The sequence below is a fragment of the Pongo pygmaeus genome, chromosome 20 (genome assembly GCF_028885625.2).
Source record: "Pongo pygmaeus isolate AG05252 chromosome 20, NHGRI_mPonPyg2-v2.0_pri, whole genome shotgun sequence".
NCBI classification, from domain to species: domain Eukaryota; kingdom Metazoa; phylum Chordata; class Mammalia; order Primates; family Hominidae; genus Pongo; species Pongo pygmaeus.
The window spans coordinates 19121329-19260961 of NC_072393.2; the positions used below are offsets into that span (position 1 = coordinate 19121329).

A 139633-nucleotide genomic window follows, 5' to 3' on the forward strand; every position below is an offset into this window, starting at 1 on the left:
TATTTAACATGGGCATTTTATTACCTGTTGTAAAGCATGAATCAAAGCATGTTTGGAAGATATCAGCATCCCCTCCAGCCATCCTCAGTCCAATAAAATGTGTGCTTGTTGTGCCATTAGAGCCACCATGAATTCCCCCAGCTGACCTTCCTAGCTTCCACCTAGCCCATGCTCTGAAATCCCTGCAGCCTCCTGAATATAAACTTTCAATATTGGTAGTTGGGGGTCCCTCTCTTGAGGGAGGGAGGGTTAGAGTCCCTTCTGCGTCCCTGGCTTACCACCCTGACATCGGGGAGTCTCTGCTCCTTCCTTCACTGCTGAGTCTTGATAGGATTTCTGGACCCTTCTGTTAGCACCTTGTTGCAAAATAGAGATCCTTGAACAAGACTGGACTGGAGAAGTATGCAGAGGGAAGGCTGAAGCTCTGTAACTCCAGTTCTTTGGGCTCAGGTATCCAGAGAATAGCAATATGCCCATTGCAAGGGAATGGGAAAAAATAGTCGTTGGCTAGACATGGTGGCTCACGCCTGTAATCCCAGCACTTAGGGAGGGCGAGGCGGGTGGATCACCTGAGGTCAGGAGTTCAAGACCAGCCTGGCCAACATGGTCTGTAGTCTCTACTAAAAATACAAAAATTAGCTGGGCGTGATGGCGCCTGCCCGTAATCCTAGCTACTGGAGAGGCTGAGGCAGGAGAATGGCTTGAACCTGGGAGGAGGAGGTTGCAGTGAGCCGAGATCGCACCCACTGCATTCCAGTCTGGGCGACAAGGGCAAAACTCGGTCTCAAGGAAAAAAAAAAGAAAGAAAGTCGTTAAGGGCAACAGCTAGGTTTATGGACTGAGGGGGCCGATTGCAGTGTTCAGGTCTTAGCTAAGATAACTTTCCGCCTCCCTGTCTGTGGTGTCTGCAGGAGCCTCCCTCCCTAATGTGGTTCTGTGGCTGGCCACTGATCTTAGTTACCGCATCACATTTACCTCCATCTGAAAAGTTCTTGGTTATTTGTGTGCTATGTCTGCCCCCTCTCTGACTATATACACTCCACAAGGGCAGGGATCACCTCTGCTTGTTCACGCCTGTACCCCAGTTTGCCTGGCACATAGTAGGTGCTCTGTAAATATTCCTTGAATGAATGAATGCATGAGTGACCAACGCCCTAGTCTGTTTTCAGAGCTCTTAGTCCAAACCCAGCTTCAACTTGGGGTACTACCAATCCTTGCGTGGGGGGGTGCCTGGCACCACCCTTGTGAATTGGGAGGATCTGGGTCAGGCCGTCTTCCTCTTGGGGGCTCCAGTGCCCCAGCCGATCCGCGGTCCTTGTCAAACAGCCCCGCGGCCGCTGTCCAGCGGGCCAGGAGGCCGATCACTGCGCCGGCGCTGAAATTTCCACTCGCGCCCCACTGCCCTTCCCGCGGGCCCCGAGCGCGCGCCGGGGCGCGCGCATGCGCCTTCGCCCCCGCGCCGCGCGCCGCTCTTGTGCGCCTGCGCCGCGCTCACGACCGCCGGCGCGCCTGCGCACTGCTCGCCAACCGTGGGCCCAGCCGACGCTTGCGCGGTGGCACGGGCGAGTGGGGGGGCGAGGAGGTGGAGGAGGAGGAGGAGGAGGAGGAGGTGGCGGCGAGAAGATGGCGACTTCGAACAATCCGCGGAAATTCAGCGAGAAGATCGCGCTGCACAATCAGAAGCAGGCGGAGGAGACGGCGGCCTTCGAGGAGGTCATGAAGGACCTGAGCCTGACGCGGGCCGCGCGGGTAAGGGGGCTGCCCGCGCCGACCCTTCAGGGCCGGCGGAGGGAGGGAGGGGGCGCGTGTCCGGCGCGTGCACGGGGCGGGGTGGGGGGGGCGCGGCGGGGGCGGGGCGCGCGCGGCGGGGGCGGGGCTTGGCACGGCCCGAGGGGGACAGGTGTCCCCACGCCCCGGGCGTCGTGGGCGGGACAGGTGACCCCACATCATCCATACCTGATGGGGTACAGGTGCCCCCACATCACTGCTCCCCGGAGGAGACGGGGCCTCTACATCATTACTACTAGGAGGGAACAGGTGCCAGTACCTCGTCGTTACCTGACAGGGGACAGGTGTTCCTACATCATTGTTACCCGAGGGGGGCAGGTGCCCCACATTATTACTACCTGGAAGGGACAGGTGCCCCCGCATCATTGCTACCTGGGGGGCAGGATGACACAGGTGTATGAGCTGGGTGCTGCTTGCAAGCACCATTGGTAGCTGGGGGTGAGGGTGCAAGTGCCCCCGCATCCTTGCTACCTGGGAGGGACAGATGCCCTCCCATTCTTGCTACCTGAGGGGGACTGGTGTCTCTACGTCTTGGTTACCTGTGCCTTTACTCCCTGGGTGTTGGGGGAGGAACAGATGTCCCCACTTGCAGAGCTGAGGTGGGACAGGGATCTCTCCCTCTTGGACAGCTGAGGGAATGGTCAGATCCTGTCCCCCAGGGGGTCCAGAGGGGGGCCAAGAAGGCAGATTGTGCTCAGTCCTGGAACTTGGAGTGGAGACAGCTGCCCCTTCTCCATGTAGCCCATATGGTGGGGACCAGGTGATGTTCCTCCCAGTGGAACAGGGGATGCTGACCACAGCCCCTGCCCTCTCAGGACCAGGGCGGAGGCCCAGGTCTGCCTCAGGTGGCTGGGCACATTTGGTGTGCAGGGGCAGGCCAGGTTCTGCCAGGCTCCTGGCTGGCAGAGCAGATACCCTGCAAATCTCACCTGGGAAGTTGCTGTGGGCCGGGAGCAGGGGCTTGATTGGGGCTGGTGTCTGAGCAGGGCAAGGCACCCGAGTTCCTCAGGCCTCAGTTTCTTCCCTTGTCAGGCATTCTAGCAATACCTTCCTCTTGGGTCAGGGTGGTGAGCACACTTTGCAAAGGTGATGATGAATCTCCACTTTGTTCTTGCAGTGTGGTGAGACCTCTCTCCTGCATCCTGGGGCCTTGAGGAGGGTTTGGGTGGGCTTTGCAGATGCTCATTTCCCTGGTTTCCAGATTCAGCCACTGATATGACTGGCTCAGGTGGACTTAACCTCAGTCTCTGATTCCTTAGGTAGCAGTTTCAGGCTGTGTTACTTTGTAACTAGTTGTTTGTTTCTCTGAGAGATTGTGACCTTATAGACTAGGATTTGTGTCTTCATTTCTGTGTTGTTAATGATTGGGAGCTCGCTGTCAGCCAGGTACTGCTTTAGGCATGCTCAGTGAGTGTGCCACATCTGTCCTCCCAGCTCCAAGCAGCTACATTCTTGCTCAGGATGTAGAGAAAGAGATGGCTGGTGAATGAATGAATGAAGAAAAAAAAGAAGAGAATGGCCAGGTGCGGCGGCTCATGCCTGTAATCCCAGCACTTTGGAAGGCTGAGGCAGTGGATCACCTGAGGTCAGGAGTTCGAGACCAGCCTGGCCAACGTGGTGAAACCCTGTCTCTACTAAAAATATAAAAATTAGCTGGGCGTGGTGGTAGGTACCTGTAATCCCAGCTACTGGGGAGGTTGAGGCGGGAGAATCACTTGAACCCGGGAAATGGAGGTTGCAGTGAGCCGAGATCACGCCACTGTACTCCAGCCTGGGTGACAAGAGTGAAACTCCATTTCCAAAAAAGAAAATAAGAAGAAAGTGTGCAACTTGAGCATCCTTCCACGTGAGTGTCCCCCACATATCAGGGCTTCTGAGGCAGGAGTGGCCACTTCTTTTTGTCTCCAGCACATGGTGTGTGCTGGCATGCAGTTGTTGTCAAATGTTTGCAGTGTGACCGGAAGAAAGGGGTCACAGTAGGTTCATGGGTGTCACTCTGATTAGAAGTCCAGTTTCTGCGTGGGATTGGAAATAGATTATTGTTGTTGAAAACATCTCTTTAAAATAATAGCTTTATTGAGATATGATTCACACATCATACAATTTACTTGTTTAAAGTGTACAGTTTGGTGGTTTTTAGTATATTCACAGAGTTGTGCAACCACCCCTATTTTGTAATTCCAGAACATTTTTTATCCACCCAGAAAGAAACCCCGTCCCCATTAACAGTCACTCCCCATTCCCCCTCCCCTAGCCCCTGGCAAGCACTAAGCTGTCTTCTGTCTCTGTGGGTTTTCCTATTCTGGGCATTTTATATAAATGGAATCACACAACACGTGGCCTTTTGTGACTGGCATGTTTCACTCAGCATCATGTTTTCGAGGTTCATCTCTGTAGTATCATGGACCAGTGCTTCGTTCCTTTTTATGGTCAAGTAATATTCCGTTGTATGGATATGTTTTATTTGTTTATCCATTCATCGATCGATGAATTTAGAAAAATTCTGAGGCCAGGTGCAGTGGCTCACACTTGTAATCCCAGCACTTTGGGAGGCCGAGGTGAGTGGATGACCTGAGGTCAGGAGTTCGAGACCAGCCTGGCCAACTTGGTGAAACCTGTCTCTACTAAAAATACAAAAATTAGTCGGGTGTGGTGGCACGTGCCTGTAATCCCAGCTACTCGGGAGGCTTAGACAGAAGAATCGCTTGAACCTGGGAGGTGGAGGTTGCAGTGAGCTGAGATTGTGTCACTGTACACCAGGCTGGGCAACAGAGTGAGACTCCATCTCAAAACAAAAACAAAAACAAAAAAGATTCTGAAGATATGCAGGTAGCAGTTCTTTCAGCCCTGGAAACCATTTCCCATCTTCCTTATCACCTGGGGTCAGGGGAGCATGGGCTGTGGGCAGAGGTGAGCTCACACTAGATTTTTAGACACCAAGCATTGTTCTCTTTCCGGGGCAGGGGGTGATTCTGCCCCCCAGGGGACACTTGGTGGTGTCTGGAGACATTGTGGGTCATCATGATTAGGGGTGCTCCTAGCATCTGGTGGGTGGAGGCTGGGATGCTGCCCAGCCCCTACAGTGCACAAGATAGCCCCATCATGTGAAATAATCTGGCCCCGGATGGCAACAGTGCCAAGACTGAGAAACTTTTTTTTGTTTTTTGAGATAGACTCTTGCTCTGTTGCCCAGGCTGGAGTGCAGTGGCGCAATCTTGGCTCACTGCAACCTCTGCCTCGTGGGTTCAAGTGATTCTCCTGCCTCAGCCTCCCGAGTAGCTGGGATTACAGGCATCTGCCACCATGCCCGGGTAATTTTTGTATTTGTAGCAGAGATGGGGTTTGTAGTAGAGACCATGTTGGCCAGGCTGGTCTCGAACTCCTGACCTCAGGTGATCCGGCCACCTCGGCCTCCCAAATTGCTGGGATTACAGATGTGAGCCACTGTGCCCAGCCAAGGCTGAGAAACTTTTGATTAGAGGTGTAACAGTGAGGTGGGCCAGAGTGTGAGCTTTGCACCTGGTCAGGTAGAGTTCCATCCTTTGCTCCCACCTGTATGGCTGTGCCATCTCTGGCAGGCTGCGACCAGGGTGGGCAAGCTTATTCCCAGCTTGACTGGCCACTGCACAGTCCAAGTGGCATGTCCGCCGTGCCTGGAGCAGGTGAATGAACCTATATCGTGTGGGCTTCCCTCCTGCAGCCATGGCGCGCTGCCTCCCATACTGTAGACAGCAGGGGTTTGGCCACACCTGCAGCCAGGTGAGGCATGGTCCGGTCAGCACGTGCTCCTCTCCTGTGAATTCCAAAGGACAGCATGTCACTCATGCGTGTCTGTTCACAGTTGCCGGTGGTGATGGCACCTCAGGTGTCTTGCTGCTGCTGTGGAAGGCCAGTCAGCAGATGTTTGGCTAGAAGACAGGGACCTCACCAGGGCACAAGCACCGAAGGGTCGGGGGACAGGGCGTAAAGTCGGGAGACTGTTTGCAGGTCTTGGGGCGGAGGGGTGGGTGTGTGGGCGTTCCCTCCCACTCTTAGGCTTGGGTCAGCATGACAGGCAGGCTGTCTATGGCGCTCTGCTGTGTGACACTGGGTGGGTTTCTCAACCCCTCTGGGCCATAGAATCCTGACTTGTAAAGTTGGGGCAGCGCGTTCATTCCATCAAATGACAATTTTCATTGTCTGGCATGTCTCAAGAGACTGTGGGGTGCTGGGGCTCCTGCAGTGTACAGGGCATATGGGGCTGTGTTCTTGGGGAGCCAGCATGGTTTTAGGGGGGACAGGAGAGCATCGATGCATCCGAATGAAGCAGACGCCCTCAGAAGGTGGCACATGCTGGGAGAGAAGTGGCACAGCCACGTGCTAGGAGTGGCTGGGACAGGGGTGACACAGCATCCCCAGAGAGCAGGGAAGAGCACTTCAGATCCGGGACAGGCACAGTCAGAGCCTTGTGGTGGGAATGACTTGGTGAGTTTGAGAATGGGTGGAAAGCGGGCAGGAGGGCAGGTGAGGCTGCAAGAGCTTGGATCTCCCCTGAGGGAGGGGTCTGGGAAGCCTCCCTCCTTGCTTTGTTTGTTTGTTTGTTTGTTTTGAGAAGGAGCCCCCCCGTTACCCAGGCTGGAGTGCGGTGGTGCAATCTTGGCTCACTGCAACCTCCGCCTCCTGGGTTCAAGCGATTCTTCTGCCTCAGCCTCCCAAGTAGCTGGAATTACAGGCATGCACCACCACGCCCGAGTAATTTTGCATTTTTAGTAGAGACGGGATTTCTCCATGTTGGTCAGGCTGGTCTTGAACTCCCGACCTCAGGTGATCCGCCCACCTCGGCCTCCCAGAATGTTGGGATTACAGGTGTGAGCCACGGTGCCTGGCCTCGCTTGTTTTTGTAACAGCTTTATTGAGATGTCATTTCCATGGCATTCCACCACTCAGTGGCTTTTAGTATATTCACATTTGCACAGCCAACACCAGTCAACTTGAGAACATTTCGTACCCCCAGAAGGAGACCCTGTCCCCATCAACAGTTACTTCCCACTCCCCCTTGCCCAGCCCCTGGCAGTCACAAATCTGCTTTGCTTTCTTTCTTTCTTTCTTTTTTTTTTTTGGAGACATAGTCTTAACTCTGTCACCCAGTCTGGAGTGCAGTGGCACAATCTCAGCTCACCACAACCTCTGCCTCCCGGGTTCGAGTGATTCTCCTGCCTCAGCCTCCTGAGTAGCTGGGATTACAGGCAGGTGCCACCACACCCAGCTAGTTTTTGTATTTTTTAGTAGAGACAGGGTTTTGCCACGTTGGGCAGGCTGGTCTCGAACTCCTGACCTCAAGTGATCACCCGCCTCGGCCTCCCAAAGTGCTGCGATTGCAGGCGTGAGCCACCACACCTGGTCTACTAATCTGGTTTCTGTCTCTATGGATTTGCCGGTTCTGGACATTTCATATCAACAGAATCCTACACGGTGAGGTGAATCCTGCACCACGAAGCCTTTTGTGTCTGCCTTCTTTTACTTAGCATAGTGACTTCAAGCCTCTAACTTGGATCAGTGCTTCATATCTTTCTTTTCTTTTTCTTTCTTTTTTTTTTTTTTTTTTCTGAGACAGAGTCTTGCTCTGTCTCCCATGCTGGAGTGTAGTAGCACAATCATGGCTCACTGCAACCTCTGCCTCCCGAGTTCAAGCGATTCTCCTGCCTCAGCCTCCTGAGTAGCTGGGATTACAGGCGCCCGCACCACACCCTGCTAAGTTTTGTATTTTTAGTAGAGACGGGGTTTCTCCATGTTGGCCAGGCTGGTCTTGAACTCCTGACCTCAGGTGATCCACTGCCTCAGCCTCCCAAAATGCTGAGATTACAGGCGTGAACCACTGTGCCTGGCCTTCATTTATTTCTTAAAATTGGTGGCATGGACAGATGCAGTGGCTCATGCCTGTAACCCTGGCACTTTGGGAGGCCAAGGAGGTGGGCAGATCACCTGAGGTTGGGAGTTTGAGACCAGCCTGGCCAACATGGTGAAACCCCATCTCTACTAAAAATACAAAAATTAGCTGGGTGTGGTGGCGCCCGCCTGTAATCCTAGCTACTTGGGAGGCTGAGGCAGAGAATTGCTTGATCCCGGGAGGCGGAGGTTGCAGTGAGCCGAGATTACGCCACTGTGCTCCAGCCTGGGCGACAGAGTGAGACTCCATCTCAAAAAAAAAATTAATGGCAATGTATATATACGTAACATAACACTTACCATTTCCACCTTTTTTTAAGTGTAAAATTCAGTGGCGTTAAGTTTATTCCCAGTGTGGTGCACCGTCACCGGCATAGCTCAGTAATAGTTCATGTCATATTCCATGGTGTGGGTCTACCCCGTTTTGTCCATTCATCTGGCCATGAACACGGGTTGTTTCCACCTTTGGCTGTCGTGAATCACGCTGCTGTTGGCATCTTTGTCCACGTTTTTGGGTGGATGTATGTCTTCATTTCTCAGAGCATGTGCTGGGGAGTGGAGTTGCCGGGTCCTCTGGTAACTCTCCATTTATCCATTTGAGGACGTCGTGTGTCTTAGGAGGATAGCTGTGGCTGTGAGTGGGATGGGTGTGGTGTGAGCAGCCGCTGCAGGTGTCCAGATCAGGGGGAATGATGGCTGGAGCAAGGGGGTGACAGAGCGAGTGGATTTGGTGGCATTTCTGCAGCAGAGCCACCCAGATGTGCTGGAGGATTGGATGTTGGGGGTGAGGGAAGGGGAAGGGGGGCGTGTCATCTGCTTGCCAGGGGTTCAGGACATTGGGGATTCCTCGTATAACTGATCATTGACGACCTCAGACAGCAACACCTGGGCCAGAAAGGTACGCAGGCAAGACAGTCACGGTGGCATGGCCAGGGCTGAAGGAGGGCACTCTCCTGCTGTTACCTACTGTGAAGCTGGAGTAAAACAGGCCCCTGGGCTGCAGGCACAGCGCAGTGGTGGCTCAGGTTAGCTGAGTGTGGAGCCCACCCCCCGGTCCTAGCTTTGGCGCCGTTTGTTTCTGTGCTGGCTGCTTCAGCTGTCTGCTGCCATCTGCAGCCTCCGTATACAGGCAGGACTCCCTGAGCTGCTCCCTGAACAGAAGGTGAGGCAAGCCACCCTTATCCTCATCACTCCCTGGGCCCCTCCAAAAAGCTAAGCTGTCTCAGTACTCCCCAGGTTGTGAGCTGCACGCCCTGCAGCAGGCTGAATGGTGGCCCCTAAAAAACATCTGCTCACCTTCTAGCCCTGTAACCTGTGAATTGGACCTTAGTTGGTAAAAAGGTTTCTGTAGATGTCATTAAGGTAAGGATCTGGAGATGAGATCATCCTGGGGGGTGGCCCTAAATCTGGTGACTGGTATCCTTATGAAGAGTGGGCTATGGCTGGGCACAGTGGCTCACTCCTATAATCCCAGCACTTTGGGAGGCTGGGGTGGGCGGATCACGAGGTCAGGAGATCGAGACCATCCTGGCTAACATGGTGAAACCCCGTCTTTACTAAAAATACAAAAAAATTAGCCGGGTGTGGTGGTGAGCACCTGTAGTCCCAGCTACTCGGGAGGCTGAGGCAGGAGAATGGCGTGAACCTGGGAGGCAGAGCTTGCAGTGAGCCGAGATCACGCCACTGCGCTCGAGCCTGGATGACAGAGCGAGACTCCGTCTCAAAAAAAAAAAAAATAAATAAAATAAAATGAAGAGTGGGCTGGGAGTGGCGATGCACGCCTTTAATCCCAGAGTTTTCGGAGGCTGAGGCAGGAGGATTGTTTGAGCCCAGGAGTTTGAGGTTACAGTGAATTATGATCACTCCAGCGTGGGTGACAGAGTGAGATCCTGTCTCAAAAAAAAAAAAAAGAAAAAGAAATAGATGGAGGGGGACCAGGCACAGTGGCTCACGCCTGTAATCCCAACATTTTGAGAGGCTGAGATGGGACGATAACTTGAAGCCAGGAGTTTGAGACCAGCCTGGGCCACAAAGTGAGAACTCATCTCTATGAAAAAAATTTTTTTTTTAATTAGCTGGGTGTGGTGGCGTGCACCTGTAGTCCCAGCCACTTGGGAGGGTGAAGCGGGAGGATCGCTTGAGCCCAAGAGTTAAGGCTGTGGTGAGCCATGATTGTACCACTGCACTCCAGCTGGGGTGAAAGAGTGAGACCCTTTTCTCCAAAAAAAAAAAAAAAAAAAAAAGAGACAAGAAAGGACACAGAGACACAGGGGAGAGGACCATGTGACAACGGAGGCAGAGATTGGAGCAATGTGGTCACAAGCCAAGGAATGCCTGGAGCCCCCAGAAACTGAAAGGGATAGGAAGGGTCTTCCCCTAGAGCCTCTGGAGGAAGCATGGGCCTGCCAGTTCCTTTTTTTTTTTTTTTTTTTTGAGATGGAGTCTCACTCTGTCGCCCATGTTGGAGTGCAGTGGCGTGATCTTGGCTCACTGCAACCTCCTTCTCCCGGATTCAAGCGATCCTCCTGCCTCAGCCTCCTGAGTAACTGGGATTACAGGCTCCTGCCACCACGCCTGGGTAATTTTTGTATTTTCAGTAGAGATGGGTTTCATCCTATTGGCCAGGCTGATCTCGAACTCCTGGCCTCAAATGATCCACCTGCTTCGGCCTCCCAATGTGCTGGGATTACAGGTGTGAGCCACCGCGCTCGGTCTTCCGCACCCCCACTCTTAGGACACAATCCAAACCCGAACATTGAGCTCCTACACTCCGACCCCGACCCTGTGGTCCTGATCCTCCACCCCAGGCCCTGCTCTTGCTGTCTCCCTCTGTCTCATCCAGTGTAGAGCAAGGGCCCCTGCTCCTAAAAAGGGCTGAATGAAGGGTCCACTCCGGGCCTCGGTGGTAACCCCACACAAAACCTGCGGAGCCAGCTGGAGCCGGCTGGACTTATGCATCTGCAAGTGGCCGCAGCCCTGTCCTGATGTGAAGTCCACAAGGTTACCTGGTGCTACAGGCTCTGTCAGGCCCGGGGGTCCTTGCCACTGGCTGAAGTCACAAATGACCACAAAGTGAGGGGCATGAAAAACAGAAATTAATTCCCTCATCGTCATCAATATCATGAAACCCCCGTCTCTACTGAAAATACAAAAATTAGCTGGGCATGGTGGCATTCGCCTGTAATCCCAGCTACTCAGGAGGCTGAGACAGGAGAATTGCTTGAACTTGGGAGGTGGAGGTTGCTGTAAGCAGAGATCGTGCCATTGCACTCCAGCCTGGGCAACAAGAGTGAAACTCTGTCTCAAAAAAAAGTGGTTAGGGTGTGCAGCGACCAGGTCCACCTGCTCTGGGGAATCTGGGAGGGCTCCCTGGACCCTCAGGGTGTGTGAAACCGGGGGCTGCAGGGCTGGGTGAGGAGCAGATGTCCCTGGCTCAGGAACAGGCATGGCACTTGTGGCTCTGCAGTTAGAAATTCATTTTTCTGGGCCGGGCGCAGTGGCTCACGCCTGTAATCCCAGCACTTTGGGTGGCTGAGGCAGGCGGATCACAAGGTCAGGAGATAGAGACCATCCTGGCTAACACGGTGAAACCCTGTCTCTACTAAAAATACAAAAAATTAGCCGGGCGTGGTGGCATGTGCCTGTAGTCCCAGCTACTCGGGAGGCTGAGACAGGAGAATCGCTTGAACCTGGGAGGTGGAGGTTGCAGTGAGCCAAGATCGTGCCACTGCACTCCAGCCTGGGCGACAGAGCGAGACTCTGTCTCAAAAAAAAAAAAAAAAAAAAAAGAAATTCATTTTTTGTCCGGGTATGGTAGCTCACGCCTGTAATCCTAGTATTTTGGGAGGCCGAGGTGGGCAGATCACGAGGTCAAGAGATCGAGATCACCCTGGGCAACATAGTGAAACTCCGTCTTTACTAAAAATACAAAAATTAGCCAGGCGTGGTGGTGTGCACCTGTAGTCCCAACTACTTGGGAGGGTGAGGCAAGAGAATTGCTTGAACCAGGGTGGTGGAGGTTGCAGTGAGCCGAGATTGTGCCACTGCACTCCAGCCTGGGTGACAGAGTGAGACTCTGTCTCAAAAAAAAAAAAAAAAAAAAAAAATTCTTTTTTCATGGCTTGCCAGCACCTACCACCAAACGTGCAATCAAGACAGGTTTTACCAAGGAGCCTAACTCTTTTTTTTTTTTTTTTTGAAACAGACTTTCTGTCTGTCGCCCAGGCTAGAGTGCAGTGGTGCAATCTCAGCTCACTGCAAGTTCCGCCTCCTGGGTTCACGCCATTCTCCTGCCTCAGCCTCCTGAGTAGCTGGGACTACAGGCGCCCGCCACCACTCCCGGCTACTTTTTTTTGTATTTTTAGTAGAGACAGGGTTTCACCATGTTCGCCAGGATGGTCTTGATCTGATCTCGTGATCCACCCACCTCGACCTCCCAAAGTGCTGGGATTACAGGCGTGAGCCACCATGCCCGGCCCGCTTAACTCTTACTGTTTGCAGGCACACTGATGTACTCTGTTTTGTTCTAATAAGAAAATTAGCCTGGGCCGGGTGGGCACAGTGGCTCACACCTGTCATCCCAGCGCTTTGGGAGGCCAAGGCAGGCGGACCACCTGAGGTCAGGAGTTCGAGCCAGCCTGGCCAACATGGTAAAACCCTGTCTCTACTAAAATACAAAAATTAGCTGGGCATGGTGGCGGGCACCTGTAACCCCAGCTATTCTGGAGGCTGAGGCAGGAGAATCGCTTGAACCTGAAAGGCGGAGGTTGCAGTGAGCTGAGATTGCACCACTGTACTCCCCGGCCTGGGTAACAGAGCGAGACTCCGTCTCAGAAAAAAAAAAAAAAAAAAAAAAAATTAGGCTGGCATGGTGGCTCATGCCTGTGGTCCCAGCTACTTGGGAGGCTGAGGCCAGAGGTTCTCTTGAGCCTAGGAGCTTGAGGCTGCAGTGAACTACGATCGCGCCACTTCGCTCCAGCCTGGCCAACAGAGAGACTCCATCTCAAAAAAAAAAAAAAAAAAAAAGAAGAAACGAAGAAAAAAAAAAAGTACCAGTTGGGACCCACTAAATTGATGACTTACTAATCCAGAGCTCTGTAAGCTACGTCTCTTTATTTTATTAGAACATGGGCACAACCATTTATTCATTTTCTGTGGCTGCTTTTGTGGGACAACAGCATAGTCCCATGCAACAGAGATCATACGGTCCAGTGTGGCTTTGACCTCCTGGGCTCTAGCAATCCTCCCACCTCAGCCCCCTGAGTAGCTGGGACCACAGGTGTTAGCCACCATGCCCGGCTAATTTTTTTATTTTTTGTAGAGACAGGGTCTTCTCCCTGTGTTGTCCAGGCTGGTCTCAAACTCCTGTGCTCAAGTAGTTGTCCCATCTTGGCCTCCCAGAGTGTTGGGATCACAGGTGTGAGTCACTGCGCCAGGCGCATCTGGCCCTTCACAGAAGGGATTGGCCGACCTCTGGGACTCCCACACAGTTTGAAACCCACTGACCTCAAGTGTTAACGAAGATCAGCTGCAGGGGCTGGGGATGGTTAGCAAGGAGAGTGAGGTTGGCGGCAGTTCTCCCACTTTCAGCAACTTCTTTTTTTTTTTTTTTTTTTGAGAGAGGGGGTCTTGCTCCTGTAAGATCTTGGCTCACTGCAACCTCTGCCTCCTGGGTTCAAGTGATTCTCCTGCCTCAGCCTCCCAAGTAGTGGAGACTATAGACACGCGCCACCACGCCCGGCCAATTTTTGTATTTTTAGTAGAGATGAGGTTTCACCATGTTGGCCAGGCTACTCTCCAACTCCTGACATCAAGTGATCTGCCCACCTCGGCCTCCTAAAGTGCTGGGATCACAGGCATGAGCCAACGCATCCAGCTAATTTTTGTACTTTTGGTGGAGATGGGGGTTTCGCCATGTTTGCCAGGCTGGTCTCGAACTCCTGGTCTCGAGATCTGCCCACCTTGGCCTCCCAAAGTGCTGGGATTACAGATGTGAGCCACTGCGCCGGGCCTGGGGATTTCTTTTTTTAAATGGGACTCTGTAAAATGCCATATGGACAGCACGAGTGGGGTCTGCCTTGGGGAGAGACTGGCCTGAACCCAGGGTCAGGGAAACATCAAAATCCACAGGTTATTCCGTGCAGAGTAGGGGGCTCACTTGGGGCCGATTCTGCCCCCGGGGGCATTTGGCAACTTTTGGGGACATTTGTGGTTGTCACGATGGGGGATGGGGTGCTACTGGCATCCAGTGGGCAGAGACTGAGGATACTGGTCAACACTACAGTACACACAGCCAGGCACGGTGGCCCATGCCTGTAATCCCAGCACTTTGGGAGGCTGAGACGGGCGGATCACGAGGTCAGGAGATCGAGACCATCCTGGCTAACACGGTGAAACCCCGTGCCAATACGGAAAATTGGCTGGGCGTGGTGGCGGGCGCCTGTGGTCCCAGCTACTCGGGAGGGTGAGGCAGGAGAATGGCATGAACCCGGGAGGCGGAGCTTGTGAGCTTGTGGTGAGCCGAGATCACATCACTGCACTCCAGCCTGGGCGACAGAGTGAGACTCCATCTCAAAAAAAAAAAACAAAAAAAAACCAACACTACAGTACACAGGACAGCCCCCACCACGGGAAATTATCCAGCCCTAAGTGTCAGCAGCATCACAGTCCAGAAGCCCTGGTGTCGGGCCCTGTGTGTGCCGGGAGCATGCAGGTGCAGAGGGGTGGGTGGAGGCTGCTGGCTACATGAGATGCAAACCTGGATCCTGCAGTACATGACTGCTCCAGGCAGCTGGTGGCATCCTCCCGGGTTTACAGAGTGGGAGACAGGCCCGGAGAGCGAATGTCATAGAGCGCTAGAGTGGAGAGGCTGCCATCTGACCCAGGTTGGACTAACCCCGCAGCCTGTGTGTTTCTGCCGTGTCACGGAGTTCTGGGAGTTAGCCGGCTGGTCAGGGTGGGGCAGGGCGGTTCAGGCTGCTGGAAGCCTGTGTGCCGAGGAAGTGGCCCTCAGAGCAGGTACGACAGTGGGTGGAGGGCCTGGAGCCAGGCCCTGCCATGTGAAGCCATGGAAGGTTCTAGTGGGATGGCAATGTGAGTGACAGTGGGGGTCCAGGGAGTGGCAGGAACTGGCCTTGCTAGAATCCATGTATTTGTGCATAGTGGATTGTTGCAGTAACTCATGAGAAAGGGCCTGTTGCCTGCCCCCATGGCACAGATGAGAAATTGAGGCACAGGAGGTCACATGGCTGATGGTGGGAGGAGGAGCTGGGACTTGAACCCGTGTCTGACTCCAAGGCCCATGTGGAGGACCTTGTTGTACGCTGAGCCTCAGTTCATGTTCATCTGTTGAGAAGCATAGAGGTCGTCCCTGGTTTTTCTCAACCTAAACATTCCTTGTGTTTGTCCCAGTGCATGTACTGGGGGAGTCGGAGCCTCTCCAAGGTGCCTGCCTGGGAATGGCCCCACCGGTGTGTCCCTGAGCCCCCTGCAGTAGGGAGGAGGGCGAGCAGCTGGAGGTGTGCCACTCACGGAGGAAGACTCGGGGCATTTAGGAGGTGATGGTGACAGGGATTATTGGGAGGGTGGGTGGGGGAACTCCCAGGCTGCAGTGTGGGAACCAGAATCACAGGGGAGGGGTCGGGGGTAGGAGAGTCCTGCTTCACCTTGGAGCTCATGGGATAGAACACACCCCCACTTTATTTCTAGTTGGGGTATGTCTCTGACCTCCAACAGGTCCTGCATGGCCCCTGGGTGGAGGTGGGTGCCCTGTTCTTCTGGGTGTGGCTGTGGTGCCAGCAGCTGGATGGGGGTCCAGGTGTGTAAAGAACTGCCGCGCACCTTGAGGGCCAGGGATGCCCGAGAGCCAATGTTTATTATTTGCCAACTGGAAACGAAGCGTGGCCGGGGCCTCCTCCTTGGGGTTCTTGCATGGAAGGATTCAGAAGCACTTGGCACCGGGGGGAGCAGCCCCATCGGTGCCCAGCCAGGGCCACACAGTCAGCCTCAGCCCCCACCTCACTTCCTTCTGGGCGAGTTTAGACCTGGGAGGCCTCTTTTTTTTTTTGGAGTGCCGTGGTGCGATCTCAGCTTAGCAACCTCTGCCTCTCGTGTTCAAGCGATTCTCCTGCCTCAGCCTCCTGAATAGCTGGGATTACAAGCGTGCACCACCATGCCTGGCTAATTTTTGCATTTTTGGTAGAGATGGGGTTTCACCATGTTGGCCAGGATGGTCTCCAACTCCTGACCTCAAGTAATTCTCCCTCCTTGGCCTCCCAAAATGCTGGGATTACAGGCAGGAGCCAATGTGCTTGGCCCAACCTGGGAGGCCCTGCTGTCTTTGGTGCAGTAGGGGTCACAGTGGTCTCTGCCTCATTGGATCATGGTGAGACGTGAATGTGAAGGCATCTGGTGTATCTGGAATGGGGCCTAGCATAGATACTCACTGTGTGCTCACTGCTGCCAAGATGCTGGAGGTGTGCAAGATGCTGGTGGCTACTGTGGACACATGGTGTACCCAGTTGGCACTGGGCAGGCATTTGGCAGGCATCCAACAGGTGCTCGATGGGGACACAGCAGGCCTGCAAGAGGCACTTCGTGCCCACACAAGGAAACATTTAGCAAATGTTCAGTAGGTGCTCAGTAGATGCTCAGCAGGCACACAGTGTGTACTCAGCTGGTGTTCAACAGGCTAATGGTATGTACTCAGCTGGTGCTCAGCAGGCTTACAGGGTGTGTTCTGCAGGTGCTCAGCAGGTACACGGTGTGTTCTGCAGTGTGTACTCAGCAGGTGCTCAGCAGGCACATGGTGTGTACTCAGCAGGTGCTCAGCAGGTGCACAGTTTGTGTTCTGCACGCGCTCAGCAGGCGCAGCATGTACTCAGCAGGCGCTCAGCAGGCACTCAGCAGGCACTCAGCAGGCACACAGCGTATACTCAGCAAGTGCTCAGCAGGTGCACAGTGTGTACTCAGCAGGCACTCAGCAGGCACACAGCGTATACTCAGCAAGTGCTCAGCAGGTGCACAGTGTGTACCCAGCAGGTGCTCAGCAGGCACAGTGTGTACTCAGCAAGTGCTCAGCAGGTGCACAGTGTGTACCCAGCAGGCGCTCAGCAGGCACAGTGTGTACTCAGCAGGTGCTCAGCAGGCGCACAGTGTGTACCTAGCAGGCGCTCAGCAGGCACAGTGTGTACTCAGCAGGTGCTCAGCAGGCGCACAGTGTGTACCCAGCAGGCGCTCAGCAGGCACAGTGTGTACTCAGCAGGTACTCAGCAGGTGCTCAGCAGGCGCACAGTGTGTACCCAGCAGGCGCTCAGCAGGCACAGTGTGTACTCAGCAAGTGCTTAGCAGGCGCACAATATGTACTCAGCAGGTGCTTAGCAGGCACATAGTTTGTACTCAGCAAGCGCAGCATGTTCTCAGCAGGCGCTCAGCAGGCACTCAGCAGGCACACAGTGTATACTCAGCAAGTGCTTAACAGGTGCACAGTGTGTACTCAGCAGGCGCTCAGCAGGCACAGTGTGTACTCAGCAAGTGCTTAGCAGGTGCACAATGTATACCCAGCAGGCGCTCAGCAGGCACAGTGTGTACTCAGCAGGTGCTCAGCAGGTGCACAGTGTGTACTCAGCAGGTGCTTAGCAGGCACACAGTTTGTACTCAGCAGGTGCAGTGTGTACTCAGCAGGCGCTCAGCAGGCACACACACACTGTATACTCAGCAAGTGCTTAGCAGGTGCACAGTGTGTACTCAGCAGGCACTCAGCAGGCACAGTGTGTACTCAGCAGGCGCTCAGCAGGCACACAGTGTGTACTCAGCAGGCACTCAGCAGGCACAGTGTGTACTCAGCAGGCACACAGTGTGTACTCAGCGGGCACTCAGCAGGCGCACAGTGTGTACTAACCGGGTGCTCAGCAGGCACTCAGCAGGTGCAGTGTGTGCTCATCAGGTGCTAAGCAGATGCCCGGTGTGTAGTCATCAGGTTCTCAGCACATGCACAGTGTGTACTAAGCAGGTGCTCAGCAAGTGCAGTGTGTACTTAGGCACTTAGCAGGCGCACAGTGTGTATTCCACAGGTGCACAATATGTATACAGGTGCTCAGCAGGAGTACAATGTTCAGCAGGCACACGGTGTGTATTCAGCAGGTGCACAGTATGTATTCGGGTGCTGAGTAAGTGCACACTGTGTACTCAGTAGGCGCAGTGTGTGCTCTGCAGGCACTCAGCAGGTGCACGGTGTGTATTTAGCAGGCGCTCAGCAGGTGCATAGTGTGTATTTAGCAGGTATTCAGCAGGCGTACCATGTATGCTCTGCAGGCGCTCAGCAGGTGCACAGTGTGTATTTAGCAGGCGCTCAGCTGGCAGACAGTGTGTATTTAGCAGGCGCTCAGCAGGCACAGTGTGAACTCAGCAGGTGCTCAGCAGGCATCAGCAGGCTCTGGAATCTGACCTCCCTGTGGGCAGGCCTGTCTCCAGTTCATTCTGGAATCTCCTAGAAGCAGATGCTCTCTAAGAGGGCCAGTACCACGTCACATGGTCCAGTGTCCCTACTTCAGTCCTGGGAGGGGTGTGCGGGGTCTTCTTCTCAATACTTCCTTCCAGGAACATGTACCAGCTGTTGAGGAGCCCTGAAGTGAGAGAGTAGTTTGTGGTCTTCCTGGAGCTCACATTTTTCTAAGCAGATCCCAAGCCTGTATACCTGTACGGAACACAGTGTGTTCCAGGGTCAAATCCTTGGGGTAGGATGGCCCTGGGGCTGCATGGTGATGCCCGCCCAGCCCTCTGAGTGCCTGAACAAGAAGCACCGGGGTGGCCCAGTGAGTTCTCCCTGCAGCAGTGAGGGTTTGGATAGGAAAGTCCATTCCTCGAGTCAGTTGGTATTTCCTGAGCATCTCCTGTGAGCTGGCCCTAGAGACACCTTGGAGAGCAGGTCAGCTGGAGACCCTGCCCTAGGGAGTGACAGGAAGCCACACCTGTGCCAGCTGGCCCTGCCCCTGAGGTTGCGGCTCTGAGCCAAAGCGAAGAGCCTGGCCTCGCCTGGCTCTGGGGATGATGCCTTGTGGGCCGGGGTGAGGGGTTGAGATCTGGTCCTGGGGTGGGGTGGGTTTTGATCAGGGCAGTGATGTGGGATTTATGCTTTGCAAGGATCTCATTGGCTGCCATGTGGGGACAGGCCTGGGAGGAACGAGTAGGGAGCAGCAGGCCTAGGAGGGGCCAGGGCAGGTGTCCCCCGGAGATAGTGGGCGCTGGGGCTCTGTGATGACCTGGGGCTTGGCAAAGGCAGGCTTGTGACAGACTGAGCCTCATCTCAGCAGCTCTCACACCCATGGATCCTGAGCCTGATTCCCCAGGAGGGTTGGCGACGGGAGGGTTATGTTAAGTGGCTGTGTCTTCCATGTCAGGGAGCCCCACACCAGGGAAAGTCACCACTATAGCGGCTGAGAGGCTTTGGTTCCTCATTTACTACATAAAATTCCCCCTTCTCTGTACTTGGGTCCTGACACCTCCACTGGTCCCAGGAGTTTCACTCCGTGGGGTGGGGTTGAAGGGTGGGGTGAGGCCCAGAGGGGCTGAGTCTTCTTGGAAGGGTGGACCTTCTCCCACTGAGGGTGCTAATACCCTGTGCCCATATCCTAGCCACCCTGTCCCTTATCCACATACCCCACTCTGGTATTTCAACAGCCCAGAGACCACCACGGTGCTCCGGGGCTCTTGGCAAGGGGGCGAAGCCTCCCTGAGAACTTCTGCAGGCTGCCCTTCTCTTCCCTTTCCTGCCGGGGCTCTTGCTGCAGAGAAGCTCTCTGCCACGCTTTTTTTTTTTTTAAATAAAAAAAATGAAAATAAAGAAATCATTTATGTTTCAAAACTTTGATTAAAATTGAAAACAGAAACACCACAGCACTTCCCGTTTCCTCTGCATCTGGCACCACTCACCTGGGTGCAGAGGGTGGGTGGGTGCATGCCAGCTGGTCATTCGCCCGGAAATCTCTGGGAGGAAGTATCAGCACAGCCTAGCAGGGCGCCTGGGACTGGCTCTGCGGGCTGGCCGTCCCTCTGGCTGGGGACACGGGGAGGCCGAGCGTGTCCGCAAAGACACACGAGCTGTCCGCCTTCCTGGGCTGCAGGGGTCTGCGGAACCTCGGAACCTCGGAGGGGCTCTCTGTCTGCTTCAGCGTCTCTTTCTCAAGTGACTGAAGGCAGAGGCTCCCTGCTGCGTTACACCATTGAGTCCTTTCGCATCTGTGCGCATCCCGCTTCCATCGCTGCGGGGATCCCTTCGGTTCTCCCAGGCAGGCAGGACTGGTGGCTGTAATTAGGACAGGAGTGGCTCATTATATCATCACAGAATAAATGCACAGACCCCGGGGATGATTTATGGTCCCAACAGCCTATCTTTGCGCTCAGGCGGCCTCGGCCTCTGTTCGGCAAGGAGCCCGCTAATCCCTTCACTGCCGGCTCAGCCGGGGCAGAGGGAGGAGCCCGAAGGTCCACCATGGGGTGGAGGCTGCCTGCTCGGGGGCCCGCCCCCGGATCCCGGGGCTCATCACGCTGCTCTGTGCGCCTCTGGCCTCTGTTGGTTCCTGCCAAACAGTCCCTCCCTTCTGTGCCTGAGTTTCCTGGCTGTAAAAAGGGGGTGCTCACAGAGCCCCCTTGAGGAGTCATCACATGGATTAGATGATGCATCCACGCAAAGTGTCTGGCCCCGTGTCCGGCCCGTGGTGGGTGCACACCTTGAAAGATGCCTGCTTGGCCGAGGCCAGCTGTTGAGCTGCTACTTGGGGCAACAGTGAGAGCAGGATCGCACCTTGTTCACCTCTGTGCCTTGGCCCAGAATATGACAGCTGCCGCTCTGTGGCTTATGGGTCATCTGTTTAGTTTCACCTGGAGGAGTATTCATTGCTATTAACTGTTTCTTATGAGATAGGATTTTTGTTTTTTGTTTTTTGAGACAGAGTCTCACTCTATCACCCAGGCTGGAGTGCAATGGCGCCATCTCAGCTCACTGCAACCTCCACCTCCTGGGTTCAAGCGATTCTCCTACCTCAGCCTCCTGAGTAGCTGGGATTACAGGCGTGCGTCACCAGGCCCAGCTAATGTTTTTTATTTTTTGTGTGTTTTTAGTAGAGACGGGGTTTCACCATGTTGGTTGGGCAGGTCTCCAACTCCTGATCTCAAATGATCCGCCCACCTCGGCCTCCCAAAGTGCTAGGATTATAGGCATGAGCCACCGCGCCCACCGGTTTGTTTGTTTGTTTGTTTGTTTGTTTTGAGATGGAGTTTCACTCTTGTTGCCCAGGCTGGAGTACAGTGGCACAATCTCAGCTCACTGCAACCTCCTCCTCCCGGGTTCAAGCAATTCTCCTGCCTCAGCCTCCCGAGTAGCTGGGATTATAGGCGTGTACCACCACACCCGGCTAATTTTGTATTTTTAGTAGAGACAGGGTTTCTCCATGTTGGTCAGGCTGGTCTCGAATTCCCAACCTCAGGTGATCCACCTGCCTCGGCCCCCCAAAGTGCTGTGATTACGCAGGAGATCGTCTCTTAGACTTTGATGGCCAGGAGATAGTCTCTTAGACTTTGTAAAAAGTTTTGGAGATAGTGCAGGGAATACTCATAACCCCCCACCTGTTTCCCGCATTGTGAACATCACACATGACCTGGTTGCGACGGCCAGGCTGGGACTTCCAGTTGTCATAGTTCTTTTTTTTTTTTCTGAGATGGAGTCTCGCTCTCGCTCTGTTGCCTCAATTTCCTGGGCTCAGGCAGTCCTCCTGCCTCAGCCTCCTGAGTAGCTGAGACTCGGCTCACAGTAAGCTCCACCTCCCAGGTTCACGCCATTCTCCTGCGTCAGCCTCCCGAGTAGCTGGGACTACAGGCGCCTGCCACCGCGCCTGGCTAATTTTTTTGTGTGTATTTTTAGTAGAGATGGGGTTTCACCGTGTTAGCCAGGATGGTCTCTGTCAGGATAGAGACGGGGTTTCACCGTGTTAGCCAGGATGGTCTCGATCTCCTGACCTCGTGATCTGCCCACCTTGGCCTCCCAAAGTGCTGGGGTTGCAGGCGTGAGCCACTGCTCCTGGCCCAGTTGTCACTGTTCTATTAACTAGACTCCAGACTGTGTTTGGATTTCCCCGGATTGCTCCTTTAAGCACCTTCTCTGGACTAGGGTTGTGTGTTGCATTTATTTACTTATGTATTTATTTATGCATTTATTTATTTACTTATGATAGAGTCTTGTTCTGTCACCTAGGCTGGAGTGCAGTGGCGCGATCTCAGCTCACTGCAACCTCCGCCTCCCAGGTTCAAGCGATTCTGGTGTCTTAGCCACCCAAGTAGCTGGGATCATAGGCATGCACCACCACGCCCGGCTAATTTTTGCATTTTTAGTAGAGATGGTGTTTCGCCGTGTTGACCAGGCTGGTCTTGAACTGCTGACCTCAGGTGATTCGCCTGCCTTGGCCTCCCAAAGTGCTAGGATTATAGGTTTGAGCCAACATGCCTGGCTAATTTTTGCGTTTTTAGTAGAGATGGGGTTTCACTATGTTGGCCAGGCTGGTCTCGAACTCCTGACCCCAAGTAATCTGCCTGCCTCGGCCTCCCAAAATGCTGGGATTGCAGGCGTGAGCCACCGTGCCTGGCAACGTGTTGCATTTAGTCAAAGCATCTCCTTTGATTCCTCCAATCTGTGACGGTTCCTCAATGTCTCCTCATCATCCATGACCTTCACCGTCTTGAGGAGAGCTGGTCAGGTGTTTTGTGGAATGTCCTTATTGTGGTCTTGTGGAGGTTTTCTGGCAATTGGACTGAGGTTGTGGGATTTTGGTGGGGATCCCACAGAAGTGAAGTGCTCGTTTTCTTTTTATATTTTTTCTTTTTTTATATTTAAAATAGGGATCTCCCTCTGTTGCCCAGGTTGGAGTGCAGTGCTCACTGCAGCCAGGAATTCCTGGGCTCAAGCAATCTTTCCACCTCAGCCTTTCAAGTAGCTGGGACTACACCATCACGCCTGGCTAAGTTTTAAAATTCTTTTGTAGAGACAGGGGTCTTGCGATGTTGCCCAGGCTCAAGTGATCCACCCTCCTTGGTCTCCCAAAGTGCCAGGATTACAGGCGTGAGTCACCACGCCCGGCCTTTTTCTTTTTTTTTAAATTTAGTAAAATACACGTAACATATGGCCAGATGGGGTAGCTCTCGCCTGTAAGCCCAGCACTTTGGGAGACTGAAGCAGGTGATCACCTGAGGTGAGGAGTTCGAGACCAGTCTGGTCAACATGTTGAAACCCTGTCTCTACTAAAAATACAAAAATTAGCTGGGTGTGGTGGCGGGCGCCTGTAATCCCAGCTACTTGGAATGCTGAGACAGGAGAATCGCTTGAACCCTGGAGGCAGAGGTTGCAGTGAGCCATGATCGCACCACTGCACTGCAGCCTGGGCAACAGAACAAGACCCTGTCTCAAAAACAAACCAAAAACAAAACAAATACACATAACATGTAAGTTACTGTCTTAACTTTAAGTGTGCAGTTCAGTGGCATTCAGTAAGTACCCTCACGTTGTTTTGCAATATCATCACCATCTGTGTTCAGAGCTTTTGCATCTTCCCGCACAGAGACTCTGTCCCCATTAAACACTCACCCACCCACCCCCCAACCCCCAACCCCCAACCCCCATCCCTCCTACTACCCTCCATTCCCTCCCAGCCCCTGGCAACCACTATCCTACTTTCCACCTCTATGAGTTTGACAACCCTAGGGACCTCATGTAAGGAGAATCATTCAGGATCTATCATTTTGTGTCTGGCTTATTTTACTGAGCATAATGTCCTCAAGGTTCGTCCACACTGTAACATGTGTCAGAACATCCTTCCCCTCTAAGGCTGTTATTCCACTGTATGGATGGGACACATTTTGTTTATCCATTCATCTGTTGATGGACGCTTGGCTGGTTTCACCATTTGGCTATTGTGCGTAGTGCTGCTGTGAACATTGGTGTACATCTCTTTGAGTCCCTACTCAGAATTTTTTTGGGTATATTCCCAGACGTGGGATTGCTGGATTATGTGTAATTGTATGTTTAATTTTTTTTGAGACAGAGTTTTGCTCGACCACCCATGCTGGAGTGCAGTGGCGTGATCTCGGCTCACCACATCCTCCGCCTCCTGGGTTCAAGCGGTTCGGCCTCAGCCTCCCAAGTAGCTGGGATTACAGGCGCGTGCCACCACATGTGGCTAATCTTTGTGTTTTTAATGGGGACGGGGTTTCACCATGTTCGCCAGGCTGGTCTGGAACTCCTGACCTCAGATGATCCACCTGCCTTGGCTTCCCAAAGTGCTGGGATTACAGGCGTGAACCACCACGCCCAGCCAGCATGTTTAATTTTTTGAGGAACTGCCACACTATTCTCTGTAGTGGCTATACCATTTTAGGTTCCTACCAACAGTGTATAAGGATTTCAGTTTCTCCATATCCTCAACAACACTTGTTATTTTCTGATTTTTTGATAGTAGCCATCCTAATGTCTACTAATATTTACTAATCCTAATATCATTTTTTTCTGCAAAAAATGATATTTTGATAGGGATTGTGGTTTTGGTTTGCATTTCCCTAATGATTAGTGATGTTGAGCATCTTTTCATGTGCTTGTTGGCCATTTGTCTATCTTTGGAGAAATGTTTATTCAAGTCCTGTGCCCTTTTCCTTTTCCTCTCTCTCTCTTTTTTTTTTTTAGTGCTTTTTAGTGTATTCATACTTTATCTATTTTAAATTGGGTTGTTTTTCTTTTTGCACTTGGAGATCCTGTTTTCCCAGAGCTATTTGTTGAAAAGACCATCCTTTTCCCATTGAGTAGTTTGGCACCCTTGTTGAAAATCACTTGACCATATATGTGATAGTTTATTTCTGGGCTTTCTATTCTATTCCATTGGTCTTTTTTTTTTTTTTTTTTTTTTTTTTTGAGACAGAGTCTTGCTCTGTCTCTCACGCTGGAGTGCATTGGTGCAATCTTGGCTCACTGCAACCTCCTTCTCCCGGGTTCAAAGCGATTCTCCTGCCTTAGCCTCCTGAGTAGCTGGGATTACAGGTGCCCATCACCACATCCAGCTAATTTTTGTATTTTTAGTAGAGATGGGGTTTCACCATGTTGGCCAGGCTAGTCTCAAACTCTTGACCTCAGATGATTCCCCCGCCTTGGCTTCCCAAAGTGCTGGAATTATAGGCGTGAGTCACCACATCTGGCCCCATTGGTCTTTATGTTTCTCTTTATGCCAGTATCACACTCTTTTGATTACTGTAGCTTTGTAATTAAGTTTTGAGATCAAGAAGTGTGAGTCTTCCAATTTCGTTCTTCTTTTTCAATACTGTCTTGGCTATTTGAAGTTTTTTGAGATTCTGTATGGATTTTAGGGTGGATTTTTTTCTGTTTCTGCAAAAAAGGATATTTTGATAGGGATTGTGGTTTTGGTTTGCATTTCCCTAATGATTAGTGCTGTTGAGCATCTTTTCATGTGCTTATTGGCCATTTGTCTTTGGAGAAATGTTTATTCAAGTCCTTTGCCCTTGTTTTTTAGCGCTTTTTAGTATATTCACATTTTGACTATTTTTAAATTGGGTTGTTTTTCTTTTTGTTGGTGGGTTGTAAGAGTTCTTTATATAGTCTACATATTGATCCCTTATCATCTATATGATTTGCAAATATTTTCTCTCATTCCGTGGGAATGGGGCCTTTTCACTCTGTTGATTACGTCTTTTGATGCACAAGTGTTTTTAATTTTGGCAGCATCCAATTTATGTATTTTTTCTTTTGTTGCCTGTGCTTTTGGTGTCAGATCCAAGAAATTATTGCCAAATCCAGTGTTATGAAGCTTTTCCTCTGTTTTCTTCCAAGAGTTTTATAGTTTTAGTATATATAGTTTTAGCTTTTATGGTTTTAGTTATAGAGTTACAGTTTTAGTTTTTTACTTTTATAGTTTTAGCTTTAGATCTTTGATCTGTCTTGAGTTAATTTTTGTATATGGTGTTAGATCAGGGCACAGCTTCATTCTTTTGCATATGGAGATCTTGTTTTTCCAGAGCCATTTTGTTGAAAAGACTGTCCCTTCCCCGTTGAATGGTTTGGCACCCTTGTTGAAAATCACTTGACCATATATGTGAGGGTTTATTTCTGGGCTTTCATTCTATTCCGTTGGTCTTGATGTCTGTCTTTATGTCAGTACCACACTGTTTCGATTACTGTAGCTTTGTAGTTAAGTTTTGAAATAACAAAGTGTGAGTCCTACAGTTTTGTTGTTTTTCAAGATTGTCTTGTCTATTTCAGATTCCTTGAGATCCCGTATGGATTTTAGGGTGAATTTTTTTTCTATTTCTTCAGGAAATGGTATTTTGGTAGGGATTGCATTGAATCTAGACTTTTTTGGGTAGTATTGCCACCTCTGAAATATTAAGTTGTGGCTGGGCACAGTGGTTCACGCCTGTAATCCCACCACTTTGGGAGGCCAAGGCAGGAGGATCACTTGAGCCCAGGAGTTCAAGACCAGGCAGGGCAACGTAGTCAGATCCTGTCTCTATTTAAAACAACAACAACAAAAAGAAGTCACACTCTGCTCTTCCCAGCTATGAGACCCTGGGCAAGCCCATAATTGGCCCCTACCTCAGTTTCCCCATCTGTAAGATGTGCCATGAAGGGGGCTAACTCTGTCAATGCATGAACAGTCCTCAGGACTGTAGTTTGCACAGATAGTGCTCCATGAAGGGAGCCATGTCTCCTGGGAGGGCTGCCTGTAGGAGGAGAGCTCTGCAGTGGGACATTAGGGGTGAGGTCTGAGTTGCCGGTGCAAGAGGTGGGTAGGGAAGGGAAGGGTCTTTGGGTGGAGGAGGAACAGCATATATGGAGGCCCAGAGGCCTAGAGGCGGCAGGGAGGGAGGAAGGAGAGAGGAGATCCAGATCTGGAAGGGCCCAAGAGCCAAGCTGGGGAGCTTGGACGTGATCCCACAGCCAGCTGTGGGGTGGGGAGGGGTGACCCAGGATCAGCTTTGAGCTTTAAGAAAGGCTAGAGAAAAGGTGGTGGGCTTGGTGAGGAGAACAGGGGAGGGAGTTGTGGGTCCTGGAGGGGCTCAGGAACTGCAGAGGAGAGGTGACCCCAGGGTGCCTGAGAGAGGAACGGGGCCACCCCGGGTTTCTGGCTTCTATATCAGCATCAGGAAGATCATGGTGCTGTCTGCCAGGGCCAGGTGAATTGGGCACGTTGGCTGGGGGAATCGGGGCCGTGACGAGCCTGGTGAGGGGCTGCTGGGCTGGAGGAGTCTCCTGGGGCATCACAGGGAATGTTCTGGAAGCAGGGCTGGGGCAGCACTTGGGAGTTAGCTGACAGTAAGGAGTGACGTGAGAAGCACAGAGGCCAAGTCCTCGGGGAGCCAAGTTTGAGAGGCAGACGGAGCGTGGGGACTGAGGTCAGGGCTCCTGCGGGGCTGGCCCTTCCCTTCCCACCACCGTTCGGGACCCTGTGGTATCTTCCTTGGGCACTGGCCCTGCTCCCAGCTGAGCGGTGCCCAGAAGCAGGAGGACCCTGGTTTCCTGCCCCTACTCGGCCACCCTGCCCTCATACCAGCATCCCACGCCGTGGCAAGCCCAGGGCTGTGCTCAGTTCAGGCAGCCGTGTGGCCATCCTGGTGACTCCTCCCTGCTGCTCCCTGCTGTCCTGTCCTCCGTGGGGTGCTGTCTCTAGGCCTGGGAGGAAGGCTGAGGGGAAGGCCTCATGGGTGCAGTGGATAAATGTTCGCCCGGTACCTCCTCTGAGCCCGTATGGTGCTCGGAGGTGCAGGGTCCCCGGGCTGTTTCTGGAGCAGCAGGTGCCAGGCATGGCATGGGAGGAGCCCTGTGGAGCCCAGAGTTGCAGGTGCACCTGGCAGTGGGCAGAGCAGCTGCAGAGGCTTGGTGTTGGCAGGGTGCACATGAGGAGGTGATATCCGAGGAGACAGGGCCTCCCAGCCTGGTGCCCGCAGCCTCCCTCACACAGGGACCACCTTTCCCCTCACCTGGTCCCTCATCCTCTGTCCTGATGTCCCCTCATGGTGCCTTTTTACGCCCACCTTACCCCCACACCTAACCCTCAGGCAGCGGGAGAAGGACTGCAGCAGGGGGGTGTGGCTCCTGGTGCAGGGGACAGGCCAGGTGGCGGGAGCCAGGACAGCTTCAGAGGGAGAAGCCTCCAGGCCCCAAATGGGGCCTAGTCAGGAAGGAGGGAGACGGCAGGTTAAGAAGGGCAGTATCTGCATGGGGCTGAGAGGGAGCAGAGAGGGCGTCCGAGGGTGGCTGGGGGCTGTGTCTGAGCAAGGCCATGGATGGGAGTTGGGATGAGCCTCTGTACCTGCGGACACCCCTCCTGAGGTCCTCTGGGAAGCCGGCAGTGCACCTAGGACTCCACCTGGGAGAGATGGGTCCCGTCTGCCGTGGGTGGGCTTCCTCATGCTGGGACCCCAGCCTGGAACGCAGCCAGGATCAGGAGCCCTAAAGTTAGGACCTGAGGGCTCTGAGGGCCGAGGCTACGGACAGCTGCTTGGCGTTCCCTGCCATGGACAGGCTGCTGCTCCCATGTTGCCTGCCCTGCCCTGGCCCCTCGGTCCTGCCTCCTCCAGCAGCGGTGACTCTGCCGCAGGGGGGACAGCTCAGGTCACTCCTGGTTAAATCCTTCCAGCGGCTTCTCGTCCCACCCAGGATGGGGTCCCACAAGGCTCAGCTCTCTTGAGGCTCTGAGCCCAGCACCCACCCCCCACACTTCTTTGCCCACCCTGGCTTCCTTGGCGGGCCCCTGTCATGGTCACTCTGTGACCCCAGGACCTTTGTGCTCACGAGGCCTCCTGTCTGGAGTGCTCTTCCCAGCTCCAGCGTCACCTCCTTGGCCACCTTCCCCCCACCCCATTTCCAGCTTGTTTTCTGCACAGCCCCACTCACTCGGAAGTCCCCCACTTCCTTCCTCCATCCACCCACCCAGCTGCCCGGCCCATGCCCATCTGAGCCAGCACAGCTTGTCCTGGGCCAGCAAGGGCTTGTGGCTTCCCCTGCTGTGGACTCCCCGTTCCTCGACGTCCCTCCCTGGCCTCTCGTCCTACTGCCTGGGGGCAGTGTCTGGCCAGCAGATCCTTCTTGAAGGAGACCATCCCTCCGGGCGAGCTGGACATGCCGGGTTTTCTGGGGCTGCTGGAGGGGGTAGAAGCCAGGAGCCAGTGTGAGTGGGCGGCCGGCCGGGCTCCTGGCCGTGTTGAGCTGTTCCCTCCCATGGGGGCTTTGGGTCAGAGGGTAGCGAGGGTCACACCCTCAGGCACCCTTGACTGTTTATTTTTTACATTTATTTTTTATTTATTATTTATTTATTTTTTGAGACAGAGTCTCACTCTGTCGCCCAAGCTGGAGTGCAATGGCTCGATCTTGGCTCACTGCAACCTCCGCCTCATGGGTTCAAGTGATTCTCCTGCCTCAGCCTCCCCAGTAGCTGGGATTACAGTCACCCGCCACTGTGCCTGGCTAATTTTTGTATTTTAGTAGAGATGGGGTTTGGGTTTTGCCATGTTGCCCAGGCTGGTCTCGAACTCCTGACCTCAAGCGATCCACAGCCTTGGCCTCCCAAAGTGCTGGGATTACAGGTGTGAGCCACCGCACCTGGCCTCACCTTGACTGTTTAGAAAGCCCATGCCCACGCTTGGCCAGTCACCCCTCTTTCTTCACCCTGTCCCACCCCACAGTGACCCCTCCCCAGGGCTTTGGAGGCCTCCAGCTGATGGGGAGTCTACTGTGGCCAGGGCTGCTAACAGTTAACTGCTGGATGAGCTGCAGTAAATTTCCTTGGGGTTTTGGCTCAGGGTGAGACCCGCATTCCCAGCTTTGCTTGGCCACATGCGGCATCCTAGCACTGAACCTTCCCGTCCCAGGTGGCCTGCTTCTCGGGGAGGGGCCTGGGAGGACTTCTTGTTTGGGGGTTGGGGAGCCGTCCTTTCCTCCAGGCCTTGGGTCAGCCCACACAGCTGCTGACCCAGAGTGAGGGGCAGTGGGACGCGTTGGCTTTGGCGGCCCCGGGGCCGCCTTGGAGGGGAGCATGAGGGCACCGATCCTGCGCCTCCGTGCCTGGGCCGGGCGGGAGCTGGGGATGCATCCATCGCCTGCCAGGAATCCAGGCCCCGAGTTGTCGGCACTTCCAGCGTTTCAGGAGAAGCCAAGCAATTCTGATGTTTAAGTTAACTTAAAAGAAAAAAAAAGTAAAAGTTGGCCACCAGTTTGCATTTTTAAAAAAATGCTTCTCAGACCTCAGGAAGGCCACAGCTGCGGCCAGCCACGCTCCTGCTCCTGCCTGCCAGGTTATAGTCTCTGACGTGGGCCCGAGGGCCTCTGGGCTGTAGCGGGTGGGGCGGCCGTGCTGGTCCTGGGGTGGGTGCCGGGCAGTTCTGCCCATTCCCGGCTGCCTTGGGAGGGGGTGTGTGATGGCTGAGAAGCTTGTGGCCAAGGGTCTTGGATCAGCAGCTGACGTCCTCTTCCTTATACATATGTGGAACCGTGGTGGCTTCCTGGTTAGATGGCACTAGGGTGGTCTACTTTGGGCCCCTCCACCCACCCCCACACTGTCAGAACCTTGGGTATACTTTTTATTTCTCCTTTATACTTTTTTCACTGAGATAAAATACATATAACATAAAAATTAACCTTTATTTAATTTTTTGAGACAGGGTCTTACTCTGTTGCCCAGGCTGGAGTGCAGTAGTTCTATCCCAGCAGCTTCAACATCCAGGCTCAAGTGATCCTATCACCTCAGCCTCCCAAGTAGCTGGGATTACAGGTGTGTGCCACCATGGCCAGCTAATTTTTAAAATTTTTTTGTGGAGATGGGTCTCACTATATTGCCCAGGCTGGTCTGAAACTCCTTCCTGGGCTCAAGCCGTCCTCCTGCCTCAGCCTCCCAAACTGCTGGAATTACAAGTGTGAGCCACTGTGCCTGGCCCAATTAGACGTTTGTTTGTTTGTTTGTTTGTTTGTTTTTGAGACAGGAGCTCACTCCGTCGCCCAGGCTGGAGTTCAGTGGCGTGATGTTGGTTCACTGTAGCCTCCACCTCCCAGGTTTAAGTGATTCTCCCACCTCAGCCTTCCTGATAGTGAGATTACAGGTGCCCACCACCACACCCAGCTAATTTTTTTGTATTTTTAGTAGAGATAGGGTTTCACCACGTTGGCCAGGCTGGTCTAGAACTCCTGACCTCAGGTGATCCGCCTACCGTGGCCTCCCAAAGTGCTGGGATTATAGGCATGAGCTACCATGCCCAGCCCTAATTAGCCATGTTTAAGTGTGCAATTTAGTGGCATTTAGTACCTTCTCAATATTGTGCAGTGATCACCTCTACCTGGCTCCAGAACATTTCATCCTCCCAAAAAGAGAACCCCGTTAGCCGGGCGCAGTCGCTCATTTCTATAATCCCAACACTTTGGGAGGCCAAGGCAGGCAGATCGCTTGAGGTCAGGAGTTTGAGACCAGCCTGGCTAACATGGCAAAACTCCGTCTCTACTAAAAATACAAAAATTAGCTGGGCATAGTGGCATACGCCTGTAATCCCAGCTACCTGGGAGGCTGAGGCAGGAGAATGGCTTGAACCCAGGAGGTAGAGGCTGCAGTGAGCTGAGATCGTGCCACTGCATTCCAGGCTGGGTGACGGAGCAAGACTCTGTCTCAAAAAAAAAAAGACCCCACCCCCTATCCCCATCAGCAGTTACTCCCCGTTCCCCTCCCCAGCCCCTGGCAGCCAGCAGTCTGCTTCCTGTCTCTATGGATTTGCCTGTTCTGGACATTTCAGATCAATGGAATCTCACACTATGTGGCGTTTTGTGTCTGGCCTCTCTCACTCAGCATCATGTCTTCAGGCTTCTTCCATGTCGTAGCGTGGATGAGTGCTTCATACCTTTCCATGGCTGAATAGCATTCTGCTGTATGGATGGAGCACATCTGGCTGAAGCGCATTCTACTGTATGGATGGAACACATTCTGTTCAGCCACTTGTCCGTTGATGGGCATTTGGCCTGTTTCCACCTTTTGGCTGTTATGAACAGAGCTGCATGGACATGTGTGTTTCAGGGTTTGTGTGGACACTGTCTTCAGTTCTCTTGGATCTATACTGAGGACTGGAATTACGGGATCATGCAGTGACTCTGGATTTAACTGTTTGAGTAGTGGCCGGGCTGTCTTCCCGGGGTGGACCGGTTTTGTAAGCTCCTTTTCCTTGTTCTCTGCTGTGACCCTTCTGTGGGAGTTGAGGCCCTGCTCCCTTAGGCGTCCTCCTCATGCCCCTCCTCCCTCCAATGTTACTGGGTCTGTTGTTGGGGTTTGTGGTGTTTCCGTACGGCTCTGCAGAGGCCAGGCTCACTGCCGGTTGGCCTTAGCTCAAGGTCCAGGTTCGTGTTGGCTGGGATTCCTGCCCAGGTCCATTTGGAATATTCCACTTGCGCGTGAAGCAAAGGCCCAAGTATATGAAGTGGCGTGCCCAGGCACAGAGCCCCTTTCTGGACACCCAGCTGCACACACGGGGAGGAGCTGACATCCCAAAAGGCCACGCAGAGGTGGGAGCTCGAGGACACAGCCCTGCAGTGTCTGCTGGGGTGAGCCCTGCACCGCTGGCAGCCCGCTCCCCAGCCTGGTGGGTAGGGCTGTGTTGGGAGGGCCTGCAAGTGTGGAAACCTACACTAAAAATAGCAGCCACATGCCTCCTGTGGGCGGCCCACGCTCACCTCTCCTGGCACCCTAGCATGCCCGGAAGCAGCAGGGTGGGAGGGCACGCCAGGCCCCACACAAGCCCATACTGTCCTCTCACGTATGCATGAGGCTGGGTGAGCCATGCATACCCAAGGCCACCCTCCACAGCCCTGTATCCCAAGCTAGGGTTCGGGGTGCCCCAGAAATCAGCAGGAATCAGAGTAGCTCTGTTTGCAGGAAGACATCACAGCGCACATGCAGCCGTGACACAGTATCCCCAGTGGGTCCGGGCCGCAGTATCCCCAGTGGGTCCGGGCAGACACACTCCATCCACCTGCTATTCGCTTTGCAACAAAACTAACACTCTTTTTTTTTTTTTTTTTTTTTGGAGACAGAGTCTTGCTCTGTCACCTAGGCTGGAGTACAGTGGCGTGATCTTGGCTCACTGCAACCTCTGCCTCCTGGTTTCAAGCAATTCTCCTGCCTCAGCCTCCTGAGTAGCTGGGATTACAGGCGTGCGCCACCACGCCCGGCTAATTTTTGTATTTTTAGTAGAGAGGGGGTTTCACCATGTTGGCTAGGCTGGTCTCGAACTCCTGACCCCGTGATCCACCCACCTTGGCCTCCCAAAGTGCTGGGATTACAGGTGTGAGCCACCACACTCGACCTAAAACTAATGCTCATTAAACAGACAAGGGCAGCTTCCCGTCCACCGGTCAGATGTGGCTACTGGCCAGCTTGTGCTCTGATCCCCGGAAAGGTCTCTCCAGAGCATTCTCATTTCAGCATGGCAGGTTAGGGATTGAGGTGTCATTCTCACCCCCAAATGTTGATGACCCCCAGGGAACCTCCAACCCTGTGGCCACATTCTGCTGTCTGCACCCTGAATATTGGGGCCTATATGCTCCCTTGCCCTCCCTCAGCCCTTTGGAGGGCCTCTCCTGCCCCCACTGGGCTCTGGGGCCTGCAGCTCCCAGCCTGGGCTTCGGGAAGGATTTCTGTGCCTGTTCAGGGACCTTTCAAGCACAGTTTTTATTATTGTCCTGGGGCTGCCAGTACAAATGACCACAAAATCTGGTGGTTTAAGAAACAGAAATGTATCCTCTCCCAGCTCTGGAGGCCAGAAGTGCAAGATCAAGGTGTGGGCAAGATTGACTATCTGTAGAAGGCTCTAGGGGCGGATCCCTCCTGCCTCTGGGGGCTCCCGGAGCTCCTTGGCTTGTGGCCACATCACTCCAGTCTCTGCCTGTCTTCACATGGCCTGTGTGTCTGCGTCTCTTTCCCCTTCTCCTCTCTTTTTTTTTGTTTGAGACAGAGACTAGCTTTGCCACCCAGGCTGGAGTGCAGTGGTGTGATCTCGGCTCACTGCAACCTCCACCTCCCAGCTTCAAGCAATTCTCCTGCCTTAGTCTGCCGAGTAGCTGGGATTACAGGTGCACGCCACCACGCCTGGCTAATACCCCTTCTCTTCTCTTATAAAGGCCTTTGCCATTGGATTAGGGCCCACCCTACTCCAACATGACCTTAACTCAATTACAGCTGCAAATACCTTATTTCCAAGTAAGTTCCCATTCCAGGTGCCGGGGGTCAGGACTTGGACATACTTTTCTGGGAGTACGTCCCACAACAGAAAGTAAGTATTGTGGTGCAGGCCCCATGCCCAGCAGGGAGCTGCAGCCTCCCCTCAGCCACCTGTGGCCCCAGGGATGGGCCTGTCCTCCCCTCTTCCCCTGCTTCTCAGTGTGTGGACATCACGATGGTTTTGCTTTTGTCATTTGTGTGATGGCATCTTGGAACCAAGTGCTGTTTGCACGTGCAGGTGGGCTCCCAGGCCGGGGGTCTCTCTGAGTTGGCCTGTTTGGAGGTTTATCCCAGCCAAGGGGCCCATCTGGCTGAACCCACCCTGCTCAGGGCTGCATCCTGTTTCCCTGTTGACTTTGCGCAGTCAGCGCTCCTTCCTGCCGCTGCTTGTGGTTGGCTGCTGTTTGGAGCTGTCCCCGGCATTCCTGCACCCAAAGCCTGGGAGAGGTGTATGCTTGTGTGCTGGTAGCGGTGGGGCAGTGTCACCAAAGAGCGGGGATGCTGAGAATGGGCCCCATGCTGGGCTGCAGGTGGGGAGGGATGCCTCCGGGATTCCCAGAGTCACTGGTGGCATGTGTCCCCCGCTGCCCTGCCCAGTGCCCCACTCTGGGGACCCCATAGTGAGTGCAGCAGCCACAGCCCACCCTTGTTGGGGGGTGTGGTCTTAGGGTAGGGACATCAGCCTGAGGGTCATTATTGGAGGTGGGGCCAGAATGTGGCTCCTATATGACTTTTTTTTTTTTTTTTGAGACGCAGTCTTGCTCTGTCACCGAGGCTGGAGTGCAGTGGCACGATCTTGGCTCACTGCAGTCTCCACCTCCCAGGTTCAAGCAGTTCTCTGCCTCAGCCTCCCAAGTAGCTGGGATTACAGGCATCTGCCACCACACCCAGCTAATTTTTGTATTTTTAGTAGAGATGGGGTTTCACCATGTTGGCCAGGCTGGTCTCAAACTCCTGACCTCATGATCCACCCACCTTGACCTCCCAAAGTGCTGGGATTACAGATGTGAGCAACTGTGCCTGGCCGGCTCCTGCATGACTCTTAGCCCAGGCGCAGCCCAGCCAGCATTAGCGTGTGGAGAGCCCAGCGGGCATTAGTGTGTGGAGAGGGCACGGCCAGTATAGGGGCTAGCGAATAGAGCATGCTGTGGGGTCTTTCCTGTAGAGCTGGAGTGACCTGCTCAGGTGGCAAGTTTGGAGAGACTGCAGCTGAGTGGTTTGGGCGCTGCAGGGTTAACTTGAGACCCCAGTAGGAGGCTTCTGTATTTGTCCAGGCAAGAGAAGATGTGGCTTGGGCCAGAATGAGGACAGAAGAGGCGAGAGGGCAGAAGAGGTGCTGGGACATGGGGGAGCCAGGTGGGGCATGGGGGGTTCCTAAGGAAGGGACAGGTTTGGGCAGTTGTGAATGTGCTTGTGTGCATGCAAGTGAGCGGGAGCTGGCGTGCAGGCAGGACAGGAGTGTGAGCGTGTGTGTGTGCGTGTGAGCATATGTGCATGCACGTGCATGAATGTGTTTATGTGACTATGTGCATTGCTGTGAGTGTGCACACGTGTGGCTGGGTGCATGTGTGTGAACACGTGTGATGTCTGTACAGCCTCCCCGGGTGGGTGACTGGCGCTAGGCTGGAGACATGAGTTTGGGGAGCCTTGAGTGAGGGGTGATGGTGGCACTCCCAGGGTAGGGCTGAGAGGGGGCTGCTGGGCTTGGGAGTGGAGGGCCCAGGGGAAGGCTTTCCCCCAGCAGCCTCTCCCAGGGTCTTCAGGCTGTGTGGGAGCCAGGACTGGGTCTGTCTCCTTGTGACCTCTGTCCTTGGTGCAGTAATGACCACTGGGTAGTGGCCCTTGGGGTCAAGGGCATCCCTGGAGCCCTTGCCATAGACACTGAGCTGGAGCAGGGCTGCCACCCCATACTGTGCAGGGGCCAGTCCCTCCCCTCTAGAGCTGATCACCCCAAACACTGTCCCCTCAGAAGGGTCGTAGTGCTCACTCACAGGAGCCTGTGTTTCTGCCTGTGTGTGGGGGCACTGGGGCCCAGAGAGGCAGACACAGATGCCTGCGGCCACCAGCTTGGATGCAGGACCCCTGGGCTCAAACACTGCCTTCCAGTCTCAGCCTACAGTGAGTGGGGGCAGGGCTGGAGGATGCAGCTCAGAGAGGAGGGTGCAGGGTTCCGGGGTGGGCCAAATGCCAGGTGGGAGCAGAGCAGGGCCGCAGGGACATGGGAGGGCCTCTCGCAGGACGGTTTCTCATGCCAGCCCTGGTCAAGGCAGCAGTGGTTTCCAGACACGGGGGTGCGTGTGTGAACACGCACAACGAACAGTACAAGCAGAGGCCCCCTGGGGAGAGGGCCTTTGACAGCAGGAAGAGGACCTGGCAGTAGGGACAGGAGTGAGGGGGAAGAAAAAGACAGCAGGGCCTGGGCAGCCCAGTCACGGGGCCGGCTTTGAATCTTACTTATCTATTGTTGAGGTGAACACCACATAACATAAGATTCACCATCTGAAAGTGAACAGTTCCATGGCGTTTGGCGCATTCACAGTATTGTGCAGGCATCACAGCTATCTAGTTCCAGAACATTCTCATCATCAAAAGGAGACCTTGTCCCCATTAGCAGTCCTTCCCCTCCTCTCCTCCCCAGCCCCTGGCAGTTGCTAATCTGCTTCCTGTCTCTATGGATTTGCCTGTTCTGAGCATTTCAGATCCATGGAATCTCACACTCTGTAGCGTTCTGTACCTGGCTTCTCTCACTCAGCATCACATGTTCAGTTTCATCCACATTGTAGCATGGGACAGTGCTTCCTTCCTTTTTTGTCGTTCCTCTTGAGACAGGGTCTCACTCTGTCACCCAGGCTGGAGTGCAGTGGTACGATCACGGCTCACTGCAGCCTCCACCTCCTGGGCTTTGTCCAACCTCTCATCTCTGCCTCCCGAATAGCTGAGATTATTGGTGTGCACCACCATGCATGCCTGGCTAATTTTTTTTTTTTTTTTTTTTTTTTTTTTAGAAACGGGGTTTCACCATGTTGGCCAGGCTGCTCTCAAACTCCTGGCCTCAAGGCATCTTCCCTCCTCCACCTCCCAAAGTGCTGGGATTACAAGTGTGAGCCACCGTGCCCAGCCTTCATTCCTTTTCATGGCTGAATCCTATTCCACTGTATGGACAGACCAGTCTTATTCATTCATCCCTTGGCACACACATGGGTTTTCCCACCTTTTGGCTATTGTCCATTGTGCTGGTACACACACTCATGTACGATTGTCTTCATTTTGTGGGAGCATCCGCCCAGGAGCGGGATTGCTTGGTCATAACAGCAGCTCAGCATGTCACTTGTTGAGGAACCGCCACACAGATTGGGGGTTTATTTTAAATAGGATGGAAGCCTACTGGTGTGTTTAAAACAGGAGCATAACACGATTTGAACTGAATTAATAAAGAGAAGAAAATGAAGGAGTCTCGGCGGCCACTTGCAGAGGGAGCAGGGAGGGCTGGGAGGAGGTCACCTGGGTGTCTGGGTGCGAGATGACACGGGCTAGTACCAGGGAGGGGGCTGACGATGGGCCCTGGAGGTCGAGCTGCTAGGAAGTGATCATGGGAGTGATGAGGCAGGCAGAAGAAAGGGACACCTCCAGCCTCTGTCCCTGCTTCTTCTACTCTGGCGGGCGCAGCCTCCAACTAGTGACCCCTCCTCTGGGCTTGGTCCTTCCCTGCATCGTGTGTGTCTGCTGGGCACCCGAAGTGTGGTGCCTGGCCCCGCTAGCCCAGAATGCAGCCTGAAGATGGTGAGACAGGCAAGGGCCGACCCCACCGGGTCCCCAGGGCCTGCAGCAGGTGCCACCTGGGGCCCGGCTAGGAGTTCGGGGGTCTGGGTGAAGCCTTTGGGACGGGGCTATGAGGGCACTCAAGGGGTACCAGGTGGGCCCTGGCAGGCCCAGGATCTGGCCTCTCAAATCACAAAATGACTTTTGGTGTTATGTAACTCCATAGTCAAGCTATGTCTAAAAAATGGAGCATAAAAGCTATTTTGGGCCCATGGTAATGAGGGCATCTCGCCTTTGTCTTAGCCGTCCTGGGGGGGTAGGCAGTGTCGAAAGAGCTGCTCAGAGAGGCAGGTTCAGCCCAGACCCCAAGCAAGCCCTGTGTCAGCAGGTAGATGCCGTTTTCAAAAATCATTTGTTCCGCCTCGACCGGAGGTGGCTCCTGGCAGATCGCCCCGCGGTGCTCAGAATCCCAGAGGCCTGCGGGCGGCTGACCCGGGGCGAGCGGGGCCGGGCCTCCTCTGCTGTGTCTGGGATCTGACTTCCCTGAGGTTAGGTCCGGCACCTGTCAGAAACCAGGCCTGACATTTTCAATACGGGCACAGGCCTGCTCCGGGGAGGCCCCAGGCCCGTCCATGTGGGCAGCGTCGGCGTCGGGCTTCTTGCCCGGGACCGAGGGGCCGCTCTTGGGGAGAGAGACCCTGTTTCAAGTGGCCAGCATCCCCCGCCAGTGGTTTGCATTATTGAATTGGTGATAAGATTTAAAATTAAACTGCAAAAGATCTGTTCCCCCAGCTACAAATAGAGTCGTGTGCTTGCACATTCCAGAAGACAAGTGTGCACTGAGAGATGTGTTTTGAGTCAAGGTGGAGAAAAAGTGAGTTTTTTTGTTTTGTTTTGTTTTGTTTTTGAGATGGAGTCTCACTGTCTCCCAGGCTGAAGTGTAGTGACGCGATCTCGTGTCACTGCAACCTCTGCTTCCCGGGTTCAAGCGATTCTCCTGCCTCAGCCTCCCGAGTAGCTGGGATTACAGATGTGAGCCACCACCCCTGACTAACTTTTATATTTTCTTTCTTTCTTTTTTTTTTTTTTTTTGAGACAGTCTCGCTCTGTCATCCAGGCTGGAGTGCAGTGGCACGATCTCGGCTCACTGCAAGCTCCGCCTTCTGGGTTCATGCCATTCTCCTGCCTCAGCCTCCCGAGTAACTGGGACTACAGGCGCCTGCCACCATGCCCGGCTAATTTTTTGTGTTGTTTTTTTTTTTTTTAGCAGAGACGGGGTTTCGCCATGTTAGTCAGGATGGTTTCGATCTCCTGACCTTGTGATCTGCCCGCCTCGGCCTCACAGAGTGCTGGGATAACAGGCGTGAGCCACCACGCCCGGCCTAACTTTGGTACTTTCAGTAGAGACGGGGTTTCACCATGTTGGCCAGGCTGGTCTCGAACTCCTGACCTCAAGAGATCCACACACCTTGGCCTCCCAAAGTGCTGGGATTGCAGGCGTGAGCTGCCGCACCCGGCTGAGTTTTGGAATTCCCTCTCTTTCTCTCTGCTCATGTACACTATGTGCACGCATGCATGGGGCCCTCTCTCTATGTATACTATGTGCACGTATGCATAGAGCCTTCTCTGTCTGCCCATGTACACTGCGTGCACGCATGCATGGGGCCTTAGTCCTTCCTTTCCTGTTGGTGGCTGTGACAAATGACCACAAACTGGGTGTCTTAAAACAATAGAAATGTATTCAGTGCAGGTGTTGGCAGGGCTGGTGCCTGCAGGAGGCTCTAGGGGAGGATCCTTCCTGCCTCCTCCAGCTTCGGTGGCTCTAGGCGCTCTTTGTACCACTCCAGTCTCTGCCTTCATTGTCACGTGCACACCTCCTCTCACTGTGTCTCTTCTCATCTTCTGAGGATACTAGTCATTGGATTTAAGGCGTACCCTACTCCAGTTCAACCTGTTTTTTTTTTTTTTTTTTGAGACGTAGGCTCGCTCTGTCGCCCAGGCTGGAGTGCAGTGGCGCGATCTCGGCTCACTGCAAGCTCCGCCTCCCAGTTTCATGCCATTATCCTGCCTCAGCCTCCCAAGTAGCTGGGACTACAGGCACCTGCCACCATGCCCGGCTAATTTTTTGTATTTTCAGTAGAGACGGGGTTTCACAGTGTTAGCCAGGATGGTCTCGATCTCCTGACCTCGTGATCCACCCACCTCGGCCTCCCAAAGTGCTGGGATTACAGGCATGAGCCACCACGCCCGGCCTTTTTTTTTTTTTTTAAGACAAGGTCTCGTTCTGTTGCCCAGGCTGGAGTGCAGAGGCACAATCATAGCTCACTGCAACCTCTGCCTCCTGGGGTCAAGCGATCCTCCCACCTCAGCCTCCTGAGTAGCTGGGACTACAGGCGTGATCCACCATGCCCAGCTAATTTTTGTATTTTTAGTAGAGACGGGGTCTTGCTATGTTGCCCAGGCTGGTTTCAAACTCCTGAGCTCAAGCAGTCCACCTGCCTCGGTCTCCCAAAGTGTTAGGGTTATAGGCGTGAGCCATGCACCTGGCCTCGACCTGCAAAGACTCTCTCCAAATACAGTCACATTGACAGATGGGGGGGTTAGGACATGGCTATGTGTTTCCAGGGGAAACAGGCAACCCACAGCAGACATTCTGCCAAGTCCATCATCACTGGCCCCTACTGAGGTCCCCCAGCCTCCTCTGGGTCTGCCCAGGAGGTGCTGTGATGTACTTCACCCCATGATCCAGCACATGGGAGTACCTGGGTCACCGTGCAGCCGGGGTCTCAGCAGAGGCCGGAGTCTGCCCTGATTCACCAGAGGCTGTGGGTTTTGGGAACATGCACCGGAGACCCCCACACCTATGCATCCGCTGACTAAGTCCCAGATGAGATTCATCCCAGCCCCGCTGCCATCCTGCCGTGGGGAGCTTGCAGCCCTGAATGGGAGACGAGAAAACATGCCAAGCAGTTATCAATTTGTCTGGGGCCCCTTGGCCGGGGAGAGGAGACCTGGGGTGTGGAAGCAGGCCACCAGCATGCCAGGTGCCTCCCAGCCGGCTTCAGAGATGCTGGGGGAGTGGATTGGAGAGTATCCCCCAGACATATGCGCCCATATCCTAAGTTCTGGAACCTGTGACTCTGGCCTTATGTGGAAAAAAGATCTTTGGGGGTGTGATAAAGTGAAAGACCTTGAGATGAGATCATCTTGGATTTAGGGTTGGCCCCGAATCCCATGACCGGTGTCCTTATTTAAAGAGGAGAAGACACAGGCACACAGCGAGAAGGCCACGTGATGAAGGAGGCAGAGACCAGAGTGATGCACCCACAAGCCAAGGAGGCCAAGGACTGCTGACGGCCACCAGTTTTTGAATGGACATGATGTTCACATAACATAAAATTAAGCATTTTAGAGCATGCCGTGGTGGCGTGTAGCACACTCCCAGTGCTGTGCAACCTTCACTTCTGTCTGCGCCCAGAACATTTCCATCTCCCCAGAGGGAGACCTCGCCCCGCAGGTAGTCACTCCGCATTTCCACCCCCAGCCCCTGGAAACCACTAATCTGTCTCTGTGGCTTTGCCTGTTCTGGATATTTCATATCAATGAAAATCTCACACCATGTGGCCTTTTGTGTCTGGCTTCTGTCACTCAGCATTGTGTTTTCGAGGTTTGTCCATGCTGTAGCATGGATCAGTGCTACAATCTTTTTTTTTTTTTGAGACAGGGTCTTGCTCTCTTGCCCAGGCTGGAGTGCAGAGGTGCGATCTTGGCTCACTGCATCCTCTGCCTCCTGGGTTCAAGCGATTCTTCTGCCTCAGCCTCCCAAGTACCTGGGATTACAGGCATGGGGCACCACTCCTGGCTAATTTTTGTATTTTTGGTAGAGATGGGGTTTCACCATGTTGGCCAGGCTGGTCTCAAACTCCTGACCTCAAGTGATCCACCTGCCACAGCCTCCCAAAGTGCTGAGATTACAGGCCTGAACCACTGTAATTGCCCGGCCTACAGTCATATTTTGTTGTACAGATGGGCCACATTTTGTTTATCCATTTATTTGGTGGGTTTTGTCTTTCGGGTGTTGTTAACCGTCCATCTACCGTTTGTAAGTTTGTTGACATCTTATCTCCAGTCTCCCCATGGGGAGAGACGGAGACCTGTCTCTTCCCATCTGCCTTAGCATCCTTGCTTCTGAAGACAGCTCTCAGGAAGTAGCAGGGCGTGAGGAAGGGATGAAGGGTGGGTGTCTGTGTCACCACAGCCCAGAGGTGCGGAGCCACGTGGCGTCTCCATGCTGTGGCTTAAAGCGTTGGAAGTTTGTGGCCGAGGCCGGTTCACCGGGGACCCCAGGTCCAGGATGGGTTTCCTAACGGTGGGCTTGCGTCGCATTAGATAAAGGACCTCAGAGAGAGCTCTGGAGGGCAAGGGGGCATCTGGTTGGTATTTCTGCCTGACTGCCATTTGTTTGGAGGCTGGAGAGGGAGCCTTAGCTGTGTGTTGCGACGTGGTCAGACGGCCTGTGGGCAACAGGGCAGTGGCCCTGCGGGGACACTGGTCCCAGATGGAGTGAGACAGCCCCTGCGTCGACCCACCTTGCTGCCTGTGCCAGCTCCACAGCAGCCTCGTCAGTGTGGGGCACATTGCACACGCCACTGTCCTCTCAGTTGTCCCCGTGCGCCTGGAACCCCCGGGAGGGAGGATGCACGTTGGCGTGTTAATGGTGATGGCATTCCACCGTCACCCCAGGCAGAAGCAGACACCGTGTGCTGCGCTTATGTGAAACCTCCCCGCACAGAACAGAGCATCCCACATATGTGGTCATGGGAGTTGAGAGAGCGACACCGTGAGCCCAGGGCTTGTCCCTGGGCTCCAGGCGGGAACCGGCGGGGCGGACGGGCTCCTCGGCAGCATCGACTTGGCTCCCTCGTCCCCTCTGCAGATGGCGAGGCCCCAGGAGGGAGCAGTGATAGCTGATCAGTCTGTGGGGTGGTGTGTGTGGGTGCGTGGGGTGTTGTTCTCTGCACTCTCTAGGAGTCAATTTCATTTTCATCTTAAAGAGAGAGGTAACGGGTTGTTGCTGTGTGTGGGGGGATTCCATGATGAGCTGGCTCTAGGATCAAGAGACCTGGGGTGTTCGGGTTCTCAGCCCTGCCCTGGAAGGGGAGACAGCAGCACCTGTTGGGACTGGGGGGCCATGTGTGAGTTTCTGGTGGCTGCTGTAATATATTAAAGTACTACACCTGGGCTGCTTAGAACAAGAATGTCTTCTCTCATGGTTCTAGAGCCTGGAAGTCTGAAATCCAGGTGTCGGCAGGGCCGAGTTTCCTCTGGAGGCTCTGGGGAGGAATCTTTCCTGCCTCTTCCAGCTTTCAGTGGCTCCAGCCGTTCCTTGGCTTGTGGCTGCATCGCCCCAATCCCGGCCGTCCCACTCTGCATCTGTGTCTCATCTTCTGTCTCTTAAAAGGGCAGCAGTCACCCGATGTAGGGTCCTCCCGGCTAATCTAGGATGATTTCTTCATCCCAAGATCCTTCCCTTAATTATGTCTGAAAAGACTCTTTTTTCAAATAAGGTCATACTCTCAGGTTCCAGGGATGAGGACGTGGATATAACCTTTTGGGGACACCGTGAATTCACTCCCCAGTACCTGAGCTGACCTGCATCGAGCACTTGGGATCTGCCTCTCACCCTCTTGGTTGCCTCGGCGGTTCCCTAAGGCCTCTGACCCTGTCACCCCCTGCCCAGCTTCCCTCAGCACACTGGCCCCACCCGGGAGCACTCCTGTTGGTCCGTCCCTTGGACCTGCCTGGAGCCAGGGGGTGTCCCCTTTGTCCTGAGTACACACCCAGGAGACCCCTGTGTGCTTCACCTTGGAGAGCTCAGTATCTTTTCTTCATAGCACTCTAGGCCAGCGTCCCTGTGTGAGACCCCCTTGCTCCCTAGTGCCCCTGCCTGGCCCCTCATGGCAATGCTGAGGGGGAGGCCTCCTGTGACCTCTGACCTCTGCAGGCCTCTGCACCTCCAGCCCCTTCTCTCCTCCAGCTCGGGCCTGAGGCCAGCACCCCTTAGGTGGCTTGACCCATCTCAGTTGTCCCTCCCTGTAGCCTCCAGGGAGCCCCTGTTCAGCTCCCAGAATCCTTGCTCTCTGTCATCGCTTGGTTTCTGGGTTCCTGCCTGTCTCTATCCTGGAGAGGAGGAGCAGCAGTCTTTAGTCCCCACCCAGAGCCTAGGAGGCCTCGGCCACCCTCCTGGAGCAGAGGTCAGGGCAGCCTGGCCAGCTGTCCCCACACACGGGCCCCTGGGTCAGCGTTGGAGAAGGCATCAGTGCCAGACCTGTGGCTATGTGTGCTCACAGGGGCACCAGGCTGCCAGCTGGACCTGGCTTGGCCACTTGCATCCCTGGGGAGGCCTGGCCATCCTTGGCACCAGCCCCTCCTCCCTCTTCCTGAGCCTCCCTCCTCTCTGGCCTGGGTCAGGGGCTTCTCTCTCCTCTTCTGAGACTAATTCTCTCTTTGTCGCGTGGCTCAGGTATTCCGCCACCTTCCCCCAACACAGCCTGCGTGTCTCCCTCTCCTGGCTTACGGGGTCCGCCTCGGCCCTCCCGTGTTCTGGAGAATTCCTCTCTCCCCGTGTGTGGCGCTTCCGGGGCTGCCAGTCACCCTGGCTGCTCCTGCTGCCCAGATCCCCTTGGGGACATTCCAGGGACGGGGGCCACCCAGCCTCAGCCCAGGTCTGCCTGTGCCCATGCAGATCTGCAGTAAAGATGTTCTAGAAAGTGCTTCCTCCCGACTCATGTACCGCGCCCTCGATCTTCTCTGGAGTTGAGGCCGGGCCCTGGAACAGGCTCCAGCTCCTTGTTCTCCCAGCTGGTAACACAGGAACATCTTTGCGCATAAATCTGCGTTCTGGACAATTTCCCTCAGGAGAGCTTCCCAGAAGTGGGATTACCGGGTCAGAGGGCAGGAACGTTGCTCAGGCACTCGGCGGACGCTGCCAAATGGCTCAGCCGGCGCTCCCAGCCACCTGCCTCTCAGAGCCCCATGCATTTCCAGCACCGCTGACGTGTGCCGGCCTCGCTTCACCCCTCAGTCCCCGGGGGACAGCAGAGGAGGCCCAGGCCCAGGAAGGGAGCTGGCTGCCCCAGAGGAGCCCTCAGGTGGCCAGCTACAGGGATGAGGTGAGAGCCATGGGCATCTGCTTCCTTGGGATGGTTCTTAGTGTGGACTAGAGGTGACCTGGGGTTTGGTGAGTGTAGAGGGTTGAACAGTGTCCCCTCAAAAGTTCATGTTCATCCAGACCCTGTGAGTGAGCTCATTTGGAAATAGGGATTTTACAGATGGAATTAAGTCATGATGAGGTCATTATGGAATCGGGTGGGCCCTAAATCCAGTGACTGGTGTCCTTATAAAGAAGACAAAGGCCGGGTGTGGTGGCCCATTCCTGTAATCCCTGTACTTTGGGAGACCGAGGCGGGTGGATCATGAGGTCAGGAGTTTGAGACCAGCCTGGCCAACATGGTGAAACCCTGTCTTTACTAAAAATACAAAAATTAGCCAGGTGTGGTGGTGGGTGCCTGTAATCCCAGCTACTTGGGAGGCCGAGGCAGGAGAATTGCTTGAACCCAGGAGGTGGAGGTTGCAGTGAGCTGAGATCGTGCCACTGCATTCCAGCCTAGGTGACAGAGAAACAGAGAAAGGGTCCGTCTTGGGAAAAAAAAAAAGGCGGCAAAACAGGCTAGACACGGTGGCCTAGGCCTTTAATCCCAGCACTTTGGAAGGCCAAGGTGGGAGGATCACTTGAGGCCAGGAGTCCAGGTCTAGCCTGGGCAACATAGCCAGACCCCATCTCTGCAAAAAATTAGAAAATAATTGGCCAGGCTTGGTGGTGTGCGCCTGTAGTCCCAGCTACTCAGGAGGCTGAGGCAGGAGAATCGCTTGAGCCCAGGAGTTCGAGGCTGCCGTGAGCTATGATTGTGCCGCTGCACTCCAGCCTGGGTGACACAGTGAGACCCTGTCTCAAACAAACAAACAAGGCAAAACAGAGGCACAGGGACAGAAAGGGAAAAGGACAAGTTCAGGCACGGTGGTTCACGCCTGTAATCCCAGCGCTTTGGTAGGCCGAGGCAGGCGGGTCATGAGGTCAGGAGATCGAGACCATCCTGGCTAACACAGTGAAACCCTATCTCTACTAAAAATACAAAAAATTAGTTGGGTATGGTGGCACGCATTGGTAGTCCCAGCTGTGTGGGAGGCTGAGGCAGGAGAATCGCTTAAACCTGGGAGGTGGAGGTTGCAGTGAGCCGAGATCACGCCACTGCACTCCAGCCTGGGTGACAGAGCAAGACTCTGTCTCGAAAAAAAAAAAAAGAAGAAAGGGAAAAGGACACAAGCAGACAGAAGCAAAGAATGAGGCGATCTGTCTACAAGCCAAGAAGCGCTAAGGATGGCCAGCAGCCGCCACAGCTGGGAGAGAGGCCACCTTGCTTTTATTTTATTTTTATTTTTTGAGATGGAGTCTCACTCTGTTGCCCAGGCTGAAGTGCAGTGGCACAATCTGGGATCACTGCCACCTCTGCCTCCCAGGTTCAGGAAATGCTCCTGCCTCAGCCTCCTGAGTAGCTGGGATTACAGGCACCCGTCACCATGCCCAGATAATTTTCTTTTGTATTTTTAGTAGAGATGGGGTTTCACCACGTTGGCCAGGCTGATCTTGAACTCATGACTTCAGGTGATCCACCCACCTCAGCCTCCCAAAGTGGGGATTACAGACGTGAGCCACCGTGCCCGGCCTCCACCTTACTTTCAGAGCCTCCAGAGCTGTGCGGGAAACATCTCTGTTGTGTCAGCCACCTGGTTTGTGCTCATTTGTTATGGCAGCCTCAGGAGACTGGTATCATGCCCAAAGAGTTGGGGATGGACCAAGGGGGACTCTGGGGTCAGGACAAGTGACCCCTCCCCTGGTGTCCTGGCCTTCCCGGTGAGGTTGCACAGAGGTTGGGGAGTGTCCCGTCCCGGCCCATCTCTGCCTCTCCACCCCCTCTTTTGTTACTAGGTGAAGAACTGTGCATTAGCCTCATTTGAAACTTTATTCCCAGGCCTCTTCAGCTTCAGTCGCTGCCCGGGATGCATTGTGGGTAAGCAAAACCAGGACAATGGGCTTGGGCTTAAAAGTATCAGAGATCCCGATTTCATTCATTCCTGACACCAAGTCACTTGAAAAAGCAGTCGTAACATCACAGAGCAGCTCCGGGGAAGTTCTCCGTGCCTTATCCTCTTTTTTTTTTTTTTTTTTTGAGATGGAGTTTCCCTCTTGTGGCCCAGGCTGTAGTGCAATAGTGTGATCTTGGCTCACTGTAACCTCTGCCTCCTGGTTTCAAGTGATTCTTCTGCCTCAGCCTCCTGCTGGGATTACAGGCATGTGCCACCACACCTGACTAATTTTGTATTTTTAGTAGAGATGGAGTTTCTTCATGTTGGCCAGGCTGGTCTAGAACTCCTGACTTCAAGTGATCTGTCCACCTTGACCTCCCAAAGACCTCCCAAAGTTCTGGGATTACAGGTGTGAGCCACCTCGCCTGGCCTTTTTTTTTTTTTTTTTTTTTTGAGACAGAGTCTTGCTCTGTCGCCCAGGCTAGAGTGCAGTAGCGCGATCTCAGCTCACTGCAACCTTCACCTCCCGAGTTCAAGTGATTCGCCTGCCTCAGCCTCCCAAGTATCTGGCATTACAGGTGCCTGCCATCATGTCTGGCTAATTTTTGTATTTTTAGTAGAGACGGGGTTCCACCATGTTGGCCAGGCTGGTCTCGAACTCCTGACCTCAGGTGATCTGCCTCCCTTGGCCTCCCAAAGTGCTGGGATCACAGGCGTGAGCCACCGCACCTGCCCTCCTTATTTTCTTTAGAAGTTGATTCAGGCTGGCCAGGCGCGATGGCTCATGCCTGTAATCCCAGCACTTTGGGAGGCCGAGGTGGGTGGATCACGAGGTCAGGAAATCGAGACCATCCTGGCTAACATGGTGAAACCCCGTCTCTACTAAAAATACAAAAAAATTAGCCGGGTGTGGTGGCGGACACCTGTAGTCCCAGCTACTCAGGAGGCTGAGGTGGGAGAGTGGCGTGAACCTGAGAGGTGGAGCTTGCAGTGAGCTGAGATTGCACCACTGCACTCCAGCCTGGGCAACAGAGCGAGACTCCGTCTCAAAAAAAAAAAAGAAGTTGGTTCAGGCTGGGTGTGGTGGCTCACGTCTGTAATCCTAGCACTGTGGGAGGCCGAGGCAGGAGGATCATTGGAGCTCAGGAGTTTGAGACCAGCCTGGGCAACATAGGGAGACCATGTCTCTACTAAAAATAAACTAGCTAAGCGTGTTGGCCTGCCGCTGTAGTCCCAGCTACTGGGGAGGTTGAGGTGGCAGGATTGCTTGAGCCTGGAAGGTTGAGGCTGCAGTGAGCCATGATTACACCACTGCACTCCAGTCTGGGTGACACAGCAAGACCCCCTCTTTAAAAGAATAATAATAATAATAAGAAGAAGTTGGTTCAGTTTCATTTGCTTGGAAGCCCCTTCAGGTCCCAGCCCCGCAGCCCTGTGGCCTTCCCCAGAGGTGGTGTCCACACTCCTTATCCTTGTTCTTGGCCCTGCTGGAGCCTGGCAGATTCCTGGGGTTGCCGGTGAAACTAGGAGCTGTGACTCCTGCCTGGGCCTCAGTGATTATGGTGGGGTCATGCACTGGGTGCCAGGGTCTGCCATACCCCACCCAGGGGCCACTGCCCAGCAGCAAGTGCACTTAGCCATGCAGCTCCCCACACAGATCGAGGTGGGATGGTGCTGGGTGCCAGCCATCCTGTGCTTATGTCCTGTCCAAGGCTGGCCGTGGCCTCTGCTGGCTTACCCTGGGAAGGTAGCCTGCACCGTCAGCTGGCCCTGCTGGTGGCGTTGGTGGGGATGGGCTCTCCTGAGGGACTCAGCAGCCCTTATGAGGTAAGGGCTTTTTGCCGTGTGTGGATCCCATGAAGCACATCACCAGCTCCTCACTCAGGGTCCCTCCTGCCTCCCCTGGATCTGCTGGGGCATGTCCCAGGCAGGAGGTGCCTAGAGAACACCGAGCCCCCCTTGCTTCACGCGCTACCTGGTGCAGCCCCTGGACTTTGGGGTGGAGTCGGGGTCACATTCACAGGGCCTTCCGGGTAGGCGTGTCTTCAGGATGGGCCCTTCTCCCAGTGTACTGGGGCCCCCCTACTCCCCACAGGCCTGCCGTGGAGTCAACGGCTGGGCGTTCGCTGCTCCTTGTGCTGTCCTGGTTTGGGCTTCATCTGCACCCCCCCCCGTCCCTCTGCAGTGACTACCATGAGAGCTGGTCTGGCCTGGTCTCTGCTCCCTGTGTCCAGCCTCCACTCCTACCCCTGCAGTTCCTGCCACCCGACCCACTGCCTACCTCATCCTTCACCCCGGACGGTTCTTGTAACCACCCCTCCCAACTCCCTAGTCTCAGGATCCCTGCCCTCTCTGGGCCCTTATTGACCCAACTCTTCAGCCAGTGGTGCCCTCCTTGGTCCCCCTACTCCTGGGGACCAGCCCAGAGGCTGCCAGTGGCCCCCGTGGCCGTCTCCTCCTGGTGTGCCCCGAGTCGTGGCCTTAGTTGAGTCCCATGTCTAGAGGGAGCTTGGAGAGGGAAGGGCTTGTCCCAGGCCCTCCACAGTTTAGGGGCTGAGTATCTCTCCCTCCCTCCCTTCGTTCCTTCCTTCCTTCCTTGTTTCCTTCCTTCCTTCCTTCCCTCCCTCCCTCCTTCCTTCCTTCCTTCCCTCCCTCCCTCCTTCCTTCCCTCCCTCCCTCCCTCCCTCCCTCTCTCCCTCCCTCCCCCTCTCCCTCCCTCCTTCCCTCCCTCCCTCCCTCCCTCTCTCCTTCTCTCCTTCCCTTTAAGAGACAGTGTCTCGCTGTCACCCAGGTTGGAGTGCAGTGAGTGGTACAATCTTGGCTCACAGCACCCTCCACCTCCTGGACTCAAGCAGTCCTGCCTCTGCCTCCCATGTTGCTGGGACTATAGGTGTGTGCCGATGTGCTCAGCCTGGGCTAATTTTCTTAGGCTGCCATAGCAAAGCACCAGGAATCAGATGGCTTAAGACAATAGAAATGTGTTGTCTCTCATCTCTGAAGGCCAGAAGCCTAAGATCAAGGAGTCAGCGCGGCTGATGCCTCCTGAGGCCATGAGGGAGAGCCAGTCTCAGGCTGCTTTCCAGCTCCTGGTGGCCCAGCGATCCTCGGCAGGCTCTTGACATGTAGACGCAGCACCCTGATCTCTGCCTTTGTTGCCGCTTGGCCCACTTTCCTCAGTGTCTCTGTCCTCCCTCTCATGGGGGCACCAGTCATTGGATGCAGGGACCTCCTTAATTCCAGGATGATCTCATTTCAAGATCCCGCACTAATTACATCTGCAGAAACTCTCTCTTTTCAAATAAGGTCACATTCTGAGGTTCTGGTGGACATGAGTTTCAGGGGAGCTGTGAGTCCATCTAGCACAGGACCCGATTCATCCTGGGCTGCCTGGCCTTGAACTCTGGGCCGCTCCTGCTACCTTGCGCTGCCTCCAGCTGGACGGCAGGCCCCCCGCTAGGCCCTGTGCGTCCCCAGCCCGTGAACCCCACCGAGCAGGCACATTGCTTATCTTCGGAAGACTCATTCCAGAAACACTGCCCACAGCTTCCTGCTCGTCACACCTCGGCTGCCTGGCTGTCCCGGGGGGTGGGGGGCAGGCACTGCTGGTCACATTTGTACCACAGATACTTGGCCCTTCAGGGCTAGCGCACACTGGAGCCCAGCCCAGGAACCCCCTCTCCTCACCCACCCTGCACCCCGGGGGCTCCTGCAGGGAGAGTCCTGGGCTCCGTGGGCTTCGCCTGGGTTTGGCTGCCTGTGGTTGCCCCCTGATGACTTGGGATGTGGAGCGATTCTGGGCTGCCCAGTTTCAGATACACCTGTCTATGGACAGTTCCTGTAATTCCTGGGGGTGGTGCTGGGCCCCCAGGGGCAGGGCCTGTTGGCCTGCAGAAAGACACAGGCAGGCGGCTTATTTGTGAGCAGATGCCACAGACTGAATTCTGTCTCCCCCAAACTCACACGTTGAAGCCTTCACCCGCAGCGAGGCTGTATTTGGAGGTGGGGCTGTTAGGAGGTAGTTAAGGTTAAATCAGGCCATAAGCGGGGGTCCCGAGCTCTAGGATTGGAGACCTCGTAAGAAGAGGAAGAGAGATCTCTAAGCACACACAGCTGGGAGAGACCATGCGAGGACTCAGAAGGTGGCCCCCCAGGGCCAGGAAAGGCGCTGTACCTGGAACCTGGTCTGGGTACTGCTGGGCCCTGATCTTGGACTTCCAGCCTCCAGAAGGAAGGCATTCTGTCCAGAGGAAGACATTTCTGTCATTTAAGCTGCTTGGTCTTTGGTATTTTATTATGGCAGCCTGGGCTGCTAAGACAGAGGATTATTTTGGATGCAGGGATTGGGGGTCTGGCAGGGCTCCCTGGGGAGGTAGTGCTTGAACTGAGTCCCAGATGATGAATGGTAACCATTGTGGAAGGTTCCAGACAAGGGCTTGGTAGGTGCAGGGCCCAGTGGCAAAAGGCAGGGGAGGGCCTTGAGTGCCGCCAGTGGGGAGTTGGGGTTTGCCTCTGGGGGAAGGAAAAGAGATCTTTAAACCTGGGGATACTCCAGAAGCCTTTCAGAATAACGACAGGAGGCCGGGTGTGGTGGCTCACACCTGTAATTCCAGCACTTTGGGAGGCCAGGCAGGAGGATCACTTGAGGCCAGGAGTTCAAGACCAGCCTGGGCAACATAGGAAGACCCCATCTCTGAAAATAAAAAACTTAGCTGAGCATGGTGGCGGGCACCTATAGTCCCAACTACTCGGGAGGCTGAGGCAGGAGGATCATTTGAACCCAGAAGGTGGAGGCTGCAGTGAGCTGTGTTCACTCCACTGCACTCCAGCCTGGGCAATAGGGCAATACCTGTCTCTTAAAAAAAAAAAAAAAAAAAAATGATGACAAGAGACAGCCCTCCCGGCTGGGGAAAGAGCCTGGATTGTAACTGAGGCCCCTCCTGTTTTCCCTTAGTGCCTCAATTTACCAGCTTGCAAAATAAGGGTGCAGCTGTGTCTCCCCGCTCTTAGGACTGCTGCAAGGCCCCACCCAGGGTGGGCCCTTGGCCAGCTGGCAGGGCTATAGTCTCTTTTGTGGGGAGGGAGGCCCCTGTGAGCCAGCTGTGTGCGCTCAGCCCCCGAGGGACCCTTCACACGTCCCAGCCGCCACCTACAAGAGAAACAAAACGTGCTCATGGCAGACCCTCTGTTCAGCTGGGTCTGGAAATTTGGCAGCAGCAACCATGCCTGATAAAAGGCATTCCGAGGCAGGCCTGGTGTTTGTGTATGTGGTTCTGTATTTACACGAGTGGAGGGAGCAAGGAGGCAGCAGGGGAGTGTCTCCAGGGCCCAGGAGACTCAGCTTGGAATCCACGTGCCTGTGATGCTCTCATCATCATTCCTTATCGCTTCCCAAGCTCGGCAGATGTTTACTGAGGAACTCTGGTGGACCAGCCATGCAGCGAGGGCTCAGCTCGGCTCTTCTCACCAGGCTCTCAGTAAACGTGGGGACCCACGGCATGGAGGGACTGAGGCAAAAACAAAGTTGACAGCCAGAATGAACTCAGAATGGACCAAAGACCTAAATGGACCAAAGAAGTGTACAACTCCTGTAAGAAAACAGAGGGGCTGGCCGGGCGCAGTGGCTCCTGCCTGTAATCCCAGCACTTTGGGAGGCCAAGGTGAGCGGATCACTTGAGGTCAAGAGTTCAAGACCAGTCTGGCCAACATGGTGAAACCCCATCTCTACTAAAAATACAAAAATTCACCGGGCATGGTGGCGTGTGCCTGTAATCCCAGCTACTTGGGAGGCTGAGAATCGCTTGACCCCGGGAGGTGGAGGTTGCAGTGAGTCAAGATCGCGCCACTCCACTGCAGCCTGGGTGACAAGAGTGAGACTCCGTCTCAAAAAAAAATCCAGAACAGATAAATCCACAGAGACAGGAAACGGATTAGTGGCTGCCAGGGGCTGGGGGAGGGGAATGGGGAGTGACTGCTGATGGGGATGGGGTTTCTTTATGGAGTGATTGAAATGTTCTAGAACCGGACAGAGGTGATGGTTGACAGTGTACTAAACGCCTCTGAATCATTCACTTTCAAACAAGATCATGGTAAATTTTTTATGTGGATTTTATTGCAGCTTTTTTGAAAGTATATTTTTCACGTAAAAGATTTTAAAAAAATTAAAAAGAAACAGGCCACAGAGAGAAACCAATGGTGGGCTGGGCACAGTGGCTTACACCTGTCATCCCAACACTTTGGGGGCCAAGGCGGGAGGATTGCTTGAGGCCAGCCTGGACAACATAGGGGGACCTTGTCTCTACAGAAAAAAAAAAAAAAAAAAGGCCATGGTGGTGCACACCACTACTCCCAGCTACTTAGGAGGCTGAGGTGGGAGGAATATTTGAGCCCAAGAGGCTGCAGTGAGCCCTGATCGTGCTGCTGCACTCCAGCCTGGGCCATAGACAAAGACCCTGTCGCAAATAAAAGAGAGAGAAAGAAAACAGATGTGGGACGTCAGTCTCAGGCTGTGGCCTCTCTGCTCCGAGCTGTGTTCCCACACACACAGTCTCCAGAGGTGGGCAGTGGCAGCTCCCTGGGGAGGGTCCGTCAGGGCTGGCAGCTCCTGCTACACAGCAGGTGATCCCCTCAGTCACTAGCCTGTCCTGTTCCCCTGGGACCCAGCGCCTGGAGGTGGGCAGCAGCTCCCACATTCCCTGTGTACCCTGCGGCCATTACCCAGCGCCGGCCTCCGGGAGAATGCATCGGTCAGGGGATGCCGGGCATGCATCCCTTACCCCTATGGCGAGGCGTCTGGGCAGAAAATCCTCCCCCACAACACGCACAGGTGATGGCGACGGGCATCTGAGCAAAATGCTGAGATCTAGGGCTCTTTGCTGGGCCCTTGGAGGAGCACAGGAGGAGGCTTGAGGGTCAGACATGGGAAGTTCTATGTCTACAAGTCAGGGGCAGAAGGCTTTGCTGCAGCCTCCGACATCACTTGGAGCTTTGGGGGTGCCTGTCAAGAGACTTGGACGCCCCAGGGCTGGGCAGAGGCCTGAGGGCTCTCGTCCCTGTCTCCCTTCTCACACTGGCATCAGCCCCTCCTGGCACTGGGGATGCCGTCCCTGCTGGCGCATCTGGTTAAAAGCCGGCCTGGAGGGTGTTCACCTCCTTTGTTCTGCTTGATCCAGGGCAGTGACAAGGGGAGCCCCCGGGGAGCGAGGGATCCTGAGCATCGCACTAGATCGAGGTGCACACCAGCTCCTGCAGGCCTTGTTTTGAAGCCGAGGTCTCAACTGCAGGGAGCAGATGGCATGTCCCCCGGGAGTGCTGGGGCAGGGGCGGTGACAGGGCTGTGGGGCCGGCTCTGGGCAGCATGGGCAGGTGAGGCCTCACAGTAGAGGCCTGGAGCCCTTAGGGGAAGAGTCCTGCTCTGGCTGTTGATGGTAAGTGGCTCCAGAAGCTTCCGTTCCCTCGATGACCGTATTTCACCCCTGGTGGCCCATCCCAGACCCTATGAACTCCCAGTCCTGGGCCTCTGTACCTGCTGTTCCTCCTCCCCTGCAAGGCTCCCCAGTGCTGTGTCTCTGCCAGTCCACGGCCGCACAGTGGCTCAGGCTGAAGCTCCCACAGTCACCACTTGCCCGGAGATCTAATGCTTGCTGCCCACTCTGGGCTGTGGGTTCGTATGAGCAGTGCCCATCTGGCTGGCTGCCACGTCCACCGAACCTAGAACCATGCCCAGTGCTGGGCAGACTCTTGCCTTGAGTCTGGCAGGGGAGGTGGGGACACTGCCGTGGTGGGGCAGGAGCCGGGCTGGCTGAGCGGGTGGGTGCCTGAGCCTTGGTTGGTTCTCAGCTATTGACCCAGCTGGGCTTCACGCCAGCAGCAGGGATTCCAGCCAGCGTGGACATGGGAGGATGAAGGCTCTTGCCCTGTGGGGGTGTCCTTCAAGTCGGCACACATCCCCGCCTGTGGCTGCTGGGATGCTTGGAGATCCCTCCGAGGCCCAGGCCTCCTTCCCCATTCCAGGGTCCCTCTGCCTTCATCAGCCTTCCCAGAACTCCATCTTGGGAAGCCCCGAGTTATGAGGCTGCAGGGTCAAGGGGTGCGAATCCCCGGGGTCCTGGTCAGCTCCCAGGATCCAGGATCCAGATGTGTCCTGTGCATTCGCAGGGCTGGAGAAAGCGTTCGCTCCCCACCTTCCTCTTGTAGAGCCATGCCTCAGGCTGAGGTGCATGCTGCCTCTGCACTCAGGCAGTCTCTATGCTTTCTTGAGCCTCAGTTTCCCCATCTGGACTGTCAGGGGAGGGGCCGTGCAGAGGGCAGCCCCTTGGGGGAGGCTGAGTGCTGGGCAGTGGTGGACCCAGGGGGAAGAGCCTTCTGGTACAGGCAGTACCCGTGCAAAGGCCCGGACGTAGCGACTGGTGGCTCCGGGAGAAAGCATGTGAGCTGGAGCCTAGTGGTCTTGGAGACTGGAGACTAGACTTTGAAGCCTAGAGGTGGAGAGGGGGGGAAACTGAGGCCTGACTGGCACTGACAGCGCCTCCCTCCCTGGCCCCCCACAGGGAGGCCCTGGGTCTGCCACGGCTTTGCAGGGCCAAGCTCAGCCATCAGCCCGCCTGCTTCCCTCAGTCTCATTAGAAGTTTGGCCAGTTGCCATGGCAGTTGCTTCTGGGCCTGACCAAGGCTGGCCGGTCTGCAGAGCGAGCCCCAGGAAGGGCCGGCAGGTGGGGGTGTCGCTGTGCCCTGTGCAGGATTCCTGGGAGACTGGGTGCTGCCTGAACATCTCTCCACATCCTGGAGAAGTAGCCACAGGCACGTTACACTGGGGCCACCCGGCCTCCATTCCCCTACCTCGGGGCCCCTGCTCCATCCAGCCCTGTGGACGCTGCCTGGACGGGGCAGGGGGCGTAGACTCAGCAGGATCGTGGACGTGGGCACAGACAGAGGCAGAGGTGGGTGTTCAGGACGAGGGTCCTGTCAGCAAGGGGTGGGGGTCAGCGGAGGCCTGAGAAGCCACCTTTATGGAGGGCTCTATAGAGGGGTCAGGTGGGGAGGTAGGACTTTGTGTGAGGGGGTCCCGGCGCAGGCTGTATCAGGAGCGGGGGTCCCTGTGGTCAGCTTGGTAGTGTCAGAGCTTCTGCGTCCACATCTGCCTCCCACGTGCCTTCACTGATGCTGGCGAGCCCTCATCTGAGATCGGGTGGCTTCAGTAACACTTGTCCCAGGAGGGGCCATGTGACTTCAGTCATGCTGGTCACGCAGAGGTTAAGTTTCAGGCATGTGGGGCCTCAGTTTTCCCATCTGGAGAGTGGCATGTACTGGTACACCCTCAAAAGCCCTGTAGAGGGGTGAATCATGTCCCACAAAAAGATATGTCCACACTCTCACTCCTGGAACCTGGGAAGGTGACCTTACAGTTGACTCTTGAATCAATGGCTTTGAGCCACGCATGTCTACTCATACGTGGATTCTCTCCCGCCTCTGTCATGCCTGAGACAGCAAGACCAAACCGCCGCCCTCCTCCTGCTGCTGCTCCTCCTCCTCCACCTCCTCCTCCTCCTCCTCAGCCAGCTCTACGTGAAGGACAGTGAGGACAAAGACCTTTGGGATATCCCGTTCCACTTCACAAATAGCAAACATTTTCTCTTCCTTAATGATTTTGTTAGTATCATTTTCTTTTCTTTAGCTTTATTGTAAGAATACAGTATGTAATACGTAGAACATACCAAATCTGTGTTAATCGACTCATATTATCAGTGAGGCTTCCAGTCAACAGTAAGCTATTAGTTAAGTGTTGGAGGAGTCAGAAGTTATACTGGAGTGGGGCACGGTGGCTCATGCCTCTAATCCCAGCACTTTGGGAAGTTGAGGTGGGAGGACTGCTTGAAGCCAGGAATTGGAGACCAGCTGGTCAACATAGTGAGACTCCATCTCTACAAAAAGTTAAAAATTAGCCAGGCATGGTGGTTTGTGCCTGTGGCCCCAGATACTCAGGAGGCCAAAGTGGGAGGATCACCTGATTCTGGGAAGCCAAGGCTGCAGTGAGGTGTGATTGTGCCACTGCCCTCCAGCCTGGGCGACAGAGTGAGGGCCTGTCTCAAAATAAATAAATGAATAAATACATAGAAGTAAAAAGTATAAAAAGAAAAAAATTATACTTGGATTTTTGGCTGCATGAGGGTCGGCTCCCCAATCCCCGTGTTGTCTCAGGGTCAACTGTAGTTGGAAATAGGGCCTCCAGATGAGAACGTCCTGGATTAGGGTGGGCCTTTCTCTTTAATTGTAAGAGAAAGGAGAGCTAAGCCAGGCCCAGTGGCTCACTCCTGTAATCCCAGCACTTTGGGAGGCTGAGGCAGGCGGATCACCGAGGTCAGGGGTCTGAGACCAGCCTGGCCAACATGGCGAAACCCCATCTCTACTAAAAATACAAAAATTGGCCGAGTGTGGTGGCACACCTGTAATTCCAGCTACTCAGGAGGCTGAGGCAGGAGAATCGCTTGAACCCAGGAGGCAGGGGTTGCAGTGAGCTGAGATCGCGCCACTGCACTCCAGCCTGGGCAACAAGAGGGAGACTCCGTCTCAAAACAACAACAACAACAACAAAGCCAGAGGGTGGTGCGATTGTGACTTGGGGGGCTGCTTCTTGAGCAGGGGTGTTGGGGATGCCCTTCTAAGGAGGGGCCGTCAGGCCTTGCATGGGGGGTCAGAGGGGAAAGGACAAGCTGGGGGCACCTTGGGACTTGGGCGGCTGGAGGGAATGAGGCTGGGGAGGCCGGAGGCAAAGCGTGGTTAATGGGGCACCCACTCGCCCTCAGCAGGGCCCTCCAAATCGCCAGTGGGGTCTACTCTCGGCCGGACAGCCAGGACTAGATGCCCATCTATCTGGCCCACAGGCCATGAGTGAGGGGTGCCCTGGGAGCTGCAGCTTTCCCGACTCCTACCGGATGCCTTCTCCAGGCCTCAGCTGTTTCACCTGTGGCCCCGCTTGTTGACAGCCATGGGGATGGTGTGGAGACGGGACACCTGAGTCCCAGGTCAGCCCCGAGCCTCTGTGTGGGGCAGGCTGGAGCTGCTGTGGCATCCCAGGAGCTCCCTCCAGAGCTAGCCGCTGGCTCCAAGTGAGGGTTACACCTTGAGGTAGCTTGTGTTGCCTGGGCCAGCTGAGGAAGTGAGTGGCCAAGCTGCCGACTGAGGCCTCCTGGGTTTTAATCTTAAGTGCTTGTACAGCCTCCAGACGGGCCTGTCACCTGGCTTGTGAAGTCAGCTGTGGAGGGGGTGCAGCAGCGTTCATTCATTCATTCATTCACCCCCTCACATCTTTGTTCACTTGTGGATTCCACCGGCAGGCGCTGCTGAGCAGCAGGCCCTGGGCTGGCTGCTGGGTTCACAGAGCTTGTCCTCAGGGTCTCAGTGGTTTGGGGAGCACAGCGTGGTGGGGGGCAGGGGACTGTGATGTGGTGATGAGAAAAGCTGTGATGTTACCTGCAGGGCAGTGACATCTGGCAGTTCTTCCAGCTGAGGCCAGAGGTCCGCAGGGGCAGAGTCCAAGCTGGCATCCCACCACCCTGAGACCCCAGAGAAAGGAGGACCCTGCTCCCAGGGGTTCCAGCCAGGCCGGGGGGGAAAGTCAGCTCCTGCAGACTCAGGAGTCTCCGAGCCCACCCTCTGGCTAGAAAATTCACTGGAATGACTCCCCAGAAGCCGTTTTGTTCATGCTTATGGTTTATTGCAGCGAAAGGACACATTAAAATTACCCAAGGGAGGCTGGGTGTGGTGGCTCACACCTGTAATCCCAGCATTTTGGGAGGCTGAGGCCGGCGAATCTCTTGAGGTCAGGGGTTCGAGACCAGCCTGGCCAACGTGGTGAAACTCCGTCTCTACTAAAAATACAAAAATTAGCTGGGTGTGGTGTTGCATACCTGTAATCCCAGCTACTCAGGAAGCTGAGGTGAGAGAACTGCTTGAACCCTGGAAGCGGAGGTTGCAGTAAGCCGAGATAGTGCCACTGTACTCCAGCCTGGACGACAGAGCTAGACTCCATCTTAAAAAAAAAAAAAATCACCCAAGGGAAGGGGCAGATGGGCAGGGTCCAGGAGAAACCAAGCCGGAGCCTCCAGTCGGCCCCTCATGTGAACAGTGCGTAATTCTCCCAGCATGGAGCACTGCCAGCCGCAGAAGCTCCCCTGGCCTGCATGTCCAGGGTCTGTATTGGGGGCTGGTCCTGTAGACGTGGCTGACCACCCTCATGGCCAACCTGTCTCTAGTCCCTCCAGATGTCAAGCTGATGTGCCCACACTCCCACCCTAAAACCACAGTGTGAGCAGACTCTGCCATAGCCCAAGGCCTCAGGCACACAATGACACTCTTATCAGGCAGGATATTCTCCTGCAGGTCACCTCCCAGGAGCTGGGGACAAAGGCCAGACCTCTCTTGGGGCCAGCTTAACCCTTTTGCTGTACAACTCCTCATGCAAAACCAAGAATGAGCATGGGGTTCCCCAAAAGAAGAGCAGAGGCCAGGCGCGGTGGCTCACTCCTGTAATCCCAACACTTTGGGAAGCCGAGGCGGGTGTATCACTTGAGGTCAGGAGTTTGAGACCAGCCTGAGCAACGTGGTAAAAAACCTTGTCTCTACTAGAAATACAAAAAAAAAAAATTAGCCAGGCATGGTGCCTGTAATCTCAGCTAGTTGGGAGGCTGAGGCAGGAGAATCACTTGAGCCTGGGAGGTGGAGGTTGTAGTGAGCCAAGATGGCGCCACTGCACTCCAGCCTGGGCAACAGAGCGAGACTCCATCTCAAAAAAACAAACAAACAACAACAACAACAAAAAAGAAGAGCAGAGTCCCCACAGTGTCCACCCCTGGCCCAGGGGCTGTGCTCCGAAGCCTGAGTGCCTCCAGCAAAGTGGACAGGAGCTGGGAATTGTGGGCAAGGTTTGGACAGAGATGGGGCTTGGGAACCATGAGAGTTCTGTGTGTCCCCAGTCCTGTAGATTGTCCCCACATCCCAGGTTTCCTGTGGCCCAGGGACATAGTGCAAACAAAGCTGCTTCAGGGAATTCTTGCTCCTGATGTCTGGCCTCCTGGGAGCTGGCGGCTCAGCCCGTGTAGAAAGCACATGTGGCATGAGTACCTGCTGTGTCACACGTCGTGTGTCCCTCTCACACCTGCCTGTAGCACTCACTCTAGGTGGGGGACACAGGTCCAGGAGGGGTCACAGCCTTTAGGGCCATACAGTCAGTGAGAGGTGAATGTAGCACAGGTTTCTGTCATGCTACTTGGACACAGAAGAGGGTGGAGAAAGTCACAGGAGGCCACGGGCGACCTATGCCCAGGTAGGTGTGGGGTGGGAGCTGTAGGACCCCCACCCTGCACCCCCTCCGCTTGCAGCCCGGAGCTGGCCTGTTTCATCTGGTGTGACTGCTGGGAGGGACACTGTGGACGTTCATTGTGTATGTGTCTGGCCAGCGGCCACCAAGGGCTCCCAGCACAGACCCTGGGCCGGACCCCCAAGCCCTCGAGAGCCACCCAATAACACACAAGGTTAATCTTACTATCGGCTCCACTTCAGCTCACAGGAAACAGCTGTTTACCTGGGCGAGGTGCTCAGCCAGGCAGGCAGCCAGTTCCCGGGCTTTACTTCCGCCTCCGGTGTCCAGGGCCCCCTAGGAAGCTGGGGCGGTGGGGCAGCCAGCTCTCCACGCACTGCCAGGAGCTGTTTGTAAGGAACGAGTCGGCCTTGTTGTGTACACAGTATCCACCCTAGCAACCGCCCCTGCCGGGCCAGAGTGGACAACCACCCCTCCTTCCTGCCTGCCCAGCCCCGCCTCTCTTCACAGTGGCTGCCTCCCCCAGTTGCATGGCGGGCATCATGGACCAGCATCCCCAAGGGCCTTGGGTCGTGCCACCTGGGTCAGGGGCCTCTGTTACTGGCAAATCAGCATCAGCCACATGAAGGGGAGGAGGCCAGGTTCCAGCCCTGTTCAGAGTCAGTGTGACCGGTCAGGGAGCTCCTGGCCCCTGGTTCTGTGCCCCGATGCCCTCAGGGAGTGGGAAGCAGGGATACAGCTGAGATGAAGGCACTCAGCTGGGCCCATCCCCCAAGAGGCTGGGAGGGACCACGAGGAAGGAACATGGGGCTCAGGACCCTCTAGAACTCAAGCTGGGTCTGGGGGACTGACTTGGCTGCCCTGGCTCTGTGTGGGCTGCCATCGGGATCACAAGTCCCACGCTTTGAAGGCCATCACCACGCTTCTGAGACAGCTTCCTCCGATTCAGGCCAGTGGAAAGCCGCCTGGCCTGCCAAGTCACAGCCTCTGACCGTGATAAGAAATGGCTCCCCTGGGCTGGTGAGGGGCCTCCTTGGCAGGCTGCAGGCCCGCCAGTGCCTCTCTTACTCATTCACTGACTGGCCGAGTCAGCAGCAAGGCAGCCAGCTCCCCAGGTTCACAGTCATGGGTTTCTGCACGGTGCATTGCCCTGCCTGGGGAGCCGTCCCGGCACCTCGGGTTTCTGATTCTGCCATTTTTGGTGGAGGGACACCTGGTTTCCTTAAGCATCTGGGTCATGAGGTCCTGCAAACTTCTGCATTTAGGCTGTCGATCCCACCACTTGGGTCTTTTTGTGCCTTTGGGGCTGGCACTCTGAGGTGAGCCTGGGAGGTGACCCCTCCCGCAGCTGGTGGCTTCTCTCTCTCAGCTCCAGCTCCAGAAATCCCAGTACCTGCAACTGGGCCCCAGCCGTGGCCAGTACTATGGCGGGTCCCTGCCCAACGTGAACCAGATCGGGAGTGGCACCATGGACCTGCCCTTCCAGGTGAGTGCCCCACCCCCTGGCCCTGCCCCCATTGTGGGGAGCTTCCCCCAGCCTCCCACTGGGGGCCAGACATTGAGGATAGCTGGGGTCATCAGACAGTTGGTGGAGCCCACCCAACCCCTGCCTTCTCCTTGTCTGCCCTGGGAACCAGAGGAAGCAGAGTGGCCCCACCAGGGTGCACCAGGATCCCCCGCAGCCCATTCCCCATCAGCAGACCCCGAGGCGAGCCCTCCATCTGGCCTCCAGCATTTCGGCAGCCGCTACACCTGTTGGCCGGCTGTGCGGCAGCGGGAACCGCTCGGGGCCACTGGGGCTTGGCTCTGTCCTGCCTCACTAATCCACAAGCCCAGCAATTCTCAGAAGGAGGCCCGGTGGCCTGACCCCACTTGTCTGCAAACGTTTCTTGGCAGAGGCCCACACAGCGCGGCTCCCGCAGGCCACACAGCCGCCGTGCACAGCCTTATCGTAAACAGGAGATAAGGCCCACAGCGGCCCTCTTCCCTGGCCCTGGTCTGCGGGTGGAAATGGGGATGGAGTGGGGCTGAGGGAGCTGGCCTATGAATCAGGGCCACCCCCAGGACGGTGTCTGGGCTCTGCATGGACAGGTCCCCCTGGGGGGGTCACACCTACTCTGTGGCTGAGAAAACCACCTCGGACACAGCCATGGCCACTGACAGGCCAGATGGAGCCAGGGCCCCTCCCGAGTCACCCACCAGCTCCACTGCCACCTGCACCGCCGCTGGACAGGGCAGGGATCCTTGGGCTGGCCACCACGGTGCGCCTCCCCCGGCATACACTGAGTGTGGGCCATCACTGATGCTGGGCGTGTTCTTTGTCACAGCCCTTCCCGGCCGGGTTTTCTCCCCTCCTGCCCTTCTCTCCCTTTCCTGTTTCTCCTGTCCCCTCTTCCCTGGAGGAGAGTCTCTCTGGGCACCTTGTAAGCTCAGCCTGAGTGGGGCTGAGGGGCACAGGACCCTGTTGGGTGTCTGTCGCCCGAGGCCCACAGCCTGGGGGGAGGTCCCACTCATCCCGCCTTTGGGGCCAGGCAAGTCAGCAGCGTCTCAAAGTCTCGGTTCTTTGCATTTTCAGCCCAGCGGATTTCTGGGGGAGGCCCTGGCAGCGGCTCCTGTCTCTCTGGTAAATGAGCCCCCAGGCTGAGGCCGCGGCGTCCCCGGCGCCAGCCTGCAAGACCCCGACCCGTGTGCGGGCGCTGGGGATCCCTGAGCTCCCCAAGCGGCCGCCCCTGCGGCTCCCAGGGAGGTGGAGGTGTCCCGTCTGCCAAATGGAAATGGATCCACTCCGCACCCCCATCTCGGGAAGTGCGTATGGTCGCGTCGAGAGGCCCTGGGGACTCTTGGGGTCCATCTGGGGCAGATGCCATAGCCGCGCATCCCCATCTGGGGTCCAGCAGAGCAGAATCCAAGCATGTGCCCCAAAGCTGCATGGTCCGTCCCTATATACACACACACACACACACACACACACAAACACACACACACACATGTGCACGCATCTCCCAAACCAGGCCAGCAGGCAGGATGTGGCGAGCCCGGGTGTGGCCAGCCCCCACTTCATTCTGCCTCTGACTCGGCTTTGGCTGCCTCAGTTTCCCTCTGGGCTTCAAGGCATCTCTGGAAGGAGATGAATGGCCCCTGCCCTGAGGAGCCTGTGCGCTGGACAGCACAGTTCCCACCCTCATCGTCACAGGCCCACGTCTCCCATGCCCACAGCCTTTTGGGGGCAAGAGCCACAGAAAGACCCAAACCAGCAGAGTTCATGCTGGATCGAAGGAAGACTTGGGGGTCCCCAGGGCTGGGGACAGTAGTCAGCCCTGAACTCTGGCCGAGGCTGGGACAAAGCAGCGATCCTAGCCATGGACAGGCTTCTGGAGAGGAGACTCACTTTAGTATCAGAGTCTCATTTTGCCCGGCTGCCCAGAGAAGGCATAAGGGCTCAGGGGCCAGATGGCCGGACTGGGGGATTGGCTGCCTCCAAAGCTGGCAGAGCCTGCTGATCTCACCCCGGTCAGATGGCAAGTGGGCAACACAGGGTCAGGGCGGGCTCCTGGCAGCCCCGGGGGCATGAGGCCGGGCATGTAGCAGGGCCTGGGGAGGGCCAGCCTGGTGTCAGCCCCAGGTGCTGGGAGGAAGCCCCGTCCAGCCAAGCAGTGGGCCATGGCTCCGGAAGGCGCCTGTACTTGGCTCTGGTGGTGCCTGGAGTGCCTGGAGGAGGCTGCGGGGGAGGGTGTGTGGGGGCCGCGTCTCAATCAAGAGCAGCCCTGGGCTCCACAAGGAAGCCTCCCAGGAACTCGCGCTTGGCCAGGTGGGCCCCGAAACAGTCCTGGGCTGGAAGCCCCTGGGCCGTCTCTTGGCAGGCCCCTCCAGGGATGACGTAGGTGGGGGTAGGAGGCCGTCCAGGCCTGGAGAGAGAGGGCGGAGGCCTGTCTGCACCTGGTGAGGCTGGGGAGGAGGGCTGCCCAGGCCGGTTACACCCCCGGCACCCGGCGGGCGCTGGCCCCGAGCTTGTGCCGCTCTGCCTGGCCTGTGCATGCCAGCTGCACTGCACGCCCCTGCCACCCTGGCTCCCGGGACCCCAGCTCACACCCCCTCCCTTGCCCCCCAGTGCTTGGAGAGCCAGGGAGCTGGGGCTGAAGGAAGAAGCCCATCCCAGGCTGTGGAGCGATGGCCGAGGGTGCTCCGGAGTGGGGGGCCCTGCGATCAGACTCTGGGGCCAGCGCTGGGGCCACAGCTGGTAACCATTGTTTGGGTTTCTCTCTCTCTGTTTCCATCTCCTCCTCCCCCAGACCCCCTTCCAATCCTCGGGCCTGGACACCAGCCGGACCACCCGGCACCATGGGCTGGTGGACAGGGTGTACCGGGAGCGTGGCCGGCTCGGCTCCCCACACCGCCGGCCTCTGTCAGTGGACAAACACGGACGGCAGATATCCTTTTTCCCAGAGGATGAGGGTGGGGGCCAGGCCCTGTCGGTGCCGGCAGGATCCCAAGTTTACCCAGCAGGTTCTGACAGGGCTGCCTGCTTCCAGCTCTGGGGACAGAATCAGGGCAGCACCATCTGGGAGGCTTGATCTCAGGGCAGCCTGGGGGACTTCCTGGAGGAGGCTGTGCCACAAGCCCTAGAGCCTTTGGCCAGACTTGGGGGCTCAAAGGGCACAGGGAACAGCTCCCAAGGCAGGAGTTGAGGAAGGTGATACCTGACCACAGAGGGCTTAGACACCTGGCAGGGCAGTGGGGCCAGGAAGGCCGTGAGCAGGGAGCCCACAGTCAGGGCCGTGAGCTGATGAGGCCTCTCCTACGCGCTGCACGGAGGGCAGCCCAGCCAAGGCAGTGGGGCTAAGGGGGTCTGTGTGAGACCCGGACGCATCCAAGGGAGGCTCCTTCTCTGTAAGACAGGAGTAAAATTCGCCTCTGCGACTCGGTCAAGCAGAGATCAGCCAGAGTCCCCCCCTCCCCCTCAACTCAGCCGCCCCTTGGTGCTCAGCCAGCCGGGCCCCACAACACCAGAGTCTGAGCGGCCTCAGGTTGCTCCCGGGATCCCCCGGCTCTCCAGAACAGAGAAGCTTGTTCTCCGGTTCTCATTTCCGTGGGCTGGGGGAGCTCGACCAGCTGGGCCCCAGACCGAGCCCTTGGGCCCCAGGAGCCACCCCGTCAGCCCAGGATGGAGAGTCCAGTCCAGGGTCAGCTGAACTCAGACTCCCCAGTGCCCCCACAGGCCCTACTTTCACAGCCCAGAACCCCCTCCCTTGGAAGGGGTGCAGCCCGCACGTGCACTCACGGAGCAGAGTGCTGAGTGCTAGGTGGACAGGGCCGTACCCCTGGAGAGCCCCTGGAACGGGGGCTGCTTGTAGCCAGGCAGGAAAGGCCGGCAGGAAACGCCCCCTGCCCTACTGGTCCCAGCTGTTTGCAGGCCCCAGGCCGAACCCAGCCAGCCAGCCGGGGCTTCCTGCCCTGGGCTGAGAGTGTGTTGTTGGAGGCGGGGTCTCGGGCAGTGCCACTGGCCCCCTTAACTCACGCTCACGCCGACAGCTGCCCCTACGGCACCGTGTACCTCTCACCACCCGCGGACACCAGCTGGAGAAGGTCAGTGGCTGGAGCCCCCCCGCCCCCTTCTTGTTGGAAACAAAACCAAACTCTCATCATGGTTACATGTGGAAAAGCAGGACACAGTCGCTTAAAAAATGACCAAACTAAGATGCATCCAGAAGTTTCTAGAAATTAGCCTTCACCCTGAAACACAGGAGTTCCAGCTTTGGGGAATCTTCTAACATTTCCCTTCCCCCCATTTATGACACACAAAAAAAACAAAAACAAAAGTGGGACCAGGAGTGGTGGCTCAGGCCTGTAATCCCAGCACTTCGGGAGGCCGAGGCAGGCGGATCACTTGAGGTCAGGGGTTCGAGACCAGCCTGGCCAACATAGTGAAACCCCGTCTCTACTAAAAATACAAAAATTTGCCAGCGTGGTGGCGCATGCCTATAATCCTAGCTACTCAGGAGGCTGAGGCGGGATAATTGAACCCGGGAGGCAGAGGTTGCAGTGAGCCAAGATCAAGCCACTGCACTCCAGCCTAGGTGACAGAGTGAGACTTCATCGCAAGAAAAAGAAAGTGGGACGATACCGCATATTCAGCACTGTAGCTTGCTCTTTCCTATTTAATGCTGCATTCAGTGCAGGTACCCATGTTACTCAACAGCCATTAAAAATGTGATGATAAAATTATATTAATACATTTAGGATGGAAGATTAGGAAAAATACAGGCCAGGCACGGTGGCTCACGCCTGTAATCCCAGCACTTGTGGAGACCAGCGCAGGCGATCACTTGAGCCCAGGAGTTGAAGACCAGCCTGAGCAACATAGAAAGATCCCATCTTTACAAAAAATGAGAGAATTAGCCAGATGTAGTAGTGCGCGCCTGTACTCCCAGCTACTCGGGAGGCTGAGGTGGGAGAATTGCTTGAGCCCAGGAGGTCAAGGCTGCAGTGAGCTGTGATCATGCCACTACAGTCCAGCCTGGGCCACAGAGCGAGACCCTGTCTCAAAGGCCTAAAATAACAATAATATAGTTAACATAAAAACATACAATAATATAGATTATGGTTGCACAACAATGTGAATGTACTTAATGTCACAGAACTATACACTCAAAAACAGTTAAAACTATGCATACATTCACACATATTTACATACATATGTATACAAACGTGTGTGTGTGTGTGTATATAATTTTTTTTTTTGAGACGTGGTCACGCTGTGTTACTGAGGCTGGAATGCAATGGCGCGATCACAGCTCACTGCAGCCTCGACTTCCCAGACTGAATCGTCCCACCTCTGCTTCCAGCTAATTTTTTTTTTTTTTTTTTTTGTTTGGAGAGACAAGATCTTGCCACGTTACCCAGGCTGGTCTCAAACTCCTGGGCCCAAGTGATCCACCCATCTTGGCCTCCCAAAGTGCTGGGATTACAGGACATGAGCCATTGTGCCTGGCTGTTATATATATTTTACTACAATAGAAATATGTATAACAGGCACAGTGGCTCACACCTGTAATCCCAGCACTTTGGGAGGCCGAGGCGGGTGGATCACTAGAGCTCGGGAGGTTGAAGATGCAGTGAGCCATGATCATGCTACTGTACTCCAGCCTGGGGGGCAGAGTGAGACCCTGTCTCAAAAAAAAAAAAAAGAAAAACCATGTACATACATACACATGGGCACACACCACACACATACACACACGTTAGTAAACAGAAGAAAAGTAAGCAAGCTGTTCAAAATATATATATATACGACAATATTAAATTCTCACCAAGCCCATATCATAGGTCAGGACCTGTTCCCACCATCACATTCATTAACTTATATAAAATGAATGGAGCTTTATGGAATGGGCAGTGTGTTCATCTCCATTGTAGTCCATTTTAGACATGAGGAAATTGAGCACACAGAGGTCAGAACACTTGCTCAGAGACACATAGCTGGTGGTGGCTGTACCCACATTTTGCCTGGCAGCCAAGGAGGCTTTCTGGGGACCCACTCTTGAGGCACCTGCAGCCAGGAGCAGATTGGGTGGCCTTGTGCCTTCTCCCCATCAGTTCCCAGAGGGAAATGGGGTCCCTGGAGGCAGAGGGAAGAGCCTCTCCTGGGCTGGTTGAAGCAAGACCTCCTGCCTCAGGTTGGCTTCCCAACCACGGGGGCCTGTAAGTGGCTTCATTCCTTCCGGGGCCTTCTCCTAGCCCCTTCCACCTATCACACTGGGTTTGTGTGACACTGAGCATCCCAGAGGGCACAGTCACCTGATTGTGTCACTAAGAGGGGACCTGGTGACAGGCTGGAGGCTCGTACCCCAAGGCTGGGCACCTGTGGGGCTCCTTCTTTGGGAGGTTTCAGCAGGAGGGCACTGTCCTTTCCCCAAAGCCAAGAAGCCTTGCTCTATTGCCCAGGTTGGTCTTGAATTCCTGGGCTCAAGTGATCCTCTCACCTCAGCCTCCTGCGTTGCTGGGACCACAGGCGTGTGCCACCTCGCCCGGCTGCTTGGCTGCTTTTTGTTTTTCATGGGCTTTGCAGATGAACACCACAGTCACTCTGGTGGCTCTTTTTAGAATGAGGCCCTGAGAGCTTTGCTCAGGTGCAGCAGCTCACAAAAATGATCCACAGCTGCCACCCTGTCCGTCCAGCATGTCCCAGCTGGGATCAGGACTGTCGCGTTGTCTGCCTTGGGCTCAGGCTCATTGTCTCTTCCTCCCTCCCCACCAGGACCAATTCTGACTCCGCCCTGCACCAGAGCACAATGACGCCCACGCAGCCAGAATCCTTTACCAGTGGGTCCCAGGACGTGCACCAGAAAAGAGGTATGGACAGGGGACTCGGGTGTCTCTGCTGGGGTGAGGCAAGTCCAGCAGGTAACCCCTGTTCTCCAGGAGGTCACAAGCTTGTGCGCAGATGGCCCTTCAAAGGAAGACTCAGACCATGCTAAGGGATTGGGGGAAGGGATCGGAAACTTTCAGAGGTGGTGCTACTTAAGTTGGATTTTGAAGAGTGCATAGGAGTTTTCTAGGCAGAGAAAACAACCCTGCAGGCGCATGTTGGCTCCCATTCCTGGATTGAGGGCGTGGCCATGAAGTCTGGGTGCTGCACAGATGCTTGTTTCAAATGTAGCGGCAGCAAGCCCACGCAAAGGAGCATTTGTCAGCTCACGACAGAGCAGGCCAGGGGTCGACCTCTAGCCACAGGTTCAGCTCCTTCCACTGCTTCCCACTGGACTGTTTCCTGGCTCTGCTGCTGAGAACTCTCCTCGCCTGCAGCCCCTGGGCCTGTCCCAGCTATAGCGAGTGAGAAAGAGGCCGTCTCTTCCCAACTTTTGGCCAGAGTGTCGCCTCCAGCTGAGCCATGCACACCCCTGCGGCGGGGGCAGATCTGTACCCAGGTCCTTGGCTCCAATTTGAAGCCGGGCGTGGAGGCGGCACCCTGGGAACCTTCAAGGAGGGCATATGCTGTCTTAAAAACTGGGGCGGTGCCATCAGAGAAGGGAGCTTGGAGGCTTGAGGCCAGCCCCAGGGAACCTGGTGTGGCCCAAGGCACTGAAGCCAGGGAGTTGCACGTGCTTAGGGCTCACATACCTATGCTTGTATTGCTGCCATTCACCGAGTGGGTGGTTAACACGCAAGGGAGATTCTGCTGATAGGAGGAGGAAGAGGAGGAGGAGGGAGGACTGTTGGCCAGAACCTCACTCTGGGGTTCCGGCTCAGTGTGCAGCAGAGACGGGAGGGAGAGGAGAATATCTCCATAATGAAAATGAGGCTTCTGGAACACCCAGGGGTGCTGAGGACGGCAGTGCCTGGGGCTTCCCTGCTATTCCTAATGAGCAGGCTGTTCTGAGGCTGCTGCCTGTCCTACTAGGTCCCCACAAACACAGGACGTCTGAGGGGTGGGCACCAGGATGTCACCATCCCCCGGGACACTGTAACCCGGGAAAGGAGCTGTGATGTGGGACCCCTGGTGGCCTTGGAGTGGGGGCTTGGCAGGGACACATCATCTATCCCCACTCTCCTAGGAGCGCCTGAGGTGGTGACAGGGCTGGGGTTGGCCTGGCTGCCTCCTCGCAGCCTGGCTTTCAACAAGGAAGGGTTGGCCTGTCTGGCTGTGCTCATCATGGGTCTACAAGTAAAAAAAATGAAATGTGCAACAGGCATAAAGAAAATGGGAAATAGGCTGGGTGTGGTGGTTCACACCTGCAATCCCAGCACTTTGGGAGGCCGAGGTGGGCGGATCACGAGGCCAGGAGTTTGAGACCAGCCTGGGCAACATAGTGAGACTCTGTCTCTACCAAAAATACAAAAAAATTAACTGGGCGTGTTTGCACATGCCTGTGGTTCCAGCTACTCGGGAGGCTGAGGCAGGAGGGGGAATTGTTTGAGCCTGGAAGGTGGAAATTGCAGTGAGCCAAGATCACGCCACTGCACTCCAGCCTGGGCGACAAAGTGAAACCCTGTCTCAAAAGAAAAAAGAAAATGGGGAAATGTTTACTCTTACCTTGACTGAAAGATCCAAGGAAAGGCACCTTCAGGCCCAGCTGGTTCCAGAGCCTTGATTGATGCCCATCCATCCCGTCGCTCAGACTCTCCCTCTCCTCTTCTTGCTCTGGGGCTGGCTGACATTGTGGCTGACTCACGGGGCTGCTGCTGCCACGAGTGCACCGGTCCTACCTCCATCAGCATTGAGTGACAGGGTCTGAACCTCTGTGCTTGGTGCCGGGGGCTCAATAAAGGTTCAGCCACTGGGTGCCAGCAGCCCAGAGCAGAAAGCAAGATCAAGTAGTGGATGCGGAACAGAACGTGCAAGCTAGGGCCGGCCGCGGTCGCTCACACCTGGAATCCCAACACTTTGGGAGGGAGGCTGAGGTGGGCAGATTGCTTGAGGTCAGGAGTTTGAGACTAGCCTGGCCAACATGGAGAAACCCCGTCTCTACTAAAAATATAAAAATTAGCTGGGCATGGTGGCACATGCCTGTAATCTGAGGCTGAGGCAGGAGAATCTCTTGAACCCGGTAGGCGCAGGTTGCAGTGAGCCAAGGTGCCACTGCACTCCAGCCTGGGTGGGAGAGCAAGACTATCTCAAAAAAAAAAAAAAGAAAGAAAGAAAGAAAAATATACACACAAGCTAGGCAGCTGCTCTTGGGAGAGATTCTTGGCTGTTCTCTGTAGCCTGACGCCTCTGAGGCCCACGTTGGTTCAGCCTCTTCTGTGGGAAGCAGAATCCACACATCCTCAGGCTCCAGAGCTGCTGTTTTATATTATTTTATTTTAGAGACAGGGTCTTGCTCTGTCACACAGGCTGGAGCGCCATGGCATGATCACAACTCACTGCAGCCTCTACCTCTCAGGCTCAAGGGAGCCCTCCACCTCAGCCTCTCGCGCAGCTGGGACTACAGGTGAGCACCACCACACCCGGCCAACTTTCTTATTTTTTGTAGAGGTGAGGTTTTGCCATGTTGCCCAGGGCGGTCTCAAACTTCTGAGCTCAAGTAATCTGCCTGCCTCGGCCTCCCAAAGTGCTGTAATTACAGGTGTGAGCCACTGTGCCCAGCCTTGTTTCTCTTTGTCTTTCTTTCTTTTTTTTTTGAAACAGAGTTTCACTCTGTCGCCCAGGCTGGAGTGCAATGGCGTGACCTCAGCTCACTGCAACCTCTGCCTCCCCGATTCAAGCAATTCTCCTGCCTCAGCCTCCCGAGTAGCTGGGATTATGAGTCCCGACCACTATGCCCGGCTAATTTTTGTATTTTTAGTAGAGACGGGATTTCACCACGTTGGCCAGGCTGGTCTCAAACTCCTAACCTTGGGCAATCTGCCCACCTCAGCCTCCCAAAGTGCTGGGATTACAGGCGTGAGCCACCACACCTGGCCTACTTTTTCTTAAGTCACAGATTCTCTGACTTATTTAAAGCTGTCGGGCCGGGCACGGTGGCTCACGCCTGTAATCCCAGCACTTTGGGAGGCCAAGGCGGGCAGATCATGAGGTCAGGAGATCGAGACCATCCTGGCCAACACAGTGAAACCCCGTCTCTACTGGAAATACAAAAAAAAAAAAAAAAATTAGCCTGGCGTCCTGGCGGGCACCTGTAGTCCCAGCTACTTGGGAGGCTGAGGCAGGAGAATGGCGTGAACCCGGGAGGTGGAGCTTGCAGTGAGCTGAGATTGTGCCACTGCACTCCAGCCTGGGCGACAGAGTGAGACTCCGTCTCTAAATAAATAAATAAATAAATAAATTAATTAATTAATAAAGTTGTTGTTGTTTGTCATGAAGCCCTTTTTTGTGGTTTTAGTACAGTCCACAGAAGTTCCCGTTAGGACAGTTGCAGTCTTACCATGGCCGTGACTCCGTGTGTCAGGGACGTGTCCTCCTGTTGCCACTATGCGGCTGCAAAGAAATTTCTTCTCTGATTCTCCTTCTCTCCTCTCCCACCTCCCTAGTCTTACTGTTAACAGTCCCAGGAATGGAAGAGACCACATCAGAGGCAGACAAAAACCTTTCCAAGCAAGCATGGGACACCAAGAAGGTAAGAGCCTATAAGCTTTCAAAAACTTTTTTTCTTCTTTCTCTTCTCAAGCATCACCTGGGCAAAGGTGACAAAATGGCAGGTTGGGGTGGCTTCACCTTCCTGAGACAGGGACCCTCACTCCGATTTTTCCATCTTCAAATTCAGAGAATCTGTGAGGTCTGTTGATCACTAAGATCACTAACAGCAGGCCTTATCCAACAGGCCGGAACTGCACAAAGAATTACAACCCAGGCCGGGCGCAGTGGCTCACACCTGTTAATCCCAGTACTTTGGGAGGCTGAGGCAGGCAGATTGCCAGAGGTCAGGAGTTCAAGACCAGCCTGGCCAACATGGTGAAACCCTGTCTCTACTAAAAATACAAAAAATTAGCTGGGTATGGTAGTGCATGCCTGTAATCCCAGCTACTTGGGAGACTGAGGTGGGACAATTGCTTGAAACCTGGAGGCAGAGGTTGCACTGAGCCGAGATTGTGCCATTGCACTCCCGCCTGGGCAACAGAGCAAGACTCCGTCTCAAAAAAAAAAAAAGAATTAAAACTCGTTGCTGGTCAAGTTGCAGCGAAAGGGACAGCAATGCAAATTACTCCTCCCCTATGGGAAAGTGAGGCACCAGCCTGTGCCAAAATCCTTTCAAAAGGGTTTGCTCCAGGCTGTGCATGGCTCGCGCCTGTCATCCTAGCACTTTGGGAGGCTGAGGTGGGAGGATTACTTGAGCTCAGGAGTTTGGGAGCAGCCTGGTCAACAAAGTGAGACCCTACCTCTACAAAAAATGAGCCAGGTGTGGTGATGTGCACCTGTATTCTGAGCTACTGAGGAGGCTGAGGCAGGAGTATCGCTTGAGCCCAGGAGGTCAAGGCTGCAGTGAGCTGTGACTATACCATTGCACTCCACCCTGGACAATAGAGCAAGACCCCTTCTGGTAGGGAAAAAAAAAAAAAGTATTTGCTCCAATAATTTCTTCTTCAGGAATTCAATCATTGAGAGTTAAGGAACGAATAAGGAGCGATGTGTTTTTTAAAGGTATTTTCCAGAGCTTTTGCAATAAACTAGAAACAGCCTGCACATTTCAGGAGTAAGGGATTTGTTGAGGAAATAGTCCTCAGTCCCTCGAGGAGACAGGATTTTGAAGAAATTTTAAACTCATGAGAGATGCTCCTGATACTATTGTCATGTGGACAGAGTAGGATAAGAATATTGGAAAAGGCATAAAACATGCAGAGATGCGGCTGCACAGATACCAGCAGGCAGACCTGACCGAGCGGCGTCTCACAAGGGTTGTGCGTCTTCTGTCCTGGTGAGTGTGGGTGGCGCTGTCAGCCCTTTATATCCATCTGTGTGTTTCTTTTTGTTTATTTTATTTTTATTTTTAAATTTTATTATATTTATTTTAATTATTTTTATTTTTATTTTATTTTTATTTTTGAGAAAGAGTCTCGCTCTGTTGCCCAGGCTGGAGTGCAATGGCGTGATCTCGGCTCACTGCAGCCTCCGCCTCCCGAGTTCAAGCGAAGTGATTCTCCTGCCTTAGCCTCCCGAGTAGTTGGGGTCACAGGCGTGTGCCACCATGCCTGGCTAATTTTTGTATTTTTGGTAGAAACAGGGTTTCACCATGTTGGCCAGGCTGGTCTCAAACTCCTGACCTCAAGTGATCTGCCCGCCTCGGCCTCCCAAAGTGCTGGGATGACAGGCTCTTTTTCTTTTTTTAGAAATAGGGTCTCTCTTATTCCTAGGCAAGAGTGCAGTGGTGCCACCCTAGCTCACTGCAGCCTTGGAGTCCTGGACTCAAACAGTCCTCTGCCTCAGCTTCCAGAGTAGCTGGGGACTACAGGTGAATGCCACCATGCCTGACAAATTTTTGTTTTTTTTTGTTTTTTTGAGGCAGGATCTTGCTCTGTTGCCCATGCTGGAGTGCAATGGCGGGAACATGGTTCACTGCAGCCTCAACCTCCCGGGCTCAGGCGATCCTCCTGCCCCAGCCTCCTGTGATGCTGGGACTATAGGAGCGTGCCACCAAACCTGGCTTTTTTTTTTTTTTCTGAGATGGAGTTTCACTCTTTTGCCCAGGCTGGAGTGCAGTGGCGCAATCTGGGCTCACTGCAACCTCCGCCCCCCAGGTTCAAGTGATTCTTCTGCCTCAGCCTCCCGAGTAGCTGGGATTACAGGCATGAGCTACCATGACCGGCCAATTTTTAAATCATTTATAGAGACAGGAGCTCACTTCTTTGCCCAGGCTGGTCTCGAACTCCTGGGTTCAAGCAGTCCTCTGCCTCAGCCTCCCAAAGTGCTGAGATTACAGGCATGAGCCACCTCGCCTGGCCTATTTTTTAATTTTTGTTAAAGATGGGGGTCTCACTGTGTTGCCCAGGTTAGTCTCAAACTCCTGGGCTCGGTCTCTGTGTTTCAGTTTGGCACAAGGAGTCACTGAGATTTCCACTCTTGCGGGAAAAAAACTTTAAAAAAGAACTCTAGGCCAGGTGCAGTGGCTTACGCCTATAATCCCAGCACTTTGGGAGGCCAAGGCCGGTGGATCACCTGAGGTCAGGAGTTTGACACCAGCCTGGACAACATGGTGAAATCTCGTCTCTACTAAATACAAAAAATTAGCCAGGTGTGGTGGCACTTGCCTGTAATCCCAGCTACTTGGGAGGTTGGGACACGAGAATCGTTTGAACCCGGGAGGCAGAGTTTGCAGTGAGCTGAAACTGCGCCACTGCACTCCAGCCTGGGCACCAAGAGCAAAAACTCCATCTCAAAAAAAAAAAAAAAAAGAACTCTGGGCTGGACGGACACAGTGGCTCATGCCTGTAATCCCGACACTTTGGGAGGCTGAGGTGGGAGGATTGCTTGAGCCCAAGAGTTTGAGACCAGCCTGGGCAACATACTGAGACCTGGTCTCTGCAAAACATTTTAAAACAGTTAGCTAGTGTGATATGTGTGTGTGCCTGCTACTTGGGAGGCAGGAGGATCACTTGAGCCCAGGAGCCCAGGAGTTCAAGTCCAGCCTGGGCAACAGAGCAAGACTCTGTCTCTAAAAAAAAAAAAAAAAATTCTAACAACAAACAAAACTAGAAAACAAATGTCCGGCAGCAGAGAGGTGGGTAAGTAGGCCACGGTCCACCCACACAGCTGGATGTTCTGCCGTTACTCAAGAAAAGGAAGATGGCGACAGTTACCTTGCAGAGGGAGACACACACCTGATAGTGGAGTGGGGTGGTGGGTGAATTTTTAATACTGCTCAGAAATCCATTAATGTCTCCATAATGTTGGTGGAATGCTTTTCAAAGTATTCCTGAGAACGTGATCGCCAGTGCGCTTTGCAGAAATCCGGTAATGAAGCGAATGTTTACTCTCAGAATGAAGGAGGCTCTGGCCAAGCAGAAACCCGTTCAGCCAGCATTCCCCGCTGAGGCTTAACGCCCACCGGTCGCACGCCACCCCTTGGGCACCCCAGTGGCTTAGGGTTGGGCATTGCCCCCTCACGGTGTGTGCATTTTGAGGCCAGCCCCACCCTCTGCCGTACGTTCGCCTTTTTCATCTGATAATCCTGAAAGAACTCAGCCAGAAGTGTTTGCCCCAGGGCCCCAGGGGCGGAAACGTGTCACGCAGGGAGGCCTCATCCATGGCTGGGGTTCTGTCTGGTCATGCCTGCCAAGAGCAGAAGACGGTCCTGCCTTTGTCCTTGAACAGGAGTCTCGGAGGCCCCTACCTGGAGCCTGTAGTTCCCCAGGGCCTGCAGCGATCCCATGTCTTGGCTGGTGTTAGTGCCCCCAACTCACAGGGGAGGAAACATTGGTCCTCCAAGAAGGTTTTCCTGGGCACCCCCTCCCCAGGGCCAACTCACCGGACTCTGTCTGTGAGCGGTGGGGGCTTGGAGGCTGCCCTGCTACCCTACTGTGTCCTCACAGCCAGAGTCAGACCCCACCCTGCCTCAGAGGCCCTCGGAGGTAGCCGGCAGGTCTTTCTGCTGGGATTATGATTTTCTTTCCCATTGCTGTGAAAGTCCATACTTCAGTCCGGGTGCCATGGCTCACGCCTGTAATCCCAACACTTTGGGAGGCCGAGGCAGGAGGATCGCTGGAGTCCAGGAGTTTGAGGCCAGCCTGGGCAACATGGTGAGCCTCATCTCTTAAAAAAAAATTAAAAAATAAAAATTAGGCCGGGCGCAGTGGCTCACGCCTGTAATCCCAGCACTTTGGGAGGCTGAGGTGGACAGATTATGAGGTCAGGAGATCGAGACCATCCTGGCTAACATGGTGAAACCCTGTCTCTACTAAAAATACAAAAAAAATTAGCTGGGCATGGTGGCGGGTGCCTGTAGTCCCAGCTACTCGGGAGGCTAAGGCAGGAGAAAGGCGTGAACCTGGGAAGCGGAGCTTGCAGTGAGCCGAGATTGCGCCACTGCATTCCAGCCTGGGCGACAGAGCCAGACTCTGTCTCAAAAAAATAAATAAAAATTAAAAATTAAAATTAAACATTTTTTTTAAAGGCGGAAGAGGCCGGGTGCCGTGGCTCATGCCTGTAATCCCAGCACTTTGGGGGCCGAGGTGGGCGGATCATGAGGTCAGGAGATCGAGACCATCCTGGCTAACATGGTGAAACCCCATCTCTACTAAAAATACAAAAATTAGCCGGGCTTGGTGGTGGACACCTGTAGTCCCAGCTACGTGGGAGACTGAGGCAGGAGAATGGGGTGAACCCGGGAGGCGGAGCTTGCAGTGAGCTGAGATCCTGCCACTGCACTCCATCCAGCCTGGGAGACAGAGTGAGACTCCGTCTCTAAAAAAAAAAAAAGGCAGAGGAGCCCTTCCCGAGACCCTGAACTTCAAAGGCTCTGTGGGCCACAGTCCAAGAAGAGCCTATTGTGGGCCCTTTCCATACACCATGTCCACATCCTGAAAGTGTCCTGACAGTGCTCCTCAGCCAAGCAGAAAAACCAGTGTCATGCTGAGGGCTACCCAAGCCCTAGTCAGTGGCGAATGAGTGTGGCTGCCCACATAGCAGAGGGACGTCTCAGGACTCTCAGGAAGTAGCAGACCCTGAGGGTCCCCGGGGAAGTCATATGTCTAGGTCTCTGCTGCAAAGCTGGTCAGCCCCAAGACAGGGGCAGCGACCTCTGAACTGAGTTTAGGGCATCAGGTCCAAGCCTCCTGGGTCTCCCCTGACTCAGTTCTTCCCTCCTTTGGGCCTTGGGCTTGATTCATTCCCTGGAGACTGGTGGCTGCTCACAAACTTGCCTGGTGGGCACTGGACAGAGGCAATTCCTGCCCCCGGAACCCCTGCCACCATGATCTGGGAACGGCATGGATGGTTGGGGACAGCTCTAGGGACATTTAGCCTCGGGTACCGGGGCTTAGGGCGGCCAGCTTAGCAGAGGCCCCTTTACTGTGCTGGCCGCTGACTGCTGTGGTACAGCCTTGGTAGTGTCAAGAGGCGCTTTACACAAAATTTAAAAAGCAGCCGGGCGCAATGCAGTGACGCGTGCCTATGGTCCCAGCCACTCGGGAGGCTGAGGCGGGAAGATCACGAGCTCAGGAGGTTGAAGCTGCGGCGAGCTGTGATCACACCACTGCATTCTAGCCTGGGTGACAAAGTGAGATCCTGTCTCTATGAAATAGAATAAAAATTTAAAAAGATCTGCATGCCGTGTTCTCCCCAGACTCCTCTGAAAAGAGACTGCCCACTGAGGGCAGGAGCAGGGGGAGGGGACCCATAGGGAGACCCTCTCTGTGCAACTCTTGGCTTCGCCCTGGGCATGTCTGGGGCCCGCCCCTCCACCCTGGGGAGTGCCCCTGTCCATCTGTGGGGCTCTGTGGCCCCAGCAAGCTTGGTTCTCATGGTGCATCTGGGCTTTGTGGGAAGATCAGCCGTTTCAAGGAGGCCCAGTGCCCAGGAAGAGGGCCCCACAGGGTGTGCCCCAGGGCTCAGGCTCTCCTGTCTTCTCTTTCAGACGGGGTCCAGGCCCAAGTCCTGTGAGGTCCCTGGAATCAAGTAAGTCTCCACAGGGCCCATCCCGCACACTGCAGCTGCTGCGCTGCTCCGTCCACCCCGGGGCATTCTGTCCACTCTCTTGAGGTTGCAAGTCCCTGCAAGAGGGACACCGTGTAACCAGAGGCCAGTGACAGAGTCCCCACATGCCCACCCCTCAGGCATCTCATTCCCAGGGATGATGCCCTCTCCTGGGTTCAGGGAGGTTGCTGCCCCCGGGCCCCCACCGTCCTCACCGGATGATAGGCTGTTTTCCAAGGTCCCAGCCTGGTGCCAGCCGACAGTGGTTTCCCAAGCACACAGCACCTGATGGGGGGTGTCCTTTTGCACCCGCTGATTTTCTCCCGCCAGCCCCCTGTCCCCACCACCAGCCCTGCCCCGTGAGCTCACCTCCTGCCTGCCTCTGACCTTTTCCCAGCATCTTCCCGTCTGCCGACCAGGAAAACACTACAGCCTTGATCCCCGCCACCCACAACACAGGGGGCTCCCTGCCCGACCTGACCAACATCCACTTCCCCTCCCCGCTCCCGACCCCGCTGGACCCTGAGGAGCCCACCTTCCCCGCACTGAGCAGCTCCAGCAGCACCGGCAACCTCGCGGCCAACCTGACGCACCTGGGCATCGGTGGCGCCGGCCAGGGTAAGGCAGGGACACTCCGCCCTCAGACAGAGCACTGGCTTGTGGAGACAACATGGGCATCTGCAGGATGACTTGGCAGAGTCCCGTCCCAAATACCAGGGCATGGGGGACAGGGATGGGGGACGGCCAACAGGCTGACCCAGCGGGCACAGGCATCCCAGGCAGGGGTGGGGCCTGGGTGCAGGCCTGGTGGAAAGGAGCGCGTGGTGCCCCCAGACACCAGACAGTGGGTTTGAGGGTGTGTGATGGTGCTTTGGGGAGTCTAGGAGGGTAGCCCTGGGGGTTTTAACCCAGCTGGGGTGGGCCAGGCCTTCCCTCCGCCCCTCCTCACCCCAAGCCCCTCACTGGGGGCGGGACCAGGCCTGACCTGCTTCCTCCACCCGACATCTGACAGTGACCACCTACTTGTCACATCCCAGCACCACCACCCCCACCCGTCTCCAGCTCCACACTCCTTTCTTCCTCAGCCACATCCACAGGGACGTCACACAGGCCCCTTGCCTGTCCCAATAGCTCCTGGTGCTGCTGCTACCCTGCTCCCCCGGGACCCCCCTCCTGTGGCTGCACCGATTGCAGAGGCGTCCCCCAACTCTTCTGTCCTTTCCCGGACGTGGAGCTGACCCATTGTCAGCATGTCCTGTCGGTTCCGCCCTCAGGACCTGGCCTGACCTGGCCCCTCTCCCCAGGCCCCCAGCCTCCTCCCCACCCAGAACAGCCACCAGCCATGGCTTCCTCCACCTGGTACCTCGCATGGCCCCCAGCTCCCTCTCAGTGAAAGCCTGAGGCCTCCAGGGTCTGGGATGTCCACCTTGGCCCACCCTCCACCCTCTGACCTTAGCCCCAGTCCCACCTCAGGGCCTCTGCACATGTAGTCCTTCCTCTCCAGGAGGCTGCAGGCCTCCCTCCCTCCCCTGCCCTGCCCTGCCCTGCCCTGCTCAGAGCTAGTCCCCTTGGCAAGGCCATCCCAGCCCTGGCCTCTACTGCCGCGTTGCTTTCCTGCACCCCTGCCCTGGCCCATGTTGCTGCTCCGTCCTTAGCTGTTGCCTGCGTCCCCATTGGCTGTGCAGTGTGTGACCTGCATCCCGGGGGTGGCAGGCACCTGGCTTCCAAGGAGGAGAAATGGCGTGGCCCCAACTAGGCCTGGGGGGTAGGACAGGCTGGAGGGGCCGTGGGGGATGCACTGGGGGTGGGGGTGACAGATGCCACCTCGCTGTGCTCTGTCCTGCCCCAGAGCTGGAGAATGAACCGGCCCCGGCCCAGTCCACCAGCCCGTCCTGCCTCTGCCCCAGGCTGGGAAGGCAGCACCAGGCAGGGCTTTCCATGAGACAGTCACATGCTTACATTTGTAACTGGTGGAGTCCCCCTGGCTGCCCTGGAAGAAGGAGCTTTTGGGAGGGGCGGCCGCTGGAGCAGGACAGCACCCCAATCGGGGGCTCTGCTGGGAGACTCCAGGGTGAAATTGGCCAGCCTGGGAGCCGGGTTGACGCAGGGAGTGAAGGAGAGGGAGGAGCCTGGAGGCGCTCCTGGCTTTGGTGCCAGCAGGGCCAGGGGCAGGCAAGGGGCGTGGAGGGTGGTGTGAATGTTCCTGGGTTTTTTGGAGGAGGGCATGGGGACCAGAACAGTGAAGAGGGGACAGGGCCCCAGTCCGAGCGCATCGAGGCTGCATTCTGACTCCCGCACCTGGGCCCTGGGCCCTGGGCCCGCGGGGCTCTGCCACTGGACAGAGGGCACCAGAGAAGGCCCAGAAAACACAGCCGATATGGAGGAGCCCTCTTCATTGTCTCCAGATAGACAGGGCCAGGCAGGCGGCATCCACACACACCTGTGCAGAACCGGAAAGCCGAAGGTCAGCGCTGGGGCTGCAGGTACCCCTGCCCCGCATAGAAGCCGCCATCTCCCAGCCCCTGCTTTTCCCCTCACATCTCTTCATGGCCACCAGAGCACATAGCCCCCTTCCTGCTGGAGGGTCCTTGGCAGGTCCCCAGCGCCCGCCCGGGAGCTGTGCACCTCCAGCCGGCGCCCAGTCTAAACAAGCACAAGGAAACACACAACATGTGGAAGCTGGAGCCAGCGCTGGCCGGAGCGGCCCGGTAATGCCTGACATGTGTTGGGTTGTTTGTGAACCTGCCGCCCAAGCAGCTCGCCTGGAGGGGGCTTTGCTTTCTGGATGCCTTTTAAATCAAGCCGAGCTGCCGGCCCCTGGCACACACGAAGGCGGCCCCCTCCCTCCCCACAAGCCCACCCGCCAGTCAGAACGTGAGCTCCCTCAGGAAGGAAGACAGAGGCCTTCGCAGCCGGGGAGACAGTACTCCGCTTGGCTCCATCTACATTTCCCATATCCCTGGCTGCTAACCAGAGTGCAGGAGGAGGGCAGGCCCTGACTCCTGCTTCCTGGCCCAGCTTTGAGGCCGGGCGGGCCCTGACACCTGGCCCGCCCTCCCCTGGCAGCTCTCCCTGCCCGCTCCAGACTTCCCCTCCAGCTGGCTCTGTGCCTGTTCCCGAAGGTGAGCCAGGTTGCCAAAAGTAATTCAACAGCAAGGCGCCCGTCCGCCCTCCTGGGCCAACTGGCCTCTCTAGGGGTGGCCGAGAGCTCACTTTGCAGCCAGTGGAAGATTAAAAACCCCCTTGTATTCAGGGCAGACGTTAGAGACTGGCAGCCCGAGGGCCAAATCCAGCCCATGGTATGTTTCATGTGGGCCCACAGTTGTGCATCTGTGATACAGCCACACGCCACATCTTGACGTTTCTGACAACAGCAAACCACATACTCGGCAGTGGCCCCATCAGAGTATAATGCCGTGTCTTACTGCTCCTTTTCTAGGCTTAGACACACAAGTCCTTACCATTGTGCTACAGTTGTCTACTGTTTTCTTTTCTTTTTTTCTTTTTTTCTGAGAGAAAGTCTCACTCTGTCACCCAGGCCGGAGTGCAGTGGTGTGATCTTGGCTCACTGCAACCTTCGCCTCCCAGGTCCAAGCGATTCTCCTGCCTCAACCTCCCGAGTAGCTGGGAGTACAGGTGCCCACCACCATGCCTGGCTAATTTTTGTATTTTTAGTAGATACGGGGTTTCACCACATTAGCCAGGCCAATCTCAAACTCCTGCCCTCAGGTGATCCGCCTGCCTCGGCCTCCCAAAGTGCTGGGATTACAGGCGTGAGCCACTGCGCCTGGCCGACGGTATTCAGGACAGTCACGCTGTACAGGTTTGTAGCCTGGGAACAAGGGCCCTACCATCTGGCCGAGGTGTGCAGAGGCTCTGCCATCCAGGTTTGTGTAAGTTGCCCTGTGATCCTCATGCACAGCCATGAAATCGCCGGACAACGCGTTTTTCAGAAGTCACCCCCATTGTTAAGTGATGCGTGACTGTACTTACAATCAACATTGAAAAACCAGGGGAATGCCAGTAGAACACCAGATTTCTGGCTGCTCTTGAAGAATCAGACAGCCCAGTGGCCATGGCCGGTGTCCTGCACCTCGAGACGGGCCACAGTGCTCTGGTTTGCCTCAGGCCCCACCTGCCCCTGTCGTCCCACATCCGTACCCTCACACGCTCCTGACATTTGTCCCTACTTTGTACCGAGCCCGACCTCTGCTTCTGACTTGGGCACTGAGCATCTCTCGGCCTGCTGGATGCACGAAGTGGCGGACACTCAGGAGAAGATGAGGGAGTGGCCCAGGGTCGTGACTCTGAGTGTGCTCTGAGCAGGCTTCCCCCACATCCTGCCGCCCAGGCCTCTGTTGGTGCCTCCCTGGACACCAGGGTCTGCAAAGGGTGCTTGCTGCCTGGGGAGCAGTCGACAGCACCAGGCTTCCTCCCACAGTGCACAGCCAAGCAGAGCTGCCAGGGCATCCGAGGGGAAGTGCAGGCGTGACTGAGCTCGCCCCGGTGAGCAGCTGCCCTGGGCACAGACAAGGCTGTCTGTCATCTCCCCTCGGCGCTTGTCGGGTGTGTTCCCATGGGCCCACGCACCCGCCATCACATCTGCCGGAACAAGGTTAATCTGGTGCCTGGATCTCCTGGGGTGAGTCAGGTGGCTTCACCCCCGCCTTGACTGCAGGCCAGATGCTCTTCAGAGCCTGCTCCTGACCTCACCAGGGCCTCACTTTGAACCGGAGAGGGTGGCTGTTATCGTCGCCGTCTCACCAACCAGGGAACCGAGTCTCCAGAGTGGATGGGGGTCAGGCCAGGCCTGCAGGGGTCCTCCTGCCATCGAGGGGCCTGTTGCCTGCCTGGCATAGTGCCCACAATAACCCAGCCAGCCCCAGCTACTGCCACATTGAACTTGACCTCACCCAGCTTCATCACTGCAGCAGAATCCAAGGATTGAGTTGCTCAGGGCAAGGGCCTTCGGGGCTGGGGTGAGGGAAGAGGTGATGAGGCGGCCCCTGGCAGGACCTCCAGCAGGAATGATGTGTCAGACCCCAGGGCAGAGATGGGGAAGGATGTTGAGGAGTGACATTCTTTAGTTCAGACAGCCTGATGGGTGGCACTGCAGCTTGGGGAATGCACCAGGTCTGGGGAGGAGGAAGTGGATGTGGGACACGGGGGATAGCAGGTGCTCAGGTCTGGGGGCCGAGAGAAGCAGCTGCAGGAATGGGCACATTGACTGAAGGAGGGCAAGATCCACGAGGTGGTGGGCAAAACCACAGCATCGGGCAGGGTCTGCTGGCTTGAAGCTAACCACAACCCAAGCCATTGTCAGCCAAAAAAAACCATTTATTGTCTCCTGAAAGTGGGAAGCAGCCTCAGATGCTGCCTCTCCCCCATAGCCCTTCAGCTGGTTCCTCCCCTTGCCGCAGGATGCCCCACACACGGCTTCAGACAGCCCTTCCTGGAATTTCATCCAAAGTCCCTGGGAAGGCTCTCATTGGGCCAGCTTGGTTACATGCCCATCTGGGGGCCAATCTTATGCTCCAGAGATGGGGACGTGCTGGTTGGCTGGCTGTGAGACACCCCCTTCCTGGAAGGAAGGAGAACAGACTATGCAGGACTGTGGGACCCTTGGGTCAGGGATCAGGGCCTTCGGGGGGTGCCCAGGTTTGGCAGTTGGGACATGTCCATGGGCTTCTGTCTGAGCAGTTGAGCTATTCCCATGCAGTGTGACTGTGGGTGTATAAGCAGCCCTTTCTCAGTGATCAGTCTCACACCCGCTCTCCCTCCCTCCTACTTCCTTTCCAGGAATGAGCACACCTGGCTCCTCTCCACAGCACCGTCCAGCTGGCGTCAGCCCCCTGTCCCTGAGCACAGAGGCAAGGCGTCAGCAGGCATCGCCCACCCTGTCCCCGCTGTCACCCATCACTCAGGTGCGAGGGCAAGGTGGGGGGCAGGTGGGAAGGGGAAAGGGAAAGGTGGAGGCCTGGCTCTACCTCTCGGAAGGCTTCCTGCTCCTTCCAGGAGGCCACGAAACCTTGAGAATGCTCCCAACACTTTTAGTTTTTATTATCCAATTTTCAAGCCGGGTGCCGTAGCTCATGCCTGTAATCCCAGCACTTTGGGAGGCTGAGACGGGCGGATCACTTGAGGTCAGGAGTTCAAGACCAGCCTGGCCAACATAGTGAAACCCCGTCTCTACAAAAAATACAAAAATTAGCTGGGCATGGTGGTGTACGCCTGTGGTCCCAGCTACTAGGGAGGCTAAGATGAGAGGATCACTTGAGCCCAGGAGGTGGAGGCTGCAGTGAGCCATGATCACACCACTGCACTCTACCCTGGGAGACAGAGTGAGACTCTGTTTCAAAAAAAAAGAAAAAAGAAAAAACTCGAGATTAGCTTTTGATTTTTCAATTTGCTGTATTTGCTTATCTACTTTTTTGGGTAGTTTGTATGTGTCTAGGAATTTGTCCATTTCGTCTTTGCTATCCAACTTGATGGCAGAAAATTTTTCATAATACTCTTTTGTAATCCCTTTTTTTTTTTTTTTAAAGACGAAATCTTGCTCTGTAGCCCAGGCTAGAGTGCAGTGGCACAATCTCGGCTCACGGCAACCTTGCTTCCTGAGTTCAAGCCATTCACCTGCCTCAGCCTTCCAAGTAGCTGGGACTACAGGCATGCGCCACCATGCCTGGCTAATTTTTTTTTTTTTTTTTTTTGTGTGTGTGTGTGTGTATTTTTAGTAGAGATGGGGTTTCACCATGCTGGCCAGGCTGGTCTCGAACTCCTGACTTCAAGTGATCGGCCTCCTTTGGCCTCCAAAAGTGCTGGGATTACAGATGTGAGCCACCGCACCTGACCGTAATCCCTTTTTTTAAAAAATTTTTGAGACAGAGTCTCGCTCTGTCACCCAGGGTGGAGTGCAGTGGTGTGATCTTGGTTCATTGCAACCTCCGCCTCCCAATTTCAAGCAATTCTTGTGCCTCAGCCACCTGAGTAGCTGGGATTACAGGTGCCCGCCACCATGCCTGGCTAATTAAAAATAATAATAGAGATAGGGTTTTGCCATGTTGGCCAGGCTTGGTCTCGAACTCCTTGCCTCAGGCAATCTGCCCACCTCAGCCTCCCAAAGTGCTGGGACTATAGGCGTGAGCCACCACTCCCAGCCTTGTAATCCTTTTTATTTACGTAAAGTTGGTAGCAAAGTTCCCACTTTCATTTTCTGATTTTAGTAATTTGAATCTTCCCTCTTTTTTACCTAATCAATGCAGCTTCATAGAATGAGTTAGGAATGTTCACTTCTCTTCTATTTTTTGGCAGTATTTTTAATTCCTCTTTAAATATTTGGTAAAATTAGGCAGGTGTAATGGTAAATTCCTGTAGTCCCAGGTACTTGGGAGGCTGAAGTGGGGATTGCTTGAGCACAGGAGTTTGAGTCCAGCCTGGGGAACATAGTGAGACCCCATGTCTTAAAAAAAAGAAAAAAAAAAAGAGTTTGGTAAAATTCACCAGTGCAGCCACCTGTGTCTTAGCTCAAATCTGTTGGGAAGTTTCCAATCTCATCTCCTTCTTATAAGGCTATTCAGGTTTTCTGTTTTTTCTTGAGTCAGTTTTGGTCATTTGTGCATTTCTAGAAATTTATCCATTTTGTCTTTTTAAAAACAAAACAAAAAAACCCTAACAGAGAACTTTGACATTTTTAAAATTTTTTTATTTTTTTATTTTAATTTAATTTTATTTTTTTGAGACAGAGTCTCACTCTGTCGCCCAGGCTGGAGTGCAGTGGCGTACTCTTGGCTCTCCTGCAGCCTCTGCCTCCCAGGTTCAAGCGATTCTCGTGCCAGCCTCCCAAGTAGCTGGGATTACAGGCGTGTGCCTACCACGCCCAGCTAATTTTTATATTTTTAGTAGAGACAGAGTTTCGCCATGTTGACCAGGCTGGTCTCAAACTCCCGACCTCAAGTGATCACCCCGTCTCAGCTTTCCGAAGTGCTGGGATTGCAGGTGTGAGCCACCGCGCCCGTCACTTGTTTGTTTTTAATGTAACCACAGTGGCATTGTCCACCTACAACGAAGTTAGTTCCTTGGTACCTGGCAATGCCCGGCCCGGACTGCATTTCTCCCCACCCCTCGGCCCCCATGTCTCCTGTCTACTTACAAAGTTGTCTTATTCAGATCAAGATCCAGACAGAGCTGTGGGCGCTGGCTCCTGGCAGCTGTGTCTTCAGCCACTTTGTGAGCTAGGCTGTCTTAATCTGACACCTGCCCCTTCCCTCTATCTGGAAACTCCTTTCTCTTCACAAATGACCCACTGGTCCTCAGAGGCCGGGCATCCTGCTAAGTGGTTTTTGTTCCATAGCTCCTGGGCATGCTCAGCCTTTCTTAGAGGGCAGGGACCCCACCTTTCCCAAGGACTGTCAGCTTGGTAGCACCTGGCTGTGAGTTTCCACACAGACAGCGAACGTCACACGCTTCCCTCTTACTGATTTTCCTCTTTCCAGCTCTGCAAAGGCCTGAGCCTGCCCTTAGTGAGGGGCCATGCTGGTATCTCCAGCAACCCCAGCCTCTCCAGCATCCCCAGAGTGGGCAAGGCTTCAGGAGGGGGGGTAGGCAAGTGGATCACTTGAGGTTTCCCTGCGGCACCCACAGGGGCTGGGAGCTGCTGGCTGCTCACTGAGCCACCAGGGATGGCCATCCTGGGCTTGCCCTGCAGCTGGTGGACTGGCCTGAGCTGCGCGGCGTGTAGTGCAGGTGCAGGCACAACAAGCTGGAGGAGGTCAGGTCCTGCCCAGCTCCAGCTGACCCCCTGGGGCCCTGGGTGAGGCCCACCCTCTCTAGCCTGGGCTCCCTCATTGTAAGGAGCACCCAGTCCAGGGGCTGCCTATGATCACAGGGCCCTTCCACCTCACCTGCTGAGCATGCCAGGCTGTGGGGGCCCGAGGGGACCAGGCACTGACAACCAGGGCCCACCCCGCCTGACGCTCTCCTCTCCTGCAGGCTGTAGCCATGGATGCCCTGTCTCTGGAGCAGCAGCTGCCCTACGCCTTCTTCACCCAGGCGGGCTCCCAGCAGCCACCGCCGCAGCCCCAGCCCCCGCCACCTCCTCCGCCCGCGTCCCAGCAGCCACCACCCCCACCACCCCCACAGGCGCCCGTCCGCCTGCCCCCCGGCGGCCCCCTGTTGCCCAGCGCCAGCCTGACTCGTGGGCCACAGCCGCCCCCGCTTGCGGTCACAGTACCGTCCTCTCTCCCCCAGTCCCCCCCAGAGAACCCTGGCCAGCCGTCGATGGGGATTGACATCGCCTCGGTAAGCCCAGGGTGGGGTCCCTCGGGGCCTGGCTGGGGGTCTTGTGGAGGACAGCTCGGGGGCTGCAGAACAGTCGGGTTACCTGCTGCATGGGCCAGGGGTCAGGACCCCAGCGAATGCTGCCCGGGCCCAGCTCTCCACAGGGCTACCCCTTGGAATCAAACTGAGACTGTCACTCCCCGTAGAGATGGAGAAACTGAGGCATGAGCAGGTGTCTGGCCCCAGACTCCACCCAAGGTGGGCCACCCCATGTTTAACTGCCGAGCACCCCCTCTTGGCCTCTCTGGCCCCTCCCACTTGAAGCCAGGCTTCCTAGGAGGCAAGAAGAGTACAGCGTTCTCAGGGCCAGGGCGCAGGCCGGGGGCCGGGGGTGACATGAGCTTATCAGAGAAGGAAAGACGAGGCCAGCCCGAGAGGCGGCAGCCTGTTGGGCACAGCGCCTGGGGCCCGGGGCTGGGGGCTGCAGCTCAGACCATTGGACTTTCTGCCCAGGGCCGGCTCAAGCAGACAAAGGCTGGGCTTTGACCCCGTACCCACAAACCTTCCTGACTGTCCAGACCACCTGCTTGCTCCAGTGGTGCGGGCTGGGTGGGAAACAGCTGCATTGGGCCACATCCAGAGAAACAGGGACTTGTGTTCGGGGCACAATGAGTCCTCCCACTTGACCCCAGCTGCCAGCCCCAGGCTAAATGTCCTCCAAACATTGTGTGCTCTGCAAAGAACAGCCGCGTGAGCTGGGTGGGGCAGGCAGGTGAGCCTGTGGGTAGAGACCCATGTTCCCAAGCTGCTCTGACCTCATGGAGGGGACCACCTATGGCCCCTGGGTGGAAGAGTGCCCAAGTCCTTCCTTTGGTGGAAACACAGCAGGTCCTGGGGGAGGCTCCCAAGGTGGAGCCTTGCCGTGGAGCTGGGTGGTTCTTGGAGGCACAGGGTGTCTGGGCCAGGTGCAGGAACGGCCCTTTTGGGCTCTTAGGTCAGACTGTCCATGCCCAGCACCCCCCCACAAGAAAGACGGCTTCCTGCCCCCACTTCAAGGACTTCTCGCCTCCTGGGGTTGAGGGGGGACTCTGAGTTTTTGCACAGACTCACCCAAATGAGAATCTCCCTCTGATCCCTTTGTCCTTTCCAACTCCAGGAAGCCCTAAGTCAGCCATCCCTAAGTAACAGTGCTGGCACCTCCGTCACCCACACAGGCGAGCTCACCGTCACCCCCCGCCCTACCCCACCCCGCCCCACCTGGACTCAAGCCCTACCCCAAACTGCCCAGAAGGCACCACCAAGGACATGGGGGAGACAGCAGTTATAGGCCCTGGACCGGTCAGGCTGGGCCTCATTCGGTGACCGGCTCAGACAGGTCAGGCAAGTTGTCTGCAGGCACACAGCATGGCTGGGCCGTGCTAGGACAAGAGTGTGGTCGGAATCCAAGGCCTGGCCTGGCCCGACCTGCCTCTGAAAGTTCTGGGTCATAGCAGTGAGATGCCCGGGCCTTTCGTCCCTCAAGCAGGTGGAGGAAGTGACTGCCTCTTGCAGGTCTCAGATGGCATAACCCAGGCAGGTGTGTCCTGCAGCAGGGCAGGGATAGTGACTGCGCCATGCTGGGAGCCTGGGCTACCAGCAAGATGGCTTTCACTCAGTCCCCACCCCCAGAGGTGGGCCAGACCTGCTGGGCTGCAGACTTAGGGGCTTAGAGAGCCAGGGGACCTGCCCAGGGCACACAGTCAGGGAGAGCCGGGAACAGGAGGCAGCCTTGAGTTTTCCTTGCCCATGGGGGGGTGTGTGTGTGGGTTGTGGATGTGCACAAGTGGGTGGGTGCAGGTGTATGTGGTGTGCACCTGCATGGGTGTGCACGCATGTGGATGTGTGTGCACGTGTGCATGCGTGGGTATGTACATTTGTGGATGTGTGGACATTTGTGGATATGTGGACATTTGTGTGTGGATATGTGTGCATGTGTGGGTGTGTGCACACGTTGGTGTGTACATTTTGGCGTGTGAATATATGTGCGTGTGGGCGTGTACATGCGTAGGTGTGTGGGTGTGGGTGTGCATGCGTGGGTGTGGGTGTGCATGTGGGTGTGGGTGTGCATGCGTGGGTGTGTACATATGGGTGTGTACATTTGTGTGCATGTGTGCATTTGTGGGTGTGTACGTTTGTGTGTGGATGTGTGCATTTGTGGGTGTGGGTATGCGTGTGTGTGCATGTGTGGGTGTGCATGTGTGGGTATGTACATTCATGTGTGGATATGTGCACGTGTGTGGGGGTGTCCGTGTGTGTGTGGATGTGTGTGCATGTGTCTGGGTGTGCATGTGTGGGTATGTATATTCTAGTGTAGATATGTGTACACGTGGGTGTGTCTCTGTGTGGGTGTGCATGCATGAGAGTGCACACGTTGCTATCTGGCTCTGAGCCTGCTGAGTCAGGGCCAGCCCTCTGATCACCCTCCTGTAGCTCCAAGAAGGAGGGCAGTTCTTCACCCTCCACGCCGTTCTTTCCTGGGTTTGGGGGCAGCTCCCCGGAGGGCTTAGGTACCCATCTTTCCTGCAGGTGTCCAGGCTCCTCTGCTTACCAGTGGGGTGGCGACCATCACCAAGGTGTGAGGGGTGGGGGGACCTGCCTGGGGGCTGATCAGGCTGCTCCCGGGAAGCAGGGACTGGAGCCCGGGCCTGGGCAGCTGGGCTGCGGCGTGCTGACCTGTCTGTCATCGTAGGCGCCGGCTCTGCAGCAGTACCGCACTAGCGCCGGCTCCCCGGCCAACCAGTCTCCCACCTCGCCAGTCTCCAATCAAGGCTTCTCCCCGGGGAGCTCCCCACAAGTAAGGGGCGCCGCCTCCCCGTTGGCCTGTGGGCTCCACGCTCGTCTTGTTCGTGCCCCGTGTGTTCCCTGCCCACTGTCTGTCCTCATGCATCCCATCCCATCCACGCCATCGGACCTGAGCTGTGCACCCACCAGGCTGCACCAGGGCAGGAACCCCACAGGCCCCTTCCCTGGAGCCGCCAGAGCCTGCCTCTGCTGAACACTAGGTCGGGGAGTGCATTAGTGACATTAGTGATGGCTGTGGCCCTGCGGTGGCCCTGCCTGGATGTCCCCATTGAGTGGCCCAGGGACAGTGCCCTCCACACCCAGTGTGCCACCCAGAGCGTGAGCTGGAGCTTTAGGGGCCCCCCCGACTCGGGGTGCAGCTGAGATGGCTGGCCCACCCGCAGGGAAGGCGCTGACTCTGCAGCCTTGCTTTCCTCTTCACCCTATACGCAGCTGTGTTTCTCCAGAACCACTGGCCCAGAAGGCTTCTCTGAGCCGCTCTGCAGTGTCTCAGGGCCCTTGTCCCCATTCCACAGACGGGAGACTGAGGCCAGCCTCAGACCTCACCCATCAGCCCTGGGTTTTCCTGCTGCACCCAGCACCATAGGACCCTGGCTTGCTGATGCCCCAGCCCCTCCCAGGTTCAGGTTCCTCGGAATGCCCCTTCATTCTGCCTGGCCGGTGGAAGTGGCCAGCCTGGCTCCCCACTCAGCCTCCTCGTGTTGTACTTGGACATCAGGTGTGGCCAGTAGACCCCACATTCCATCTAGAACATTTGTCCGGGAGAAGGGGTGCCCACAAGGCCAACATCCAGTCGCCAACTTTTTTTACCTTGGCAGCAGAGCCTCCCCAGAACCCCGCTATCCTGGGACCATCTCATCCCTGAAATTTCACCAAGCTGAGAAACCCCTAGCAGCCACTGCTGTGGCCAGGGCCCTGAAACCATCCCTGTCCCTTGTAGAGGGGATGATCTCGTCCTACTTCCCAGCTAGATAGAAGAGTCGCCCCTCCAGGGCTGAGGTCAGGCTCCCTTGTCCCAGGGCAAACCGTGAGCGCCACACACAAGGACAGTGAAGCCCTTCTGCCCCCGTCTCCAGCTCTCACACGTGTATAGGGACATCTGCCCCATCAGCCAAGGGCCGTCTGGGACCACTGCCTGTAGCCCCGTGTTCTGGAGGCAAGTTGGTGGGCAGCAGTGGTCTCGGGGAGGCATGGGGGAGTCAGCCTGGTGTCTGCGCATGTTTGGTCTGCCCACACCAGCTCTCTGAGCTCTCAGGCTCTGGCAGCATGTCTGGTCTCGTCGTGTGGTGCTGTTGGGGATGGGGCTGGAGGGGCTGGAGAAGCGGCAGGTGAGGCCTGTCCCAGGTGGGCAGCCCAGGTGGGGCTGGTTCCTGAGTGAGGTCCCTCTTGCGTGTGAAACAGGACAGGACAGGAATTAGGGGTCGAGCCAGTTTCTCTCAGGAGAGAGTCACTGGAATGGTTGGTGAATTTTTGGGCCCCAAGCCAAAGCGGGTTATTCTGCCGGGCAGCGAGCAGGTGGCAGTGTTGTCAAGCCCATGTCTGTGTGTCTGGTGTCCGTCGTGCGCTGATGCGGGAGGCAGGCGGCTCATGGAGGTGTAGGGACATCAGTATGGGGCTCTCAGGGGCAGATGGTTCTAGGTGGAGCCCAGACCTGCCTTCCCTCTGCACTGGGTCTCTGAGGACTCACCCATCGGTCCCACAGGCCCAGACCACCCCACACCTGCTGTGCCCTGCCTTGAGTAGGCACTGTGTGCACCCCAGCCAGGCCCTGGGCCGTAGGCAGCTACCATTTGGTCCAGTTTGTGGCTCTCTCCCGACTTCAAGCTCACCTTTCTGGCAAGCCCTCATGGCAGGCTCACAGGGAAACCTCAGCCTGTGTTCCCCTGCGTATGTCAGGCCTTTTTGAGCCCAAGCCCACAGGGACAGGATCAGGCACTGTCCTGGAAGCCTGGTCCCACCCCACACCCCGAGCCCCAGGACAGACCCAGCTTCGGACCAGCTCTACGGCAGCCAGGACATTACCTATTGCCTGCCTCCCTCGCCTCGGGCAAACCAAGCCGCAAGCTTGCGGTCCTTGTTTCCAAAACCCGAAGCCATTGATTTTTAGGGCCAAGATAGCATTTTTGCCACACATGCTGGCCTTCCCTTCCTTGGCTCACCTTTTTACCTCTTCTCTGGCGTTCGAGTGGGACGTCCAACCTCACAAGCCCCCTCGCCCCAGGGTGAGCGTGTCTGTCTCTGTTGTTGCCCACTGACCACCAGGAGCAGCTGGTGGGTTTGTGGCCAGCCCCTCTCTGGGATTGAGGCCAGAGACTCAGGTGTTGGGATCTTCCTGGAACAAAGGGGATCGCTCTAGAACAAAGCTCAGATGGGGAGCTCCAAGGGAGAGGGCCAGGGCTTTGGGTCTGTGGAGATATTCACCTGGATGCCTTACAGGGCACATGCCTTACGCTATAGCTCTGAGATTGGCTGTGGGGCAGTGGCTTCCTGGGGACAATAGCCATAGCTCCCAACCCCCTGGATGCTGTCAGGCCTCCAGCAGCCGCAAGGTCACACTGCAGCTGGGGTTCCCAAGGCCTCGTCCATGGCCACCCTCTCCTCGCCTCCACACCCCAGCCAGGCTCATCCCACCATCTCTTGGGCAGGAGCTCCGAGTGTCTCCTTTCTAGTGTCTCCACCACCCATAAGGTCCTGTAGCCCCCTGCTCCTGTCACAGGGACAGCCCCTGTCACCCTGCCTCTGAGAGCCCTGCTGGCCTCAGATAGCAGGAGTAGGGCCCCGGGTCCCGCAGGCCGGCAGCCCTGGGCAGGGGCTCTCCCTGTGCCTGTCCTGTGCTCTCTCAGCTGGTGGCTGGCTCTGCGCGCCCATCCTGTCCATGTACGTGGCCTGCGTCGTGTCCTTTGTCTCCTGTCAGGAGTCACCAAGTGCACTTTCTGTCCTGAATGTAACGTCTGGGCACTTCCCACCTTGGCCCCGGTGACAGGTTCTCCTCTGGGGCCTGTTGGGTAGGGGTTCCTCATCCCTGTGGCCCCCAACTTCCCTGTGATGGAGATGGAGGCTGCCTTACCCAGGCTTGAGGAGAGGAGATGGGGATGGGGCCTTGGGAAGGGGCTTTCGGGTTGCAGAGGCCTCCCAGGAGCAGGTGGTGGAAAAAAAGTCATCCAGGATTGGGGGGCACTTCTGGAACCCCAAAATAATAATCATCATCAGCCTCCTGCCGTCCCAGGCACCGTCTGGGAGGTTCCAGGGGCCTCTTGTCTTCCAGCCGGGCTTGGGAGGTGCCGACTTCCCGCCTGGCCTTGGGCCGTGACCACAGCAGGCCTCTCTTCTGTCTGCAGCACACTTCCACCCTGGGCAGCGTGTTTGGGGACGCGTACTATGAGCAGCAGATGGCGGCCAGGCAGGCCAATGCTCTGTCCCACCAGGTGAGCGGGCGCCCAGGCTGCCAGCCAGCCGGTGCCCAGGACAGATGCTTGCTGGGACCCTCGCTGGGACCCGGGCCTTGCGAGTCAGAGCTGCACGTGCTCGGGGGGCCCGTGCCTGCCCCTCGGCCCCTGCCCCGTCCCATCTGCGGGCCATGGAGGCTGAGTCCCCGGCAGGGGTGGCCTAGCGCTGCCTCCCCTGGCATCTGTGCCCGCCCACAGAGCAGAGGCCGAGGGCAGAGGGTAAAGAGGGGCAGGCAGCAAACGCCGGGCCAGACAGGGATGGGACCATGGCTGTGGACGCGGTGCCTCGGCGTGGACCGTGCACGCGGGTTTGCCGGGAGGTCGTGCTGGCTTTGCGTGGAGGCCAGGATTGGGGGCATCCAGGGGGCTTGGTGGCAGCCTGGAGCTGCTCACTCATTTGCTCATCAATTCATCCATTCATCCAGCCAGTCTCTAGGGTGGCAGGGAGGCCCCAGGTGGGGGGCGGAGCGGGTTTCGTGCTTGGCAGCCTGGGTGCCGAGCATCCTGCAGGGACAGAGTCCCCAGCTGCGGGCAGGCCAGCCACAGCAGCCAGGGGCCTGGGGTGGCCAGCTGGTCAGGCCCGCGGTGGCCCTCACAGCCCGGTGTGCCTCCCTTCCCAGCTGGAGCAGTTCAACATGATGGAGAACGCCATCAGCTCCAGCAGCCTGTACAGCCCGGGCTCCACACTCAACTACTCGCAGGCGGCCATGATGGGCCTCACGGGCAGCCACGGGAGCCTGCCGGACTCGCAGCAGCTGGGATACGCCAGCCACAGTGGCATCCCCAACATCATCCTCACAGGTGAGGCCAGGCCGGGGGCGCGTGTGCGGCGCCCCAAGGGGGCCTCAGCCCGTGCGGAGACAGCCAGAGACTGCTATCCCACAGCAGGAGGGTTGACAGGGCCGGGGCTGTGACCCAAGCTTGGTGGGGGCCTGAGGAGGCCACACCCCCTCTCCCCCGAATTTGACTCACTCCTGGGCTTCGGGCCAGGCCAGGCCAGGGAGATGCCCCTGGACCAGACGTCCCATGCATAGGATAGAGACGGTCACTCTCCCTTCTCGGCGGCCTCCTGTCTGGCCGAGCAGCCCGGCTAAAGATCAAGCAGCCGGGTACACGGTGCCCACTGCCCAGGCCACTGACCTGTCAGCTGAATGTGCACCAGGGTCAGGGACAGCTATGGGGTGGGCCCTGTCTGGTGCGCCCAGCCCGGGCAGCCAGCTAACAGGTCAGGGCCGTGATGCACCGTGACAACCGCGCCCAAGCAGTCTGAGCACGGCGCTTGGGCTCCTGGGGACAAGGCAGCCCTGTCCTGCATGGCACATATCAGGAAGACCCGGCTCCATCTAGCACAGAACCCAGACCCTCCCACGGCCACCCAGACCCTGTCTCCTTGCTGAAGAAGATGATTCCCTTATGAGTCAGGGCTGCTGGATTGAGGGTGACGCCCCCCCGGCAGTCCTCACTGGCCTCTTCCAGGCTGGAAGTGTCCGTATTTAGTGCCCCGCACTGTGGCCTGGGCTCTGAGTGCAGAATCCAGCACTTCCTTCCCACCCCGCGGGTGTAGGCAGCAGTTGGCGAGAAATTCAAGGGTGGACGCACCAGCCTCAGACTCAGGAGAAGAATCAGAATCTGACCCCCGCAATGGCCTCAAGAGCCCAGAAAGACAGGGCCTTTCAGACCCATTTCTCAGACCTGGAACCTGAGTGTAGGTGGAAGCCTAGGTTTGAACCTGGGTCTTTGTGGGGGAACTGAGGATTCCCTCCAGCCCTAGCAGCAGCTGGGTCCCCACAGTCACTCCAGCCTGCTTCTCAGTGACTCGTGCCGAGCAGACCTCATGGCAGAGCCGGGGAGGTCCTTGCTCCCGCCAGGTCACGCTGACATGCGTCAGTGACACAGCCCTTGGCCTGAGGCTTCTCCTTGGTGCTCCTGACATCTGGAGCTGACATCTGGGGCCAGACTGGTCTCTGGGGTCCAGGCACTGTAGGGTGCTGAGCAGCATCTCGTGTGCTGGCCCCTCCCCCAGTTATGACAGCTGGAATGTCCCCAGACATTGCCAGCATAGCCAAGGGACAGAGTCGCCTGGCGGGCATGCCTGGTCCGACGCATGGATGCGAGCGATGGAGCCAGGGCTAAGCAGTGCCTTTTGTCCCCACCCCATCCCCCAGTGACAGGAGAGTCCCCCCCCAGCCTCTCTAAAGAACTGACCAGCTCTCTGGCCGGGGTCGGCGACGTCAGCTTCGACTCCGACAGCCAGTTTCCCCTGGACGAACTCAAGATCGACCCCCTGACCCTTGACGGACTGCACATGCTCAACGACCCCGACATGGTTCTGGCAGACCCAGCCACCGAGGACACCTTCCGGATGGACCGCCTGTGAGCGGGCACGCCGGCACCCTGCCGCTCAGCCGTCCCGACGGCGCCTCCCCAGCCCGGGGACGGCTGCGCTCCGTCCCTCGCCAACGGCCGAGCTTGTGATTCTGAGCTTGCAATGCCGCCAAGCGCCCCCGCCAGCCCGCCCCCGGTTGTCCACCTCCCGCGAAGCCCAATCGCGAGGCCGCGAGCCGGGCCGTCCACCCACCCGCCCACCCAGGGCTGGGCTGGGATCGGAGGCCGTGAGCGCCCCGCCCCTGCAGACCCTCCCTGCACTGGCTCCCTCGCCCCCAGCCCCGGGGCCTGAGCCGTCCCCTGTAAGATGCGGGAAGTGTCAGCTCCCGGAGTGGCGGGCAGGCTCAGGGGAGGGGCGCGCATGGTCCGCCAGGGCTGTGGGCCGTGGCGCATTTTCCGACTGTTTGTCCAGCTCTCACTGCCTTCCTTGGTTCCCGGTCCCCCAACCCATCCGCCATCCCCAGCCCATGGTCAGGTAGAGAGTGAGCCCCACGCCGCCCCAGGGAGGAGGTGCCAGAGCGCGGGGCAGACGCAAAGTGAAATAAACACTATTTTGACGGCTGTCTTTTATATTTCTGAGCACACACAGAGCCCTGGCGTCCACCGGGGCAGGCGCAAAGTGGACAGAGCATGCAGGGCGGCGGACCCCCCACGACCCTCCTCGCCCTGTCTCCATCCCCTCGAAGCCCTGCCTCACCCCAGGCAGGCCCACCGGTGGCCACCTTTGCCAGGAAGTGACCGGAAGTCCCCGTGAGGGGTCACACGTGGAGGCAGGGTTACCTCTTGGGGCGTTACAATCCACGGCCCCTCCTGTCCTGCACTGTGGTCACCGGTCCTGTCATAGATGCTGTTAATTTAAGGTACAGGCAGAGGTGGCCAGGGGAGTTTCATTGTGTTTTTTTTTTCCTTTTAGTTTCTAGTTACATTTTGGTTGTAGATGAGTCGCTTAATCTTTTAAGCCAACACTTGCCTGAGAGCATGTTTTTATGTCAGAAATCCAACTTTACCTATTTTTTAAGCTAACTGGAAATGGAGGCCATGCACCCCAAAGCAGCCCGCCACCCACCTGAGTCTAAGCAGTGAGTCCGGCTTTTGGGTTTCATCCCAAGTTGTCTCAAAACAAAAGGGCTGGTCGGGCCGGGCAGGGCCTTGTCAGGAGCTCACGGTAGGCATAGGTGCCTCTGCCAGGGCCACAGAACAGACTTCCGGGAAGGGGCCTTGGCTTTTATTGAGGGTCTCTCAAAGACCCAGCCCCGCCAGCCTCTCCCAGAGGTGCCTGCTAGTCCTTCGAGTGTGTGTGTGAAGATGCCATGACCAGTGGCAGCTGAGACCTCTCTTCCCCAAGAGTGTGGAGGACTGGCAGGGAGTGAGGGTCCCCAAGATGAGGACCACGGTCCTCCTTGAGAACCTGGGTGGAGCTGGCATTTCATCCCCTCTCCACCCTACCCTCTGGCTCCTAGCCCACGCCCCCTGTTCTGGGCAGCGTGGTCTGCTGGCTGCCCCTTCTTGGCAGCTCAGGGTTGTGGCAGGTGGACTTGGAGACACACAGCAGTGTGCGTTTTAGTGGCAGGTTTCAGGAGCACCTCCAAGACCAGGGTGACAGGGTACTTGGGAGCCGTCCTGGACCCTCCCCATACCACGGGCCCTGTGAGGGAGGCATCAGGGCTGGCTTTGTTTTCTGCTGTTCTTGGAATAGGAACTGCTGTTCTGATCCCCCCAAAACTGCATTGAGGCTCTCACTCACCCCTGCCTGCCGGGCCAGCGCCTTCCACTGAGTCCGTTTATTTGTAGTGTCATGGCCGCTGCTTTCACTGGAGTCCTGGGCACCCTGGCTTCTGTCCTCAGAGCTGGGTTTGATCCTAGCAACCATCCCTCCCTCTCTTTGCCCGGCAATGCCTTTGGCATGTGTCTGAGCAGCCAAGTGGCCACTCATAGGAGAAGGCTCCCTGGTCACGTTGCTCCTGCTGCCGTCTTGTTCCAAGGTGCGGAGGGGACACTGTCGGTCTGTCCAGGTCAAGGTCCCTTTCTTTTACCATGACGGGGGCTGGGGGCAGACAGCGGGGACTTTTTTTTTTTTTTTTAAAGGAAAACTACATGTACATAGGAGAGTTTGATTACCATTAGACTTGTATGTAGGACTTTAAAAAAATGGCCTTAATAAAATTACAAGCAACCCGCCTGGATGCGGTTTTCAAAAGAAGGCATTGAGGACCATGCTAGGAAACCTCATTCCCCATCCGTCCAGCCTCTGGCGGGTGCCACTGCTTGTCCTCTGGTCTTTGGTGTAGACAGACAGGAGAGGAGGGATGCCCACCTCGGGGCATCCCAGGCCCATGGCCCATTTTCAGCATCCTGAAGCCAGATTCACAGTGACATTGTGTTAACGTGACGACCTTGGTCCATTATGGAGTTCTTTTTCCAATGAGAACCTGGTGGACCGAGGTCCGAGCTTGCCAGGGAAAGGGGCCCACGCGAGTCCCCGGGGCCCAGCCAGGAGCCAGCAGCCAGGCGTCCCTGTGTTCCAGAAGGATTCATGCCCCTCCTGGACCTGGGCGGGCCTCCCAGGGGGTCTGTATCATGGGCTTTGGTGTGTGCGTACGTGTGGTTTTTTTAAATATCACTACTACATATTCGTGAATTGCCAAGACTTTCTGAAACAAGACAGCTTAAGGGAATCAGCCATTTGCTTTGTGATGTGAAAATACTGTGATTTGACGAGCCGCTTCCTGAGGGGCAGGCCCACGTGGGGAGGCTGCGGCGTGTACATAGACCCGCCGTCTGTGTCCTTGGTCAGGCCCGGATGCTTGGTCTACGCTGGGTTAGAGGCTGCTTTCCCCATGCACCCATGTGCTCATGGCTTCTGCAGACCCTCTGCTGGGCACATCGGTCCCCTACGGCGAAGTTCAGCCAGGGCTCTCCCTCCTGAGAGCATGGCGTCCCCACCTTCCTGTTTCGCCAGCGTCACTCCCCAGGGTGGCAAGTCTTGCAGGCAGAGGGTGTAGCCCAAGTTCAGCCTCTCTCTGTGTCCTCCAGAGAAGAGGGTTCTTTGCCCCCATCAGGGCCCTGCTTGTGGGTTTTCGGCTCTGGGGAGGAGAGTGTTGGCATCAGTGTTTTTGGCCTGATTTCTTCAGGGGGCCAAGCTCCCGGGAGGACCCCTAGCCAGGAGGGCCCCCCATGTCCATCCATCCTTCCTGCTGGGGCTTGGATGTCAGGCTTGGGGGCTGTGAGCTGGGACCTCGCCTGAGCCCGGTCAGGTGGGACAGGAGCCTGCCAGAGGCCCATGGGGGTCCAGGCCGGGTGGCTTCTATTTTATTTTTTTAGAGATGGGGTCTTGCTGTGTTGCCCAGGCTGGTCTCGGACTCCTGGGCTCAAGCAGTCCTCCCTCCTCAGCCTCCCAAAGTTCTGGGGCTACAGGTGTGAGCCACTTCTGCCCAGCATCCCAGGCCTGAACAGCCTTGGCAGGACCCGTCCCTAGAGGGGGCTCTGGTGCCTCCCTTAGGTGGGCCTTGAGCTGGTTTTTAACCAAACATCCTTCCAAACTCAGGCTGCGACCTGCTTCCTGAGGTTTCTGTATTTCCAAGGAGCCCTCCGACCAGGGAGAGGCTGGCGGAGTAAGGTCCAGCGGGATTCGGGGGTCCTCTGTCACCTTGCCCTGAAAACAGCAGCTCCCATCACCTTCAGTGGGTCCCAATGGAGCCGTCTCAGAGGCCGAGGGGCCCTCCGTGTGGGGGTGGGATGCAAGGGCTCTCAGAGCAAGGGCCACAAAGCCGATGGCACAGATGTGCCCCTGGGCCTGGCCCGTCACCCTGCATGTGGTGCCCTGGGCCAGGGCGTGCGGGCGCCAGAGCCTTCCCTACACAGCCTAAGAGCAGGGGCAAGACTCGGCCCTTCACTCACCCTGGGAGGCCTGCCTGGGCTACATGGACACCTGGGTCTCTTTCTACCCCCATTCACCATGGACCAGGGGCCTCCATTTCCTGGGGGGTCTTGCGGCATGTGATTTGGGGGTCCCTGGGACATTCCCCAGCCAGCTCCACCTGAGCCAAGTGTCCTGTTCCCTGTGGCCCTTGGCCTTCCAGGGTCCTGGCCAGGCAGGGGTCAGGCACCCCATACTCTTCCGTGTGGCACAGGTGTCCACCCATCCCCACTGGCCACAGACACCATTCTCCCCCTGGGAGTAGGAGGTGGAGTAAGTTGTACCCCCAGGCCTGGGTGCTGGGGAGTTCCTGAGGGCATGGGTGGGGCAGGAGCGAGTGCCTCGTGATCCCAGCCTCAGTTTCTCTCCTGTCACTTTCTCAGATCTGCAGGTCTCAGGGCCCCGGGCTCCTCCTGGACAGGATGGGGGGCAGAGGCTGGGCCTTGGGGTGGTGCTGGCTCTGATGATTCCAGAGGCTGTATCCACCTTCTGGGCACCTGGCCAGCACCCCACCCCCAGGAGCCAGGGACAGGTGGCATGTGCTGGGGTCAGGGGATGGCCCCCATCTCAAAGTGTTCTGGAATTTGGGGGCAACCCTTGCCCAGCCCAGCCATCAAGCACTTCTGACCTCCTGCCCACCAGGAGGGGACTTAGCCATGGCCTTGGCCAGCAGGCCTGGGGAGGGAGGGCTTTGGCAGCCAAAGTCCACTGGCCCTGCCGTGCCTCTGAGTAGGAAACTGTCCCCTAGGGGCTGGGTGGCCCCACTGATATATGCAAACCCGCCGGTCCGAGCCCTGTACCTGCCTGTGCCCGTCTGTGCCCAGGCTGGCTCTCCCCCAACCCCAGCATGTATACTCTGCCACGGACGTCCCGTGGGCCATGATTGTGGGCGGCCACGGCGGGCGGGGGCAGGCGGCTCAGGGCACACTCGGCCGTCCCTGCCCCATCCTCTGGCGCGGCCGCTTTTGTCTTTGTACCTTTGCATCCTTTGTAATGAAACGTAATAAAAATCCAACGTTTTCGTCACTGGCTTTTCCTCTTTTTTCTGAGCCCCTCCCTCCTCCCTCAGGGGTGACACATGGGCGTGGCAGGTGCACTGGCAGGTGCCTCAACCCTTCAGAACACACACACACACTCCCCCCAGACCAGGCAAGGGAAGGGGTCCCTAAAGCTGGGACGACTGCGAACCTGCCCCCCAGAATCCTGGGGCAGACACCGTATCAGGGGTCTCAGCTCTTCCATGGCTGGCATCCAGGCCTGTGACCATGAGGTGGTGGGTCGTGGAGGCGGACCCAGGGGCCTCCCCAAATCCCACATCACAGTTGGACAGTCCCTGGCAGGCCACTGGCACTCAGCAGCAGCTGCAGCACTGAGGCTTTGGTTTGGGGTTCCCTGGCCCGACCCCCCCTCAGAGGCCCGTCCCTACTGGCTCCATGCAGCAAAAACCACAGCCGCCACTCCCCGCACACACACTTTATTTTGTCCTCTCTGAGCCCTTCTCGCTTCCCCCTCAGGACGGCCACCCCTTGGAGCTGGGTGCAGAGCCCCCATCCAGCCGCGGTGAGGGTGGCTGTCATCCAGCGGGTCCTCACCCTGGGCCCTAGGCTCGCCGCAGCTGATGGGTCTCATAGTCCTCTGGGATGGTGTCTGCAGGGAGAGGGCGGGCAGGTGAGGGCTGAGAAGGCCGGCAGGGCCTGTGTGCAGACTCCCCACCCATGGCCCACTGGCCCTCGGCTCACCATTGCAGCGGTAACGCAGGTTGGCCCAGATGATGTTCTCCTGGGAGAAGCAGAAGACCCCCAGGCGGCCACCACGCATGGTTGTGTCCAAGACCACGTTGCTGTCGGCCACCAGCTCAGGGCCCTCATAGAATCGCACCCTGAGGGTCAGACATGGTGAGGGGTGGGGAACCTGGGCCGGGCCCTTCCCTCTCAGAGCTTCAGTGGCCAGCCCTGGAAGATGGGTACCCCTGACTGGGCTGCACTGGGAGCAAGTGAGGCCTCTGCCCTGGGCCTCAGTTTCCTGGTGAGGTGGACATCAAGGGCCCTGGACATAGTTGGTGCTAAACAGAGCACCTGGGCTTGCTAGCAGCATGGAATGGAGACTGAGAAACAGGGACTGAGTGAGGCCCCATTTCTAGCTGGATACACACTGTGTGCTGTGTCCTGGCCAGGGTCTCGCTCTGTCACCCAGGCTGGAGTGCAGTGGTGCAATTACTGCCGCCTTAACTCCAAGACTCAACTGACCTCAGCCTCCCTAGTAGCTGGGACCATGAGCACGTGCCACCACGCCTGGCTTTTTTTTTTTTTTTTTTTTTTTTTTGAGACAGAGTCTCACTTTTGTCACCCATGCTGGAGTGCAATGGCATGATCTCAGCTCACTGCAACTTTCGCCTCCCAGGTTCATGCAATTCTTCTGCCTCAGCCTCCTGAGTAGGCGGGATGACAGGCCCCCGCCACCACACCTGGCTAATTTTTGTATTTTTAGTAGAGACGGGGTTTCAACATGTTGGCCAGGCTGGTCTCAAACTCCGGACCTCAGGTGATCCACCTGCCTCGGCCTCCCAAAGTGCTGGGATTACAAGCATGAGCCACTGTGCCTGGCCTAATTTTTTCTTTTTTATAGAGACAGGGTCTTACTATGTTACCCAGGCTGGCCTCGAACTCCTGGGCTCAAGCGATCCTCCCATCTTGGCTTTCCAAAGTGATGGGGTTACAGGTGTGAGCCACCACGCCTGGACCAGCATAGGTTCATTCTAATTGCCCTGTATCTTTCCTATTGTACAGATAAGGGGACCAGGGTCACAGCCCCTGCCTGGCCAGGGCACTCCCACCTGGGCCTACATGTCCCCAGCCCAGCCCACAGCAGAGGGTGGAGTCCCCACCTGATGTAGCCCACTTGGGGCCGGTGCTGCAGGAACCAACGATAGGACTTCTTGTCCTTCCAACCCACGTTTCGCGGGTCCTTCCACAGCAGCCGCACCTGGGACTCTGTGTCTCCTGTATGCCACAGAGCGTTCCGCAGCTGTTCCCCGGGGCCTGTAGAAGACTTCACAGCCTGCCAATACCCAGGAAAGGTAGTCAGAGACCTCGCGGGCCACCAGAGCCCCCCTAGACACCTTCCTGGAGAGACAGTTGGGAGCAGCAGGTGGTGGGCGGCCAGGGGGGGTCTGGATGAGAGACCCACAAGGAAGCCTTCTTCAGGGGCCAAGTGGCAGCTTGTGGATAGGTCACAGGGGGCAGCAGCGGTCTGCAGGTTCATGAGAGGATTTGGGAGTCTGTGGACAGGTTCAGGGTCTGGGAGGATGGGGAGCTCTGCAGAAGGACTTGGAAACTAAGGAAAAGTTTAGGGCTCTGCGAGAGGGTTTAGGGTCCATAGGAAGACTGGGGGGCCCTGAGAATGTTTGAGAGCTTGTGCAAGGAACTGGGAGGATTTGGGGACTCCAGGAGCCCAGAGGAGGGCTGGGACAGCTCTGAGGTCCATAGTATGAGGCTGGGGGGCTCTAAGGGCTGTAAAGGGTTGTAGGGAGGGGCATGAGAGGGCATGAGGACCACAGAGGTCAGGCACGGACGGCCCTGGCACCTTGAGTTGGATGCCGGGCTCGGCCACAGCACGGAAGGGGTTCGCCTGCCAGTACGTTTGCTCCATCTGCTTCCACATGACCACGTAGAAGCTGGAGCTGTCCTGGTAGCCAAAGATGAAGCCCGCATAGTCGTCATCCGTGACCGTGTTCACATGGAACGTGCCCTCGAAGTCCACGCCATTGAAGGCAGTGTAACCTAGGGATGGGGAGAGAGCAGTGGCCTTTCCGAACGCCAGCCCCAGCCCCCGGAACCTGGCACCCAGAATCCAAACCTGCCCCCTGGGTCCCGATCTCCCTGCAGACCTGCACCATCCCCACTCGCGGAGCCCGGACTCAGCCACGCCCCCATCTACCATTGGCCACGCCCCTCCAGAGTCCAGCTCCACTCGGCCCCGCCCTTCCCGAGCCCGCCCCTCCTCTGGCCCCGCGCCTTCTCAGCCCAGGCCCGCCCATATAACCCCGCCCCTCTGGCCCCGCCCATTCACAGCCCGGGCCCGCCCCTTTTCTGGCCCCTTTCCCTGAGCCCGCTCCGTGCAGGATTGCGCTGCTCCCCGCTTCTCACCCACAGCCAGGCCTGGGTCGCTGTTCATTGTCTGCACGATCTCCCTTCCCTGATGGGGTCAAAGAAAGGAGGGCCTCAGGCTGGCCGTGACAGCCCTAGGCACCCCGTCCTCAGCATAGGCCTCACTGTGGGGGTTCTAGGGTCCCATCACCCCCCACGTGGACTCCGCTCCCACCTGGTTGAGCACCACCCAGTTGGGGTCAATCTGCGCGTCACCCTCCGGGTCCAGCACGACTGTCTGGAAGGCCCGGAAGTCGGTGAGGGTGACTTCAGCGTTCTCTGGACACACGTCGATCTTGTCTACCACCTTGTCTGCATCAAAGTCGTCCTGGCACACGTCGCCCACGCCGTCCCCTGAGAGGTGGGAGACCCCCTCGGTGGGCTCAGGTCAGGGCCCGCCCACCGTAGACCCTGCGTCCGGAGCCCCCACTGGCCCCGCCCCCACCGCAGGCCCCGCCCCCGCCGTACTGTCCACGTCCTCCTGGCCGGGGTTAGGCACCAGGCGGCAGTTGTCCCGACTGTCAGGGACTCCGTCATTGTCGTCGTCGTCGTCGCAGGCATCACCCTGGCCGTCGTGGTCTGAGTCCTCCTGGGCGCTGTTAGGCACCGTGGGACAGTTGTCCCGAGAGTCCTGATGTCCGTCTCCATCCCTAGAGTGGATAGGTGGGATCCAGAGACAATGAGCTCTCCAGAGCGTTTTGTCAAAGGCTACCCGGACACCCAGCCCGGTGGCCTCCTTACTGGTCTTGATCGCTGTCGCAAGCATCTCCCACAAAGTCGTGGTCCACATCCGCCTGCGGGGGGCAGCATGCGGGGGTCCACAATCAGACAGAGGAAATCAGAAAGCCTCCCACCCAACCCAGCCGCACAGCCAAGGTCCTCCTGACCCCAAGGAAACCCCCACCCCAGGCTGCTCGGACCGGGAGGTCATTTCTCTGGCAGTGTGAAATGCTCTAAGCTGGGCTGTAGGCTGGGTAATCCAACTTGCAGTTCACCCAGAGGGCTTACCCAGCTGGAGTCTGGCCTGCCCTCACCTGATCCGGGTTGTTCTTCTGGGGACAGTTGTCACAGGCATCCCCTATACCATCGCCATCACTGTCCTTCTGGTCTGAGTTGGGTACCCTAGGGCAGTTGTCGGCCTGGTTGCGGATCCCTGCAAAAATCCATGGGACCAGAGGCCCAAGATTGGGACCAGGCCAGGATGACTTCATTAGGATGAGGCCAGCCTGAGGCTGGCCTGGAACAGAGTCCCAGCTTCATAGTAGCTTTTTTTTGGAGACGGTCTCATTGTGTCACCCAGGCTGGAGTGCAGTGGCATGATCTCAGCTCACTGCAACCTCCACCTCCTGGGTTCAAATGATTCTCCTGCCTCAGCCTCCCGAGTAGCTGGGATTACAGGTGTGCGCCACCACGCCCAGCAAATTTTTGTATTTTTAGTAGAGACGGAGTTTCACCATGTTGGTCAGGCTGGTCTCGAACTCCTGACCTTGTGATCCACCCGCCTCAGCTTCCCAAAGTTCTGGAATTATAGGCATGAGCCACCGCGTCCGGCCCACGGGAACTTTAACAATGGATGGTCCCATCCAAGGGAAGGCTAGTGAGGGGGACGGGCTCTCATTCCCAGGGTGGCTCAGCTGGGTGCCTGTGTGTGCCACCCTGAGCCCCTATGTCCCCATCTGTAAAGTTGTCACCTCCCAGGTCCTAAATCCCAGGCTCGAATCTCTGTCCACTTAATTCCTGCCTGCGGCATTTGACACAGGGACCACCTTCCCTTCCAAATATTCCTGCCTTTTTCCTGGCCTTGCAGCCCAGCTTGCATTTTTCTGGCGCCCCACCATGGTCTTTGGTCCAGGGCGCCCTAGTCCAGCTTACCCCATCCGGCTTCCAAAACCAGCCAAGCCCCGCCCCGGAGCCGAATCCCGCCCTTCGGTGCCCGCCGCCTCTTCTCTCCCCCCAACCCCCATCGAGCTCACGGTCGCCGTCGATGTCGTCGTCGCACGCATCGCCCCGGCCGTCCTGGTCTGTGTCCTTTTGGTCGTCGTTCTTCTGGGACCGGCAGTTGTCGCACGCATCGCCCCACTTGTCCTCGTCCGTGTTGCGCTGGTCTGGGTTCCGCACCAGCGGGCAGTTGTCCTGGATGACAGGGTGGGTTAAGGGTGAGATCAGGTCGAGAAGGAAAAGGTCACACTCCTCAGATTCCCAAATCTCCGAAGTCCGGTCTCCTCTGCAAGGAACCTTGCGCCCCTCCTAGACCACGGAGGCCACGCCCCCATCCAAGCCACGCCCCATCCCACTTCCCTAGGCCCGCTCACAGCTCTGCCTTTTCTTTTTTTTTTTTTCTTTTCTTTTTTTTTTTTTGAGACGGAGTCTTGCTCTGTCGCTAGGCTGGAGTGCAGTGGCGCGATCTCGGCTCACTGCAACCTCCGCCTCCCGGGTTCAAGCGATTCTCCTGTTCTCCTGCCTCAGCCTCCAGAGTAGCTGGGATTACAGGCGTGCACCACCGCGCCCCGCTAATTTTTGTATTTTTAGTAGAGAAGGGGTTTCACCATGTTGGCCAGGATGGTCTCCATCTCTTGACATCGTGATCCGCCCGCCTCGGCCTCCCAAAGTGTTGGGATTACAGGCGTGAGCCACCGCGCCGAGCCGTAGATCTACCTTTTCATTGGGGACCCCGTCCCCGTCGGCATCCGGATCGCAGGCGTCTCCGATGCCATCGCGGTCCACATCCTCCTGCCCTGAGTTGGGCACCGTCACGCAGTTGTCCTGGGGGCGGGCACAGAAGGTGTGAGGGGCGTGGTCATGAAGTCCCGCCCTCCCTCCTGCCCGGGCCCGCCACGCTCCGCCCCCACCCACCTTACGGCACTGGCGCTCCGGGCAGCGCAGCTTCTCGTCCGGGAAGCCGTCCAGGTCAGTGTCGCGACCACAGAGGATCCCGTTGCCGGCCCAGCCGACGGCACACTGCGGGAGAGTGTAAGTGGGTGCCCTGGAGTGGCCGCCCCCCAACCCCGCCTCACGCCCAGCCCGCCCGCACTCACCACGCACGACCGCGAGCCATCGCGCTCCAGGACGCAGTCTGCATGCTCGTGGCACTCGCTGGGCGAGCCGTCGGGGCAGAAGCGCTGTGCGCGCCGCTGGCAGCCGGACTCCTGGTCGCCCACGAAGCCGGGCTGGCACGGGCCGCACTGGAAGGAGCCCTGCGCCCGAGCCGCCGGAGGTCAGCTCAGGCCGCCCGCCACTTGCCCCACCTCCCGCGATCCTTTCTTCCTCCCCAGCGGGCCTTACCCGGGTGTTGATGCACACGGAGTTGGGGACGCAGTTATGTTGCCCGGTCTCACACTCGTTGATGTCCGTGCAAACCTAGGGGAGGGGAACTCAGAGGTCACCACCCCACGCAGACACCCCCGGACCTCCCACCTCCTCCACACTTCCTCCGCATCCTGCCTCTCCCCTCCATCCTACCCCAAACCGATCAGCCCTGGCGCAGCGGACCCCTCCTCTCCCCACTCCTCCCGCTGGAAGGAGGCTGGAAGAGGAGTTTACTGGTAAACAAAATGGACGCCCCCTTCCCTTCTGCTGCAAAAATGGGGCCCCCACACCCCTCACCTGCTTGTTGGCCTTGGCGAAAGCCAGCCCCACGCCCTCGTGGGTGGGGCCGCTGTACCCCGGCGGGCAAGCCTCGCAGCGGAACCCCGGGCTGGTGTTGATACAGCGGACTCGGGGGAAGCAGGGGTGGGCGTTGCACTGGGGGAGGAGGGGCCACAGAGGGTCAGAGGGCTTCGAGCTGGGCCCTGGGGGCCGCACCTCGTAGTGTCTCGGATGTGGACAGTTCAAGGGCCATATGCCAGTGCTTGGAGCTCTTCGCCACGTGAGATGGAAGCAATTGTCGCAGGGGTCAGGCACGACTTTGCCTTGATGACGGCAAGGGCGCAACCGGGAGAGGAGAGGAGAGCGCCTCCAGCGGGCTGTTACCTCATGGGCGAGGGGAGGAAGGATGAGGGCGGGCATCCCCAGCAGAGGGGGGCAGGGGTCGTCGGGGCGTGCGTGCCTGGCGGTGGCGGGGGGGTCTGGGCGTGCGTTCCCTGGCTGTGGAAGGGTCGTTGGGACTGGCGATCCCCTGCGGCGAGGAGGGTAGCTGGGGCGGACCCTCCCTGGCGGTGAGGGAGTCGTCGGGGCGGGCGTCACTAGCTATGGAGGGGGTTGTGGTGGCGGGCGTCCCGGGTGGTGACGGGGATGGTCCTCGGGTTGGGCGTCCCCCCGCGGTAAGGAGGTAGTCTGGCTGTGCGCCCCCGGAGGTGAGAGGCTCTTCGGGGCGAGCACCCCCAGTGGAGGAAGGAGTCTCCCGGGCGGCGAGAGATTGGGGGGCGGTAGAGGGAGTCGTCAGGGCGGTGGAGTGTCGGGGCCAGCGCACCTCGTTGACGTCGGTGCAGTGCGAGCCGTTGCCCGTGAAGCCCGCGGGGCAGGGGCCGCAGCGCGCGCCGCTCTCCGTCTGGATGCAGGCCACGCCGGGGAAGCAGAAGCCGGGCGCGCAGTGGAGCAGGGGCCGCACGCTGGGTAGGCCGGTGCGTGCTGACTGCTGCATCCCTGCCGCGGGGGAGAGGGGGAGACGGGGCGGGGCTGATCGGTGGCTCGCCCGGGGGCAGAGCCTATCATGGCCACGCTCCGGGGCTGGAGGCTTCCCCTTCCCCCCCACCCCCGCCCGGGGCGGCCCGAAATCCTGCACTGTCCGCGATCCCGCCCCAGAGGCTGCGCGCTCTGACCTCAGGGTCTCCCCGGTCTCTCTCTGAGTCTCTGTCCCGCTTTTCTGCCCCGTGGCGTCTCTCACTTCCCCAAAACTATCGCACCGCCTCTGTCTTTTTGTCTCTGTTTCTACCTCCGCCATTCCCGTTAGTCTCTCCACCTATCCTTCAGCCTCCATCTCCTTCCGTCTCTTTTCCTCCCCAACTTTCCCTGGCTCTCTGTCTCTGTCTCTGTCTCTGTGTCTCTGTCTCCGGTCTCTTCTCTCTCCCGACCGCCCCGCCGCGCTCACCGCACGCGTCACACTCCATCACCGTGTTTTTCAGGAACGTGATCTCCCTGACCTGCGGGGTGGGGTGGAATCAGCAGGGTCCCAACCTCTCCTCGTCCCTCGGGTCTCCCCTCTCTCCACCCCGGGGTCCCTTTCCACAGCCTCTTTTCGCCGAGGACTCCCTACCCGCTGACCCCCTTCCCTCCCCATCTCCTCTCCACCTTCTCGGGTACTTCCTCTCTCCTCGCTGGGAACTGAGACCCCCTTCCGTTCCCTAGCACTCCCTGCCCCGCACCCGGGCCCCGCACCTGCTGCCGCAGCAGCTCCCGCACGTCCTGCAGCGCCGCGTTGGTTTCCTGCAGTTCCCGAAGCATCTGCGGGCCCACGTCTGAGCCTGCGGCGGCAGGGGACCTGGTGAGGCGTCATGGGGCCGGGGAACCCCACCACCAACTCCCACTGTCGCAGCGAACCCGGACCTCCGACGCCCCACTGCGCTCCTCTAGTCTTGGTCCCGCCACCTGCTTTCTGCGCCCGGCACGTCCCCTACGAACAGTCCGTGAGCCCCATACAGCCTGGATACCGGGCTTCTCACGGGTCCTACAGTCCGTTGTGGGGCCGTGGGCACGGCGCGGGTGCTAACGCGGCTTACCCAACGGGCTCTGGCCCTGTCCGGACGCGCCGAGGGCAGCCAGGGTGAGCAGAAGAACGCAGGCGGTGTCGGGGGCCATGGCGGTGGCGGGGAGCTAGCTGGGTGGCTGCTCGCCTTCTACCGCCCACGAGGCCCGCGGGGCCTATTTATCCCCAAGACACGGCCGGCCCCAGGGACGGCCCACCACAGCCCTGCCCAACGTCCAGCCTCAAGGTAAACAGATGGTGCTGGCCCCTGCCTTCAAGTCCCCGCCCGGAATGCCCCGCGAAGTCGCCCGCGGCTGAATCCGACATGGTGGGGAAACTGAGTCCCGGGGTCTGTGGAGAGAGCTGGTGGGGCAGGGAGTCAGGGGGTACTGCCCCCACTTTCATTCACTGTGCGTGTGCGTCTGTTTGTGTGTGTGTGTGATGGGGTGTGGCTATATCGCATCCTCTTGCTTCAGTCTCCCATGTAGCTGGGACTACAAGCGGGCACCACTAAGCCCAGCTAATTTATTTTTATTTTTATTTTTAGAGACCGGGTCTGGCTATGTCGTGCAGGCTAGTAGTCTCAAACTCCCGGCCTCAAGCGATACTCCCCACATAACTGGGATTACAAGATCCAGCCATAGCATTTAGCTCATTGATTGATTGATTGATTGATTGATTGAGTGAGTGCTTGCTGTATGCCAAACCTGAGTTCCAGTTCCAAACAAGGCAGGCTCCATGGCCACGCTCTCAGCTCACACTTGGGGAAACAGAGTCACCAGTGTCTGAAAAAATAGGCCCACCCACTATGGATCAGACTGACTGGCCCTCCACTCCTCCTGAAGTGCTTCAAAACTGGGTAAATTGCCGGGTGCGGTGGCTCACACCTGTAATCCCAGCACTTTGGGAAGCCAAGGTGGGCAGATCACCTGAGGTCAGGAGTTCAAGACCAGCCTGGCTAACATGGTGAAACCCCATCTCTGCTAAAAGTACAAAAGTTACCTGGGCGTGGTGGCAGGCGCCTATAATCCTAGCTACTTGGGAGGCTGAGGCAGAGAATCGCTTGAACCTGGGAGGTGGAAGTTGCAGTGAGCCGAGATTGCGCCACTGCACTCCAGTCTCTGTGCGATAAAGCCAGACTCTGTCTCAAAAAAAAACTGCGTAAATTATGCCTGTGCCTCAGTTTCCTCCCTTGCACAATGGAGGTAATAAGTTAATAATTATTAATTAATGATTAATAGTAATGATGATCATGATGATGAATGGAAAATAGGGGAGGGGCAGTTGAGACCGGGGACTCTCAATTTTCCTGCCTCTGTCCAAGGAGGCCGCTTCTGGCCCCAATGCTGGAGGGCTGCAAATGACTCCCCCCGACCCAACTCATTGCTGGTGTTCCCTCCCCTCCCCGTGGTCCCTTGGCTGGTGGAGCAGGGGACAGCTTTCAGGATCTTGCCCTACCCCCTGTCCAAGGGGACAGGCCCACTTGGTTTTCTAATCTGTGCAATGGGGTGTGAGGCCCCATCTGGGGGGGAGCAAGTTAAAGGGCTCTAGCAAGGGGAGGCCCGAGGGTGGAGGCCGGGGCTTCTGTTTGTCCAGGCTGTGCCATACCTTCCAAACTGTGCTCCAGCTGCTGTGGGAACAGCCTGTAATAAAAATAAAAGTTACCGCTAACTGGCCAGCCACACTCTGGAGCTACAAAACCCCTTAACCTCCTGGAATCAGTTAACCCTCTCCACTCCCACCTTCCAGTACTCACAGCCTCTATTCTATAGACAGGGAAACTGAGGCCCAGAGAGAAGAAGCGACTGGCCTAAGGCCACTGCCTGTGGGCAGGGGTGAATCTAGACTCAGAGCCAGATACTTTCTGGGGAGCCTACAAAGAAGTCACCGAGGGCTTCCTGGAGGAGGTAGCAAGGAGACAGACATAAAAGAAAAGGAGGACTTGGATCAGCAGACGGAAAAGGTGAGGGCAGTTTTGGTGGAGGGAAGCGTGTGAAGCTTGGAGGTGGGGACATTTCCAGACACATTAATTATTCCACAAACATCAAGGACTATTGTGTGTCATGTCTCCTGTGCTGGGCAATGGGCACACAGGGTGAAGAAGCCAGACCCAGTCTCTCCTTCAAATGGGGAGCCCAGTGGGCTCATGGCTGTGATGGGACACACAGACAATGTTAGGAGCCCCCAGGAAATTGATCTGTTTGAAAGGGGATGGGTCAGGGTGGGCTTCCAGAGGAGGAGGGACCACCAAGCTGAGGACCGGATGATGAGGAGGACACAGCCAGGCAGAGGTAGCAGAAAGGCATTCCAGGTAGATGAAACAGCATAGGCAAAGGCCCTCAGGCAGGAACCAACCTGGCCCGTTGGATGGACTGACCTCAAGGTGACAAGCTCTTGGGGCTCAGTGAGAAGCAGGAGATGAGGCTGTGTGTGAAAGGGCAGTGCTGGTGGTGTGGGGCTCCAGCAGTCTCCCGAGGGTAATGGGGAGCCACAGAGGGTGAGTGAAGAGAGACAGGCCTATAAGTGGAGTGTGGGTGGAAGCAGCTGGTCCCAGCCAGAGCATTTCCAGTGAAGCCTGTCCTCAATAGTGCCTGCCCTGCCTGCTGCCTGCATTGGGGCCATGAGCTCACCTCCTGTTTTCCTTGGCCTTCAGCACACCTGGGGGCCACTCCCGGCAGCGCTGGAATTCTCGGGAAAACCACAGCTCCAGTGGGGCCTGTGGGCTGGCATATGCTGCACACAGCTAGGACAGGAGCACATGGAAGCCAGGCCCCTGCCACAGGCCAGTCACAGTGCTGGGGCTTGCTTGGACACACGTGGCCTTATCCATGGCTGGGCCACGGGGAGTTGCGGGGAAGGGCATTCCAGGCGGAGGGAACTACAAAGGTGGAGTTCCTGAGGGTGTCCCAAGATCGGACAACAGAGGCCCGGAGAGGGACTGTCTGGGGTCACACTCCTGCCTCCTGGATCTCGCCAGCCCTGAAATCCCCCTTCTAGGCAGCAGTCCCCTCCTCCTGTGCACACCACACTTGCCTCACATTACAGAATAACTCTCTCTAGGTGTCCTTCTGGGCCTTTGTACCTGCTGTTCCCACCACCTCATACAACGTCCTCCATCCTTCAAGGTCCAGCTATAATGCCCCCTCCCCCAGGAAGCCTTCCCTGCTGATATTCTCCAGATAACCCTCCAGCCTAGCCCTGATCCTGGGGACTGTGAGTGTCTGTGGTTTGCTCTGTCCCTCTGAGCCTGAGGGGCTCCCACCCAGGGGCCTGGACTGGTGTAGAAAGGTTAGGTTGGAGGGTTTGGTGAGCCGGGACAGCATCCCTATGATTCGTGTTCATTACTATTTTTTTTTTTTTTTTTTTTTTTGAGATGGAGTCTCACTTTTGTCGCCCAGCTGGAGTGCGATGGTGCAATCTCAGCTCACTGCAACCTCCGCCTCCTGAGTTCAAGTGATTCCCCTGCTTCAACCTCCCGAGTAGCTGGGATTACAGGCACCTGCCAGCACGCCCAGCTAATTTTTTTTTATATTTTTAGTAGAGACGGGGTTTCACCATGTTGGCAAGGTTGGTCTCGAACTCCTGACCTCAGGTGATCCACCTGCCTCGGCCTCCCAAAGTGCTGGGATTACAGGCGTGAGCCACCGCGCCTGGCCATTACTATTTTTTATAGTTAATGTAATGTCATTACTATTTTTTTTCTTTTTTAAAATAGAGATGGGGGTCTTACTATCTTGCCCAGGCTAGTCTCGAACTCCTGGGCTCAACGGATCTTCCTTCCTCGGCCTCTCAAAACACTGGGATTTCAGCCACTGCACCCAGCCAACATTATCATATTAACCCTAGTAACCCCTGCCACCTCTGTACTTGATATGGCAGGGAAGGGGGCCACACAGCCTGGATTCAAATATTGGTGAGCATGGCCTTACTGTGTGACCTAGGACAAGTCACTTAACCTCTCTGTGCTTCAGTTTTCTCACCCATAAAATGGGGATGATCACTGTTGAGAGGATTGAATGAGCTGACCCATGGAAATCCTTCAGCCCAGCACCCAGTTCCAGCGCTACTAGCGTGCTTATTCCATATGAAAGGTACACACCGTGGGCCAGTGTGGTGGGTCACACCTATAATCCCAGCACTTTGGGAGGCCACGGCAGGTGGATCACCTGAGGCCAGGAGTTCGAGACCAGCGTGGCCAACGTGAAACCCCAACTCTACTAAAAATACAAAAATTAGCTGGATGTGGTGGCGTGTGCCTGTAATCCCAGCTAATCGGGAGGCTGAGGCAGGAGAATCGCTTGAACCGGGGACGCAGAGGTTGCAGTGAGCCGAGGTCACGTCACTCCACTCCAGCCTGGGCGACAGAGCGAGACCTCGTCTCAAAAAAACAAAACGAAACAAAAAAACTTATACCCTGTGCCTGTCGCTTATACCTCAGATCGTTCTTATTTCTGTCTTACTCAGAGAGGAGAGGAGACAGTCTGAGGTCACACATCCAGAATTAGAACTGAGGCATGCGAGACCCTCAAGCCCTGCTTCGTACCCGCCCTCTGTCCCTGCTTCGTACCCGCCCTCTCTGTCCCTGCCACGGAAACAGAATCCAGCATTTCGCTGGCCGGAGCCCCTCATTAGCTGGGATGTCTTCTCGGCCCAGGACCTCCTGGCCGGAGCATCTGGCGGGCGCCCCAGCCAGCCCCACACCAGGCCCCGTGGTTCCAGGAGCCCGGCCAGGCTGGGGAAGAGGGACGGGTGCCTGCATGATGGGGCCCCGGGGCCTTTCCTGGCAGACGCCTGCTCGGCCAGGAGACGTGTGGGCGCCCCGGCTCCCTGCCTCCCGCCCCCCCCCGCCCCCCGTTGCCTGCCTTTGTGAATGCAGAAGGAAAGTATGTTGTGAAGGCAGCCGCCCTGCCCTGGGCGTGCCCAGCTGAAGGCCCCCAGTCTGCGGAATTCATCAGGGCGGCAGGGGAGGGCAGCTTGGAGACCTCTGCATCCTCAGCCTGCCTTGAACTGGGAGAGACGTACTGGAGGCATCTCTCTAGAAGGAACAAAAGGCAGGGCTGGGATGGGGGCTCTGAGCATTGAAGTCCAGGAGATGCCCCCCGACTGGACGTGTGACCTTTGGCAGGTGCCACTTCCTCTCCCATTCTCTTTTTTTTTTTTTTTTTTTTTGAAACAGGGTCTTGCTCTGTTGCCCATCCTGAAGTACAGTGACAATCATAGCTCACTCATTGCAGCCTCCAACTTCTGGGCTCGAGTGATCCTCCCACCTCAGCCTCCCAAAGTGCTGGGATCACAGACATGCACCACTGCACCCAGCCCCATTCTCCTTTTACTCAGTCCCTACCCCCATTGCATCCCAGGCTCTACTGGATGGTGATAAAGGAAGAAGACAACAATAAATATAGTGGCTACAATTTCCTTGAGCAGGTGCCCAATGCTTGAAACCTTGCCACTCAGCCTTTGTGGGTTTTCTCTTTCTGTCATCCCTGGAGTCCCAGAAGGCAGGAATTTGTCATCATGGGAGACAGTGGGGCACCGTGATGAAGGCCTCAGTCTCTGGCATCAGAGCCTGAGTTTCATATCCCAGCTCTGCTGTGGTACATGAGGCAAGTTGCTTAACCTCTCTGTGCCTCAGTTTCTTCTTTTTTTCCTTTATTTCTTCTTTTTTTCTGCCACCTTCAAAAGTTTCTTATAATGTAAAATTTTACTTCTCAGGTTACTATACTGAAGAGTTGCTTCAGGAGAGAAAGAATTTCACAAGAGGCCGGGCGTGGTGGCTCACATCTGTAATCCCAGAACTTTGGGAGGCCAAGGTGGGCAGATCACCTGAGGTCAGGAGTTCAAGACCAGCCTGGCCAACATGATGAAACCCTGTCTCTACAAAAGTACAAAAATTAGCCGGGCATGATGGCGGGTGTCTGTAATCCCAGCTACTTACTCAGGAGGCTGAGGCGGGAGAATTGCTTGAACTCAGGAGGCAGAGGTTGCAGTGACCCGAGACTGCGCCATTGCACTCCAGCCTGGGCGACAGAGTAAGACTCTGTCTCAAAAAAAAAAAAAAAGAAGTTCACTAGGAACAGATAGGAATTTCACAATATTCAATAGATACTGGTTTCTTTCTTTCTTTTCCTTCCTTTTTTCCTTCCCTCCTTCCTCCCTCCCTCCCTCCCTTCTTCCCTCCTCCCTGTCTCTCTCTCTTCCTCTCTGTCTCCATTTCTTTCTTGTTTTTGAGATAGGTTCCTGCTCTGTCACCCCAGCTGGAGTGCGGTGGTACAAACACAGCTCACTGTAGCTCAAACTCTTGGGCTCAAGCTGTCCTCACACCTCAGCCTCCTGATTAGCTGGGGCCAAAGGCATGTGCCACCACACTTGGCTAATTTTTTTTATTTTGTGGAGACAGGGTCTTGCTATGTTGCCCAGGCTGCTCTCTAACTCCTGGGCTCCGGTGACCCTTCCATCTTAGCCTCCAGGGTAGCTGGAATTACAGGCATAACACCTATATTTAATGAAGGTTTTGTGCAGTGAAATGAACTAGTGTCTGTGTTCTGAGGGGAGGAGAGTGCCTTCAGGGCTAACTGTAGAAGCTTTGTTCTCTCCTTCAGTCTCTCTGTCTAATGAAGTAAAAAATGGAAATGTGTAAAGTTTTACGCAAGGTAACGGTAGCAGTAAAAACCAAGGTGAAAATGAGTACGAGAAGAATCCTCACCTCTTAGCGTCCATGTAAGAATTGAATGAATTAGTGCCCAGAGAGTGCACAGCCCTTACTTCGGAGGTGGAAGTGCGAGGATCGCTTGAACCTAGGAGTTCAAAACCAGCCTGGGCAATATAGCAAGACCCTGTCTCTAAAAAAAATAATAATAATAAATAAATAAATAAATAACAACAACAACAACAAAATTTAAAATTAGCCAGGCGTGGTGGTATGTGCCTGTAGTCCCAGCTACTCAGGAAGCTAAGGTGAGAGGATGGCTTGAGCCCAGAAGTTTGAAGCTGTAATGAACTATGATTGTACCACTGTACCCCAGCCTGGGTAACAGAGTGAGACCCTGTCTCAAAAAAAAGAAAGGCCCAGGCATGGTGGCTCACGCCTGTCATCCCAGCACTTGGGAGGCCGAGGCAGGTGGATCACTTGAGGTCAGGAGTTAGAGACCAGCCTAAGCAACATGGTGAAACCCCATCTCTACTGAAAATACAAAAATTAGCCAGGCATGGTGGTGCTTGCCTATAATCCCAGCTACTCAGGAGGCTGAGGCACGAGAGTTGCCTGAGCCCAGGAGGCAGAGGCTGCACTGAGCTGAGATGGTGCCACTGCACTCCAGCCTGGGGTGACGGAGTGAGACTCTGTCTCAAAAAAAAAAAAAAAAAAAAAAGAAAGAAAGAAAAGAAAAGAAAGAGCTGAGCCCTCAATCAATGTCAGCTATTAACATCCCCATTTTACAGGTTGGCAAACTGAGGCTCAGCAAGTCTGTCCTGTCTCCTCAGTTTGGTCACTGGATGCTCAGAGAGGGAAGTCACCTCCTACCCCTGCCTAAGTTTCCAGGAGAGGGTCTCCCAACCAGGCTTCTGCAGTTCCCGCTGGAGAAAGTGGGGTGGGCTGTCAGCAGAGAAAGCAGAGAGTACAGGGACCAGAGCGCTGCTGCAGTTCCTCAGTACCCCTCGTGCCCCTCCCAGCCCCTACCTGGGCTCATTAACAGGAGGCCCTTGTTCAGTGGAGTAATGGATGGCGTGGGAGGCAGAGGGCGGGGTGTGTTTACCCACCGGCGGCTGCAGACAGGAGCCCAGGCCAGGGCCGGGCCAGTCGGGGAGGGAGGCTCTCAGGTAGGGAGGAGCCCAGCCCCAATACTGCTGCAAGGAAAGGGGCCAGCTGGGCCCCTTCTGGAAACAGAGGCCAAGTGTCAGGGAGGCCATTCTGCTGGGGAAATTGGTGCTGAGAGTTGAACAAGTGAACAGGTGCCGGCAGAGCAGAGCCCCAGACAGAGGGCACAGCAGGGGCAAAGGCCCAGAGGTGGGTATGTGCTTGATGTGTTGGAGGTTCTGCGAGGCAACAGGAGTGGCTGCAGCAGGCGGGGAGGGGAAATGGAAGAAATGGAGGAAATCTTCCAGCTGTGAGCCATGTTTAGGCTCCGTGGGCATGCCCATTCCCACATCTTTCTGCACACCAGGCCCTTACCTGGGCTGTGACTGCTCCCTGGTGCCCTGTCTCCTTTCACGTGGCTCACTCCTCACCCCAGCTGGCTTAGAGGCTCCCTCTGGCCTTCACAGGCCCTTGGTGTGCTCCATCAGAGCTGTGACCATGCTGTATGGGCACTGCCAGGTTACACGGGTCATGGGGCTGCCTCCTCCATCAGACTGAGCTCCACCATCTTGTTCCCCTCTGTGTTCCCTGCATATACACATGATGGAATATTCCAATAACAGATGGATGGGTGGATGGATGGATGGATGGATGGATGGATGGATGGATGGATGGATAAGTGGATGAATGGATGAGTGGATGGATGGATGGATAAGTGGACGGACGGACGGATGGATGGATGGATGGATGGATGGATAAGTGGATGAATGGATGAGTGGATGGATGGATGGATAAGTGGATGGACGGATGGATGGATGGATGGATGGATGGATGGATGGATGGATAAGTGGATGAATGGATGAGTGGATGGATGGATGGATAAGTGGATGAATGGATGAGTGGATGGATGGATGGATGGATGGATGGATAAATGAATGGATGGATGGATGGATGGATGGATGGATGGATGGATGGATGGATAAGTGGATGGATGGGTGGATGGAGGATGGATGGATGGATGGATAGGTGGATGGATGGATGGCTAAATAGGCAAATGGATAAATAAGTGAATGGATTGATTAATGGATGGATGGATGATGTATAAGTGGATGGATAGATGGATGGATAAGTGGATGGATGGATAGATGGATGGATAGGTGGATGGGTGGATAGATAATGAATTGATGAATAGACGGATGAATGATGTATAAGTGAATGGATGGATAGGTAGATGGATGGGTGAATGGATGGATGGATAAGTGGATGGATGGATAAATGAATGGATAAGGAGATATATTGTATGGATGAATGAATAAGTGGATAAATAATGGATAAAAGGATACATTTATACACGTGAATGGATAATTATAAATGGATGGATAAACAGATGAATGGATGCATAAGTGGATGGATGGATAAATGAATGGGTGGATGGATAGATAAGTGGATAGATAGATGAATAAGTAGATGGATGGATGAGTAAGTGGATGAATGGATGGATGCATAGGTGGATAGAGAGCTGAATGGATGGATGATGTAGAAGTGGATGGATGGATGGATGGACAGATAAGTAGATGGATGTATAGATGAGTGGATGCATGGATAAGTGGATGAATGGGTGGATGGATAGATGGATGGATGGATGATAGATTAAAGAAAAGCTACAAGACCACAAAACAAGGATCCACATGACTAAGAAATGACAGAATCACATCACTGGTTAATGGAGCAACTGAACTGTGGAGTCCTAGGGCCACGGGACCACAGAGTTAGAGATCCACATAGCCCAGTCAACAGAAGCACAGAACCAAAGGGTAGTTGGAAGCTATAGGACCCCAGTGGGGGCAGAGACAAGCCATTGGGGCATCCCACATCCACGGTGCCACCAGGATAGAGTCTCAGAGTTGACCCCAACAGAACCACCCTCTGGCCACACCCTCACCTCTCAGCTCTCCAAGGAGGCTCCCAGGGGCCACTGAAGCCACAGGCTGCTTTTTCCCCCAATCTGTGGAGCAGCCTTGTGGGACAGGACCATGCTATCGCCAATGCCTGCAGCCAGTCAGCCTCCAAACACTCAGTGAGTCCCGGCACCAGGGCCAAGTGAGGCTGTCCAAGTACCAGGAAACACTGCCAGCCTCTGGCCAGGCTCCCCTGGACGCCGAGTGCTCTGCAGCCAGGGGCAAAGGAATCAACGGGTAACGTTTACATCCATGTCCCTTCCAAAGCCAGCAGCAACATAGCATGGAGGGGAGGCCATGCCCCAGCTGCGTCCCCTCCGGGCCATGGTGCACTGACTAGCTGCCTGCTCCATCACCAGGAGTCACAGCTCAGCTCGAATTTCTCGATACATCCATGTATTAATGAGCTCTCCCGAGACAGCACCCGTTTGCCCAGCAGAACTTGCACCCGATGCCCAGAACAACCAGCCCATTTGAGATGGGGGAAACTGAGGCCCTTGTCTCAGAGGTGAGCCCAGGAACACAGCAGGCTGGAGCTGAGTCTCAATCCCAAGCCTGCAGGATGCTAAACCTGAACTTATCATCACCCAGTTGGGCTGACTCTCAGGCCCCAGCCCCTTGTCCTGGGACCCTCCCCCCTCCGCCCGCAGATGTTTGCTTCCAAATGTGGTGCATTGCAGAATGCCAAGAGCACGGGCTGCAGCAGTTTCTTCCCTTCCATGGGCTCAGAATATCTAGCTCACAGGGCTGTGGTGGGGACAAACTGTGGTCATAGCACAGAAAGGGGACCTGATTGCTGGCCTGATAGGAGCCTTGCCCACACCGTTTCCCCCCTCCCCCTTCTTCTTCTTCTTCTTTTTTTTTTTTTTTTTTTTTTTTTTTGAGATGGAGTCTCTCTCTGTTGCCCAGGCTGGAGTGCAGTGGCATGATCTCGGCTCACTGCAACCTCTGCCTCTGGGTTCAAGAGATTCTCCTGCCTCAGCCTCCCAAGTAGCTGGGACTACAGGCATGAGCCACCACGGCTGGCTAATTTGTGTATTTTTAGTAGAGACATGGTTTTGCCACGTTGACCAGGCTGGTCTCAAACTCCTGATCTTAGGTAATCCGCCCACCTCAGCCTTCCAAAGTGGTGGGATTACAGGCCTGAGCCACCGCCCCTGGCCTATTTTTTTTTTCTTCTAGGTTTCGCTTGTGTGATTACCTCATTCCATCTTACATATGAAAAAAGTAGAAGGCAAGAGAGTGAGGTTCTAATCCTCCCGATACCCACCCTGGCAGCTTCAGGGAGGGTTTCTCTCATCTGCAGTGTAGTAAAAACATGGCATTGCTGGGCACCGTGGCTCACACCTGTAATCCCAGCACTTTGGGAGGCTGAAGCAGGAGGATCTCTTGAGCCCAGCAGTTCCAGACTGGCCTGGGCAACATATTGAGACCTCATCTCTACAAACAAACAACAACAAAAAAAAGGCTGGAGTACAGTGGCACAATCTCAGCTCACTGCAACCTCCACCTCCCGGCTCAAGTGATTCACTTGCCTCAGCCTCCCTTGTAGCTGAGATTACAGGTTCTTGCCACCACAACAGGCTAATTTCTATATTTTTAGTAGAGACGGGGTTTCACCATGTTGCCCAGGCTGGTCTTGAACTTCAGATCTCAGGTGATCCGCCTGCCTCGGCCTCCCAAAGCGCTCAGATTCCAGGCGTGAGCCACTGCCCGGTCTGCCTGCCCTTTCTGAATAGCAAGGATGCACTCCTGAAGTGCCAGGCTGAAATTCCGCCAGCTCATTGAGTAGGGAAACACCCTCTCCCTGACGAACTCAGCAAAGATCTCAAGGCTAACTCTCATAGGCTCAGCCCTGAACCAATCACTGTAGTCGGTGGGTGGAGGGCTTTGATTGGCTGGGCCAGGAGCCTGAGTCCCCTCTGGGGGTTGCAGGGGCAGGGGCCAAAGGAGGATGGTGTCAGTAACTCGTGGTGCAGGCAAACTTGATGGAAACTGAATCCCCACCCAGACTCTTGCCTTAGTGGGTCTCTGGCACCACGGGCTACTCTGAGTGGCTTTTTCTGGGGGTAGGGGGAGGGACGGAATCTTGCTCTGTCGTCCAGGCTGGAGTGCAGTGGCGCAATCTCGGCTCACTGCAACCTCGGCCTCAGGGGTTCAAGCATTCTCCTGCCTCAGCCTCCCAAGTAGCTGGGATTACAGGCGCCCACTACCACACCCTAATTTTTGTATTTTTAGTAGAGACGGGGTTTCACCATGTCGGCCAGGCCGGTCTCAAACTCCTGACTTCAGATGATCCGCCCTCCTCGGCCTCCCAAAATGTTGGGATTACAGGTGTGAGCCACCGTGCCCGGCCTGAGTAGCTTTAACGGGGTGACCCTGGCCATGTGCCAAGCTCCATCCTCTGTCTCTACCTCTGGCTGCTGTATTTGAGGCCCCTTCTTACTGCCCTCTGCTTGCAGGAAGGTGGGTTCTTCCTTACTCTGCTGGCCTCCCGACCTCCCCGCGGTACCATGCCACCTTAAGCATCACAAGGAAACAGGCATTACCTGGAAAAGTCCTCACCACCAGCTTCTTTCCAAATTGCTGCCAGTGGGCCAAGGTGCGGAGGCTCACACCTGTAATCCCAGCACTTTGGGAGGCCAAGGTGGGTGGATCACCTGAGGTCAGGAGTTCGAGACCAGCCTGGCCAACATGGTGAAACCCCGTCTCTACTAAAACTACAAAAATTAGCTGGGCGTGGTGGCGCCTGCCTATAACCCCAGCTACTCAGGAGGCTGAGGTGGGAGGATCACCTGAGCCTAGGGAGGCAGAGGTTGCAGTGAGCTATGATCGTGCCACTGTACTCCAGCCTGGGTGGCAGAGTGAGATCCTGTCTCAAAAACAACAACAACAACAAAAAAAAAAAATTAAGGAAGGGAATTCCAGGCAGAGAGGTGAGCTTGTGCAAAGGCCCTGGGGTAGGAAGTAATTTTCTTGTTGGAGGAGGTGAGGAGGCCGATGTGACTGGAGCAGAGTGAGGGAGGAGGGGGGAGATGGGTTAGAGAGATGGGCCAAGGTGAGATCACATGGGGGCCTTGCAAGCTGCAGCAAGGAGGTGGGTTTTATTCTGAGAGCAATAGGGAGCCATGGAGAGTGTGTGAGCAGGGGAGGAACATGATTTATGATTTTAAGACATCTCCTGTGGCTGCAATGGGGAAGAGGCCAGGCAATGTCAAGGCAAGAGCTGGTGGGGCCAGGGCCAGGGCACGGCCACAGGGTGGGGAGGAGAGGTTAGATTTGTTTGTTTTGAAGCCTGAGAGGACTAGAGCTACTGATGAGCTTGGGAAGGAAGGGAGGTAGGAGTCTCAGACGCCGCCCAGATCTTGAACCCATCACAGGGTGCTTGGTAGGGTTGTTGCCCGACACAGGAAGACTTGGCGGAAAACCATGAACCCCACCTTGGCCATGTTGTTGCTGAGGTGTCTGGTCTGGGCTGGCCGGGCTCCAGATGGAACCGTGGACCTTGTGGGCAAAGAGTGGCCTGTGACTTCCAGGCCTGGGCTGTGTCTGTTGCAGGGAGGTGGGCAGGGGGCTCTGGCTGCGCCCTTGATCCCCATCCTTTGTGCAAACAGGCGGGGTGGGGCAGGGGGAACTCATGTTTTCCCCATCCCGGGTCCTTTTGTTCCAGTTGGAAACCACCACCAATTCGAAAAGTCCAGATGTGGAGTTGGATGCAACCCTGGGACCGTGCGATCTAGGGAGGCCAGTGGCCCGTCATCCAACAGGTCAGGCCTCCATGTGGCCTCGCTGGCTGTGGCCTGGCTGGGGCTGGGGGGCAGAACCGTTTTGGTTTCTAGTCTGTGGCTGAAACTGCAAAGGTTAAAAAAATAATCACCAGCACCAAGGCGTGGCCCCTTCAAGACGTCAATCCCAGCACCAGGCGGAAAAAACAGGCCCTGGGGCCCCCGCCAGCCCACAGGCCTGAGACCTGTGGAGGGGCCTGATCAGAAGGTCAAAAAGCTGGGTCCCCACATCTCTCTGGGCACAAGGGGAGACTCAGCTTCCCGTCTGGAACACAGGGCATTGCTGTAGAAGCGTATCCACGTTCAAGGTCAAGTGCAGCATCTACCTGCCTGCCAAGCCCTGGCCCAGGCAGTGGGGACCCATGAGGCGAGTCAAGGTTGGCCCCGGTCTGTAGGGCTCCCAGGCCAGAGATGGGGTTTCCCCATGCTGGTCAGGCTGGTCTTGAACTCCTGACCTCAAGTGATCCACCCACCTTGGCCTCCCAAAGTGCTGGGATTATGGGCGTGTGCCATCGTGCCCAGCCCCTTCCTTCATATTTACATAATACCCGTCTGTGACCCAGGGCTTGGCTTAAATGTCAACACCTCAGGAGACCTTTCCCAACCCATGGGCAAAAATACCTACACCCAGGTATTTCTTTCAGAAACTTCTCACTCTTGGAAATGATCTTCTCGGCTACATTTTCATGAGGTTGGGAACGTGGTTTATCCCCAGTTCGTGCCATTGTACCTGGCATATACTAGGTGAGATTGTCTCCTTGGGGACAAAGGAGGATGCTGGCCATCACAACAAAGTTTCACAAACATATACGCTCTGAGACCCCCAAACCTCCCCCAGCAATGCCCCAGGATTTACAACCAGAACTTTATTTATTTATTTATGAGCTGGAGTCTCGCTCTGTCACCCAGGCTGAAGTGCAGTGGTGCAATCCCGGCTCACTGCAGCCTCGACCCCCTGGGCTCGGGTGATCTTTCCACCTCAGCCTCTTGATTAGCTGGGACCACAGGCACACATCACCCTGTCCAGCTAATTTTTGTATTTTGTAGAGACAAGGTCTTGCTATGTTGCCCAGGCTGGTCTCAAACTCCTGGGCTCAAGTGATCCAACCACCTTGGCCTCTCTAAGTGCTAGGATTACAGGTGTGAGGTACCACACCCGGCCTACAACCCTGAAATTTGCCCTCAATAAATGGCAGAGTGAGGCTGGTTACAGCGGCACACATCTGTAATCCCAGCACTTTGGGAGGCCATGGTGGGAGGATCGCTTAAGACCAGAAGTTCGAGACCAGCCTGGGCAACATGGTGAAACCCCATCTCTACTAAAATACAAAAGAAATTAGCCAGGCGTGGCGGTGTGTGCCTGTAGTACCAGCTACTCGGGAGGCTGAGGCAGGAGAATTGCTTGAGCCTGGGAGGCAAAGATTGCAGTGAGCTGAGATTGCGCCACTGCACTCCAGCCTGGGTGACAGAGCAAGACTCCTTCACTTAAAAAAAAATAATAGTAATAATAATAAGGCCGGACCTGGTGGCTCACGCCTGTAATCCCAGCACTTTGGGAGGCTGAGGTGGGCGGATCACAAGGTCAGGAGATCAAGACCCCATCCTGGCTAACATGGTGAAACCCCATCTCTACTAAAAACACAAAAAATTAGCCAGGCATGGTGGCAGGCGCCTGTAGTCCCAGCTACTCAGGAGGCTTAGGCAGGAGAATGGCGTGAACTCGGGAGGCGGAGCTTGCAGTGAGCCGAGATCGCACCACTGCAGTCCAGCCTGGGCGACAGAGCAAGACTCCATCTCAAAATAAATAAACAAATGAATAAATAATAGGCAGGCACAGTGGCTCATGCCTATAATCCCAGCACTTTGGGAGTGCTGTGGTAGGAGGATCATTTGAGACCTGGAGTTCAAGGCCAGCCTGGATAACATTACGAGACCTCACCTCTTTTTTTTTTTTGAGACAGTCTCTCTCTGTTGCCCAGGCTGGAGTGCAATGGCATGGTCTTGGCTAACTGCAACCTCTGCCTCCTGGGTTCAAGCGATTCTCCTGCCTCAGCCTCCTGAGTAGCTGAGATTACAGGTGCGTGCCACGACGCCCAGGTAACTTTTGTATTTTTAGTAGAGACAGGGTTTCACCATGTTAGTCAGGCTGGTCTTGAACTCCTGACCTCATGATCTGCCTGCTTTGGCGTCCCAAAGTGCTGGGATTACAGGCATGAGCCACAGTACTGGGCCGAGACCTCATCTCTTAAAAAAAAATTAGGCCAGGCATGGTAGTTCATGCTTGTAATCCCAGCACTTTGGGAGGCTGAGGAGGGGCTGAGGTCAGGAGTTCAAGACCAGCCTGGCCAATATGGTGAAACCCTGTTTCGGCTGGGTGCGGTGGCTCACGCCTGTAATCCCAGCACTTGGGGAGACCAAGGTGGGTGGATCATGAGGTCAGGAGATCGAGACCATCCTGCCCAACATGGTGAAACCCCATCTCTACTAAAAATGCAAAAATTAGCTGGGTGTGGTGGTGCGTGCCTGTAATCCTAGCTAATCGGGAGGATGAGGCACAAGAATTGCTTGAACCCGGGAGGCGGAGGTTGCAGTGAGCCGAGATCGCGCCACTGCACTCCAGCCTGGCGACAGAATGAGACTCCGTCTAAAAAAAAAAAATGAAACCCCGTTTCTACTAAGAATACAAAAATTAGCTGGATATGGTAGCCGGCACCTGTAATCCCATCTACTTGGAAGGCTGAGGTAGGAGAATTGCTTGAACTCAGGAGGTGGAGGTTGCAGTGAGCCGAGATTGCACCGAGCCGAGATTGCACCATTGTACTACAGCCTGGGTGACAGAGCGAGACTCCGTCTCAACAATAAATAAATAAAATTAAAAAAAATAAAATAAATAAATGGCAGAGTGGTTTGAGTCATGCTGGAGGCACACAGGCAGCTATGGAGGGTCAGCAGGAGGGACTGCTATGCTGCGACTGAAGGAGAGATGAGAATTAGCCTGGTAAGAGGCCACAGAGGGTGATCGGGTGGGGGACCAGCGTGTGTAAAGGCTTGGAGGCGACAGAGAACAATGGAGTGTTTCTGGAACTGTGTGTAGAGGGGCCCAACTCACACAGGGTGAGGGGAGAAAGGACCATACTGCTGGAAGGGCCCAGAAGCCCTGGGACGATGGGACTTGGACTCCATCCCATGGGAGGTGTGTGAGCAGAAGGCACATCAGACCTGTACCCCCTCGTCCTACGCCAGGTGCTGAGAGGCTCCCTCCCAGACCTGGGAACCCCGTGGGCTCAACACGCGTGGTAGACACATCTCAAAGCAGTTTTATGTGAATTCCTGAGGCGAGCTGTCTCCAACAGGCCAGGCCACCCGCTGTCCTCACCACCACGGGGCTGGGGAGGTCCATCGTCCACAGGAGCCTCCCAGACCCAGAAAATGCGCTGACAGCTGCCTGGCCCTGCCTGGGCCTCGAGACCTCCCCCCAGCATGGCTGGGTTCTCCCGAGGCCCGGGTCTGACTACCCCTTCCCGGCCTGACCACCCCTTCCTGGCCCTTGGTGGATGCTGAAGACATTTCTTCTTATTCCGCTGGAATTTTCCTCGTGGACCCTGCCAGCGCCTCCAGAAACACATGAAAGGAAAATGTTTCCAGTCCGAGCAGGGCTGTTTTATGGCTCTCCAGGCTGGGAGTCTGACCACAGAGTGGAAAGGGCTCGTCATACCACTGTTCCTCCTGCTGAACGGCTCGGATCCGGCCCGCCCTCCCATGCCTTCCTTGGAGGCCCGGGTTCTGCAGGGTTGTTTTTTTTTTTCTTTTTTTTTGAGAGAGGGTCTTGCTCTGTCACCCAGGCTGAACAGGCTGGAGTGCAGTGGTGCCATCTCAGCTCACTGTAGCCTCCACCTCCTAGGCTCAAGCGACCCTCCTGCCCCAGCCTCCTGAGTAGCAGGGACTACAGTCTCTTGCCACCATGCCCGGCTAACTTTTCAAAACTTTTTGTAGAGATGGGATCTCCCTATGTTGCCCAGTTTGGTCTTGGATTCCTGGGCTCATGTGATCCTCCTGCCTCAGCCTCCCAAAGTGCTAGGATGACAGGCATGAGGCGTTGCTCCTGGCCTCTGCAGGGTTTTTCCAGCTAAGGAAAGTTTCCCCTGCCTTTGTCCCCCTGACCAGGGAGCAACTCCCTCAAAAAATAGAGGTTGGGGGCCGGGCACATTGGCTCATGCCTGTAATCCCAGCACTTTGGGAGGCTGAGGCGGATGGATCACCTAAGGTCAGGAGTTCGAGACCAGGCTGGCCAACATGATGAAACCCCATCTCTACTAAAAATACAAAAATTAGCCTGGTGTGCTGGCACATGCCTATAATCCCAGCTACTCAGGAGGCTGAGGCACAAGAATCTTTTGAACCTGGGAGGCGGAGGTTACAGTGAGCCGAGATCTCACCACTGCACTCCAGCCTGGGTGACAGAGTAAGATTCTGTCTCAAAAAAGAAAAGGAAGAAAAGAAAAGAAAAGAAAAGAAAAAAGGAAAGGAAAGGAAAAAGAAAAATAGAGGTTGGGAGCTCAACCTTGGAGCTGATGCGTTTTTCCATTGTTTATTCATCCAACAATCTGCTTTTTTCCCAGAGTGTGCCCATTTCTGCATCGGGTGCTGGGGCACAAATGGGAACAAGGAGGATCTGTCACTATTCTTTGGGAGCTCATGGAAAGGTGGAAGGGGGGCTTCATGTGACCTCATTCCCAGAGCTGAACATGGAGGCTTGGGAGGAAGCTGCTTGCCTGAGACGGTGCAAGGGAATAAGTGACAGGGTCAGAACGCAACACACAGAGTGGCTCCAAAACTGGTTTTCTGGTGTGGTGGCCCATGCCTGTAATCCCAGCCACTCAGGAGGCTGAGGCAGGAGAACTGCTAGAACCCAGGAGCTTGAACCCAGGAAGCTGCACTCTAGCCTGGGCAACGGAGTGAGACTCAGTCTCAAAAAATATATAAAATAAAATAAAATAAAGTGCACAATTCCATGGCATTCAGTACACACACCATGTTGTGCAATCACTACCTCGATCTACTTCCAGACTATTTCGTCACCCCGTAAAGATGCTCCGTTCCCATCAGCGGTCACTCCCCCTTCCTCTCCCCAGGCCCTGGCAACCACAAATCAGCTTTCTGTCTCTATGAATTTGCCAGTTCTGGCCATTTCCTACAAATGGAATCTCACACTATGTGACATTTCGTGTCTGGCATCTTCCACTTGGCACGTGTTTTTGGGGTTCGTCCACGCTGTAGCAGGGAGTAGTGCATCCTTCCTCTTTTGTTTTGTTTTGTTTTGTTTTTGTTTTTGTTTTGTACTTCATTCCTTTTTGTGGCTGAATCATATTCCATTGCATAGATGGACCACATTTTGTTTATCCATTCGTCTGTTGAGGGACATTTGGATCATTTCTACTTTTTGGTTATTTAATTTCCTCTTATTTATTTTATTTTATTTTTGAGACAGAGTCTCACTCTGTCGCCCAGGCTGGAGTGCAGTGGCGTGATCTCGGCTCATTGCAACCTCCACCTCCTGGGTTTCAGAAATTCTCTTGCCTCAGCCTCCTGAGTAGCTGAGACTACAAGTGCGTGCCACCACACCCCAGTAATTTTTGTATTTTTTTTTTTTTTTCCTTTTAGAGATGGAGTCTCGCTTTGTCACCCAGGCTGGAGTACAGTGGCACAGTCTCGGCTCACTGCAACCTCCGCCTCCCAGGTTCTAGTGATTATCCTGCCTCAGCCTCCCGAGTAGCTGGGACTACAGGTGCATGCCACCACGCCCGGTTAATTTTTGTATTTTTTAGTAGGATGGGGTTTCACCATATTGGCCAGGCTGGTCTCGATCTCCTGACCTCATGATCCATCTGCCTCAGCCTCCCAAAGTGCTGGGATTACAGGCATGAGCCACCACGTCTGGCCCTAATTTTTGTATTTTTAATAGAGACAGGGCTTCACCATGTTGGCCAGGCTGGTCTCGAACTCCTGACCTCAAGTGATCTGCCAACCTTGGTCTTCCAAAGTGCTGGGATTACAGGCGTGAGCCACTGAGCCCAGCCTTTTTTGGGGGGCAGCAGGGTAACTCTCTGTCACCCAGACTGGAGTGCAGTGGCGCGATCATGGCTCATGGCAGCTTCGACATCCTGAGCTCAAATGATCCTCCTGCCTCGGCCCCCAAAGTAGTTGGGACTGCAGGTGCGTGCCACTATGCCTGGCTTATTTTTAATTTTAATTTTTATTATTTATTTATTTTTTGAGATGGAGTTTCGCTCTGTCACCAGGCTGGAGTGCAATGGTGCGCTCTCAGCTCATCAAAACCTCTGCCTCCCAGGTTCAAGTGATTCTCCTGCCTCAGCTTCCCGAGGAGCTGGGATTACAGGCATGCGCCACCACACCCGGCTAATTTTGTATTTTTAGTAGAGACGGGGTTTCTCCATGTTGGTCAGGCTGGTCTCAAACTCCCAACCTCAGGTGATCTGCCCGCCTCAGCCTCCCAAAGTTTTGGGATTACAGGCATGAGCCATCACGCCTACTTCCTTTCTCACAATTTTAAACAGTGCTGTTATTGGCCTGGCACCGTGGCTCATGCCTATAATCCCAGCACTTTGGGAGGCCGAGATGGGTGGATCTCTTTGAGCTCAGGAGTTTGAGACCAGACTGGGCAACAGGCTGGTTATGTGAAACTCTGTTTCTACAAAACATAACAAACAAACAAACAAAATTAGTCCGGCTTGGTGGCTCATGCCTGTAGTCCCAGCTACTCGGGAGGCTGAGGCTGGAGAATTGCTTGAGTCCGGGAAGCAGAGATTGCCGTGAGCTGAGATCGCGCCACTGCACTCCAGCCTGGGTGACAGAGTCCTTGTCTCAAAATAAACAAACAAACACACAAACAAACAGTGCTGCTATGTTTTGTTTTTGTTTTTATTTTTGAGACGGAGTCTTGCTCTGTTGCCAAGGTTGGAGTGCAGTGGCGTGACCTCGGCTCACTGTAACTTCGGCCTCCCGGGTTCAAGCGATTCTCCTGCCTCAGCCTCCTGAGTAGCTGGGACTATCGGCACCGGCCACCCCACTGGGCTAATTTTTGTGTTTTTAGTAGAGGAGGGGTTTCCCCATGTTGGCCAGGCTGGTCTCAAACTCCTGACCTCAAGTGATCCACCCGCTTTGGCCTCCTAAAGTGCTGGGATTACAGGCGGGAGGCACCATGCCCAGCCTGGAAGCTGTTTTCTGCAACAAAGCTGGGTTCATTGCAATGAGTTTGGCCATTGGGATACACGGCCCCTCTTTGGACAGCTTGGCCAGTAGAAGCTGCCTGGTACCAAGCCCAGGAAATCAGCTGATGTGCTCAGGTGTGTCCGAGGAAATTGCCTTCACCCTGAGCACAGATTCCTGCCGAAACCCTGGTGGCACAGGCAGGTTTCAGGCCTTGGTGGTCACCAACCTCTCCCACTGACTGGGGTCTGGGTCCCCTGGGGTCAGTGCAATGTGAGGCCTAGAACAAGACCCTAGCTTGTCTCCCATCTGGGCACCACGGGGGTGCTTTCTACATGGGGTTGCTCCTGCAGAGGGCGCTTGGACCTGTGGTTTGCTCATTCCCATCCCTTCCCAAGAAGGAGTCACTTTTTTTTTTTTTTTTGAGACAGAGTCTCACTCTGTTGCCCAGGCTGTAGTGTAGTGGCGCGATCTCGGCTCACTGCAACCTCGGCCTCCCAGATTCAAGCAATTCTCCTGTCTCCTGCCTCAGCCCCCCAAATAGCTGGGACTAATCTCGAACTCCTGACCTCAGGTGATCCACCCGCCTCCACCTCCCAAAGTGCTTGGATTACAGGCATGAGCCACGGTGCTGGGCTCCAGACCTGATTTTTGTTGTTGTTGTTGTTTTGAAATGGAGTCTCACTCTGTCGCCCAGGCTGGAGTGAAATGGTGTGATCTCAGCTCACCGCAACCTCTGCCTCCCAGGTTCAAGCGATTCTCCTGCCTCAGCCTCCTGAGTAGCTGGGATTACGGGGGCCCACTACCACGCCCAGCTAATTTTTTGTATTTTTAGTAGAGACAGCATTTCACCATGTTGGCCAGGGTGATCTTGAACTCCTGACCTCAGGTGATCCGCCAGCCTCAGCCTCCCAAAATACTGGGATTACAAGCATGAGCCACTGTGCCTGGCCTAGACCTGATATTTTTAAAAGCAGCTAGTCAGGGTTTTTTAGAGAAATACAAGCAATAGGATAGGTATGTATTGATAGAAAAAGATTGATTGTGAGGGATTGGCTCACACACTTATGGAGGCTGAGAAGTCCCACGATCTGCTGGCTGCAAACTGTGGACCCAGGAAGCCAGTGATGTCTTTTTTTTGTTTTTTTGTTTTTGTTTTTCTTTCTTTTCTTTTTTTTTTTTTTTTTGAGACGGAGTCTCACTCTGGCCCAGGCTGGAGTACAATGGCGCAATCTCAGCTCACTGCAACCTCCACCTCCCGGGTTCAAGTGATTCTCCTGCCTCAGCCTCCTGAGTAGCTGAGATTACAGGTGCACACCAACCACGCTCCGCTAATTTTTGTATTTTTTAGTAGAGATGGGGTTTCACCATATTAGCCAGGCAGGTCTCGAACTCCTGACCTCATGATGCACCTGCCTCGGCCTCCCAAAGTGCTGGGATTACAGGCATGAGCCACCGTGCCTGGCCTCATTGTTTTTCTTGAGACAGAGTCTCACTCTGTCACACCGGCTGGCGTGTAGTGGCACAATCTCGGCTCACCGCAACTTTCACCTCTCGAGTTCAAGCGATCGTCCTGCCTCAGACTCCCGAGTAGCTGAGATTACAGGCACGCACCACCACATCCCACTAATTTTTGCATTTTTTTGTAGAGATGGGTTTTTGCCATGTTGCCTAGGCAGGTCTTGACCTCCTGGGCTCAAGCGATCCTCCTGCTTCGAACTTACAAAGAGTTGGGATTACAGGTGAGAGCCAGAACATCTCTCGTTTGATCTTGTTACCTTCTAACGCATGACACCAGTTTCTTATTCGTGGTGGCTTTGTTATTGTCCTTCTCTCTACTAGAATGTCGGTTACATGAGGCCACATGGTTGTCTGTGAATTGGGGACAGTGACACCCACCTCGATGTGTATATAGGGTGGGGGTCCACAGGGCCCACAGGGAAGTGTATTTGGTTTCCCGCCATCACACCTTCCAAAACAGCCTCGGTAGCCAGATGTGGTGGCTCATGCCTGTAATCCCAGCACTTCGGGAGACTGAGGCAGGAGGATTATTTGAGGCCAGAAGTTTGAGACCAGCCTGAACAACATAACAAGACCCCTGTCTCTACAAAAAAGTAAAAAATTAGCCAGGTGTGGTGGCCCATGCCTGTAGTCCCATCTACTGAGGAGGCTGAGGTGGGAGGGTCACTTTAGCTCGGGAAGTCGAGGCTGCGGCGAGCTATGATTGCGCCACTGCACTTCAGCCTGAGTGACAGAGTGAGACCCTGTCTCAAAAAAGCAAACCAACAATAATAAAACAGCCACAGTGAACTTCCATCCAAAATATATCCCAGGCTGGGCACGGTGGCTCATGCCTGTAATCCCAGCACTTTGGGAGGCCAAGGTGGGTGGATCACTTGGGGCCAGGAGTTTGAGACCAGTCTGGTCAACATGGTAAAACCTCTTCTCTACTAAAAATACAAAAAATTAGCTGGGTGTAGTGGTGCACGCCTGTAATCCGAGCTACTAGAGAGGCTGGGGCAGAAGAATCGCTTGAACCCCGGAGGTGGAGGTTGCAGTGAGCTGAGACTGTGCCACTGCACTCCAGCCTGGGAGACAGAGCACAACTCTGTCTCAAAACAAAAACAAAAACAAAAACAAAAAACAAAATATATCCCAGCCTGAAGCCTGGCTCGGGAATTCCAAGGGGTCCGCAGGGGCTACCTTCCTCTCCAGACACTGTCAGCATCCTTTACCACCCTCAATAGCAGCCTTGAGTCTCTGCAGCAACCAAAGCTTTGAGGCCAAGCCAAAACCCACCTCCCTGACATGCTAGCACATCCCCAAAAAAGCAACCTGTGATCGTAGAATCAAGGTGGCTGCCGGCTTGCCCCCGCCACCTGAGGTTTACACAGACCCACCATCCCCTTCAAAGACACTGTTCAAAGCAAGGAGAGCTCTAACACAGGCACACACACACCTATTTTTCTTTTCACTACCAGCATGCCCGGGTGTGCCTGAGGCTTGGCTGTGTATCCAGATCCCACAAGGGGCTCCTTTGAAACAGGAATGGGGCCACAGAGGAGGGGCCCACAGGAACCCACAAGCGCCCACTGTTGCTAGGGAGAAGTGCCGTACATAGAGGGTCCCGGGTCCACCCAAACTGGCCACACCTCTGCAAGGGCAGCCACCGCGAGGGCCACGTCTGTGGAAGCTGAGAGCTCAACAAAAAGGGTTTCTTTTTCTTTTTTTTTTTTTTTGAGATGGAGTCTTACTCTGTCACCCAGGCTGGAGTGTAGTGGCGCGATCTCGGCTCACTGCAACCTCCGTCTCCCTGGTTCGAGCGATTCTCCTGCCTCAGCCTCCTGAGTGGCTGGGATTACAGGCACCCACCACCACACCTGGCTAATTTTTATATTTTTTAGTAGAGACGGGATTTCACCATGTTGCCCAGACTGGTTTCGAACTCCTGACCTTCAAGTGATCTGCCCACCTCAGCCTCCCAAAGTGCTGGGATTATAGGCATGAACCACCGTGCCCTGCCAACAAAGTGGGTTTTAAAGAGACCCAAGCCTGGGCTGGGAGAAGCCACTGCAATATCCCAAATATCCTTTTCCCAAAGCCGTGGAATTTCTCTGCAGCGGCCAGGGCCAACGCTTACTCTCGAGGGACCTCTCTTGGTATGAAGGAAAAATTCCATTTTCCTGGACCTGGGGAAGCTGATGTGGAACTCGAGAAGGAGCCAGCCTACGTTGAGAGCAGACACAGGGCACAGGGTAGGTTATAAATTTAGGACTCCAGGCTCAGGGGCGTGACCAGGCTGATTTAGGTCTTCAAGCAGGACAGTGCTAGGGATGGCCTCATTCAATATTTTTTCTTTTCTTTTTTTTTTTCTGAGATGGAGGCTTGCTCTGTTGCCCAGGCTGGAGTGCAATGGTGTGATCTCGGCTCACTGCAACCTCTACCTCCCGGGTTCAAGCGATTATCCTACATCAGCCTCCCGAGTAGCTGGGACTACAGGTGAGCGCCACTAGGTCTGGCTAATTTTTTGTATTTTTAGTAGAGATAGGGTTTTGCTGGGTTGGCCAGGCTGGTCTTGAACTGAACTCAAGTGATCCACCCATCTGGGCCTCCCAAAATGTTAGGATTACAGGCATGAGTCACAGTGCCCAGCCTCATTCATTTTTTTTTGAGATGGGATCTTGCTATGTTGCCCAGGCTGGTCTAGAATTCCTGGGCTGAAGGGATCCTTTTGCCTCAGCCTCCTGAGCAGCTGGGACTACAAGTGCATGCCACCATGCCTGGCAAGGTTGGCCTCATTCTATCTGGAAGCTGGCCTAGACTGGGAGAGAGAGACACTTGCAATAAAGACTCATGGAGACTTCAGTGTTCTCTGAAACTTTTTAAAAGTTTCAATAATGAGCCGGGTGCAGTGGCTTATGCCCGTAATCCCAGCACTTTGGGAGGCCAAGGCAGGAGGATCACTTGAACCCAGGAGTTTGAGACCAGCCTGGACAACATGGTGAGACCCTGTCTCTATAAAAAAGTAAAAAATTGGCCAAGCACGGTGGCTCACACCTGTAATCCCAGCACTTTGGGAGGCTGAGACGGGTGGATTACCTGAGGTCGGGAGTTCAAGACCAGCCTGACCAACATGGAGAAACCCCATCTCTACTAAAAATACAAAATTAGCTGGGCGTGGTGGCGCATGCCTGTAACCCTAGCTACTCGGGAGGCTGAGGCAGGAGAATCGCTTGAACTCAGGAGGAGGAGTTTGCAGTGAGCCGAGATCTCACCATTGCACTCCAGCCTGGACAAGAGGGAAACTCCGTCTCAAAAACAAAAAAAGTGAAAAATTTAGCCAGGCATGGTGGTCCATGTCTGTAGTCCCACCTGCTTGAAAGGCTGAGGCAGGAAAATTGCTTGAACCCAAGAGGTCAAGGCTGCAGTGAGCTATCATGGTGCCACTGCACTCCAGCCTGGGCAACAGAGCAAGACCCTGTCTCAAAAAATATATATTCAATAATGAATTGTCACAATTTAGACAAAGAAAAGAACGCAAGCATTCATAAATAGCTGCTGCTCAGTGGCAGCTGGTCAGATGCCAGGTGCCACCATATGCCCCTCATGTATCACTCTCTGGGGTGTTGGGGGTGTCACTAGATTCCATTTCTCAGGTGAGACACAGAGAGGCCAAGACATTGGAGAGAGGTCACACAGCAAGCAGATGGCTGGGCAGACATGTGAATTCAGACGTGATGTAGTTGACCCAGACTCACTATCTCCATCCTCTGTGGTTTGAACACAGTCATGTGTCATATGTCTGCCAGCACTTTCATCTTGAACTTCCCAGGCTCAAGAACTATGAGCAACACATTTCAGTTTTTCTTTTTTCTTTTTCTTTTATCTTTTGAGATGGAGTCCTGCTGGAGTGTCGCCCAGGCTGGAGTGCAATGGTGCAATCTCGGCTCACTGCAACCTCGGCCTCCCAAGTTCAAGTGATTCGCCTGCCTCGGCCTCCTGTGTAGCTGGGAATCACAGGCACTCACCACCACGCCTGGTTAATTTTCGTATTTTTAGTAGAGACGGGGATTTGCCATGTTGGCCAGACTGGTTTCAAACTCCTGACCTCAGGTGATCCGTCTGCCTTGGCTTTCCAAAGTGCTGGGATTACAGGCGTGAGGCCACCACGACTGGCCCAGTTTTTATTTTTATTTTTGAGACAGGGTCTCGCTCTGTCGCCCAGGCTGCAGTGCAGTGATGCGATCTCAGCTCACTGCATCCTCGACCTTCTAGGCTCAAGCAATTCTCCCACCTCAGCCTCCTGAGTAGCGGGGACTACAGGCCCACATCACCATGCCCAGCTAATATGTCAAAATTTTTTGTAGAGACAGGGTCTCACTGTTGCCCAGGCTGTTTTCAAACTCCTGGGCTCAAGCGATCCTCCTGCCTTGGCCTCCCAAAGTGCTGAGATTACAGATGTGAGCCACTACACCTGGCCCCTACCAAATATTTTTAATCACCACTTGGTTGCGTCTGAAGGTGCAGGGCCCACTGATACAGATCACTGTATTGTTTGTTAGGTTTTTAAAAAATAGCTAGAAAAAAAATCAGCACCATAAGACAGGTTGAGAAAAAATAACTAGTAGCCAAGTAAACAAAAGTGGTCACGGACCCTCCAGTGATGACTAGACCAAGCATTATTTTTATTCTCAGCCTCTCCATATGACATACTAGAAAATCCCTCTGGAGAGGGGATTAAATGCAGATGCTAGCCGGATGCGGTGGCTCATGCCTGTAATCCCAGTACTTCGGGAGGCCGAGGTGGGCAGATTACCTGAGGTCAGGAGTTCCAGACCAGCCTGACCAACATGGCGAAACCCCTTCTCTACAGAAAATACAAAAAATTAGCCAGGCATGGTGGTGGGCACCTGTAATCGCAGCTACTTGGGCTGAGGCCCAAGAATTGCTTGAGCCTGAGAGGCAGAGGTTGCAGTGAGCCGAGATCACGCCATTGCACTCCAGCCTGGGCTACAGAGTGAGACTTTGTCTTTAAAAATATATATATACAAAATAAAAATAAATAAATGCAAATGACTGGGCCCACCTAGGACTCTCTTAAACTGAGTGCCTGGGTGGAGGTGGAGGGTGATCCTCGGAGACTGTGCCCCTCGAATCTGAGATGTCTGCATCCAGGGGATGTCTCGGTGCCTTTGAAAGTCCTTTTGTCCCTACTGGGACAAATTATCCCTTTTTTGTTTTTGTTTTTTGAGACATGGTCTCGCTCTGTCACCCAGACTGGAGTGCAGTGGCTCGATCTCGGCTCACTGCAACCTCCGCCTCCCGGGTTCAAGTGATTCTCCTGCCTCAGCCTCCCAAGCAGCTGGGATTACAGGCATGTGCTACAACATCTGGCTAATTTTTGGATTTTTAGTAGAGACGGGGTTTCACCATGTTGGCCAGGCTGGTCTCGAACTCCTGTGCTCAAGCGGTCCTCCCTTCTTGGCCTCCCAAAGTGCTGGGATTATAGGCGTGAGCCACTGCGCCCAGTTGACAATTTCTTTTGGGTGATTTTTTTAGAGTCTCCAGTTGAATCCCACTTCCCAAGCCCCATGCCAGATTCAAAGACAGCTCACGTCTCTGCCCAAGCCTCAGTCTCCCCCTCTGGAAAATGGGTTGATACCACCTGCTCTCAGAATTGCTGGGCACTGCTTGTTAACCGATGGTGTCCTGTTTTTGTTTCATGCTAAGGTTTCGCAACCTCAGCATGTTGACATTTGGGGCAGGGTAGTTTAGTTTTTGTGGGGAACCGTCCCGTGCATCATAGGATGTTTAGCAGCATCCCTGGCCTCTACCCACTAGATGCCAGTAAAGAGTTGCTGGATTCGGCAAATACAAATATAGAAAACCCCATTAAACATAAACTGCAGATAAACAAATACTGCTTCTGCCTAAGTATGTCTCAAATGTTGCATGGCACATACTTATACTAAAAAGACATTTGAGCCAGGCGCATTGGCTCACGCCTGTAATCCCACGACTTTGGGAGGCCAAGGCGGGCGGATCACGAAGTCAGGAGTTCAAGACCAGCCCAACATGGTGAAACCCCTCTCTACTAAAAACATAAAAATTAGCCAGGTGTGGTGGCAGGTGCCTGTAATCCCAGCTACTCAGGAGTCTGAGGCAGGAGAATCGCTTGAACCCAGGAGGTGGAGGTTGCGGTGAGCCGAGATCGTGCCACTGCACTCCAGCCTGGGTGACAGAGCGAGACTGTCTCAAAATAACAGACAAACAAACACAACTCACAGAATAGGAGGAAACATTTGCAAATCATGTATCTAATAAAAGATTTGTATCCAGAATAGAAAAAGAACTTTTTTTTTTTTTTTTTTTTTTTTGAGATGGAGTCTCGTTCTGTCGCCCAGGCTGGAGTGCAGTGGCATGATCTCTGCTCACTGCAAGCTCCGCCTCCCGGGTTCACACCATTCTCCTGCCTCAGCCTCCCGAGTAGCTGGGACTACAGGCGCCCGCCACCACGCCCGGCTAATTTTTTGTATTTTTAGTAGAGACAGGGTTTCACTGTGTTAGCCAGGATTGTCCCAATCTCCTGATCTTGTGATCTGCCCGCCTTGGCCTCTCAAAGTGCTGGGATTACAGGTGTGGGCCACCGTGCCCGGCTGAGGCCCTATCTTCTAATACCATCACACTGGGGGTTTAAAACTTCACAAGATGCAATTTTTTTTTTTTTTGAGATGGAATCTCGCTCTGTTGCCCAGGCTGGAGTGCAGCGGTGCGGTCTTGGCTCACTGTAGCCTCTGCCTTCCAGGTTCAAGCAATTCTCCTGCCTCAGCCTCCCCAGTAGCTGGGATTATAGGCATGTGCCACCATACCTGGCTAATTTTTGTATTTGTAGTAGCAATGGGGTTTCACCATGTTGGCCAGGCTGGTCTTGAACTCCCAACCTCAGGTGATTTGCCTGCCTCCTAAGCCTCCTAAAGTGCTGGGATTACAGGTGTGAACCACCGTGCCCAGCCACCATATGCATTTTATGGAGACAAGAACATTCTGTCCTTAACAGGCACCAAGATCATTCAACAGGGGATAGAAGGGCATCTTCAGCCAATGGTGCTAGAATGACTTTGCATCCACAGGCAAAGGAATGAAGTTGGATCCCTACCTCCCACCATGCTCAAAAATGAGCTCAAAATGGATCAAAGCCCTAAAGGCAATAGCTAAAACCATAAAACTTTTTTCTGTTGCCCAGGCTAGAGTGCAGTGGCACGATCTTGGCTCACTGCAACCTCTGCCTCTTGGGTTCAAGCAATCCTCCTGCCTCAGCCTCCTGAGTAGCTGGGATTACAGGCGTGCACCACCACACTTGGCTAATTTATGGTTTTCTTTTTTTTTTTTTTGAGACGGAGTCTCGCTCTGTCGCCCAGGCTGGAGTGCAGTGGCGTGATCTCCGCTCAGTGCAAGCTCC

The 139633-nt window shown here is 55.6% G+C and overlaps 2 protein-coding genes across 12 annotated transcripts; one reads left to right on the plus strand and one right to left on the minus strand.

Moving 5' to 3' along the window:
• Positions 1–1484: 1484 nt before the first annotated feature.
• CRTC1 (CREB regulated transcription coactivator 1) lies at positions 1485–96789 on the plus strand. Of its 11 annotated transcripts, none has more exons than XM_054464993.2 (15): positions 1530–1749; positions 61589–61705; positions 62795–62842; positions 64509–64646; positions 65741–65802; positions 68474–68568; positions 72187–72272; positions 78222–78262; positions 78678–78898; positions 84080–84204; positions 87269–87577; positions 90285–90389; positions 93736–93822; positions 94464–94644; positions 96009–96789. In XM_054464993.2, the coding sequence occupies exons 1-15, from the start codon at positions 1624–1626 to the stop codon at positions 96218–96220; spliced, it is 1953 nt and encodes a 650-aa protein (XP_054320968.1). In that variant the 5' UTR covers positions 1530–1623; the 3' UTR covers positions 96221–96789. The 11 variants fall into 11 exon arrangements, with proteins under 11 accessions (XP_054320969.1, XP_063514852.1, XP_054320968.1 ...); XM_054465001.2 differs by lacking the exon at positions 96009–96789 and adding an exon at positions 90122–90168 and having other exon boundaries at positions 1564–1749; XM_054464994.2 differs by lacking the exon at positions 62795–62842 and having other exon boundaries at positions 1485–1749.
• A 4813-nt stretch (positions 96790–101602) lies between these two features.
• Positions 101603–110070, minus strand: COMP (cartilage oligomeric matrix protein). Its single transcript, XM_054465002.2, has 19 exons — positions 109944–110070; positions 109603–109688; positions 109316–109367; positions 108698–108870; positions 107893–108030; positions 107572–107646; positions 107325–107483; positions 107143–107247; positions 106945–107052; positions 106263–106422; positions 105324–105442; positions 105031–105083; positions 104758–104939; positions 104465–104643; positions 104290–104338; positions 103727–103923; positions 103029–103201; positions 101884–102023; positions 101603–101791 (listed from the first exon to the last, which is right to left on the minus strand). Exons 1-19 carry the CDS (start codon positions 110020–110022, stop codon positions 101745–101747), a joined length of 2274 nt encoding a protein of 757 aa, XP_054320977.1. The 5' UTR covers positions 110023–110070; the 3' UTR covers positions 101603–101744.
• Between the last annotated feature and the right edge of the window lie 29563 nt (positions 110071–139633).

Coding starts and splice junctions, on each gene's coding strand:
- COMP (XM_054465002.2), bottom strand. CDS start 110,022: ATGGCCCCCGACACCGCCTGCGTTCTTCTGCTCACCCTGGCTGCCCTC. Junction 103,202..103,726: donor AGCCCGGCATCCAACTCAAG/GTGCCAGGGCCG, acceptor GGGTATTGGCAG/GCTGTGAAGTCTTCTACAGG. Junction 102,024..103,028: donor CCCCAAGTGGGCTACATCAG/GTGGGGACTCCA, acceptor TCTGACCCTCAG/GGTGCGATTCTATGAGGGCC.
- CRTC1 (XM_054464993.2), top strand. CDS start 1,624: ATGGCGACTTCGAACAATCCGCGGAAATTCAGCGAGAAGATCGCGCTG. Junction 62,843..64,508: donor CAGCGGCTCCTGTCTCTCTG/GTAAATGAGCCC, acceptor CTCCTCCCCCAG/ACCCCCTTCCAATCCTCGGG. Junction 87,578..90,284: donor TGGGGATTGACATCGCCTCG/GTAAGCCCAGGG, acceptor CTGTCATCGTAG/GCGCCGGCTCTGCAGCAGTA.